We start from the raw sequence: 135,669 nt of genomic DNA, 5'->3' as shown, positions 1-135,669 counted from the left end.
GTGGAGATTTGAGTGGCTGTTTTCTGAGCTTAGTCAACAGGCCAGCTCTGCAGCCTCGCTTTTGCTTCCTCTCCCGACGCCGCCTCCTTCGCCTGCCAGACCCGATAACAATCCACGGAGACCACGCTGGTCTCGCTATCTCGTCCGGAATGTTGTGCATGTGATGGAAATCGCTACAAACCGTCATTTTCTGCTGGAAACCAATGTCCAGTAAGTCCATACGGTTGTAGTGGATATTGAAGTCTGGTACAGATGAACAACACGCAAAAATACACACAAAAAACATAAAAAACGTGCACAGGTAGGGAGAGCTTGTAGCCGCAGCCATTGTAGTAGAATTGTATATAGTAGGGTTTTCCAGAAGAAAAGGTAGAAGTAGAAGGCGGAAATATGGCGTTTGACCGACAAGATGGCGTCTGTTACAATCTGGATCAGCTGTGACATCACATGCAAGATCTCTATATTAAGCCAAAGGTGAAGCACATCCAAGAGAAACATGAATGTTTTTAGAGTGGTCTAACTTCTAATTTAGCCAATTGTAGTCAGCACTGCTTCGATGTACGAGTCAAAAGTTTGGACACACCTTTTAATTCAGTGTTTGTTCTTTATTTTTATTAATTAAAAGATGCTTCATGTCTTAAAGTAATGATGGATGTCGTTTCTCTTTACTTAGTTGAGCACTTCTTGACATCATATGGATTACTACAGTTGTGGAATCGGGCTATTTACTGTATTTTTATTATTTACTGTTTGATCTCAAACGCATTAAGAAGGCAAGAAATTGCACTAATTAACTTTTGACGAAGCAGAGCTGTTAATTGAAGGGCATTCCAGGTCACTACCTCATGAAGCTGGTTAAAGGAGAACTGACGGCAATTGTTTTATCAAAATTCTATTTATCTCATTTTATTAAATATAGGAATGCATTTTTGAGAGCTATTTTGTTGCTGCTATAGCAAGTTATGAATGTTTGAAATATGCTCTGTAATATATCAGTCCATATGTCAAGGCAATGGCCGTAAACGAGATTCGTTGAGACCTGTGCGAGACATCGTAGGACGGAAGTAAAACGTACAGCGGAAATCAAAGCGACCAACATCTGCCAACATTGTCAAAAGACGCGCGCGCCCTCTTTCGAATGCTGACGTAATCAAGCCGGAAGATTTGTTTGTTTTGATAGCAATCAGGAAAGTTTGAAAAAAAGTCGGCAGTAATCGTCATTTAAACTCCGTTTTTGTGCAATATTTCGTTTGGAAAACAGTTTTCAAAGTGGCGGCACTGACACCTGGCTGACGCGTCACATTTCGAAGTCTCGCACAAGTCTCGTGAAGATCGTGCGGATAAGCGACGCCTGCCGTGGACCAAACGAGCTAAATTTAACAAGGCTAAAAACCGAATAGGCCAATAAGTATAATATTTAATTGCAATTAGTTGCCAATACGAGTCATGATATAAGGTTACTGAAACCGAAAGCGTAATTGAATAACGTTAATTAAGAAATAAAGCAAGTTTCAAAATGACTTCAGTTCCCCTTTAAGATAATGCCAATAGTGTGCAAAGCGCCATCAAGGTAAACGCTGGATACTTTGAAGAATCTAAAATATGAAACACATTTTGTTTTTTTGACACATTTCTGAGTCAAAATAATAAGCGATGGTCAAAAATACAGAAAAAAAACGTGAATGAGTAGGGGTGTACAAACTTTGACTGGTACTTTTGCCAATTTTCAAGCTCTACACTAGATGAGCTCAGATTTTTAACTGGTGCATATTTGATCATTCTGTAGACATTATAGCGATGGGTTAGCTACGTAAATGTGCTCCAGTGCAGCAATCAATTGTTATTTATAGCTTATTTATAGCTTGTACATTGTTAACTTTTGCTGCTGATTTTATAGAAAGCATCCATGCTGGTGCAGACGAGAGTGAGTAATTGCTTCTATTTATCAGTTTAATTAAATTGCAATGGCTGGGTAACTTCAAACAAACTAGTTAGGAAAGGAAATATCCTCATAAAAGTCAAAAAGAAAATAAAATGCCAGGAGCAAAAAAAAAAAAAATTGTTTCTAACGCTGATGCAAGGGAGTTGCAAAAATGCAAACTGCTCAAATGTGCATGATCAAACAAACTGGAAATGAAATGATATCAGGGAATTGAACTGAACTGAATGAATTGGGACTGTTGGTTGCTGGGCATACAGTATTAAGCAGTATCCTGAATACAACAGGAAAAATAGTTCATCATGCATCGAAGGAAGGAAGGACAACAAGGTCTCAATAAATTCTTGGACTACAACACAGGTCAATAAGGTCTCCTTTTATTCTCCCATCTTGTGATCAATTCCTATTACTTTATGGAATATACAGTGTCTTGCAAAAGTGTTCATCCTCCTTGGTGTTTGTCCATTTTGTCGCGTTACAAGCTGGGATTAAAATGGATTTTTGGAGGGTTAGCACCATTTGATTTACACAACATGCCTACAACTTTAAAGGTGCAAATTGTTGTTTTATTGTGACATAAACAATAAGGGGCGGCACGGTGGTGTAGTGGTTAGCGCTGTCGCCTCACAGCAAGAAGGTCCTGGGTTCGAGCCCTGGGGCCGGCGAGGGCCTTTCTGTGTGGAGTTTGCATGTTCTCCCCGTGTCTGCGTGGGTTTCCTCCGGGTGCTCCGGTTTCCCCCACAGTCCAAAGACATGCAGGTTAGGTTAACTGGTGACTCTAAATTGAGCGTAGGTGTGAGTGTGAATGGTTGTCTGTGTCTATGTGTCAGCCCTGTGATGACCTGGCGACTTGTCCAGGGTGTACCCCGCCTTTCGCCCGTAGTCAGCTGGGATAGGCTCCAGCTTGCCTGCGACCCTGGAGAACAGGATAAAGCGGCTAGAGATAATGAGATGAGATGAGATAAACAATAAGATTTTTTTTTTTTAAATCCGGAGTGTGCATAGGTATTCACCCCCTTTCATATGAAACCCCTAAATAAGAGCTGGTCCAACCAATTCACTTCATAAGTCACATAATTAGTTGATTAAGATCCATCTGTGTGCATGCAGTGTCACATGATCTGTCACATGATGTCTGTATAAATCAACCTGTTCTGGAAGGACCCTGACTCTGCAACACTACTAAGCAAGCAACATGAAAACTGAGGAGCCTCCAAAGAGGTCAGAGACAAAGGTGTGAAGAAGTTTAGCTCAGGGTTGGGTCATAAAAAGTATGCCAAACTTTCAAAATCCCACAGAGCACTATTAAATCCATTATAGCAAAATGGAAAGAATATGGCACCACTACAAACCTGTCAAGAATCTGTAGCATAACTTGAAGATTGCTGTACACCAACACAATCCATCTAACTTGAAGGAGTTGGAGCAGTTTTGCCTTGAGGAATGGGCAAAAATCCCAGCGGCTAGATGTGCTAAGCTAATAGAGACATACCCCAAGAGACTTGCAGCTATGGCTCTACAAAGTACTTTTTGTGTGTGTGGGGGGGGATACTTATGCACACTCCAGATTTCTGTGGCTTTTTTTTTCATCTTAATTATTGTTTGTGTCACGATAAAAAAAAAAAAAAATTCATTTACACCTTTTAAAGTGGTAGGCATGTTGTGTAAGTCAAATGGTGCTAACCCTCCAAAAATCCTTTTCAATTCTAGCTTGTAATGCAGCAAAACAGGACAAACACCAAGGGGGATGAATACTTTTGTAAGACACTGTAAAAGGGGAAGACGGTTTATTGCCCCTGCTGTTATATAACCCAGTATACTCTACCAGTAGAATGATCAGATTCAAACAAGAAACAAACAAAATCTTGCTGCTGTCTTTAAAGTCAAAGTCCTTGACTTAAGTAGAAAGTATATTCTTGAGCACTGCAAAACTTCACTTTAAATGATGCACCTCCAAGTACCTTTTATCATGAACACACTTCCATCATTTTAAAATATTAATGCTTCTGCATCATTTTGATGCTTGAATGATTTATTCATTTCAAAGAGGTAATTCAAACTAAAAGCAAATGATAAATATTCCATCTGGGATGGGCATCATGACCGACCTAGGGAATGACAGAAATAAATTTGTGAAAATGGATGTCGGCGTGCTTTTCAATATCTTGGGCCTCAAGCGTTGAGTGAATATGTCCCATGACTCTGCTTCTTGCCTGAAGCAAAATTTACTTTTGGCCATGTGGATGGATTAGTGGAAACGGGAAATATGTCATGCATGGCAATGTTTTCGGGAATATGAATAATTGCTAGTTTTATAATAAGCAATCTTGTTAGATCCAGCATTTGAATAGGTTACATATTAAGTAATGAATTGAATCAGCTGTTCAATTCGGGAAAGTACAAAAAAGTGCAAGATAGATGCTCTGTTTTTAAATATTTAATCGGTGTCATAAATGTTCACACACTCCTACAAGAATGACTTAATGCAGTGTTTCTCAACCACTGGGTCGCGGCCCATTAGTGAGCCGTGTTTTTTGTTTTTTTAAGTTGAAGCTAATTTTTACTCGCAATAGGGTACAATTCTTGGGTTGCATCCAACATCGCATCCTCCTCGTTAAGCTACGGTCATACTACAGCTCGCGATGCTTTGTGATAGGTTATCGATGAAAATCAGGCATTTTGGTGGCGATGCATGGCGATATACATGTGAGCTAAAAGTTGTGGTCATACAGCACACAAACACTTGACTGTCACGCTTTCGTGCACTTGAATCTGGCGCAGCTCGAGAGGCTGCACGCACTCATGGAGCATGTTGTGTGCACTCTTGGGACCCGGTTGTTATGGGAAACACCTGATACTGATTTGACTGCAATCAGCACACGCAGATACGGACACTGTTTTCACAGAGGCTTTGCGAAGTATTATTATTATCACGTTTGTTTCTAGCCATGTTTATGACACTGTTTAAATACTCTCTGCTTTATGATTCTGTTTCACTTTCATTTTTGTAAATATCACGCCTGCTAATAAACACTCTTCCTGCACTTGGATCCATCTACTGCCGTCTATCTTGTAGTGTTCTGATCCCCAGATCTTTAACCCAGCCACATATAAAAAGTTGTACGCCTCTATGCTCTTCCAGGTTTTCATCTGTGTGTCCGTGTAGAACGATGTCTGCAGCACCAGGTAGTCTGAGATGTCGGGGAACTCAATGGATGGATAATTTTCCAAATCATAGGAAAAATCCTTCTTTGTTAGCGTGTAAGGATCTAATCCCATTGAGTGGTTTCTACTGTATATCCACTTCTTCTGAGTGTACTTCTTGGTTTTAATAACTTGCTTGTTTGCTGAACATAAACATGGCAATAAGTTCTTGTGTTAATGGACCACACTCCACTTTTGGATCATTAATCCCTTTTGACTGAGAACGCCCTGCATGCATGGTTTGGCTTCTGGCACATCCATACAGTTTTAAATACAATACCTACAATTAAAAACAGTTTGTTTTTATTGCATTTATTTAATTCCTGGGCTCCCATCTGTAACAGCAAGTGAGGTCACATCCCATTAATACACTTTACAGCAGATTATTAGATTCTAATAGAATAGATGAGCCAAAATAATTGGGGATTTTTGTTAATGTAACTCATTACAAGTATGAATAGGTGGGCCAAGAGAACCCCTGAGTTAATCTCATCTCATCTCATTATCTCTAGCCGCTTTATCCTTCTACAGGGTCGCAGGCAAGCTGGAGCCTATCCCAGCTGACTACGGGCGAAAGGCGGGGTACACCCTGGACAAGTCGCCAGGTCATCACATAGACACAGACAACCATTCACACTCACATTCACACCTACGGTCAATTTAGAGTCACCAGTTAACCTAACCTGCATGTCTTTGGACTGTGGGGGAAACCGGAGCACCCGGAGGAAACCCACGCGGACACTGGGAGAACATGCAAACTCCACACAGAAAGGCCCTCGCCAGCCCCGGGGCTCGAACCCAGGACCTTCTTGCTGTGAGGCGACAGCGCTAACCACTACACCACCGTGCCGCCCCCCTGAGTTAATACATGGTTAAAAAAAAAAAACAAAGATAGACTTCTGTTGTGTGACATTCGTGTTTAAACAGTTAAACAAATTCTAACCTGAATGATGTTATTATTAACATGTGACCTTTTAATGGTGCCAAAAAAAATTTATAATGAAATTCTGAATCAAATATTTTTAACTTCTCTTATTGACACGTTGTTCTGTTTGCACAATGTTCCTCCATTCTCCACAATGCTGTTTTATTACCTGCTGAATCAGCACTTGCTTCATCTCGACCCGAAGAGAGCGCTGCAGTAGCAGTTTAGTCCTTTAGTCTGTCCAGCTCTGTGACTCAAATAGCCGAGGTTACAAAGCTTCAACTTTCATACCGTAAATGCCATCGCACTCATCATCTCATCACCTCTAACTAGTCAAGCCCGGGGTGTGCCGTAACACAGCACTGTGTTGTATAGACACGTTGCATTCTGGATCAATGAGTCCAATGTTTGCACCAGTGTCTCCACTACTTCTACACTGGATTTCTCATTAATATGACTGACCCTGACTGGAAAAAGAACTGTAACCGCACTAGCATTTCCTCCTGTGATGTCAGATTGGCATACAACCACAACCACTAACTTTCCACAGGAATAATAAGGTAAAACGTGGCACAAACCATCAAATTGACAACAAAATTACTACAACCATTGCAAATACTGTATTTCAGCCCAAACGTATTACTTAATGTGTTCAGTGTGGACTTGAGAATCACTAGTGGTTAATTCCTACAGAATATCAGTGAAGTGAACACTGAAGTAACACAAGTCCTCCACAATTATTGGCACCCCTTGTACAGATTAGTAAAAAGGGTTAGAAAAAAATCCACATTTTGGTGAAGTTGCTTCATCTCACACTGAAAAAAATGAGAGAAAGCCAACCTTTAATTGAAAAATTTATTCAGACAAAAACAAATCCCTCATCAATAAACAAGGTCCGGGTTCAAGCCCCGTGGCCAGCGAGGGCCTTTCTGTGCGGAGTTTGCATGTTCTCCCCGTGTCCGCGTGGGTTTCCTCCGGGTGCTCCGGTTTCCCCCACAGTCCAAAGACATGCAGGTTAGGTTAACTGGTGACTCTAAATTGACCGTAGGTGTGAACGTGAGTGTGAATGGTTGTCTGTGTCTATGTGTCAGCCCTGTGATGACCTGGCGACTTGTCCAGGGTGTACCCCGCCTTTCGCCCGTAGTCAGCTGGGATAGGCTCCAGCTTGCCTGCGACCCTGTAGAACAGGATAAAGCGGCTACAGATAATGAGATGAGATGAGAAAAACACATGTGCCACGATTATTGGCACCCCTGGAAATTATAGTGAACACAATGGAACTGAAGCATGTTTCCCACTGAAATTGTACATTTGTTTTTGAGTTGATTGGAGTGTGTAGGAACTTTCAAACTATCATCCATGATTAACTGAGGAAAAAATATGAGGTGATACAGAGGCCAAATTCCCTCAACATCAACATGGGAAAGATAAGAGGACACACAAATCAAATGAGGGAGAAGTGTGTTAAAAGGTTGGATTTTCTCATTTTTTCAGTGTAAGATGAAGCGATTTCACCAAAAGGCTCATTGATTCGTATGGGGCACAAACACTAGCTTACAGTATATGGTCCAATCCCACAGAAGAGCTACTGCAGCACAAACCACTGAAAAAAAGTTAATGGTGATACCTTTCTGTTTTAGCCAGCATTCACTCTTTCAGCAGTTTGTGCTACAGTAGCTCTTCTGTGGGATCGGACCATATGGGCTAGCCTTCGTGTACCATGTTAATCAGTGAGCCTTTGACACCCATGACCCTGTCGCTGGTTCACCAGTTGTCCTTTGGATCCTTGGACCAGTTTTGGTAGGTACTAACTACTGCATACCAGGAACACCCCACAAGATGCACCATTTTGGAGATGCTCAGATCTAGCCATCACAATTTAGCCCTTGTCAAAGTCGCGCACATCCTTACGCTTGCCCATTTTTCCTGCTTCCACCACATCAACTTTGAGAACTGACTGTTCTCTTGCTGCCTAATATATCCCACCCCTTGACAAGTGCCATTGTAATGAGATATTCAGTGTAGAGCCCTGCACTCCCGCGGGAGTCCCGCGGGACTCGCGGGACCCACCGCAAAGCAGTGCGGCGCGGGACAAATTTTGAAAGCTCATTGCGGGCATGGGTGGGAGCAGGAGTGCACATATGCGGGCGGGAGCAGGACTGAAAAATAACACTGATTATCTGTGTTATTCACTTCACCTGCCAGTGGTTTTAACATACAGTAGAACAGAGTAATTATTTTTATTTGATGTTTATATTTGCTTGTTTATGTTGCATGTATACAGTATATGCTACATAATATTGTCACTGAACTGACTCAGGAGCCACATTTTCATAAAAATCCAAGCAACACAGCTCAAAGTTCAGATTGTGAGACAGGCAGTGGTCAAATCTCGGTCAGATTCGTCACAAGGCCAAAGTATAATCCAAACTATAATTCAAGAGAATAGGCACAAAGTCAAACACAGCAGTGACTATCATCCATAGCCAAGGACCAGATCTTAGGCAACTGCCAAGAGGGGCAAGACTTCACAACGTTATACAGAAACTTGTTGAACCTGAGGTCCTGGGCTAGTGTTACAAAAATACAATATAACTTACATTTTTTGAAAACATCATCAATATGAGCATTGCCTTCAAAAAAATAATGGCCAATTTCACAGCAATATCTGTAGATGTCATGGAAATGGAGAGTAGGTCTGGAGTGCAGGTTTGTAAAAGGTGCTGTTTGAACTCTGTAGAGACGCGAACACACTGTGCAGTTATAATTCATGTCGATAATTCAGGAGCATACTGGGAACAATTCCAGCAACACTGTAGCAATATGTTTACTTCCTAAATAACTGCAGCATGTCAAACGGTCCTGCTGTTGTTGCCATGCAATTTTGTTTTCAGTTGTAAATGCGGCATAGTCCTACAAAGATCACAATGAGAGAGCTCATCCTGTGCACCTAGTATAAATCATATGGTACCTAATATAATAAATGCATGAATATGTAGCTTATATATACCATCTCACCATAAATTAAACATTTAATCCACAGATTAATGAAAATGCAAATCCAAAATCATGGGTTCGTGCATCATATCACATCAAAGACAACCAAGATATGATTAATGAAACACAACAGAGAACTCGTACTAAAATGCCTATTTATATATATGAGTCATTCTATAATTAGGGGTACATTTCATGTAAAGCAAAATCTCAAAATATCAGTATTCTTTTTCAATAAATAACCTATATGTTTCCATGGTATATACCCTCAAGTTCCTAACCAAATTAATTGCCAAGATCTCATCTCATCTCATTATCTCTAGCCGCTTTATCCTTCTACAGGGTCGCAGGCAAGCTGGAGCCTATCCCAGCTGACTACGGGCGAAAGGCGGGGTACACCCTGGACAAGTCGCCAGGTCATCACAGGGCTGACACATAGACACAGACAACTATTCACACTCACATTCACACCTACGGTCAATTTAGAGTCACCAGTTAACCTAACCTGCATGTCTTTGGACTGTGGGGGAAACCGGAGCACCCGGAGGAAACCCACGCGGACACGGGGAGAACATGTAAACTCCACACAGAAAGGCCCTCGCCGGCCCCGGGGCTCGAACCCAGGACCTTCTTGCTGTGAGGCGACAGCGCTAACCACTACACCACCGTGCCGCCCCCATAAGAGATTTATAGCACAAAAAACACTTGCAACACAGTTGACAGGCAATGTAACACAATTGACGGGAGTAACACAGTTGACAGGGCAGAAGAACAAGAGGACACTTTTTAGGATAAAAAGAGCTTTTTATTGTTTTAAATTTAACTACAAATAAGCTGATGAATTCAGGTAAACTGTTAAAACAACATTTAGACACAATTTCAGAGAAACGTAGCTTATTTAACAAATTGAACATATTAAATCATTCTGTTTGTTTGTCAATATGAAGATTAAGTGACAAAAACATACTCCTCCTCAACTGTGTCATAGCTGATGGGTAACACAGTTGACGGTAACACAGTTGACATTTCGGCCATTTTTAGAGCGTTGTGCTAACTGCAGACCTCAGAGCTTTCACTACAAGACCTTAATCAATTCATATTTTTATTATCTTTAGCTGTATACTTTGTAAATACAATTTCTAAATCAGGTTTATATGAATATGTTGACAACACAGTTGACAGACAATTAACCCTCTCTAGGACTATACAACAGTATTGATGAAAATATTGAAGAGGTGAACTCAAAACTTACCACACGGTCTTCAAATTTCCCACCAAAGAGGATATGACATCACATGATGTTGGTCACATGACTTAGGACCAAACCATTTGCCGATTTATGGGGGGGGGGGGGTGTTCAGTGGGTAACACAGTTGGCATAAGTTTCTCGGACGCACACAAAATTCTTCATTTAATTTATAATATAAAGCATTTTAGGCTTTTAAACACTTTTGTCATATTATAATAATTACCATGAATAAATATTTGTAAAAATTTTAAACAAAAACCTTTTTTTAAAATGTAAATATGAAGACCAAACCTGACATTTGGAAAATCGGACAGCATAAAAACACCAAATTCCAGTATTATATATGCATTTTTGCAGAGTAAAATGATGTAATTTGTTGACTTTTTGTATTATATAAAAGAGAAATGTGTGCTAATGTACAAAAGATCATTGGCTGAAGTTAATAGTTAGTGAAATTGACAAATACAGCACATGGACTTGAGATGTACCCCTAATTATAGAATGACTCATATATATATATATATATATATATATATATATATATATATATATATATATATATATAGTGATTCCACGCTTATGGGTACTGAAATGGGGACATGAACTTATTTTTAAAAATTCACCTAAAACCATTTCTTTTTTTACCATCAGGTCACAAAACATGTAATCTTTAATGAATGATATGTTAAAAGATAACTTTAATTTTCTGAAATGTAATAAAAACATATTTATATGCCAAAGTCAGAACGTAACAGAAGTGTTGTGGACATATATATTCTCAATTTTAACAATGTAGAATTACTTTTTGAAACATAGGAAGGTGATGTTTTAGCAAATATAATTAATAAACATGTGTAGTAGAATAAACATACACATTCTTTCAATAAGATTAACATGGTATATAGCTAGATTGTAATTAATTTGTAACAGACGCGAGATGGACAATCGTAACAGAAGTAATGTAACAGACATCATTTTGGAACTCATAGGCTTGACTTTGGCATATAAATATGTTTTTATTACATCTCAGAAAATTAAAGTTATCTTTTAACATATCATTCATTAAAGATTACATGTTTTGTGACCTGATGGTAAAAAAAGAAATGGTTTTAGGTGAATTTTTAAAAATAAGTTCATGTCCCCATTTCAGTACCCATAAGCGTGGAATCACTCATATATATATATATATATATATATATATATATATATATATATATATAAATTTTTTTTTTTTTAAATCACGATTTTGTAGTCATCTATTCATGTCATATCCATTAAAAATCCTTTAATACCTCCCAGTCAAAGTGAACAAATTACATATATTTGCCTTCAAAACCAAAATCAAGCCATTCCAGTCTGCAGCGCTTTGCTACAAAGCAAAATTTGAAAGGTGGCAAGCTTAAAGGCCTCACCATTGAAGCTCGCCTTTGATTCAACAACATCCAGCGTGCCATGTTGCTGTAAAGCATGCGTGTGAATCAAACAGCCTCACTAAGCTTTCAATTCTTTCAACACAAAGGCTCAAAACCATGCTGCCAACTCTTATTTCCTCCCAGTCTTATCATACATCAAAAGAGAAGGTTGCTCTTTTTTTGGGAGGGGTGCAGGGGGTGGGGGTGTAATGGGTGGGGGGTGAGGAAACATTGAAATAAACCTCAAGAAAGCAATTTGTCTTCCACAAGTGGCTCGGCACATTGTGGGATTTGCAAAGAGATGGCGAACATTCAATCTTAATAGATGTCACAGGGAGCTCGTTGCCAGAGAAATGCAAAGTGCAGGCAGGACACTGAGAAACGTTAGGGCTTTGTGTTTAATTCTTTTTATGGGCATGAGATAATCTGTCTTCTAATCCCAAGTGAAAAATTACAACATTGCACTGTTTGAAAGAATTAAATAATTGTTGGAGTTAAAAAAGAAAAAAGAAATAGTAGAAGAAGTGGGGCTATACAATCCTGACATAAATTATGTGGATTTTTATTTCTTAACAGATCGTCTTAAAGTGCATATCCTGGACCAAATTCTTTATATATATATATATATATATATATATATATATATATATATATATGAAAGTATGTCCCTTTACACACGCATCCAGAAAGGTAATTTTGCACAAGGCCATCTGTCTACAGCAGAAAAAAATAAAATAACAAAAAGCGTCTGGAAAAATCCCAAGGGAGTCTGGAGCCAGATTCATGATGTTACCTGCGGAAGCGCCAGCAGGCTGTGCGAGCTTTGCATGGTTTCAGTGCACAGCCTGTGTAGACCAAGTTTAGCAGCTAGCGATTTTGCATCGAAATAATGGAATTGTCACCTGAGCGCAATGTGGGAAACGATGAGTACTAATCCCATCAAGATTGGTGTTGCTACACCCTCCTACGATACATCTGTTAACCATTTTAATAATTACGTGATAACGTTGAAGAAATTTGCAGAAAACCACCAGGTCGTTTTCTTATAAACAAACCAGCGCTGATGTAGGATTCAGAGGGAGGCGTCCTGCACGTGACGTCATGAAAATCAATGTTTGCCGGGAAATCCAAATGCCAATTTTTTTCAAAGGCGGACAAATTCGCCTCAAATGGCTTGATTTCAACTGAATTTTTCTGGTATTGCGCAAGGTAAAAAAAAAATTGCACAAAATGCAAAATATGACAGATATTTGACCAAAGTTTAATATAAAATAGGAGAATTACATCGATCTTGCTCCTGAATTTACCCATAATATGCACTTTAAGAGGTCAGGGTCTGGATTAAAAAGAAAATACACTATATGGCCAAAAGTATGTGGACATCTGACCATCACACCCATATGTGTTCCTTTCCCAAACTGTTTCCAAAAAGTTGGACGAACACAATTGTACAGAAAGTCTTTAGATCCTGTAGCATTACAGTTTCTCATCACTGGAACTAAGGGGTCGAGTTCAGAACCTGTTCTAGCATGACAATGCCCCTGTACACAAAACGAGCTCAGTAAAGACATGGTTTGCCAAGGCAGAGGCGCAGATAGGATTTTTGAACTGGGGGGGACTGAGCTGTCAGCAAATGATTCCATTTTGTGTAAATGCATATATGTGTGTGTGTGTGTGTGTGTGTGTGTGTGTGTGTGTGTGTGTGTGTGTGTGTGTGTACTGAAGCTTCAATATACATTCGGATTGTGAGTTTTCTAACTGAATGAACATTGGTAGACAAAGGCCTACCTGGTCAACATTGCTCGGTTTTTGAAAAAACGCTGTAATTGTTTTTTGTTTTTTCATTGTTGACCCCACCAGGGATTGCCTGCAGGCCAGGAGGACAATGTTAACATCTTGAATCTCATAATTTCAGTTAACAGTTGCTGCTTACTAAAATAACATTATACATAAAAATAACAACATTAAAAGATATTCACCTACAGCCTAGAATGCTGTTATTTTACATTTAGCCTACTTCAGGTAAGTCCAAATTCCTTCTTATTATTATCAGACTAGCTACTCAACATTACAAAACAAGTATTTGTCACATCTGGGAAAGGCAACAGGCAGAGGATATTTACATCTTTTGGTTCTTGAAACAAACGCTGTGATTTTTTTTTCCCCTCTTCTCTGGCTTAATGTGGCAGAAAGATCACCAGCTCGGTCATTAGACAGTTGTTTATGATCACTATGGTTACCGCGACAGGCAAAGTCCCCAGCTCCCCTTAGGACCCCGGGGTCGAGATGGTGCGTTACATTTACATTGGAAGTCGGAACTTGGAGCTCCGAGCAACATAACCTCAGAACTGAGCGCTTCCCAGTTTAAAAACTGGGACATCATGGAACATGGAATTCGAAAAAAAACTGGCCAGTTAATGAAATGAAACGAAAACCCCAACGTTTATGCTGGGAGATGCTGGATTTCAATGCTTTTCCGACTTCAAACTTCCAACTTACGAGTACAACTGAACGCACCATTAGTCGCAGCAGAAACACCGCTGCTATCAAATGGATGAGCTGTGCAGTGTTATTAACCGAGAATTACGTGGAAAATGAACACCTTGCTTTCCCAACTCTGCAAGGATCTGCTCCAGCCTACACCGATTCAAGACGGGGAAAATGTGGATTGATCACTGACAAGGCTGCTGCTGCTGCCATTTCAACTTTGTGCTGCAGTGTAAGTTAGTCTAACTAACGGAACATTAATCCTCACTTTTTCTACCTATGTGTGGCGCCTTACGTAGGGACGGTGGGTGGGAGGGACAGATGGGGGTCACTATAAATCTGGGGGGGACATGTCCCCCCGTCCCCCGTGCTATCTGCACCCTTGTGCCAAGGTGGGAGTGGAAGAACTCAAGTGTTCTCCTGCACAAACCTTGACCTCAAACCCACTGAACACCTACAAATCCCTACAAAGAAATGGGGTAATGGCTAATTGCTTTGCATCACACCAGCCTGTCGTTGATTATTTTCCCTGCATAACAAAAGTATAGTCAGTAGAACATAGACCAACTCTGATAAAGATACCTAATAAATGCTTATTGTCAAAGTTTGTTTCTCAGACAATGGAAATAGTCAAGTTAATGGCAAAAGCTGCTAATACTAAAGTTAAAGTTAATATAATGTACATACTGTATATTTACATTTTAATTAAAATTCTGCTTATTTGTGAAGTTAAAGAAAAGCCTCCTGAGTGAAGCTCCTCATGAAGTTGGTTAAGAAGACACCAAGTTAGTGGAAAGGTTCACCATGAATAATTTCCTTTCTCACTATATAATTCCATGAGTTATTTAATAGTGTTTCTTCATTGTTATTTTTAATAATAATAATAATAATAATACAGTGAAACCACATCATAGGTACAGTTTTATTACAATTAGGTGTATGTGTAATATTACAGAAAATCATTTTAGGGTTATTTTACTATTTAATCACATTGATTGTGTAGCATGTGCCTTCCTTTAGACATTATCAGGCCAAAAGAGTAATTACAGACAATTACTGGAAATTTGTATGTGCATCTTGGGTTTAGATACCAACACCATAATCAGGTGGATTGTGTGGGAATAATAGGAATGCAGCTAACCGTACATCGTAGCATTATATTGCACCCAGTCATGAGTTTCATTTCATTTTGAAACACTGTACCCATGGTGTGGTTTCACTGTATTATTATTATTATTATTATTATAATATCACATTTACATAATGAAATGCACCAAGAGTAGAACAACGAGCTAAGCAGCTGCCAGTACAATCAAGCTGGGGCCACACTCAGTACTGAAATCTCTCACTAGGCAAATCAAGTTAGGGAAATTCATGATGAAGAAAGCATATGCCTCTATCTCTAGAGAGAAGAGGGAGAAACAGTGCTATTTCCATTAACCTACTTTTCTCACCCTCCTTTCTGCTGCTCTGGCCTTCACCCACAGTGAAGGCCAAATCCACTCCAGCCACACCACCTTACTCCAGCTGTGAGGGTCGTCAATGTGACACTCAGGCAAACATCTGGACACACTGGGGTTGGAACAGGGGTTGGACACACCATTTGAGTTCTGCTGGTTATATTTAGACTGTTAGGACTAAGGTGAGAATGACCGCAACACCAGATAACCCTGATGTCTGCAGTAACTCCACAGGACAACATGGCTTGGCTTTTCTGGGCAGATTCCCCTCAAAAAAGAGTCAGTCAAGTGTTAGGAAAATGAACCTGAAGCCAAGGTGTACAATATATGTGCACAAGGTGAACAAAGTTTGTGGACATCTGACCATCAGACCCACGTGTTCCTTCCCCAAACTATTAGATTAGATTAGATTAGATTAGATTAGATTAGATTAGATTAGATTAGATTAGATTAGATTAGATTAGATTAGATTAGATTAGATTAGATTAGATTAGATTAGATTAGAACTTTATTGATCCCTTTGGGAGGGTTCCCTCAGGGAAATTAAATTGCCACACAGCTGAAAGCGCAAATTATATAGATTGTCTTTGTAGGCTGTATCATTATAATTTCCCTTCAATAGAACTAAGGGGGGCAGCACGGTTGTGTAGTGGTTAGCGCTGTCGCCTCACAGTAAGAAGGTCCGGGTTCGAGTCCCGTGGTCGGCGAGGGCCTTTCTGTGTGGAGTTTGCATGTTCTCCCCGTGTCCGCGTGGGTTTCCTCCGGGTGCTCCGGTTTCCCCCACAGTCCAAAGACATGCAGGTTAGGTTAACTGGTGACTCTAAATTGACCGTAGGTGTGAATGTGAGTGTGAATGGTTGTCTGTGTCTATGTGTCAGCCCTGTGATGACCTGGCGACTTGTCCAGGGTGTACTCCGCCTTTCGCCCATAGTCAGCTGGGATAGGCTCCAGCTTGCCTGCGACCCTGTAGAACAGGATAAAGCGGCTAGAGATAATAAGATGAGATGAGAACTAAGGGGTTGAGTCCAAAAACCTGTTCCAGTATGACAATGGCCCTGTACAAAAAGTGAGGTCCATGAGGACATGGTTTGCCAACATGATGCGCAAGAACTCAAGCTGCCTGCAACCCTGATGTCAACCCCACTGAATACCGTTGGGATGAATTGGAATACCAACTACACCCCAGACCTCCTCACCCAATATCAGCGCCTGAACCCACTAATGCTCTTGTGGCTGAATTGACAAATCCTCTCAAGTCTCTTTTGTCCATCCTCATGAGTCTTGGAATTCCTGGCACTGCATGGCAATGGTTTGCTTCCTACCTGGAGGAATGGTCGTATCAGGTGACATGGAGGGGATCCACATCTGCCCCTCTCATGGGTTTTCATATCACTGCTCTGTGGATGACACTCAACTGATCAACTCTTTTCCTCTCTCAGACACTCATGTTTCTGCTTGAATCTCAGTTTGCTTGTCTGTCAAACATTTAATCATGGATGGCAGCTCACCAGCTGCAACCCAGCAAAACTGAACTGCTTTTCATCCCAGGAGATGCATTTCCATGTCAGATTCTTGTGATCTCCCTAGACAACTCTCTCAGATCGTACATACATCTGTCACTGCATGAAATCTTGAGGTACTCATAGACAAATCAACTGTCCATTTCTATCCACATAATCCACTCAGGGGCTTGTTCAGTCCCTTATTTTCGAGACTGGACTATTGCAAGTTCTCCTACACCACCCTATTGCTATGCTTCCTCCACTGGCTTCTTGTAGCTGCCCACATCAGTTTTAAAACGCTGATGTTTGCCTTCAAAGCCAAAAATGGACGATCACCCTGCTACCTTAAAGCACCCCATACTCGCACAAATCCTTGAGCATTGTTTGACTGGACCAACCATCCCTCAGTGTAGAAGGAAGTCATGCATCAAGGCTGTTCTTTGTTCTGGTAACTGGTTGGTGGAATAAACTTTCATAAGATGTTCAAATAGTTGAGTCACTGGCTGTTCTCAAACAACAATTAAAGACTACCTCTTCCTGAAGTACAAAGCCTATTTCCAGAAAACTTGGGATATTTTCCAAAATGTAGTAAAAACAAAAATCTGTGGTTTGTTAATTTGTGTGAACCTTTATTTAACTGGCAAAAGTACATACAAAAAAAATTCAATAGTTTTACTGACCAACTTAATTGTATTTTGTAAAAAAAAAACAAAGAAAGAAAGTTAGAATTTGATGCCTGCAACACACTCAAAAAAGTTGGGACAGAGGCATTATTACCACTGTATTACATCACCTTTCCTTTGAATAACACTTTTTAATTATATGAGATCTGAGGATACTAATTGTTGCAGTTTTGCGATTGGAATTTTTGTCCATTCTTGCTTGAAACATGACTTCAGCTGCTCAACAGTCCGTGGTTGCCATTGTCTGATTCTCCTCTTTATGATGCACCATACATTCTCAATAGAAGTCAAGCACATGCACTCTGTGTCTATGAAGCTAAGCTGTTGTAGCCTGTGCGAAATGAGGCCTGGTATTGTCCTACTCAAATAAGCATAGAGTTCCTGTGAAGAAATGTTGTTTTGATGCCAACACGTCTTTGTAAAATCCCAATACATGCCTCCATGTCAATGGTACCTTCACACACATGCAACTCACCCATGCTGTGGGCACTGATGCCCCCCATACCATCACAGATGCTGGCTTTTGCACCTTTCTCTGAGAACAAACTGGATGTTTATGTTCACCTTTGGCACTGAGAACTTGATGTCTGTTTTTCCTGAAAGCAAGCTGAAATGTGGACTCCTCTGACCACAGCACACATTTTCAGTCTTTCGGTCCATCTGAGATGAGTTCGGGCCCAGAGAAATCAGTGGTGTTTTTGCATAGAATTGATGAATCGCTTCCTCTTTGCGTAATACAGTTTCAAGTTGCATTTCTGGATGCAGTGGCGGACTGTGTTAAGTGACAAAGGTTTTCTGAAGTACTCCCAAGCCCATGTGGCTATACTGTATTTGTCACATTTGCATGATGGTTTCTCAGGCAGTGCCGCCTGAGGGCTTGAAGGTCATGCGCATTCAACAGCGGTTTCCGACCTTGCCTTTTATGCACCGAGATGTCTCCAAATTCCTTCAATCTTTTCGCAATATTATGTACTGTAGATTTTGAAAGACCTATATTCTCTGCAATCTTGCACTGATAAATGTTCTTTTTAAATTGACAAACAATTCTCTCACGAATTTTGGCACAAAGGAGTGAGCAATGACCCATCCTTGCTTGCAAAGACTGAGCCTTTGGTGCTGCTCTTTTTAACCTGCTTATTGTGGAATCTTCCAAAACGATGTTACTTGAATATCTTATAAAATTTTCAGTCTTATTTTGCCTCTGTACCAACTTTTTTTTTTTAGTGTGTTACTATGGGGTGCCAAGTGTCACCGGGCCCATTTCGCGGACGAAATGCATTTTGTCCATCACAGAATGCATTTCGTCATCACAAAACGCATTTCGTCTGACAAAATGCATTTCGTCCATCACGAAACGCATTTCGTCCATCACGAAACGCATTTCGTCCATCACGAAACGCATTTCGTCCCACGGAATGCATTCTGTGATGGACAAAATGCATTTTGTGATGGACGAAATGCATTCTGTGATGGACGAAATGCATTTTGTCCACGAAATGGGCCCGGTGACACTTGGCACCCCATATGTTACAGGCATATTATACAGTAGTTGGTCAGTAAAACTACTGAGAATTTTTTTTCTTTGTACTTTTGTCAGTTAAATTAACTTAAATTACTTAAATTAACACTGTTATTAGAATAAAAATAATGATTGTGTTTTCTTGTGTGTTTTTCATACTATACAACTTCCACAGCAGGGTTTTTTGAGACAGAAAGTACTCTTGTTCCCTGACCTAGTGACCCAGTATGAGGAGGTATTTATTGATAGAGACTTCAAAGCACTTCACTGAGTTGCTCTGGATAAGGGCTTCTGCCAAAATGCTATAAATGTAAATGCAAGTCCCCACAGCCATGCTCTAAAATCTTGTAGAAAGCCTTCTCATAAGAGTGAAGGCCACTGTAAGAGCAAAGGGGGGACTAAAGCTAGAATGGGATGTTCAGAAAGAACATATGAATATGATGGTCGGGTGTCCACAAACTTTTGGTCTATAGTGTAGCTGATCAAATCTGGCTTCATTGCTGGTGATGAAACAAAAATAAAGCAGAAGTGGCTCTTGATGGCCGAACCAACAGACAGTAAACTGAGAATGGACTAGGATCTTCTGGACATTTTGTCTGAATTACCTCATTACAAACGGACCATTGGATGGACCAGAGTGGAACGCTGAATCAGGAAGCCTGTAAAATACAAGGTACTCATATTTGGTAGTCTTTTCCCATGAAATATCAGACACTTATTTGGAAATGACTTTGAACATTCCAAGGGTGGTTGATTTTTTATGTTGAACAGGAAATAGTTCTAGCAAAGATTTACAAGGTAAGTCAATAATCAACCATGATTTTTGTTTCTGAAGCAGTTTCCCTCAGATTTACATTAAATGCTATCTATGTGTGGTGTTAAATCAATTCTCCACCCAGTGCACATGATTGTGTCCAAGTTTTTGACTGGCATTGTACATTTCATGAAAGTTGAGATAATATTAAGTAAAGAAGAAATGTAGCAAAATAACTGATAGCTTGGGATCTTGAATGAAATGATCAGAAAAGCTAACTTCACTCTTCATCGGTCTCACAAACTTAGAGATTTCAGTGTGAACCATGTCCTTCAGTCAATAAACTAACACTTAAACCTGTAGAAAAAGGGGCAGTTTGTTCATTTTTTACAGACTTTGGTCCCAGTCTTTGTAATGTCGGTCTAACACCAAACAAGTTTTCAAGCGATTTCACTGTGCAAGACAAATTTCCAAGGTCGGAATGAAATCATGACAGTTTTCCTAGTGCTTTGTCATGCTCCCATCATCTCGATCATTTGGTGTAAGGTGGTCATGATAGCTGTCTTAAGTCAGTCTTTTTCACATCTTGATGTTCCGATAACATTAACCATGTTTAAAATGATCTTTAGTCTTGCCTCATGTGACCCTGTAAGATCCCCAGTCTTGGCAAAATCATAGATAATCACTGGAAAATCATTTGGTGTATGGCCAGTGCAAGATGACGAATGTTATTTAATTCAAATTTGGTTCACTTTGGTTCTGTGAACACTGAGAACTGGATTAGCATTTGCAGATTGAGCTGTCTGTTTGTCTGAGCTGTCTGTCTGCCCTTTCTGTGTTGTCTGTAAAGTTTAGACTTATTGAGACATGAAACTATGATCAGCATGTAAACAAATGGGTAATGAGAACAGTATGGAAGCTAGGACAGGCCAGTCAAAGTTGTTGTTATTTTCTTGTGCTTAATGTAGCAAGATGTGCACACTATTTAGCTTAATGGATCTATGGGACACTAAACAGAAATCAGAAAGGAGTAATAATAATGCTTTTAGTACAACCCCAGTTCCAAAAAAGTTGGGACACTGTGTAAAATATAAATAAAAACAGAATGCAATAATTTGCAAATCATGGCAACCCGATATTTAATTGAAAATAGTACAAAGACAACATATCAAATATTGAAACTGAGAAATTTTATTGTTATTTGAAAAATATATGCTCATTTTGAATTTGATGTCAGCAACAAGTTTCAAAAAAGTTGGGACGAGGCATGTTTACGACTGTGTTGCATCACCTCTACTTTTAACAACAGTCTGTAAACGTTTGGGAACTGAGGAGACCAATTGCTGTAGTTTTGAAAGAGAAATATTGTCTCATTCTTCCCTGATATACAATTTCAGTTGCTCAACAGTTCGGGCTCTCCTTTATCAAAATTTGCGCTTCATAATGCACCAAACATTTTCAATGGGAGACAGATCTGGACTGCAGGCAGGCCAGTTTAGCACCCGGACTCTTACTACAGAGCCATGCAGTTTTAATATGTGCAGAAAGCAGTCTGGCATTGTCTTGCTGAAAGAAGGAAGGCCTTCTGTGAAAAAGATTTTGTCTGGATGGCAGCATATTGCTCTGAAAAGTGTATATATCATTGAGCATTAATAATACCTTCCCAGATGTACAAGCTCCACATGTCATGTGCACTAATGCACCTTCATACCATCACAGATGCTGGCTTTTGAGCTGTGCACTGATAACAAGCCGGAGGGTCCCTCTCCTCTTTAGCCTGGAGGACGTGGTGTTCATGATTTCTAAAAAAAAAATTATACTTTTGATTCATCAGACCTCGGGACAGTTTTCCACTTTGCCTCAGTCCATCATAAAAGAGCTCGGGCCCAGAGAAGGTGGCAGTGTTTCTGGATATATTTGGTTTTAACTTGCATTTGTGGATGCAGTAATGAACTGTTTTCACAGACGATGGTTTTCTGAAGTGTTCCTGAGCCCATATAGTGATTTGCATTACAGACACGCATCTGCTTTTAATGCGAATGTTGCCTGAGGGTCCTTTTTTGAGGGCAACTTTTTGAAGCTTGTTGCTGGCATTAAATAAAAAAAATATATACAATTTCTCAGTTTCAACATTTGATATGTTGTCTTTGTACTATTTTCAATTAAATATAGGGTTTCCATGATTTGCAAATCACCAGTTTTTTATTTACATATGACACAGTATCCCAAATTTTTGGAAACTGGGTTGTACATTAAACTACTTTACTTGCATTTAATTTGCCATTCTCGAATTCTCAAATGAACGCAACCGTACCCACATGCTGCTTTTGCTCTTGTCTCAGTGAAAATGATTAACTTAAGCAGCCAAAGTGCCATTCATGTGCAATAGTCCTGTTACATTAATGCTGTGGGTGGCAATGGTATTATCCCATGCTAAAACTTGAACTTAAAATGTCTATTTATAAAATCGGTAAAGCCAGAGCTGAGTGTATGTGGCTAAATAAACTATAAAATAATGTGGCTAAATAAACACCCATGCCACAGGGCCAGGGGGCAGTAACCAGGAAAGTTTGCGATTCCTGTCAATTCATCAAAATAGTAAATGCAGACATTTTTCTGCTAATGATTCCCACGCTGCTCAGTCACAAACGTCGTGAGTGGTGAAAACCGGGACATATCCGTGTCCCGACAGACTTTTGTTGGGACTCGGGACACACAACCCCAAATCGGGACTGTCCCGGTAAAACCGGGATGTCTGGTCACCCTAAGCATACATCTTTAATTAAAAAAAGCCACTAGAATTTTGTGCACAAGTTTTAATTTTCTTTGGGTTTTCTGAAATTAACACAGGGTCAAAATTATACATACAGGGTCAAAAATTTACATACGCTCACTTAGATTATTAATTCAGAGGTGCTGAAACTTCCAAAATGTCTCTTATCTTGCCAAGGGCAAGGTCTCTTAACTTCCTGTTAGTGATCATGACTGACTACAGCTGGTAACTTCCCTGTGCCTTCATAAAAGGGTTTGTTTACAACATTCATTGGATTGACCAACACACAGTAAAATGGAGTCCAAGGAGCTCAGTGCAGATCTGAGAAAGAGGATTGCAGATATACACAATTCCAGAATGCCTCTTGGAGCCATTTCTAAACAACTGCAAATTCCAAGATCAGTTCAAACAATTGTATCCAAGTTATTGTGAGGTGTAGTCACTTTGCCAAGCCACTTTGCTTCAAGAAAACCCAAACTGTCACCCTCAGCTGAAAGGAAATTAGTTTGGATGGTCAGGAACAACCTGGGAACCACCATGGCACAGCCCTGCCATGAACTGGAAGCTGATGGATCACTGTCTACAGTTCGGATCACCATGGACTAAGAGGCCAGGAAATAACCCCCTGCTCCAAAATTGACACCAAGCTTAACTAAAGTTTGAAGCTGACCACACGGACAAAGAAAAAGCCATCTGGAGGAAAGCTGTATGGTCAGATGAGACAAAGATTGAGTTGTTTGGCCACAATGACCACCATGTACAGAGGGACACTGGACCAACTGGTGGTGATGGTGATAGGCTCATCATGATGGTTAGCCTGGCAAGCCAGACTAAATGTGAATATTTAGTCTGGTCTCGGTCGTAGACATTTCCGAAGGGTGTGGGTAGGAACAATCCGTTGTCTTTCCAACTGTCTCTGTGCGTATAGGCCAACGCTCTGACCAATCAGCGCAACAGTGACTGTGACGTAGTCAGAGCGACAGAAAGCAGTGGGGGAGGGTAAACAAACAGCATGTGGAGAGCTGGTCGGCAAAACAGCAAAAACGTCCTTCTTGAAAAGGAATGAGCGGAGAGCCTCTTCCTGCTCATGTTTCAACAAAAACTCCAAGTCTAATTCTTCTAAAACTGATTCCAAAGCGGAGTCAAACGAGCGCTGTTCAATAGCCGTAGCCATCTTTCCTGTTGTGCTTTCTCCAGCATCGTGCAGCCTTGTTGTCACTCCTGCAAAAGCCCGCCCAAAGAATCCAAACAAAAACCTTGCGTTGTGATTGGCGGGCACGATTTGATGCCCGGGGTGTGTTATTGATATGGTCCGAGGCTAGACCCACTCGTAAGCAAAAATATTTTTGGCCGCTAGGCGGGTGGGTCTAGTTTACTAGGCTAACCATGATGGTGATAGGCTCATCATGCTCTGGGGCTGTTTTGCTGCCAGTGGAACTGGTTCAAAGTGGATGGAATAATGAAGAAAGAGGACTACCTCAGAATTCTTCAGCATAAACCATCAGAAACTTGAACATGACTTGGGACTTGGGAGTTACAACAGGACAATGAACCCAAACACACATCAGAGCTGGTTGTAGAGGATAAAGCAGGCTAACATTAGGCTTAAAACAAGTCCTGACTTCAACCCTATTGAAAATATATGGACCGTGCTTATAAATTGAGTCCATGCCAAGAAAAAAAATTAATTGAACTCTATCAATTCTACCATGAAGAGTCGTGAAATATCCAACCAGAATTCTGCCAGAAGCTTGTTCACGGTAAACAAAAAATGTTTGGTCAAGGTGAATCTTGCGAAGAGACATTTTACCTAAGGTGTGCTGTATGTATATTTTTTATCCTGTATGTATCATTTTGACCCTGTATTGATTTCAGAAAACCCAAAGAAAATTAAAACTTGCGCATCAAATTCTAGTATTTTTTTAAATTAAAGATGTATGCTGTACATTCTGCCGCAGAAAAAGAACAGTTCAAAGAAATTACTGAAAGCCCAAATATTGTCATGATATTCATATCCAAGATGACATTCATGCGACTGTATGTAAACTTCTGACCACAAGTGTACATTGTATAGCTGTGTTGAGATTGTCCACTCACTCATTCACTCAGTATGTAGTGTCTGCTATGTAGAAGACTCTCTAGGGGATAAGGGCAGACAGCTGTTCGTACATTTCGGGCACTACTTGAATGTTACACAGCCACATACTGTAATGATGCGCCCAATACAGTCTTCATAATTATTATCTCTGTCACACAAACAAACACGAGAACTTCTGCACCACATGTGAAGCCATGTACACCAACATGGCTATTTTTGGATAAGTACACACTATAAATGATGCATCGCTTCACGACATTGAAATGAAACTTTACAACAAATCTGTGCACGCATAACTTTATTTATTATATGGACATGAGTGTTTTACTGGCAAATATACCACTCATATTTTTCATACGAGCTACATCCGGGACATGGAGAACCAAAACTGTGACATATTTTCCAATATCCTCACTCAAAATATATCACCACTCAAAGATAAACTTCATATCTTCATTCAACTGTGTAATATTCTCTATATATTTATTTATCGATCCATGTATTTATATATTTATGTATTAAAAGTGATTCTATAGCTCTGGTTCCATATGAATGAACTTGAAAACAGTGATATAATTTGCTACCCTAAAACTACCACAACAAAAACCACGACAGCATATGTCTTTGCTCCATCACAGACATCCAATGGCTCTTCTTCTTCTTCTTCTGCAACTTTGACATTTTCACGAGACAGGCCACAATGCATGATGGCCTAAATCGATCAATGTCGTGCACAGCATTTTTTTCTACACATTAGTTTTGTTTACCTCGCAATGATTTTGCAGTGGGCGGCACGGTGGTGTAATGGTTAGCGCTGTCACCTCACAGCAAGAAGGTCCTGGGTTCGAGCCCCGTGGCCGGCGAGGGCCTTTCTGTGTGGAGTTTGCATGTTCTCCCTGTGTCCGCGTGGGTTTCCTCCGGGTGCTCCGGTTTCCCCCACAGTCCAAAGACATGCAGGTTAGGTTAACTGGTGACTCTAAATTGACCATAGGTGTGAATGTGAGTGTGAATGGTTGTCTGTGTCTATGTGTCAGCCCTGTGATGACCTGGCGACTTGTCCAGGGTGTACCCCGCCTCTCGCCCATAGTCAGCTGGGATAGGCTCCAGCTTGCCTGCGACCCTGTAGAAGGATAAAGCGGCTAGAGATAATGAGATGAGATGAATGAGATGATTTTGCAGTACACTATACACTGAATTAAACTGACAGTTGAGAATTCAAACAGCAATTCAAAATGTCTAATTCACTGTATTGTCGGTGAGTGGATGATCTAAACACAGCTTATGAGCCACCGTAGATCCTGGGGTGGAGTTTTATTTGAATATTCAGTCAAAATAAATCATTCAAATATCGAACCCACCTAACCATTAGATGTCTAATCTTACATAATGCACCTTTAAAGTTCGCTGTACGCTGCTTGTTTAGTTTCTCATTTAGCTTTTTTTTTTTAAAGATGAACACAAAATGCGGCCAATTTGAATGATTTCTAGAGCTCACAATGTCAGCTTGAGAAAGCATTACACATTTTAATGGAAACCAAACTATGCATAAATAAATATATTTATATAATGATTCCCAATTAATGGGTGGCACGGTGGTGTAGTGGTTAGCGCTGTCGCCTCACAGCAAGAAGGTCCTGGGTTCGAGCCCCGTGGCCGGCGAGGGCCTTTCTGTGCGGAGTTTGCATGTTCTCCCCGTGTCCGCGTGGGTTTCCTCCGGGTGCTCCGGTTTCCCCCACAGTCCAAAGACATGCAGGTTAGGTTAACTGGTGACTCTAAATTGACCGTAGGTGTGAATGTGAGTGTGAATGGTTGTCTGTGTCTATGTGTCAGCCCTGTGATGACCTGGCGACTTGTCCAGGGTGTACCCTGCCTTTCGCCCGTAGTCAGCTGGGATAGGCTCCAGCTTGCCTGCGACCCTGTAGAACAGGATAAAGCGGCTAGAGATAATGAGATGAGATTCGCAATTAATGATCTAATCTTGTTTACAGATGACAATTTGTTCAGGGTCATGAATACAATCCGGCTAACTCGGTAAGTCTCGTGTTTTGGCCCAGTGTTCATCTACAGTGTTTCATGTTATACAGGCTGACGATTTAGACACATTTATTAAATCAAGTGTAAACAGAGTCTAAACTGATGCATTCAGTGATGGGCTTTAATGTAGGTGAAGTTCTGACCTGTTACACTTGTGTCAAAAAATTTGGATAAAGTGAAATATTTTATATTACAGTGTCTTGCAAAAGTATTCATCCCAATTGGTGTTTGTCCTGTTTTGTTACATTACAAGCTGGAATTAAAATGGATTTTTTTGGGGGGATAGCACCATTTGATTTACACAACATGCCTACCACTTTAAAGGTGCAAACTGTTGTTTTATTGTGACACAAACAATAATTAAGATGAAAAAAAACCCAGAAATTTGGAGTGTGCATAGGTATTCACCGCCCCCAAGTCAATACTTTTTGTAGAGCCACCTTTTGCTGCAATTACAGCTGCAAGTCTCTTGAGGTATGTCTCTATTAGCTTAGCACATCTAGCCACTGGGATTTTTGCCCATTCCTCAAGGCAAAACTGCTCCAACTCCTTCAAGTTAGATGGGTTGCGTTGGTGTACAGCAATCTTCAAGTTATGCCACAGATTCTCAATTGGATTGAGGTCTGGGCTTTGATTAGGCCATTCCAAGACATTTAAATGTTTCCCTTGAAACCACTCCAGTGTAGCTTTAGCAGTACGTTTAGGGTCATTGCCCTGCTGGAACGTGAACCTTCATCCCAGTCTCAAACCTCTTGCTGACTCAGACAGATTTTCGTCTAGAATTGCCCTGTATTTAGTGCCATCCATCTTTCCTTCAATCCTGACCAGCTTTCCTGTCCCTGCAGATGAAAAACATCCCCACAGCATGATGCTGCCACCACCATGCTTCACTGTAGGAATGGTGTTCTCAGGGTGATGGGTTTGCGTCACTCATGGCATTTCCCATGATGGCCAAAAAGATAAATTTTTGTCTCATCAGAACAGAGAATCTTCTTCCATGTGTTTGGGAAGTCTGCCACATGCTGTTGGGCAAACTCCAAACGTGTTTTCTTGATTTTTTTTTTTATTTAAGCAACGGCTTTTTTCTGGTCACTCTTCCATAAAGCCCTGCTCTGTGGAGTGTACAGCTTAAAGTGGTCCTATGGACAGATACTCCCATCTCCGCTATGGATATTTGCAGCTCCTTCAGTGTTACCTTTGGTATCTTTGTTGCATCTCTGATTAATGCCCTCCTTGCCTGGTCTATTTATGGACAATGGCTCGACCTAGCTTGGTAGCTGGTCTAGAATGGAGAAGTAAGGCGACTCCTTCCCTCCATTAGCCTGGGTGGACACCTTGGACAAGTGTTAGCACACTCATGCCTCCTTTGGCCAGGGATATGGCCTCGGCGGATCTGTTACATCAACTCGATGACTTTTCTGGCAACTGGCAGTCCTACAAGTCAACTCGGCTGCAGCTCTGGTAGTAGGCACTGCTGTTTGTCAACTCAGCAACGGTTCTGGCAAATGCAACGGGTATTTCCTGCAACCATGTCAGCACTGCTGTCCCGTCAAATTCCAGGAAGTACTTGCCAAGGGACACTTTTTTGCCATTAGTGTTGACATTCTTAGGAACAGCCTCACAATTTTTATGAGATGAATTTATCAAGAGCTTCAAGAGATAATGCTACTGCATTTGAGGAAACTGATGTGCCACAATCTATGGTAGTGGTGGAAAATAGACGGAGTCCATATGATAATGTTACAGCATTCAGGATATTGAATAGAAAAGTTCCTCTCAAGAGTAGAAAGCAGCTTCTGAATATAGTGGCATGGAACGTCCGCACCACCAATGCCAGCGATACAACCATCAGACCTGAACGAGCTATGGCAATCATCTGTAAAGAACTTGAAAAGTCAGGGATAGACATCTGTGCACTGAGTGAGGTTAGATGCCTGGGCTCTGGCAACATCAAGGAGAAGAGTCATACTATCTTTTGGAGCAGTGGCGAAGACAGAACTGCTGGTGTTGGTTTTGCATAACTTTTCTGGGAGATTTTCTGGGAGATTTTCTGGGAGATTTTCTTGGAGATTTCAATGCTCATGTTGGTAAGGATTGGGAATCTTAGCCATCCGTCATTGGAAAGCATGGAGTAGGTAAAATGAACTCTAATGGCTTGATGCTGTTGGAATTTTGCACCCGCTTCGAACTGTCAGTGATGGGAACCATGTTCCAATGCAAGAATCACTTTAACCCTTGTGTGGTGTTCGTATTTTTGTTACTCAGCCAGTGTTGGTGGCTCTGGTGGACCTGCTGCATTTTGGTGCTTTAAATTCAACACAATCAAACAATTTTACATTAAATACTTAACCGATGTTTACTTCACCCCAATTACAAGCAACATAAACAGCATATATGGTTAATATTTCCCCTTTACCTTTGTTAGATTACATTTATTTAAAAAAATGCTACTCATTTTTTGTTTGTTTTTTAATAAAATGTACTTTTACAAAAAGAAAATCAATTACAGTCAAGATATGAGTGCAAAAAAAGATGTTTATCTTCAAATTTACAAATGAAGCAAGGTTTTGCATAACAACTGATTTTTATTTATTTGAAGTTCATTAGAAATTTAACCCATTCAGTTCAGTTTACGCAACACAAGCTGAACACATACAGTAACCATGTCAGTCTATACAACACATCATCCCCATGCTCGTCTCCGTTTTGGGATGGGCTGATGCTCCATCTCAACCTCTTCTTCAAAGTCACTGTCAGACTCTGAATTTTCAGAAATGTGATCCTCACGTTCTGAAACGTCTTCCTCTACATCATCATCAAAAGCTTCTCTCTCTTCCAAAATCATTTGCAAGTCCATCTGAGCAGAGACTCTTTTGGCCATCTTGATCAGTTGTGATAAGGAGCCACATTGGAAAAGCTATATTTATTGTGTCCTGCCCCCAATTTATGGGAACTTATGTCTTGGTTCCCGCAAGACAGAGGGTAATACGTGTAGGAATGTGAGAGCAGACAGGTGTCGGTGCTTGAACAGCAGGGTCAGAAACACAAAACTCACACACACATACACACACACTAACAGCAGGCCCAGACAGGAGGAGGACAGAGTGAAGGTACACACTTTTATTAGCCCCGGGTCCAGTGGACCCGAATAGCCTGTATGTAATATAAGTGTGTGTGTGTGTGGGGGGGGGGGGGGGGGTTTACAGTGTGTGGTCATCGAAAATGTGTTGTGATATATGTTCTTCACAGAAAATGAGCCAAGGCCAATGAGTCTGAGTTTGAAAAAATAATCAATCGTATCATTGTTCCTTTGATAAAAAATGAAAACGGGTCCCACAGACCCGAACACCATGCAGGGTTAAGAATACCTGGCAAAATATGCAATCCAAACATTGGCATCAAATCAATCATGTGCTTGCTGACAAAGAAGCCAAGAACTTTATCAACGTGACAAAGATCAATCCCACAGCTGACTGCTTCACAGACCACAAGCTCCTTACATGCAAATGTTTGATAGTGGTCAAGAAGAAGAGGAAAAGGATGAGACCTCCACCAAGGTGAGACACAACAATGAATGCAGAGAGGAAAGAGAAATTGAAGAGGTTTCTGGATGAGAAACTCCAAGATTGTGAAGAATCTTGGGACAGTCTGAAAGAGGTGCTTCAAAGTGCAACCAAACGTTTTTGGTAAGAAAAAGAAGAGGAGCGAAGACTGGTTTGATGACGAAGATGAAGAGATTCAGATTCTCCTTTAAGACAAAAGACTCAGTGGTGACAGGAAAGTGCTCCGAAATGAGCTCAGGAGACTTAAGAATAAATGGTTTCAGCAAAAAGCAGACGAAGCAGAGAGGTATGCAAGGGAGAAAAACCTCAGAGAGTTCTATGCTACGATCAATGCCATATATGGCCTGAAGCCAAAAACCCTCAATCTAGTAAGAACAAAAAGCGGTGAGCTCCTCTCCACATGACATCAAGGAGAGATGGGTTGAACATTTTGACGAGCTTTTAAACCAACCCACTGATGTTGATTTGAGCATACTGGATGAGCTGGAACAATGTCCATTCATTGAGGAGTTTGATGATCCCATTCCCATGGAAGAGGTGATGACTGCTGTCAAGAACACCAAACTCAAGAAGAGCCCTGGTCCAGATGGTATAATTCCTGAGGTACTCGTGCATGGTGGACAAACTCTGTTATCGTTCTTCTTCACTATCTTCAATCTGTTTTGGACATCAGTAAATCTGCCAGCAGACATGATTGACACCATTATCTGCATTCTATTTAAAAAGGGTGATCACAGTCACTGTGGCAACTACCATGGCATATCTTTGCTCAGTGTGGTTGGCACGGTATTCTCCGACATCATGTTACAGCGTCTTCAATGACTTGCAGAGCTAGTTTATCCTGAATCTCAGTCTGGCTACAGAGAAGGTCAAAGCACAATCGATGGCATCTTCATCTTACGCCAAATTATGGAAAAGTGGAGAGAACAGCATCAGAATCTGCACATTGCCTTTATTGACTTCACTAAGGCATTTGATTGCATGAATCGAGAGCTCCTCTTCAAGATCCTGAGTAAGCTTGGATGCCCTCCTAAGTTTGTTCGTGTCATCAAGAAGCTCTACTCTGGAGTGCATGCAAGATTGCATATTGATGGAGAACTGTCCAAGCCAATTGAATACAACAGTGGCATCAAGTAGGGCTGTAAGCTTGCTCCAGCTCTGTTTGGAATATATGCCACCATCATGCTGTACCTTGCTTTTAAGAACATAGGTCCTCAGTTCAGCATCAAGATCCATTTCAGATATGACGGTGGCTTATTTGACCTGTGACGCCTAAAATCCAAGACCAAGACACTCACCAGTTACATAAGAGAAGCCCAGTATGCAGATGACATTGTGATATTTACCAGTGATGGCACAGCTCTACAGCTTTTGTTGTCTGCCTACAGCAATTTGTCAAAGAAAATGGGCCTCCAGATCGTTAATAGGGGCGATTTGGGCGACGCACTCCCGAACAGGGAGGGAGTTTTTTTTTTATCACTCCTACTACCACGGCAACAGTAATGTCATTGTCCAATCAGGCTAAGGTCGCGCCTGGTGTAGCCATGCCCTTTTGGGGCGATTTCTGTCAGGTTCAGATTTGCCCCAAAATCTCCCATTGACAATAATGGTACGTACGTTTTTTTTCGAAAATCATGCTCCCAATGCATTTTCTATTAGGTTTTATGTGCTCGCACAAGCAGCGTGCTTACGTCATACGCCTGTTGCACCGCGCAAGTGTTGCCAGATTGGACATTTTTAAGTGCATTTTGGCGGGTTTTGAACATAATTTTGGGCTGGAAAACGCAACTTGTGCGGGAAATGTGTGAACATTCTATGAAGAAGATGGCGAGTGTTGAGTGTAACAATACGATAGCGTCTCTGAAAGAAGTTCCCTTTAGTCGTCGTACCAATGAGGAGAAAACGGTAATCAAACAGCTAGGACCTCCTAGACCGAATTTAAACATCAAGCAAATGTCTACGAAGGGGGAGAAGACCTGCTCAAGAGGTTTTAACAAGAACTGGTGCCACCGGAGAACTTGGCTGGCTGGCTGGGATGTAGTCAATGCTCTTTTTTGCTACCCTTGCGTTCTCTTCCACCCTGGAAGTAGCACAGCAGACGGTACAGTGATATCTGATATTTGAATTTACTAGGCAAAAGGTTTTGTGTGTGTGTTACCAATGGCAGTTTAACATTGCCATGTTTTTGTTTTACCAATGGCAGTTTAACATTGCCATGCTTGGAATATTTCAGTAGCCTCAAGTTCTCTCTGACTTGGTGTAAATTAAGCATATTTTCAGTTTTTATATATTGTACAGTATGTGTTCATTGGAGCCAGCAGCACCTTACCTTTTTTCCAACTTGTTAAGCCAAGTTGCACTGACTACAAAACCTTGTGTAACCTTGTGTGTGTATAGCTAAATAACTAAAGCCTTTTGTGTTCATTGACAACTTGTAATACTTTAAATTTCCTTTTAAGGCATGGCTTTCTGGAGGAATTCTTGGGAAAAAAAACTGCAGAATTTATTTAGAATTATTATTTGTTGTTAAAATGGTGCAATTCCATATAAAAAAAAAACACATAATTAAGCTGCACATGTTTGTTTGATGGTTATGCTTTTCTTCATCTTTTTCAAAACTTAAATAAACACTTGTTTTGGATTTATATCCTGCACCTTTAATTGCATTCTTTAGAATGAAGAAATTAGAATATGTTTATAATTAAGAATTTGTGTCTACTTATTATAGAATACTGGAAAAATATGAGAAAATAAATGAGTAATGTAATATTAATTGATTGTGATGCCAAATGTTTTGCTTTGAAGGCTTCACAATGAATCTTCCTTGGTTTTAGCCTGGCAAGCCAGACTAAATGTGAATATTTGACACTCGTAGGCAAAAATATTTTTGGCCGCTAGGCGGGTGGGTCTAGTTTACTAGGCTACCTTAGTTTGCCACCTTTAACTTTTTCAGTGTTGCCACCTAGTGGAGAGAAGAGATATTGTCTATATTGATATCTGAATTTACCAGGCAAAAACAAGTTCGGCTAATTGATTTGCTACCTAGGTCAATTTACTTCAGTCCTGTGGACATTTATGGTCTGTGTAGACATAACGGGGGAAAATTGCCCCCCCGAAAAAAAATTCAGGAGCCGCCACTGCTCCAGATAAACATCAAGAAGACAGAAACCATGAGTGTAGGTGAACAGGTTGATTTCTACAATGATGGACACAAGTTGAAGAAAGTAGACTGCTTCAAATATCTTGGTAGTTATGTCACCAAAGATTGCAAGTTAGACACAGAAATTACTGCATGCATTCAGGCTGCCTCACGTGCATTGGGAAGGCTAAGGGACAGGGTTTTCGACTGTAGAGACCTAACCATTGCAACAAAGCTCAAGGTATACAATCAGTGTGTCATCCCGCTAATGATGTACAGAAGTGAAACCTGGACCATATATCGTCAGACGTTTCTCAGGACTGTCCAACAGCGGCATTTGAGATCTATACTCGAAATCAAATGGAACCACTACTGTTCTTGAAGAGGGCGCCAGGAGAGTCGGTCACCCTCTTCTGAGATATAAAGACACTTTGAAGGACATCCTAAAGCGTGGTGGTGTATTAGATTTGTGGAGTGATGCAGTGTTTGACAGACCAGTGTGGTGGGGGATAATCACTTGTGTTAGCTGCAAAATAGACAGAAAGGACAGAAAGCTCTCTAATAAGGAGAAAAGGGAAAGATGACATGCAAAGAGAGGAAAAGAGAGACGAAACTAATTGATGAACTGGCTTATTCTCTTTTATCCATATTTATTGTATGATGTCTGCATTGGGCTTGAGGCATTGTTGTTGCCCAGTCTATGAGTTTTGGTGGGTGGCCTTCTCTTGTCAGGTTTGTAGTGGTGCCATATTCTTTCCATTTTGCTATAATGGATTTAATGGTCGGCACGGTGGTGTAGTGGTTAGCACTGTTACCTCACAGCAAGAAGGTTCTGGGTTCGAGCCCAGTGGCCAACAGGGGCCTTTCTGTGTGGAGTTTGCATGTTCTCCCCATATCTGTGTGGGTTTCCGCTGGGTGCTCCGGTTTCCCCCACAGTCCAAAGACATGCAGATTAGGCTAATTGGTGGCTCTAAATTGACCGTAGGTGTGAATGTGAGTGTGAATGGTTGTTTGTCTCTATGTGTCAGCCCTGTGATGACCTGGAGACTTGTCCAGGGTGTACCCCACCTCTCGCCCATAGTCAGCTGGGATAGGCTCCAGCTTGCCCATGACCCTGCATAGGATAAGCAGTTACAGATAATGGATGGATTTAATGGTGCTCTGTGCTCCATTTTTGAAAGTTTGGGATATTTTTTATAACCCAACCCTGATCTATCCTTCTCCACAACTTTGTATCTGACCTGTTTGGAGGCTCCTTGGTTTTCATGTTGCTTGCTTTGTAGTGTTGCAGAGTCAGGGTCCTTCCACAACAGGTTGATTTATACAGACATCATGTGATAGATCATGTGACACTTTGATTGCACACAGGTGGAGCTTAATCAACTAATTACAGTATGTGACTAATGAAGTGAATTGGTTGGACCAGCTCTTATTTAGGGGTTTCATACGAAACGGGGTGAATACCTATGCACACTCCAGATTTCTTTTCTTTTTTTTTAATCTTAATTATTGTTTGTGTCACAATAAAACAGCAATTTGCACCTTTAAAGTTGTAGGCATGTTGTGTAAATTAAATGGTGCTAACCCTCCAAAAATCCATTTTAATTCCAGCTTGTAATGCGACAAAACAGGATAAACACCGAGGGGGATGAATACTTTTGCAAGACACTGTAGTTTTTATTTCTAGATTTCAAATGTAGTGGAAACATGACACATTCAATTTCAAATCAGAGCATTAACAAATTTTATCAAGTTTGTGTTATTCTTTTACAAGAAGCAAAGAAAAGGAATATTAATCTGTTTAAAAAAAAACAGTGTCAACATTTTTCTCTTCAAATTCAAACTGAACTAATATTTACTTGCATAATCATTGTTTTTGATACCTGCTGTGCATCTGCGTCACATCGAGTCAACCAACTTCTGGCACCTATGAACAGGTATTTCAGCCCAGGATGAACCAACTCCATTCCACAGCTCCTGTAAATTTGTGGGTTTTGCTTCAGAAATTGCATTTTTAATGTCATCCCACAAGTTCTCAATGGGGTTGAGGTCAGGGGCTTGAGCTGCCACTCCATTACCTCAATCCTTTTTGTCTGGAACCAAGATGTTGTTGGTCTTGGTTGTGGTCTTGTTGAAATACCCATTTCAGGGGTACTTCCTCTTCGGCATATGGTAATATAATCTCTTCAAGTATTGTAATGTATTCAAACTGATCCATGATCCCTGGTATATGATAAATAGGTCCAACACTGTAGAAAAACATCCCCATACCATGATTTTTGTGTCTTCACAGAGTACTGTGGCTTGAATTCAGTACCCGGGGGTCGTCTGACATACAGTACTGTCAGTGATCACTAGACCTGAAAAGAACACTTTTACTCTCATCAGTCCACAGAATGTTATGCCATTTCACATCTCTTTGGGCCAATCAATGTGTTCCTTGGTGAATTTTAACCCATTCTGAACATGCCTTTTTTTTTCCAACAATGGTGCTTTACGGGGGCATCTTGCTGATAGCTCAACTTCGATCAAATATCTTCTGACTGCAACAGGATATACAGGTGATTTTATATCATCTTTGATCTTTCTGGAGATGATGATTGACTGAATCTTTGCCATTCTGATGATACTTCGATCCATTTTAACAGTAGTTGCTCGTTTTCTTCAGAGGTGGACAATAACGAAGTACATTTAATTGAGTACTGTATTTAAGTACACTTTTTGAGTATCTGTACTTTACTTTTTTTGGAAACATGACTTTAACTTCACTACATTTAAAAGATAAATATTGTACTTTTCACTCCACTACATTTCTATCAAGGTCCTCGTTACTCGTTACTATGATGCAGCTTTGAAAGTGGATGTTTTTTTCTTTTCTTTTCTAAAACGTGATAGGCTGTCTCAGTGTCACCTGCGAAAAAACAATCAGTAATCACTAGGGTCAAGCCACGTCCACGGACTGTATAAAATCAAGATCAATGATTTCTCAGCAGCATTATTTGAACACGATCAGTTGATGGCAGAATGGAAGGAGGCGGTTCTTCTGGGGAACGCTTGCACCCATGACTATGGCTAGAACCCATGTTTCAGTTTTCTGAAAGGATTAAAGATTTGTTTCGTTTTAAATGTTTACTTTGTTTGCCGAAAACAAACTACATTACAGCCTACAAAAACTCACCGTCCAACTTGAGGAAGCATATTAAGGTATATAAACATTTTATTCCAAGAGAAAGCTTGCAATGAAGTTGTCTGTGCTTTTAGAGCTAGCGATAACGTTGCAATAGCTATGCAGTCTGGTTAGTCAAATGGCTTTCTATGGATTTGCCCGCCAAGTTGCCATCGCCTTGTCCACGGCTAACATTTACACATATAGCTTGAAAGTTTGTGAACCCTTTAGAATTTTCTATATTTCTGCATAAATATGACCTAAAACATCATCAGATTTTCACACAAGTCCTAAAAGTAGATAAAGAGAACCCAGTTAAACAAATGAGACAAAAAATATTATACTTGGTCATTTATTTATTGAGGAAAATGATCCAATATTAAATATCTGTGAGTGGCAAAAGTATGTGAACCTCTAGGATTAGCAGTTAATTTGAAGGTGAAATTAGACTCAGGTGTTTTCAATCAATGGTATGACAATTGTGAGTGGGCACCCTGTTTTATTTAAAGAACAGGGATCTATCAAAGTCTGATCTTCACAACACATGTCTGTGGAAGTGTATCATGGCACAAACAAAGGAGATTTCTGAGAACCTCAGAAAAAGCATTGTTGATGCTCATCAGGCTGGAAAAGGTTACAAAACCATCTCTAAAGAGTTTGGACTCCACCAATCCACAGTCAGACAGATTGTGGACAAATGGAGGAAATTCAAGACCATTGTTACCCTCCCCAGGAGTGGTCGACCAACAAAGATCACTCCAAGAGCAAGATGTGTAATAGTCGGTGAGGTCACAAAGGACCCCAGGGTAACTTCTAAGCAACTGAAGGCCTCTCTGGCTAATGTTAATGTTCATGAGTCCACCATCAGGAGAACACTGAACAACAATGGTGTGCATGGCAGGGTTGCAAGGAGAAAGCCACTGCTCTCCAAAAAGAACATTGCTGCTCATCTGCAGTTTGCTAAAGATCATGTGGACAAGCCAGAAGGCTATTGGAAAAATGTTTTGTGGACGGATGAGACCAAAATAGAACTTTTTGGTTTAAATGAGAAGCGTTATGTTTGGAGAGAGGAAAACACTGCATTCCAGCATAAGAACGTTATCCCATCTGTGAAACATGGCAGTGGTAGTATCATGGTTTGGGCCTGTTTTACTGCATCTGGGCCAGGACGACTTGCCATCATTGATGGAACAATGAATTCTGAATTATACCAACAAATTCTAAAGGAAAATGTCAGGACATCTGTCCATGAATCCATGTCCTATTTTGGTCTCATCCTGTCTCAAGAGAAGATGGGTCATGCAGCAAGACAACAACCCTAAGCAAACAAGCCGTTCTACCAAAGAATGTTTAAAGAAGAATAAAGTTAATGTTTTGGAATGGCCAAGTCAAAGTCCTGACCTTAATCCAATTGAAATGTTGTGGAAGTACCTGAAGTGAGAAGTTCATGTGAGGAAACCCACCAACATCCCAGAGTTGAAGTTGTTCTGTATGGAGGAATGGGCTAAAATTCCTCCAAGCCGGTGTGCAGGACTGATCAACAGTTACCGGAAACGTTTAGTTGCAGTTATTGCTGCACAAGGGGGTCACACCAGATATTGAAAGCAAAGGTTTGCATACTTTTGCCACTTACAGATACATAATATTGGATCATTTTCCTCAATAAATAAATCAATCAATCAATCAATCAATCAAATTTTATTTATATAGCCCTTTACAATAACCAAAAGGTACCCAAAGTGCTTTACATCAAAGCCATAAAACAGAACACCAAAATACATAAATACACAGGTTTTGACTGCGGAAGGTGCCACCGTGCTGCAGATTACCAAAAGCCTTTCAGAAGTACATGAAATAAAACAGACGAAACGAAGCACCCCTCAAAAATAAGACTCCCCTAGTCAGGATTGTATGCCAATCTAAAAAAGTAGGTCTTCAACTTTGATTTAAAAAGGCCGGGATCAATAGTGGTGCGAATGTCGGGGGGCAGATTGTTCTACAGTCTGGGAGCAGCGACAGCAAAAGAATGATCACCCCACTGTTTATATCTCGACCTTGGAACTTCTAACAGAAGCTGACCAGAAGAACGCAGGGCCCTACCATGATCACGAATAGTTAAAATCTCAGACAAGTAAGAGGGAGCCAGGCCATTGATGGCATTAAAAACAAACAACAGAAGTTTAAAATCAATTCGAAATAAATGACCAAGTATAATATTTTTGTCTCATTTGTGTAACTGGGTTCTCTTTATTTACTTTTAAGACTTGTGTGAAATTCTGATGTTGTTTTAGGTCATATTTATGCAGAAATATAGACAATTCTAAAGGGTTCACAAACTTTCAAGCACCACTGTAGCTAGTTAACTTGGACACTGTTAGTTAGCATATAAAAACGGAGTTACGCTAACATGAATAATGTTATCTGAAGTCCTTTCAGAAATATGTTTTAGCATAATCTTGCCAGGCGGCACGGTGGTGTAGTGGTTAGCGCTGTCACCTCACAGCAAGAAGGTCCTGGGTTCGAGCCCCGGGGCTGGCGAGGGCCTTTCTGTGTGGAGTTTGCATGTTCTCCCCGTGTCCGCGTGGGTTTCCTCCGGGTGCTCCGGTTTCCCCCACAGTCCAAAGACATGCAGGTTAGGTTAACTGGTGACTCTAAATTGACCATAGGTGTGAGTGTGAATGGTTGTCTGTGTCTATGTGTCAGCCCTGTGATGACCTGGCGACTTGTCCAGGGTGTACCCCGCCTTTCGCCCGTAGTCAGCTGGGATAGGCTCCAGCTTGCCTGCGACCCTGTAGAAGGATAAAGCGGCTAGAGATAATGAGATGAGAGATGAGATAATCTTGCCAAATACATAGACTGTAGAAATCTCTCTTTTCTAGTAGCGTTAGCTACCCAATATGATTTCGAGTTTGAAAAGAGTTTGCTAGCATGTCAGGTGGAGCTTCACTGACTAGCCAGCTTAACGTTAATCCTTCCCTTCTTCCTGAATAAAGGACAGTTAATGACACTTGTTTGTTCACAGAATGAAAGAATTCTCTAATTAAACTCCACACTGCTATTATTTTGAACACGCCCCTTTCAATGAATGAGTCAGTTACTCAGAACAAGCAGCATGCATGTCATAACAGTTGGGTCTGTTGTTTTTCTATTACACTACTACATCTACAAGTAAATTATTTGCCATGCAGAAATACCACTACAACTAATAACCGTGCTTCATCAGGTTACTGATGTTGTCCTGCTATTTTTTGAACACAACTGTACATGCGTTCAACTCTACTCCTTATTGCTAGGGTGGTCTAGTCTACAGCTATACATCATTCCTGTGTCCGATTTTGCTTGTTTTTTGTTGGAAGTTGGGACTGCTGTTGGAGCGATCAAATGAAAGTAGATAACGTAATGAACTAATCATCCGCATCCCATCCATCAGTGCACATGAATTGCTTTTTAATGACCTCATCATTTAGCCTTGTTACAATTGTGCATTGAAGTTACACAATGCCTTGCACACACAGTGTGTGTGTGTGTGTTGTTTTTTGGGGTCCCCCCCCCCCCCCCCCCCCCAGATACAAACATCAGCAACGTGCTACAGGACAGAAACGGATCCATTTTACCCAGAACTCTTTACTCCGTCCATGTATTAATTTACTGTAGCAGTACTGCAGGCCCACTGAGTCATTAGAAGACTCATGAAGAAAGCATAAAGCTCGTGGTTGCTGATCCGGGGAAGCGTCCAGGCATATCGGACGAGTCAGCGCACACTGTCATCTTAATCAGTGTGTTTAAGAGAGCCATTACATGGAGCCGCTGAATCCCCAAAAGGCTCAATTACTGGAGGAAAGAGCTGATTTATCAGACCGTATTATAGCCACATCCGGCCCAGAAAACAGCTCGGAGTAAATGAATGTGCATTAGTAAACTTAAAGTGTTTATGTTTCTCACTAATAAAGGTAAGAGACTGCAGCTGAAGCGTCTTGGAAAACTTTTTACTGGAAAGAGGATCCATATGCATCAAACAGAAATCCATCCTTAAAGATGGTGGAGTGTAAGTTTTTATATAGCGTTATTGATGCTTCTGCTCTCTAGTGGAAAGCCAAGCCCAAAGCCGTGAGTTTAATTCAGCGAAAAGAAAAGGCACAAAGTGTTTAAGCTGACATGGAGCAACTTGGTACATGTGGCCATTTCTCCCTGCAGCCTTCCTCAAAAAAAAAAAAAAGACACATCCTTAAGTACAAAACTGATGCCCCAAATAGCTTTGTGTTGTTTGGAGACCAGAAATAAATCTGCCATGACAGCAGAAACGCACTACAATAACTAAAAATAAAGCCGTTTCATGCCATCTCTGCCTTATGGGTCTCGTATTAAAGACTATTCCACAACAGTAACAAATAAACGCATTAAATAAATCTCGTCAGACTCAACAAAGGAAAAGGAAAAAGGGGGGAAATGGCAATAATCTCTAATCTTTGGAGACAAATATAGCTGCGAAATATTATACATTAATTCCCTTTTCCCCAAACAACAAGCTCAGGAAGGGAACTTGAAAGCAAATGCAAAAAAAAAAAAAAATGATTGCATCGTCTGAAATTGAATGAAGTAAATAATAAAACTGGTCAATGCTTTTCTAATTCCTCCTGAGAGCACAGTTCTTATTAAACAATAGCATGAAATATGATATGATATATGATATTTAACAGTTATTCCAAAAAATCGAGTCGTACATGAGCTGATAGTTGATGAGGCACGTAGCACCGAGTTGGCTATAGACCTCTTGCAGTCACGTGACCGAATCCCGGCTGAAATGTAAACAGCCGCCATCTTGTCGGTCAACAACACAGCTGAATATAACCGATGGACTACACGGCTCATTTTTCTAATGAACAGATAACTAGATATATGTCTAAAATAAACGACCTACAGATTAGTGACCCTTATCGATTACCGGACTTAGTTTTCACGACTGTGTCAGTGGATATTGAACTGCCAGAGGTGGAATACCCAGATGTGTATAATTACCTCATTAACTTTCCCTCGCTGTTCAGTGGTGAAGCACTGCGTGCTTATAAATCTCTGGACAGTTATCTTTACAGAAATTCAGGATTTGTCAGCGACTCAGATGTGGGATCTTGTAAACAAGAAAATAACAATCCTCATTGGACGGGTAAGTCACTTAAGTATTGAGTACTAGTACTGGTGCTAGATATATCAGTAGTATCTAGTATAGCACTGACCAGCCGATTATAGAATAGAATAGAATAAGGTAATTCCGGCTGTAATTCCAAATCGTCCGTCTTGTTTACCATGGATCTGGCGTTGGAGAGGTAGAGGCTTGGCAGTGGAGGTTTGAGTGGCTGTTTTCTGAGCTTAGTCAACAGGCCGGCTCTGCAGCCTCGCTTTTGCTTCCTCTCCCGACGCCGCCTCCTTCGCCTGCCAGACCCGATAACAATCCACGGAGACCCCGCTGGTCTCGCTATCTCGTCCGGAATGTTGTGCATGCGATGGAAATCGCTACAAACCATCATTTTCTGCTGGAAACCAATGTCCAGTAAGTCCATACGGTTGTAGTGGATATTGAAGTCCGGTACAGACGAACAACACGCAAAAATACACACAAAAAACATAAAAAACGTGCACAGGTTGGGAGAGCTTGTAGCCGCAGCATCCCCATCATGCGCCGCCATATCCATTATTATGGTTGAATATTTTATATTATCAGTTAGATCAAGTATCAGTAGTCTATCACTATTACTGTATATATGGTATACCTGATAGCAGCAATCCATTTTGCACGCCTGTCAGGGTCCTGTGGCAGCCTACTGTCAAGTGTACAGTATGTGAGCATCATGGGTTTCCCACACTTGAAAGGCAAGGACTCGGACACAGGATTCCACTCGTCTTATGTTTTATTGATTTTCAGTGGAGTTGACGTTGTAGTAGAATTGTATATAGTAGGGTTTTCCAGAAGAAAAGGTAGAAGCAGAAATAGAAGTAGAAGCCGGAAATATGGCGTTTGACCGACAAGATGGCGTCTGTTTACAATCTGGATTGGCTGTGACGTCACATACAAGTGGTCTATAACCCATGTACGACGAGATTGAGTGGAATAACTCTCTTATTTTATCCACATTCACTGGATTTTCAGAAACGGAGCAATTTTTTTTTAAAATTCGATAAATACAAACTTTATACAAAACGTCCGGCAAAATCATTGATGCTTAGAATGTAAACAATTCGGCGAAATGGCGGTCACAATTTGGGGAAAATGCAATAATAATAATTCTTGAAAAAAAAGTTCTTACCACTAAATACTTTCATTCCTTATTTTGTTGCTTTTTTGTTTGTAATTTTTGCAGTTTTGTTTTTAAGTAGAGTTTTTATTTCGTCTTCTTTTGGTTCAGTAACACGCCACCATTTTCTTCTTCTTTAGAGTTTTTTGGTGCTGAGCAAACCAACTTAAAGGTGCATTACTACCACCAGCTGGGCTGGAGTGTGGAAGAGTCGATGGGGGGGGGGGGGGTATATTCTTTTATTTAGCCATTTCTGGGGTTTTTTAATACTTGATAATAAAGTGATATGTCTGACTTGATGCGCTCTGCCATTTTGTTTTTCTCTACTCATGGTATATGAGTTGATATCCTAGTAGTAGAGTAACCAATTAGAGTGCATGATTGCTCATATCCAGTGAATATATCCACAGGCTTTCTCATTGGGGATAGATTAGGGATAAAATTAGTTCATGTTTTAAGTCGTTCAAATTCTTTAAAGCTGCTTTGCGACAATGTTTATTGTTAAAAGCGCTATACAAATAAACTTTACTTGAATGTCTCATCTCATTATCTCTAGCCACTTCATCCTGTTCTACAGGGTCGCAGGCAAGCTGGAGCCTATCCCAGCTGACTACGGGCGAAAGGCGGGGTACACCCTGGACAAGTCGCCAGGTCATCACAGGGCTGACACATAGACACAGACAACCATTCACATTCACACCTACGGTCAATTTAGAGTCACCAGTTAACCTAACCTGCATGTCTTTGGACTGTGGGGGAAACCGGAGCACCCAGAGGAAACCCACGCGGACAACATGCAAACTCCACACAGAAAGGCCCTCGCCGGCCACGGGGCTCGAACCCGGACCTTCTTGCTGTGAGGCGACAGCGCTAACCACTACACCACCGTGCCGCCCTGACTTGAATGTGGATAGAATAATATTCCATATTCTGGTGGACTCATTAGTCAGTGAGTCAAAAAGTGCAGCGTAAAATACAGCATAATAGCTGCATAATGCTCTAATGTTCTACTGGTCAAGTGTTTTTGACAACAGCCTGCTTGATTAATCATGGCTTAAATTAATTATGACAAAAGACACGTGCAATTACATGTACCGTCATGTTACCCTTGCTCTAGCTATTTCACAAAAAGAAAAAAAACATGCCAGGTTGAGGACAACAAACCAATTTGGGTGTTGTTATGTCAGAATTCCTGCAGTGTATAGGAATTAATGAGCAACGTCCCAGTTTCTGTAAAAACCCTGCCTAAGGCATACAGTTCCCATGCGGAGACTTAAATCGGGCAGGTCCCGATTCATTTAGAGGTGACAGATGCCCAGAGCTCCCGAAAAGGCCAGTTAAACGTGTACAGCTCAAGTCAGGGTTCAGCCCATAACATTAAGCAAGAACGCTGAGGGATTTTCAATATATCGACATTAAAAGTCAGTCATTATGTAAGTACAAGATGTCAGGGATGATGCAAAGCCATGTCTTTTAAGCCAGTCTCTGAGGATCTATTCCAAATCCTTGGCCTAATACTGTATTCCTTCCCGAGGAAGCAATTTAGCAAAACATGATGACAGTTTACATTTTGCAGAAATAGAAAGATGACACACAACCAGATTATAGACATGCACGGACTTTTAAAATTGATTCTCTTTTGTTCTGAACGTCACGGCTGCAGCCTGGTTCATGTCCGAGGCAAGGTGACAGGCTGATTTGCATGCAGATTTCAATTCTTTATAAGGGCAAAACCCTAAAGCTCATATGCATAATCCTGTTTGGATGATTGACTCATATGCTGTGCTTGGAATCATTGTCAGAGGTCATGAAATACTCTGCATTGACAAGGAATTGAATCTCGAGAGCAAGAGGAGAGTACTGCTGCTTGATAAGGCGTGAAAGAATCTGCACAGGCAGGACTTGTGATTGTAATCCATCTTAAACAACACACACACTCTTCACTGGCCACTTCATTAGGAACACCCATACATCCACTTGCTGTTTTACGGTATTTGATGCAGTTCTCTAATCCCTTGACAGCAGCACGATGCAGATTCAAATCAAGAGCTTCAATTAATGTTCACAATGTTCAAACATCAGAATGAGAAAAATTGTGATCTCAAAGTGTGACTTTCTTTCACTGGGGCATGGGTGTTGGTTTGAGCCAGATGGACTGGTCTGAGTATTTCAGAAACTGCTGATCTCCTGGGGTTTTCACACACAACAGTCTCTAGAGTTTACACAGAATGGTGCAAAAAAAAAAAAAACATCGAATTGAGTGAGTGACCGTTCTGTGGGTGGAAACAAACCTTTTCTCTGACCTTGATAAGAGAGGTCAGAGGAAAATGGCCAGATTGAGCAGTTCAAGCTGCCAGGAAGGATATACTAATTCATATAATCACTCTTTACAACCGTGGTGAGCAGAAAAGCATCTCCGCATGCAACAGCAGAAGAACACATTGGATTCCGGTCCTGCAGCCAAGAACAGGGATCTTAGAATTAACAAGAAGTTCCTATTAAAGTGGCCGGTGACTCTGTGTGTGTGTGTGTGTGTGTGTGTGTGTGTGTGTGTATACACACACACACACATATATATATACAGCGCCCTCCACAATTATTGGCACCCCTGGTTAAGATGTGTTAAAAGCCTTAAAATAAATTCAATTTTTATTGCAGAAGCATAATCTCACACTGAAAATTGTAGAAAAATGTAACCCTTAACTCAAGTGAATTAAAAAAAATCCCTGACTAAGAAATAATAATTTTTCATACAATCACCTGTTCCACAATTATTGGCACCCATAACAATTCCTAGAAAATAAATGCAATTGAAGCATTTCTGTCATTTCTACTGTAGTTTATAAAGTTGATCAGAGTATCTAGGAACCTTTAATTAGTAATTCATCACATCCTGTTTCCCTGGGGTATAAATACGATGCGACACAGAGGCCTATTTCTCTTATCCACTCTTCAACATGGGAAAGACAAGAGAACACACCCTTCAAGTAGGGAAGATGTGTGTCGACCTTCATAAGTCAGGCAATGGCTACAAGAAAATAGCCACTCGCCTACACCTGCCCATATCTACAGTCAGAGGAGTCATCAAGAAGTTTAAAACAACTGGAACAGTGGCCAACAAGCCTGGACGAGGATGCAAGTTTATCTTGCCACCACGCACAGTGAGGAGGATGGTAAGAGAAGTAAAAACGTTCTCCAAAGCTCACTGTTGGGGAATTGCATCAAAGAGTAGCATCTTGGGGTCACAAAGTCTCCATAACAACCATCAGGCGCTATCTACATGCCAAAATGCTGTTTGGGAGGCATGCACGGAAAAAGCCTTTTCTCACTTACAAGCATAAACATAAACGTCTGGAGTTCGCTAAGCAGTACTGGGACTTCAACTGGGACCGTGTGCTTTGGTCAGATGAGACCAAGATAGAGCTTTTTGGCAACAAACACTCTAAGGGGGTCTGGCGTAACACAAAAGATGAGTATGCAGAAAAGCACCTCATGCCCACTGTGAAGTATGGGGGAGGATCGGTGATGCTGTGGACCTGTTTCTCTTCCAAAGGCCCCAGGAACCTTGTTAGAGTGCATGGCATCATGAACTTTGAAATACCAGGACATTTTAAATCAAAATCTGTTGGCCTCTGCCCAAAAGCTGAAGATGGGTCGTCACTGGGTCTTTCAGCAAGATAATGACCCTAAACATGTGGCCAAATCTACACAAAAATGGTTCACCAGACACAAAATCAAGCTCCTCAGTCCCCAGACCTCAGCCCAATTGAAAACCTGTGGGGTGAGCTGAAGAGGAGAGTGCATAGGAGAGGACCCAGGACTCTGGACGATTTAGAGAGATTGTGCAAAGAGAAATGGTCGAATATCCCTCTCTCTGTATTCTCCCATCTTGTGAAATGTTATAGGAGAAGATTAAGTGCTGTCTTGTTGGCAAAAGGGGGTTGTACAAAGTATTAACATCAGGGGTGCCAATAATTGTGGCACACATGATTTCATGTAAAATAATTATTTCTTAATGTGGGATTTTTTTCCCACTGAATAAATGCACTTGAATTAAAGGTTGGATTTTTCTCTTTTTTTGCATTGTTGTCCTATATTATTTTTTAAAAAATGAATTTATTAGAAGCCTAAGAACACATCTTAACGAGGGGTGCCAATAATTGTGGAGGGCACTGTGTGTGTGTGTGTATATATATATATATATATATATATATATATATATATATATATATATAAAATATTCTCTCTCTCTCTCTCTCTCTCTCAAAACACTTGAGACACAAAGCACAGGTCCTCAGGATCATTTTTTGTCTCTTCCACTCTCCTGTGTACCTTTTTCAGGTGCGCTCATTATCCCTCAATACAAATAGCTCCTTTATTCCACTGCCTCCCCCCCATTTGTTTAAGACAAAGTCATGTAATTAAAATCTAATCAAAGAGGGAAGGGAAATCATGAATATTTAAATCTGCTTGCCTTCTGAATCTTAATGAAATGGTAATTTATGAGAGCTCAGGGCTTAATTCTGGCCAGGGAGCAAATTAACGGGATTTTCACGGATTCCCTAAAGTCATTTTTCCCCTCTCGTCGCCTCCGTGTTTAACATATGGAAACATGATTAAAACTTCTATTTAAAGCTTCGATCACCAAATTGTTTGTGAAATCAAGTGCTTTCACACAGAGCACATTACACTCGTTTTCTCAGTATAGAAAGACGATATTAACATAACGATGTTAGGATATAAAACACCTGGGCTGCTAGCGAGGCCTGATGGATAATTCAGTCGAGTTGATAAAAGTCTGATCGATTTAGCTTTTTGCATTCATGGCTTCTGTAAATCCATCAGTGAGTGCATTTGATAAGCAAGCAGCAAGCCTGTAAGCTGTGCTTTGGGTTATTTCTGTGCACCTTTTTTAGATTACTGAGAGACAGATTCACATGTTGTCCGTTTGTGTCAGTGCTATTCCTGATGCTGATGGCAGTTTAAGGGGAAAAAAAGCGTTAATATAACCTAAAGAGACATTATGTTTATAATTGAGGCAATTACAGAGCAGATGTTTAGAATGCAACTCAAAAACTGACTGGATTCGAGCGTGAATTCTGCTAATACAAACTGAATCGATTCGTCTTGCCAAAATTCGCCATTATTCAAGAATGACTGGTAGCAGGTGCTCTGATGCTGTAGACCTTTCCAATAAGGCTCAGCTGTTTTTCCATCAATGGCCAAATCAGCCTTAGTCTAAGCGGTTCAAGTCAGATGAGTCTTTTGAACCACTGCTCTTTCCTGTCGATTCATGTTCAGTCTCTCTTTGGAAAGAATAGAAATCATCTGTGGTTGGTTGAAGAGAGCAACTGGACTTGCTTGACGATTCTTGAAAACGTTTCGCCTCTCCTCCGAAAGAATCGTCAAGCAAGTCCAGTTGCTCTCTTCAACCAACCACAGATTACTATGTACCTGGACGACTGAGTTTCTTCACAGATATGTTTCTACGCACTTTGGGATGAGATCCCTTCGACTGGTGCGGGAGTATGAGAGGACTTCCAGAAAACTGGCAGACATCTTAGCCAGAGTGGATCGTTCATTTTTGTCAACCTGGAACGACCATCATTGAACAGAGGTGGGTGTCTATGACATCTTATCAGCCGCCCACAATGCAGCCATCAGCATTCTGATTCGGATTCTATGATGATCCATGAGAGAATAAATACTGGATACTCCCTAGTAGTCAGACAGAACTGAGGATGCCTTTCGGAGGAGAGGCGAAACGTTTTCAAGAATCGTCAAGCAAGTCCAGTTGCTCTCTTCAACCAACCACAGATTACTATGTACCTGGACGACTGAGTTTCTTCACAGATATAATAGAAATCGTCGCAAATGTATAGTTGACGCTGTTCCCTTGAAACCTCTTTTATAATTTACTGGTCTTCCAGAAGGTCTTCAATTATGGTCTTCATCTGGAAGCCTGCCACAGCATGATGATGTGCTACTGCAGATTACAGCCTTAGGGCTGATGACAGCAGGGATCAACACTGTAGTAGTCAACTCCGTCCAATGTGTGTAGGCTTCAGAAGCTGCCATCACTGATCACGGCGATGGTAAGAGATACAGAGCGTACTGGGTTATCACATTAAGGTCATCTGTCACAGTTGGCCAAGTCACTGTGTTCCCCTGTTCCTGATCGTTGACTCCAGAAGAAGAAGAAGCCTTTATTTGTCACATGCACACTCAAGCACAATAAAATTCATCCTCTGCATTTAACCCATCTGAAGCAGTGAATATATGCATACTGTACACACACACAAACCCACAGCAGTGGGCAGCCATACTACAGCACCCAGGGAACAGTTGGGGTTAGGTACTTTGCTCAAGGGCACTTCAGCCCAAGGCCACCCCATGTTAACCTAACTGCATGTCTTTGGACTGTGGGGGAAACTGGAGCACCCAGAGGAAACCCACGCAGACACAGGGAGAACATGCAAACTCCACACAGAAAGGCCCTTGTCAGCCACTGGACTTGAACCCAGAACCTTCTTGCTGTGAGGCAACAGTGCTAACCACTACACCACCATGCCACTCATGTCCTTAACATGACCAAACTTGAAATCAAGAGTGTATAAAATCCTGGACATCTCAGATCATCTCATTATCTCTAGCCGCTTTATCCTGTTCTACAGGGTCGCAGGCAAGCTGGAGCCTATCCCCATCTCAGATCAGTTTGTGTGAATTGCAAATCTTATCTTGGCCAGAAAAGATGATGTTCTGATATCAGAAATCTTGAAAACATAACCTACAATTTGGTGACCAGAATCAAATTATAATCATAATCTCATTATATCAAGCTTAAAATCTGTATAATAAAACCCGTGACACATCACTCACATGCATATGCTCAAATCCGATTGGTCAGAAGGTGTTGATTAGTGTTGATCTTCTATAACAGCAGCATAACAGGAAATCAGGCTGTAATTCAAATCAATTTAGATCGATGCGCTTGATTTAATGGGTGACAGTTTCTATAGTAACAGATAATTTATTGACACTCCCGGCCACTTTAATAGGAACTTGTTCTTGATTCTAAGATCCCTGTTCTTGGCTGCAGGACTGGAATCCAATGTGTTCTTCTGCTATTGCATGCTGAGATGCTTTTCTGCTCACCACAGTTGTACAGAGTGATTATATGAGATATGATATCCTTCCTGGGTGGCACGGTGGTGTAGTGGTTAGCACTGTTGCCTCACAGCAAGAAGGTCCTGGGTTTGAGTCCAGCGGCCGACAAGGGCCTTTCTGTGTGGAGTTTGCATGTTCTTGCCGTGTCTGTGTGGGTTTCTTCTGGGTGCTCCAGTTTCCCCCACAGTCCAAAGACATGCAGGTTAGGCTAACTGGTGGCTCTAAATTGACCGTAGGTGTGAGTGTGAATGGTTTTGTGTCTCTATGTGTCAGCCTTGCGACCCTGCACAGGATAAGCGGGTATGGATAATGGATGGATTATATCTTTCCTGGCAAAAAAAAGCTCAAACTGCTCAATCTGGCTATTTTCCTCTGATCTCTCTTATCAGCAAGGTGTTTGTTTTCACCCACAGAACTGTCACTCACTCAAGTCAATGTTTTTTGTTTTTCGCACCGTTCTGCCTGTGTAAACTCTAGAGACTGTTGTGTGTGAAAACCCCAGGAGATCAGCAGTTTCTGAAATACTCAGACCAGTCCATCTGGCTCAAACCAACACCCATGCCCTAGTGAAAGAAAGTCACACTTTGAGATCACAATTTTTCCCATCCTGATGTTTGAACATTGTGAACATGAACTGAAGCTCTTGATTTGTATCTGCATGATTTGATACATTGTGCTGTTGTCAAGGGATTGGCTGATTAGAGAACTGCATCAAATAAAACTTCAGGTGGATGCATGGGCGTTCCAAATAAAGTGGCCGGTGAGTGGATATAATCTTAGACTAAAAATAAATGAAATAAATATGGATAAATATTCAACATTTATAGAAGGAGTCTCCAGTGTTGGAGTTTTGTTTTATGCAACAGGAACTCATGTTTAAAGGCTTTAAACATGAGTTAATTTTATCCCTAATTTATCCCCAGTGATCAAGCCTTTGGCGATAGTGGTGAGGAAAAACTCTCTCAGACGACACAAGGAAGAAACCGAGAGGAACCAGACTCAAAAGGGAACCCATCCTCATCTGGGTGATAACAGATAGCATGATTATAAATAACTTGCTTCTATATCTGTGTCCTTTAGAGTCACAACATATAAATGTGTAACCAGGAAATTCATTACAGTTTTAACATGAAGTCTATTTTGTTTGATGTTATAAACTGTTCACTGATGGAGACTTGAGTGCAAAACTGCTCATGACGACTGCAGTCCTAAAGTTAACAAGTCAACTGTAGTCCTCAGACATAAATGCATGACTGTAAGTGTCGAGAGCATCTTCCAAGTGCAACTTTCGACTGTCCATATGGGGCCGTCCTCTACAGGAGCGATGTGATGAGACTCCAGCCAGACGTAGAGCATCAAAATGGATCAGGTAGGTCTGAGGAGCAGGAGAGGTCAGAATCTTACTGGTGTCTCAGGATCGACATGTAACTCAGAGGGACAGATGGGGGGACACAGGTTGTTAGGGATGTCCAGTGTCACCTAATGAGTAAAACAGGATACATTTTGCACTGACGACAAGCAGGGACTCAGGCAAAACTATGACAGCACAACTAAAAGTGGAGAGCCACATCACACCAACCTGTCATTGATTATTTTCCTATACAGTGGTGCTTGAAAGTTTGTGAACCCTTTAGAATTTTCTATATTTCTGCATAAACATGACCTAAAACATCATCAGATTTTCACACAAGTCCTAAAAGTAGATAAAGAGAACCCAGTTAAACAAATGAGACTAAAATATTATACTCGGTCATTTATTTATTGAGGAAAATGAGCCAATATTACATATCTGTGAGTGGCAAAAGTATGTGAACCTCTAGGATTTGCAGTTAATTTGAAGGTGAAATTAGAGTCAGGTGTTTTCAATCAATGGGATGACAATCAGGTGTGAGTGGGCACCCTGTTTTATTTAAAAAACAGGGATCTATCAAAGTCTGATCTTCACAACACATGTTTGTGGAAGTGTATCATGGCACAAACAAAGGAGATTTCTGAGGACCTCAGAAAAAGTGTTGTTGATGCTGATCAGGCTGGAAAAGGTTACAAAACCATCTCTGAAGAGTGTGGACTCCACCAATCCACAGTCAGACAGATTGTGTACAAATGGAGGAAATTCAAGACCATTATTACCTTCCCCAGGAGTGGATGACCAACAAAGATCACTCCAAGAGCAAGGCATGTAATAGTCAGCGAGGTCACAAAGGACCCCAGGGTAACTTCTAAGCAACTGAAGGCCTCTCTCACATTGGCTAATGTTAATGTTCATGAGTCCACCATCAGGAAAACACTGAACAACAATGGTGTGCATGGCAGGGTTGCAAGGAGGAAGCCACTGCTCTCCAAAATGAACATTGCTGCTCGTCTGCAGTTTGATAACGATCACATGGACAAGCCAGAAGGCTATTGGAAAAATGTTTTGTGGATGGATGAGACCAAAATAGAATTTTTTGGTTTAAATGAGAAGCGTTATGTTTGGAGAAAGGAAAACACTACATTCCAGCATAAGAACCTTATCCCATCTGTGAAACATGGTGGTGGTAGTATCATAGTTTTGGGCCTGTTTTGCTGCATCTGGGCCAGGACGGCTTGCCATCATTGATGGAACAATGAATTCTGAATTATACCAACAAATTCTAAAGGAAAATGTCAGGACATCTGTCCATGAACTGAATCTCAAGAGAAGGTGGGTCATGCAGCAAGACAACGACCCTAAGCACACAAGTCGTTCTACCAAAGAATGGTGAAAGAAGAATAAAGTTAATGTTTTGGAATGGCCAAGTCAAAGTCCTGACCTTAATCCAATTGAAATGTTGTGGAAGTACCTGAAGCGAGCAGTTCATGTGAGGAAACCCACCAACATCCCAGAGTTGAAGCTGTTCTGTATGGAGGAATGGGCTAAAATTCCTCCAGGCCGGTGTGCAGGACTGATCAACAGTTACCGGAAACGTTTAGTTGCAGTTATTGCTGCACAAGGGGGTCACACCAGATACTGAAAGCAAAGGTTCGCATACTTTTGCCACTCACAGATATGTAATATTGGATCATTTTCCTCAATAAATAAATGACCAATTATAATATTTTTGTCTCATTTGTTTAACTGTGTTCTCCTTATCTACTTTTAGGACTTGTGTGAAAATCTGATGATGTTTTAGGTCATATTTATGCAGAAATATAGAAAACTTTAAACAGTTCACAGACGTTCAAGCACCACTGTAACTTGTTTGCACAGTTATTAGGCCTTCCTATGCTACATTCTCACAAACTGAGTTGGTTCCATCACTCAAAAAATAAGCAAATCAATAGCCTAACAAAAACATAGGTAGTTACAAAGGATGCTATAAATGTTGATCATGGACTGCAGTGTAGGACTTTGCTTAGGATCCCAGTCCTGGTGTCCATCCTGGTTGTGGATTCAAGTTGTCTCGGAAGCACAGAGTTGGAGATCGGAATTGAGTCATTTTCAACTTCCATGCATTTGAGCGGCAAACTGGAATAAGAACATGGACACCTCAGTGTTCAACTTTTATTAGCAATAAGCCAACTAGCTAACTGATCAGAGAGATATGTTTTGTTGGAGGAACCTGAAGTTGAGAAGACCGTTCACAGTTACTGAGTTGAGAAGGTGCTTTCTTTGGTTTTTCCTGGTCGGAGGTCAGGAATCCAGTTGAAAAGGAGACCTGGTCTCTATCCTGTGAATTTTTCTGGATACTGTATTTTAATATTCTCTCTATTTGTATTTATTTTGAACACATTATCTGTTCAATTCAAATAAAATATTCATATTCGATTACATCCCTAATATACAGTACTGTGCAAAAGTCATAGGCACCCTATATATTTTTTTTCAAACAAACTTTGCTATAGATTTCTAGACTTGTTATAGATTTATGACTTCTATGTTATCGAGTCAGAACAAAAACATTTTAGAGTTCCAAACGTTCGGGTTTTTTTCCAGCATAAAATTAAATGTGGGCGGCACGGTGGTGTAGTGGTTAGCGCTGTCGCCTCACAGCAAGAAGGTCCTGGGTTCGAGCCCCGGGGCCGGCGAGGGCCTTTCTGTGCGGAGTTTGCATGTTGTCCGCGTGGGTTTCCTCCGGGTGCTCCGGTTTCCCCCACAGTCCAAAGACATGCAGGTTAGGTTAACTGGTGACTCTAAATTGACCGTAGGTGTGAATGGTTGTCTATGTGTCAGCCCTGTGATGACCTGGCGACTTGTCCAGGGTGTACCCCGCCTTTCGCCCATAGTCAGCTGGGATAGGTTCCAGCTCGCCTGCGACCCTGTAGAAGGATAAAGTGGCTAGAGATAATGAGATGAGATGGGAAAATTAAATGTTACCATATATATATACACGATTAAAAAAGAAAACATAAAGAAGGCTTCTGGGTCTTGGTGCAAAATTAAGAAGCAAGTGTGATGGTCAAAGTGTCCAGAAGAACTGTGGCTGGTTCTGGAACATTCTCAATAAAACCTACAGCTCATTTCCTTATAAAACTGCACTCACTGTACCTGAGACTGTTTTTTTTTTTTTTTTTCAAAACAAAGGATCATCTTACACCAAATATTGCCTTTTTTATGCATTACTGCTTACTGATATTTATGGTAATTTTTTTAATGCAGAAACATTTAATTTTGTTATTTTTGGAGGCATCTTTGCTCTACAGCATTTCATTGCATGTACCTCAGACTTGTTCATCTCTCAAAAAACTTTTCATACAGATTGCTGAACCTGCAAGGAGCCTGCAAATTAGTTTTGGACAGTCCACATTCAGAGAAAATTATGAATTTTGGCGTGAAGCCGACCTTTTTGAAACAGCAGGTCAGTCCAGTGCACTTAATCACCTGTGCACTTGATCAGATTTCTGAGATGTGCTCACTCTGTATGAGGATTTGATCAAGGCAGCATATGAACGACAGCTGGAGGGACACTTTACTTGGAGGCAGTGGTCGACAGGAAAGGAGCAGAAGTTATCACTTCCCAACTTCTGAGTTTTGCACAGAATATATTAGATTTTCTAGGAGGATGTGATGTAGCCTCCAGCACTGCGACTCTACTCTTGCTGATAAAATCCTGGATGATGGAAAATCAACATCAACTTTGCTGTTTCACTTGTAGTTCTAGGTGATTGTACACTCATGGCAGCTTGCCCAACTAGTTGTGAAAACTACTGGGGGCGATCAATTTCAATCACTTACTTATGATTTAGTAATGCGATCCATCCATCCATTATCCGTATCCTGTGCAAGGTCATAGGTAAGCTGAAGCCTATCCCAGCTGACTATGGGTGAGAGGCGGGGTACACCCTGGACAAGTCACCAGATCATCGCATATATAGATGCATAGAGACAAACAACCATTCACACTCACATTCACACCTACGGCCAATTTAGAGCCACCAATTAGCCTAACCTGCATGTCTTTGGACTGTGGGAGAAACCGGAGCACCCGGAGGAAACCCACGCAGATACGGGGAGAGCATGCAAACTCCTCACAGAAAGGCCCTCGTCAGCCACTGGACTCGAACCCAGAACTTTCTTGCTACACCACCGTGTCACCTAATGCAATACAGTATTTAATTCTTACAATGCTCGACACGACAATTAAATTATACTGATCAATACTTCAAGCAGATCTCTACAGCCTCTGTTGAAAGGATTTCTAAATAAGAAAAAAAAATCCCTGTTTACACCGACAATTTGTAAGATTCTGGGCTGATACTGACAGGTAGCTTATAAAGCTGTGAAGCCACAGCCACCTCCAAGTGTACTGTCCCCCCCAAAAAAAAACCCTTCCTGACAGCCATGTAGATACTTTGCTAATTTTGCCCAGTATATCATTATTAAAATTTCACAAAGGCAAAATCTGTTCTGGAGAAAAGCTAAAAGCACTTTAATCCATTAACACTGCTATGAGGAGAAATGGCTGTTCATATAATGTTTTATTTTTGATGGAAATTACACTAATTACACAATTATATGATGGAAAATTATAGTCGTGTGTACAGAACAAAAAGCACCAGAACAGTCCAGATTCAGGAAGTTAGCTGACCTTGGAAAATGACCTCATATCTACACTGATGGAGGTTAAAAAATAAAAATAAAAAAAAATCACATGACCACATGCATGTTAATAACTCATTTAAAACCCGTATATGAAATATGATTAAAGTGACAGTAAAAATGGAATGTTGCTAAAAAAAAAAAGTCATGCTGCTCTCGACACCAGGGCTGTGGAATTGTAGCCAAGGGCTTTCTTCACGCTCCTGAATTTTTCCCCAGCTTTTTCCATTTTCGCTTCATTTCTGAAGGACACAGCAAATGTCAAGGATTTCCAGGTGGAGCAGAGAGCACAGACCCACATGCTTCCCAGAGAAAGTTAAAGCATACTCGGATTACAAAGAAAGGAAATACTTTTGCATGTTAAGATGAATCCTCATCACTTTGGCCCCTACTAAGTGAATTCACGACCTTGTAAAAGATGTTTTAGTGATTTTGTGCTACAGGGGAAAGGAATGAATTCATACAAGAAGAGAATATGGTGCACAAACACCTACACACCCCTCCGAAAGTATCAGAATAGCAGGACACATCTTTTGTTTTTGCTGTACACAGATGATAACTCTACCCCCAGCCTGCTTGACCGATAAGCTTGTATGTTCCGGCTCATGATCAGATCATTTCTTTCTCCACACTTTGACCTTTCCATCATTAATCTTGGTTCCAGAATTTTTGTGGCTCATCTCTGTATTTCTTTGCAAATTTCAATCAGGCTTTCTAATTCTTACTGCTGATGAGTGGTTTGTATCATGTGGTGTCTAGTCCTGGGTACGTCTTTCAACTGCCACTGGTGGTGAGTCTCAGGTCTGGGAGGAGTTGAGTATTGGGTAAAGTGGAGTTACCCCTTTTAAATCACCATTGCTCCCAGGTCCACTCTGACCCAGAGTGGTAGCACCTGCCTGGGTTCCAGCTATGGGTTAAATAGTACATCACCAATAAGACAAAGGTAGCAGGGTGTTTTTTGGTGCAATGTGGCAGATGAACCCAACAGGGTTAATGGCGCACCACCAGATGGTATGCGGAAGAGCCATTCAAATGGCCAATGGATGGCATCACTCAGCAAGTCCGTTGTCACTGCGAAGAACCTTCCATACCCGTCAGGTCTGTGGCACTTTTGTGCATCACTTGGCATCAGGTCTGAAGGTCCAGAGAGACAACGCAATGGGGGCACAACATTGTTTGTCTTACCTTACTGTGCAAGGTGCTTCGCGAAGAGAGAAGAATAGTATGCGAGAACTTACAAGGCCAGACATTCCATGGTGGCTCGGGTGGGCCATTCATGCCGCCCCTTTGGACAGCTTTGTTGCTCTGGTGCAGGCCTCGTAGCCCATCTGCGTTTCTGCACATCCTAATGAAGCAGTCATCATCGCTAGCGATGGACAGCCAACGACGATCATGTGGTGTGACCTCTATATTTCTGCTCTCCAAGTCTTCTTCAAAATGGTGGACTGTGATACCTTCACCCCTGCTCTATGGAGGTTGTTGCTAATATCACTTACTGTTGTTTTTGGGTTTTTCCTTCACAGCTTTCACAATGTTTCTATCATCAACTGTTGTTCTCCTTGTTCAGCCTGTTTAATGTCTGGTGAGTGGTTTTTTTCTTGTCCAAGATATACAACAATTTGGTACTGGCTATGTCCAATGCTTGTGAAATGGCACTGATTGATTCCCCCCTTTTGTCAGCTTCAAAATGAATTGCATTTCTCCCATAGACAGCTCTCTGGTCTGTATGTTGGTTTATCCTTTTTAATAAAAATGCCATCTTCACAGGTGAAACCCAGGGCTCAAACCAAGAGTAGACATTTTGAGCTATTAACTGTTTAAACAATCAATCTAACAGGGCTCATTTGAATAAGAAGAAACACTGCATGGCATGTTCCAATATTTATGATCACTTGAAAAATGGGTGGGTTTAAATAATAGGTGCCAAACACATCCAGAAAGAAATATCAGGAATTGAAAGGTAAGATTCTGATCTATCTTCTCGTGTTTGCCTTTTGATCTCTTCAGTGCGTAGCAAAGAAGGAAGGAATTGGACTTGCCGTTCCAATAATTTCATATACATACATACATACATACGTGTGTGTGTGTGTGTGTGTGTGTGTGTGTGTGTGTGTGTGTGTGTGTGTGTGTGGAGGGTACACCTTAACGATCTTTTGGCCGTTGCAAAAGTAGAAAATACTTTCAGTATGTAAATTGTGCATGAATAATTACTCAAACTTCCACTGGAAAAAAAAAAGTTAATTCCCAATTCCATAGCAAATCCAATCACGTGACACGATTCCACAATTATCGACACCTTTGCCCACAGTTATCGACACCATTCCACAATTATCGACACCCAGAGGATTATTTATAAAAAATAATCAGTATGTGGTATTAAGTTAACAAAACATAGTTTTTACAGTGGCATGCAAAAGTTTGGGCACCCTTGCTGAAAATGTCTGTTACTGTGAATAGTTAAGTGAGCAGAAGATGAACTGATCACCAAAAGGCATAAAGGTAAAGACGAGACATTTCTTTTCAGCGTTTTCTGCAAGATTTGTGTATTATTTTTGTTTTGTACAATTGGAGAGTGAAAAAATAAAAGGAACACCATGCGAAAGTTTGGGCACCCTAATACATTTGAGTTCTCAGGTAACTTTTATCAAGGTTCCAGACCTTAATTAGCTTATTGAGCTGTGGCTTGTTCAAATTCTTCATTAGGAAAGGTCAGATAATGCAGATTTCAAAGCTGTATAAATTCTCTGACTCCTCAAACTTGTCCCTAAAATCAACAGCCATGGGCTCCTCTAAGCAACTCCCTCGCATTCTGAATAATAAAATAATTGATGATAACAAAGCAGGAGAAGCTGCTACAAGAACGTAGCAAAGTGTTTCCAGGTAGCTGTTTCCTCAGATTGTAATGTTATTAAGAAATGGCAGTTAACAGAAATGGTGGAGATCAAGGTGAGGTCTGGAAGATGAAGAAAACTTTCTGAAAGAACTGCTCGTTGGATTGCTAGAAAGGCAAATAAAAACCCCTGTTTGACTGCAAAAGACCTTCAGAAAGATTTAGCAGACCCTGGAGTGGTGGTGCACTGTTCTACTATGCAACAACACCTGAACAAATATGACCTTCATGGAAGAGTCATCAGAAGAAACAAACTTCTGTGGTTTTTCTCATCTCATCTCATTATCTCTAGCCGGTTTATCCTGTTCTACAGGGTCGCAGGCAAGCTGGAGCCTATCCCAGCTGACTACGGGTGAAAGGCAGGGTACACTCTGGACAAGTCGCCAGGTCATCACAGGGCTGACACATAGACAACCATTCACACCTATGGTCAATTTAGAGTCACCAGTTAACCTAACCTGCATGTCTTTGGACTGTGGGGGAAACCGGAGCACCCGGAGGAAACCCACGCGGACACGGGGAGAACATGCAAACTCCACACAGAAAGGCCCTCGCCGGCCCCGGGGCTCGAACCCAGGACCTTCTTGCTGTGAGGCGACAGCGCTAACCACTACACCACCGTGCCGCCCTGCTCTAATTCTATTTATTGCAATCGGATTTCAAATAACATTCCATTCTGTTATGAATCAGAAAAAAAAGATTATAAATCACAGCACTTTTATTGTTTTTAAAGTGCTTCATCTACTTCAACAATGTTACACAAAGATCGATCCATAACAGTTGTAAACGTTCCTTAATTCCACAGCATGTCGATAATGGTGGACACCGGTGAAAGTGATCACTATTATCGACACCTCACACACGTGACTTCTCAAACGCGCGTTTAGATACAAAATGGCGACTGTCAGATGAAAGAGTAAGAAACAAAGTAGGTTTCGACAAGGAGATCATGAAATATCGGTGAATTTGATCAGTAAAAACATGTCCATGATCTTTCCACCATGCTTACCTGCGATGATAACGTCCAAGTTTTCCTCAGATTGTTGATCGTGCTAAAAAAAATTCCATCTCAGGTAACGAGCTGTGTCATCAGAAGGGCGAGGCGGGTCTTCTGGTTGATCAATTAACCCATAATAACTGCAGTAACTGAAACTCATGTCTGTAAAATTGTTTTTTTTATTGGTAAATCTGAAAAGGTGTCAATAATTGTAGCCACCGCTCTGTATATTACACAAGCCTATGTATTGAAGTCGAATAAGTGCCCTTTCTAATACAGCAGTATGAAACTGCATGGTAATAATCTCAGTGCAGATTCTACTATATTTTACCTCAGTACTCATAACACCATGAAATAACTCAACTTTCACATGCAGACAGTGGATAATAGGAGGAAAAACGTTTCTAAATAAATTAATTTAAAAAAAAAAACAGGAGGATGAATTTGCCATCCAGCTGAGGCCGATATAAATATTCAATATTAAAACAATTTCCAGTAGACACCAGCCATGCCATGCAGTTCCTGCTGACGGATTTGCAAAAGCACAATCCATTTCCACTGCGTTAACAGGAAAAGCTTGATGTCTGGCAGTTAAAAGCGGATTATCGGAGCATCTATTAGGCTGCTGGAGGAGACATTTGAATTCATTGCACACTCAGTCGACTAGCAAAGCAGAAACGTGCACTAAAGAGCCAAACAAATTTTGAGTTTTACAGCTCTTCTATATATTATATATATGTGTGTGTGTGTGTGTGTGTGTGTAAGGTATGTCCACTTAGAAGCACTGTGACCTACTCACACTGCTTCTCCCTAATCATCCTGAAAGGAAAAGAGGATCAGAGATCAGTTTCCAATCTTCCAGACTATGCTAAGTGCCTGTGACAGCTGTTCATGTGGTCTCTCGTGCTTCTGTGTGTGTTCGTTGTGTGTCAACACTGCAACACAGGCTTTGTTTATATTTCCAGCCTGCTCATTTCTTCTCCACTCCTAAACAAGCTGCCTGTAACGATCCACGATTCAGATGGTAATGTCACACCGGATAAAACCAGCCGGAGCGTGACGCAGGCCGAGGCCTCACGCTTTTTTGAACTATGGCAACCTGAACAGAGAAATCTGCTCTTTTAAAACTCATTATACCACAACGGTGCTGAAATTTCAATTCCGATTGGTCAGGTGTAGATTAATATTCTATGTGTCGCCATGCAAGATTTATATTTATACGCTCGTTCAAATGCGTTATTGTTGCTATAGTAACTGGTCATAATCTATGTATATAATAAACTGCTTAGAAGATGTACGGAATTGTTGAATCTCTCTGAAAGGACACTTAGGGAAATAAAACAGGCTTGTAAATGAACCACTGAAACATGAACAAGTGCACATAATTAAATGCAACTATGAAGAGATAAATACTGTGACGTGTCTGAACACTTAACAGTTATTCCATGAAATCGAGCCGTGCATGAGCTGATAGCTGACGAGGTGCATAGCACCGAATTGTCTATAAGCCATGTACGATGAGATGGAGTGGAATAACTGTTTTATTCTATCCACATTCACTCAGTGCGTTTACATGCACATAGAGAAAATCGAATTTCTGACGTTGCTTGACTGAAATCGAAGTTCTAAATGCCATGGAAACACCTTAGCTAGGCTGAAATTGAACCAAACTTGATTTCTCGTAATCGAGCTACACGACCTAGATTATGCGATTGTAGCTAAGCTACTTAGTGCATGTAAACCCTATCGAGCTACGTAGTCGAGCTACTTACTTCAGCACTGCCCCTTCCGGAAGTGACAAGTGACGAGACCACAAGCGGGAAACACGACAGCCTCGGTCGGCATGACAACAGTAGTAGCGAGCAGCAGAAGAGGTCAGGAGGAACAAACGAAGAAGAGAAAATGGAGAGCAGAAACGTGCACTTCTGGAGCAATGAGGAGACAGAGTTCATGCTCATTCAGCTTAAGGAGCTGAATATATTAAAATTCATGGACGGGAGAAAAACGCACAATGGAGAACACGGAACTGATAACTTTGTTTACACTCTTGAATAGCTCTTCTTCATGACGACAACCGGAAGTGTACCAACATGATGGGGCGTGTAGTGCCACCTGTGGCTCAGGTGCACAATGTACCTCACACAATAGCTCGATTTCCTTGTGTGAATGTAAGATTGGATTTCTCTGGCACCCCTGCTGGGACCCTTTGCTCGATTACCGACAGTAGTTCGATTTGGATGTGCATGTAAACGCACTGACTGAGTTTTGAGAAACAGAGCATTTTTACTTTTAGCAAATTCGATAAATAAAAACTTTATACAAAACGTCCGACAAAATCATTTTCGCTTAGGTGCCGAGGTACAGAATAGCTTATTAGACGTTTATTTAATTCTCCCTTGGACATTTCAGTTCTGTAATTTTCAAACTTCTTTGAGCTTTTTTTAAAATTAATTTTTATTTAGTTTCATCAACAACAATACAACATACAGTTGTGGTCAGAAGTTTACATACAGTGACATAAATGTCATCTTGGATATGAATGTCATGGCAATATTTGGGCTTTCAGTAATTTCTTTGAACTGTTCTTTTTCTGTGACAGAATGATTGTACAGCATATCTTTACTTTGGTGGACAAGTTTTAATTTTCTTTGGGTTTTCTGAAATCAACACAGGGTCAAAATTATACATACAGGGTCAAAAATATACATACAGCACACATAATATTTGGGTAAAAAGTCTCTTCGCAAGATTCACCTTGACCAAACATTTTTGTTTACCATGAACAAGTTTCTGGCAGAATTCTGGTTGGATATTTCATGACTCTTCATGGTAGAATTGATGGAGTTCAATTAAATTTGCCCTTTTTTTTCTTTGCAAGGACTCGACTTATAAGCACGGTCCATATATTTTCAATAGGGTTGATGTCAGGAATTGTTTTAAGCTTAATATTAGCCTGCTTTATCCTCCACAACCAGCTCTGATGTGTGTTTGGGTTCTGATTCAATTTTGGAGTAGGGGGTTATTTCTTGGATAGCAGCCTCTTAGTCCATGGTGATCTGAACTGTAGACAGTGATCCATCAGCTTCCAGTTCATGGCAGGGCTGTGACATGGTGGTTCCCAGGTTGTTCCTGACCATCCTAACCAATTTCCTTTCAGCTGAGGGTGACAGTTTGGGTTTTCTTGAAGCAAAGTGATTACACCTCACAATAACAAGATCAAGGAACTCTGGATTAAGAAACTATCAATCTCGTAAATGCCGAACTCTGACTTTCCAACTATCCTTCTTCATAAGAAGAATCAGAACATGGAATGTCCTTCCTGTTAATCTGAAACATCCTAATTTAACCTTAAATCAGTTTAAGAGCCTGCTGTATGAATATTACAACTCTGCCCTACTGATTAACTATGATGTGGACAGTCCTCGTACTTGGAAAACTATTTGTTTAAAGTGCAATACCAGCCATAGTTTGGCAATTGCAGTCAGCTGCTCCAATTAATTGTGTGGAATGTTTAATATACTTTTGTATTTTATTTTATATTTTTATTTATTTATTTTTTCAGGCCCACAGTAATCGGTGAAGCTGCTATGGGCACCAGCTTATATTTTAATAGGCGAAGTTAAATAAAATAAATAAATAAAATAACTTGGATACAATTGTTGGAGCTGATCTTGGAATTTGCAGTTGTTTAGAAATGGCTCCAAGAGACATTCCGGAGTTGTGCATATCTGCGATCCTCTTTCTCAGATCTGCACTGAGCTCCTTGGACTTTCCCATTTTACTGTGTGTTGGTCAATCCAATGAGTGCTGTAAACAAACCCTTTTTATGAAGGCACAGAGAAGCTACCAGCTGTAGTCAATCATGATCCCTAACAGGAAGTTAAGAGACCTCGGCCTTGGCAAGATAAGAGACATTTTGGAAGTTTCAGCACCTCTGAATTAATAATCTAAGTGAGCGTATGTAAATTTTTGACCCTGTATGTATAATTTTGACCCTGTGTTGATTTCAGAAAACCCAAAGAAAATTAAAACTTGTGCACAAAATTCTAGTGGTTTTTCTCATCTCATCTCATTATCTCTAGCCGCTTTATCCTGTTCTACAGGGTCGCAGGCAAGCTGGAGCCTATCCCAGCTGACTACGGGCAAAAGGCGGGGTACACCCTGGACAAGTCGCCAGGTCATCACAGGGCTGACACATAGACACAGACAACCATTCACACTCACACCTACGGTCAATTTAGAGTCACCAGTTAACCTAACCTGCATGTCTTTGGACTGTGGGGGAAACCGGAGCACCCGGAGGAAACCCACGCGGACACGGGGAGAACATGCAAACTCCGCACAGAAAGGCCCTCGCCGGCCACGGGGCTTGAACCCTGACATTCTTGCTGTGAGGCGACAGTGCTAACCCTAGTAGTTTTTTGTTTAATTAAAGCTGTATGCTGTACAATCATTCTGCCGCAGAAAAAGAACAGGTCAAAGAAATGACTGAAAGCCCAAATATTGCCATGACATTCATATCCAAGATGACATTTATGTCACTGTATGTAAACTTCTGACCACAACTGTACATATTTTTTGTACAATTACTTTCTTTTCCATTTGACAGCTGTATATATGCTTTTTATATATATTCAAGTGTTAATCAAGAAAGGACACAAGGAAAATAAAAAATTAAAAGAAAGAAAAAAAAACAGGAAAAAAAATATCCACTTCGAGGTATAGTCGCCTAGACAAAAATACAAGTGCAATATCTGCTCTTGGAAGAGATGGTATGAGCACATATGGTGTATGCACAGAAAATCTAAGTAGGTGCAACTTAAGCAGGAGGGCCGAACTCATTGTATTCATAAAGTCATAACAGGACTCCATCATTTAGTAAAAGCGGATCTTTGGAGCCTTAATGAATAACTTCTTTGAGCTTTTGAACCAGTCTAAAAAAATAATAAATTCAACAAATTTTAATGCTTAAAGATCTCATCTCATCTCATTATCTCTAGCCGCTTTATCCTTCTACAGGGTCGCAGGCAAGCTGGAGCCTATCCCAGCTGACTACGGGCGAAAGGCGGGGTACATCCTGGACAAGTCGCCAGGTCATCACAGGGCATGCTTAAAGATGAAGAATGTAAACAAACTGGAGAAATGACTGCAGAAATTTGTGAAAAATGCTATAAAATTAAGAATAATAATTCTTGAAAACTTAAAAAAAAATACAGTACGTTCTTAACATCAAATACTTTTATTCCATATTTTTGTTGCTTTTTTTGTATTGTTTGGGGTTTTGTTTTTGAGTAGAGTTTTTATTTCGTCCTCGGTTGGTCCAGCAACACGTTCCACCATTTTGTTTTTCTCTACTCATGGTATGAGCTGATAGCCTAGTAGTAGAGGAGCCAATCAGAGCATGCGATTGCTCATTAGGGTGCATCAGTTGCCATCACTTTCATAAAATCTGATGCATTTTTGTTTGGGTGTTCCTTTTTGGACCATATTCAAAAGTCTAATGGTGGCACCATGAGGTTCATTTTTTGCCAAAAAACGCTTATTTTATGTTTTCGCGTAAGGTTTGAATCACAATGTTGGACTCCATTTATTGATTTCTTGTGACCCAGAGATCATGTTAAGAACCTTTGCAAGGGATTGAGAAGCATTAATGCGATTCATAATACATTTGTATTGTTTAAAAGTAGTTGAACAATGATTCAATGAACAGCTAAAACTCAAACTCATTCATTCATCTCATTATCTGTAGCCGCTTTATCCTTCTACAGGGTCGCAGGCAAGCTGGAGCCTATCCCAGCTGACTATGGGCGAAAGGCGGGGTACACCCTGGACAAGTCGCCAGGTCATCACAGGGCTGACACATAGACACAGACAACCATTCACACTCACATTCACACCTACGGTCAATTTAGAGTCACCAGTTAACCTAACCTGCATGTCTTTGGACTGTGGGGGAAACCGGAGCACCCGGAGGAAACCCACGCGGACACGGGGAGAACATGCAAACTCCACACAGAAAGGCCCTCGCCGGCCCCGGGGCTCGAACCCAGGACCTTCTTGCTGTGAGGCGACAGCGCTAACCACTACACCACCGTGCCGCCCTTAAAACTCAAACTGTGCTTGATAATATATTTAGAATATGTACTAAAAATGTGTATCTAAGATATCTGGTATACTCTATAAGGTGCCATAATGTTTCATGAAAAGTGATCGAAATTTTGTCATAAAAGTCATAAAATAGCAGCTTTTTCCATAACTTTGAGCTCCTGGTGCCACCATTAAACTTTTGAATTTTGTCAAAATATTTCACCCAGTGTGTTTTCTTACCAAAAGGAACATAAAAACAAAAATGCATCATGATCGGAGGAACTTTTCATTTTTAGGGCGCAACTGATGCACCCTATTGCTCATATCTAGTGAATGTGGATAGAATAAATTTAAATACATGAATCCTTAACAAATCGCTGCAGTAAAAGAGGAATAAAACACTCCAGGATGTGCAGTTATTCGAAAACAATCATCAACTTCCGGCTGGTAACAGTACTTCCTCTTCACATCACCCTCCCATTGATTATTTTCCTGTAACAGCATACCCAATCATGGTTGTTTTTTTTATTTTATTCCTGAGTACAAATACTAATGAAGCACAGTTCCTGCAGACTTACACAACATGGTGGTGGTGGTATTATTATAATGATTATTGACCAAAATTGAAGTCCCCCCCCCCCCCTTTTTTTTTCCTCCAGCCATTATATGAGTTATGCTGCAGCATCCAAGGATGAACACAGTTGTTATTTTAGCTCTGCTAAGAGAGGATCGCAGGCCATGAAATATTTATATATTTAAAAGAGCACTGTCAAAATAAAAGCCTCTTAATGTCAGCTACACCTAAGGCATGAGCTGAGGGGGCAAGAGAAGAAGGGGAGAGAGGAGAAGAGAGAAGAAGAGAGAAGAGGAGAGGAGAGGAGAGGAGGTGTGTGTGGGGCGAGCCTTCTACACTATGAAGCATGAATCAGTGAAATTTTAGATTTACGCTGAAGTCTCAACAGTGCCCTCATTTGGCAAGTGGATTAAATCACAAGGACCAGAAATAAACAAATTGGGTTGGTCTCTGAAGAGTGTATGAAGTCTGCCATCCAGTGGTTTTCTAGCAAGCTTTAGATTTCATCAACAGCTGGAGATAAACAAACGGATATTGCACATCTGCGAACGTCCACATGCATTAACCCTGTATTCACAACTCAGCAATAGAGAAACGGAAAGGGTCTGAAAGCACGGCCTTTGTTCAAGAATCGAATGAATTTTTTTTAAAGCCAGACACTAAAATCACTATTTTTGTTTTAACAACAGACTGGTTATTTGAACACTTTCATTTCACATTGTTGTTCTCAGATCCCTGGAACATGACCATCAGTCTTTCACTGCAGGCTCTAATCAAGTGGCGGTACAATCTTAGAGGATTTCTATTTTTAAAATAAATAAATAAAGAAATAATATTCCATCTCCATCCAATCACTCATCGCAGGACCTGGCTGCTCTTCTGCACCATATCAGACAGAGACCTATTCTTCCATGCACAGATCAAAGCGGTTTGATTGCTCGGTGGCATACAAGTATGGCACTTTAAAAAAAAAAAAGTGTCCAACTTCAATGCAATTGGAGAGCTTCATGAATAATCAGTATTTTTTCTGTGGATGGAAAGTATCAGCACTTGCAATCACGAGTTGATTATGGTAATCTGAAACCTCTTCAGCACACAAAAGACAAGAATTAATCACTAGTGGCACACTGCTATTTCTGGATCAGCATTCTTCCTGGCAGCAGGAACGAAAGAAAAGCCGCAGACCGGCCCAAGATAGCATCTTCGGGAGGAGAGGACTGGGACTAACGAGAAACGAGTGGTTTCGGGTGGCTAATGAGTTGAGGCGAGCTCTCTTCGTCGTGCGTCTCAAAAGTGACTTTTAATTGGGGCGATTAGTCATCGTCTCGGTGCGCTGAACTGAGATGAAAGGAGATTTCGCTTCTCTTCTCTTCTTCAGCGTTCTGAAGGTGTGGGAGAATGCGAAGCACCAATCAGCCGCTCAGTGTCTTTTTCCCCCCCCTTCTTTCTTTCTCTTGGAATTTTTCCATGAGATACAGTGTCTTGCAAAAGTATTCATCCCCCTTGGTGTTTGTCCTGTTTTGCCGCATTACAAGCTGGAATTAAAATGGATTTTTGGGGAATTAGCACCATTTGATTTACACAACATGCCTTAAAGGTGCAAACTGTTATTGTTTATCACAATAAAACAAGATGAAAAAAACAGAAATCTAGAGTGTGCATAGGTATTCACCCCCAAATTCAATACTTTGTAGAGCCACCTTTTGCTGCAATTACAGCTGCAAGTCTCTTGGGGTTTGTGTCTATTATCTTAGCACATCTAGCCACTGGGATTTTTGTCCATTCCTCAAGGCAAAATTGCTCCAACTCCTTCAAGTTAGATGGGTTGTGTTGGTGTACAGCAGTCTTCAAGTTATGCCACAGATTCTCAATTGGATTGAGGTCTGGGCTTTGACTAGGCCATTCCAAGACATTTAAATGTTTCCCTTTAAGCCACTCCAGTGTAGCTTTAGCAGTCTGTTTAGGGTCATTGTCCTGCTGGAATGTGAACCTTCATCCCAGTCTCGAACCTCTGCCTGATTCAAACAGGTTTTTCTCCAGAATTGCCCTGTATTTGGTACCATCCAGCTTTCCTGTCCCTGCAGATGAAAAATATCCCCACAGCATGATGCTGCCACCACCAGGCTTCCCTGTCGGAATGGTGTTCTCAGGGTGTTGGGTTTGTGCCACACATGGCATTTCCAATGGTGGCCAAAAAGTTAAATTTTTGTCTCATTTGACCAGAGGATGTTCTTCCATGTGTTTGAGGAGTCTGCCACATGCTGTTGAGCAAACTCCAAACATGTTTAACAGTGACCTTTTTTTAATATTATTTTATTATTTTTTGGCCACTCTTCCATAAAGCCCCATTCTGTGGAGTGTATGGCTTAAAGTGGTCCAATGGACAGATACTCCCATCTCCGTTGTGGATCTTTGCAGCTCCTTCAGTATTCTCTTTGGTATCTTTGTTGCATCTCTGATTAATGCCCTCCTTGCCCGGTCTGTGAGTTTTGGTGGCCAGCCTTCTCTTGTCATAGACTGGTACCAAAATTCAAAAAAGTGCTTATTTAAGGAGTTAAAGGCATTTTTGAGACAAAGTCAGCAAACAGTCTTATTTTGTCAATTTGGGTGTGCCTTACATAACATTGCATTACATTTAGCGGTTATTGTTTATACAAAGCTACTGAAAAAAGGACAGATTCAGCAGCATACAAAATGTGGGGGCGTACAGGGTATACAGGTTAATCAGGGTTAGTATATATGAGAGTTTTTTTCTTTGTTGTTTGTTTTTTGTAAAGGCTTTACCCCGTTTAAAACAAAAAACAACAAAGAAAAAAACTCTCATATATACTAACCCTGATTAACCTGTATACCCTGTATGCCCCCACATTTTGTATGCTGCTGAATCTGTCCTTTTTTCAGTAGCTTTGTATAAACAATAACCGCTAAATGTAATGCAATGTTATGTAAGGTGATCGCCTAGGCATTCTCATTGTGAAAAGTAAGTCACATGTACATGGACTGGCATTTAATGTTGTATTTGTTCCTTTCTATTTGTTTTTTGTCTGTTCATATTCTTTTTGGGGGAGTAAAGTCAGTTTAAAAATGCCGTTAAATGCATAGGCCTATAGGCCAAGTTTAATGACCTTGAGGTTATCAGAGGTCATATGTCGTTTTACAAATGAATTCAGCACCCAAACATTTAACAAACAAGGCCATTTGCTAACTTCATTAATCATTTTAGTACATTTCATTCCTTAGAAAGCTGAGAAACTGGGTTCAGCTGAGACGTTTACAGGCCCAAAGTTCAATGACCTCTAGAGGTCAACAGAGGTCAGATAGAGCTCGGCATATTGCAGATTTGAATTCGGCACACCCAAATTGACAAAATAAGACTGTTTGCCGACTTTGTCTCAAAAATGCCTTTGGGTGTCACAATTCTGGATTTTGGTACCAGTCTATCAGGTTTGTAGTGGTACCATGTTCTTTCCATTTTGCTATAATGGATTTAATGGTGCTCTCTGGGATATTTTTTATAACCCAACCCTGTTCTATACTTCTCCACAACTTTGTCTCTGACCTGTTTGGAGGCTCCTTGGGTTTCATGTTGCTTGCTTAGTAGTGTTGCAGAATCAGGGTCCTTCCAGAACAGGTTGATTTATACAGACATCATGTGACAGATCATGTGATTCCACACAGGTGGATCTTAATCAACTAATTACATGACTTATGAAGTGAATTGGTTGGACCAGCTCTTATTTAGGGGTTTCATATGAAAGGGGGTGAATACCTATGCACACTCCAGATTTCTGTTTTTTCATCTTAATTATTTCAATAAAACAATTTGCACCTTTAAAGTGGTAGACGTGTAAATCAAATGGTGCTCATCCTCCAAAAATCCATTTTAATTCCAGCTTGTAATGCGACAAAACAGAACAAACATCAGGGGGGATACTTTTACAGGACACTGCAGCACCAAGTATATTTGTGCACTCATAGAACTACTGAGAAACATTAATTTAAACATACACCATTTATTTAAAGAGCAATTTACAGAATCGCTGTAGAACAGCAGAGTACATGTTTTAACTTATTTCTCCTCCGAGATGTGGACGACCCAAAGAGCAGCAAGATGGAGGATTCCTTTCCACCTCTTTCCCTTCAGTTCACTTTTCACTTCAGCCAGATGCCTTTGTCTCCTGCGTCTTCGTTGTAACCCTCAGCGTACTTCTTCCCTGGAAGCTAAAGCGAGAAAACAGTAGTTAGAGACCAACTTCCATATAATCAAGTCTTCCAGAAATCAAAATTGGTGTCATCCTGTAGTTATCCAATCCAAAGCTCTCTAGATCGCATTTGTCCCGCCCTGCAAACAAAGTGTACATTATGTCATGCTGTAGCTGAAAACTATTTTAAACCTGTGGCCTCTTATTGAGCCGGTTTTGCGAAGTTTGTTTCGATTCGCAGGACAAAATGCTATTGGCTGGTTTGGAAATCCATCAAGCCCTTTGACACGTTTGCTCCATGACTTCCTGTTTCAAAAGGAAATGGAATCAAGATGAGCTCTCTGAACCATTTGATGGGCAGTTTAAAGGCATATTATCAAGTGAATTCCTGTCCTAACGTATAAATAATGTCAAGTGTAAAGCTCTATTCAAGAGGAAATGGGTTTTCGTGTAGAAATCAGGATGGACAAATTATAACCATTTGTGAAAGCTGTCCTGTTCCATGCTTTAAGTGGAAACAAAGCTCATTAGATTAAAACAGGAAGCTAAAATATCCCAAGTATATCAAACTAAATTCCTGTTTAATGATCAGTCAAAAACAGTCCATAAATCAAATTAAATGCACACACACACACGTTCCGTCTCGAACAACTGTTGACAAGTTTGACGCACATGATTGTACAGAAAGTCTCTGTATGCTGTACTATTACAATTTTCCTTCGCTGGAGATTGTGTCAACATGACAATGCCCCTGTGCACAAAGCAAGCTCCATGAAAACACAGTTTCCCCAAGGTTGGACTGAAAGATCTCGAGTGTCTGGACCTGCACAGAGTCCTGACCGTCAATACCACTGAACAGGGTCCTTTTCACCCAACATCAGTGTCTGATCTCACTAAAGCTCCTGTAGCTGAATGAACATAAATCCCCACAGCCACGCCCCAAAATCTAGGGGAAAGCCTTCCCAGAAGGGTGGAGGTTATAACAGTAAAGGCAGAATGAGATGTTCAGTGACATGGGTGTGCTCATTAGGTGTCCACTATGGGACTTTTGGCCATATAGTGTATTTAATTGTGAGATGATGGCGTGTAGCTTTTGGCGCAACTTGGAATGAGTCATGAATCATGAACAACCACAGCATCATCGAAATGAGTCAGGCCAATATTATGTTTTAACAAAAGACACACACCAAATAAAAACGTTATCTTTGTAAATGTTGACAGTGAGTCAGGGTTTTTTTTTTTCTCCAGATGTTGAATGAATGAGAGATGACGGGAACAGTAAAAGTTTGTGCCTCCTGGTCAACCTGGCAGCTAAGAATAACAAGAGTGCTCCGAGAGCACAATATCCCCCTCTGGCAACTATATCTATGCTATAAGTGCTTAATAATACACCCTGATGAAATTGTCAAAGTACAAGTTTGGTAATCAACAGCCATAACTCTGGTGAAATGTGACCGAACTGAACATGCATATTACCGAAATATCACAAAGAATCATGTCAAGTTTCGTGAAATTCCTCCAAAAATTGAGAGAGGAGTTGATTTCAGAAGGTGAGTACCTTTCCCGGGATGGACAAACAGATGGATAGATGGAAATTGCCATGACATAATCCCTCTTCGGGCCTTTCAGCCAGTGGGGGATAAAAAAAAGCCAACAGCCTGGACATGCAGCCTCGTCTGGGCTCATGAGAAGAATGCACTGCTCCAACAAAGAAAGTGTAGCAACTGAATATAAACCGAACCCCAAAGAAGGGAGAAAAAAAAAAAACCCACACACAAAACTGAATGTTGTTAACAGAGCGAGAGGAGGGAACCATTTGGATGTGTGAAGACAGAAAGCTGTATTAACAGTATTAAACTCTCAATGTGGATTCAACAGTCCTCTATTCAAACCAGGTAAACTCTGTTTCCCATGGGCGTAAGCACACGTTCACAACAGCGCTCATCTCCTCCAGAATGTTCAGGAAAGTCAAGACAAAATGGTCTCTCAGGTCTCGTTCTGACAACACCGATCAAGCCAGGAAGAGTTAAGGGGTTTTCATGGGGGAAAATCCACTGACAGCTTGATCCAGACGAAGAGCTGCGTTAATCCGAGTGTGAGAAGAACCGCTTCTAAACTGCTGATGTCTGGTGAGAGGACAGGGTTTATGAGTGAACTCCCGTTGCTTCCCAACGTCTCTTTACCCGTCTTGTACAAGTCCCATTAGCAATTACGCTAAAAAATGAAAACTAGACAGGGTAAGCAAAGAAACCACCAAGACTATTGAGGTGTAAAACTTACATGAGCAATAAGTTTAAGTGGAGATGAATGAAAGAATCCTTGATTGTTCTTCTTGGCTACTTTAAATGAAAATCCGTGCCATTTTACGTGGTAAAATTAAAGAGAATCAGGCTCACTCATACACCTTCCTGGAATAACAGGGCAATGGGAATGCCTAGACTTGTACATACTGCAATAAAGCACAGCATGGAATTAAATGTCACTCGGAAACATCCAATAGCGTAATTTACACCTCCGAGTCGAAACGTAGCTCGTGAAAAGCCATTCTCCGAGCGCTCGGGCTTAAAGGTCAGGTGCGAATGTTTTTTCTGGCACAGATGATGGTACCAAATCACTTGCAGCATATTGAACAAAGTGCCATTTAGGAATCATTGGCCATCTTTCCGCAGTAAATATGAGCTAATGCCACCAGTGAGAAAAATAAACGCAAGTCATTTTGTTGTTTCGGAGCTGGAAATGCATTTCACTTCTGTCTGTAATAATACAATAATTCACATCGTCGCCAGTTTATATTCATCCAAAAGCACGTTCTTCAGAAAAGCATGAATTCACCTGGCGATGGATTTTAGTGATGTATGAAGAAATAACTGCAGAGTCCGTTGATTCAGAGAGTAGGCATGTAACAATTCACAATACTGGATTCATGATGAGTTGTGGATGGAATAGGGCTATTTACTGTATGTTTATTATTTACTATTTACGGTTTGATCTCAAACACATTAAGGCGGCAAGAAATTAATCCACTAACGCTTGACGAGGCACACTCGTTAATTGAAAAGCATTCCAGTTTGACGACCTCATGAGGCTGGTTAAGATAATGCCAACAATGTGCAAAGTGTCAAGGGAAACAGTGGCTACTTTGAAGAATCTAAAATACGAAACACTTTCTTTACCACATAATTCCATATATGTTCCATTTTTATTTCATAGATTTGATATCCTCAATCTTGTTCTACAATGTAGAAAACAATCACAATGCATAAAAACCTATCAGTGAGTTGGGGTGTGCAAACTTTTGACTGGTACTGTATGTTTGGGTTCTTATTGGCTGTAAAAACTGTCGCTACTATGCATGTCATGATTCACTCAATCTGATTCCATTTGTGATATTGGGTTCATGATTCAATTTTCCCATGATATTTAAAAAATAAAATAAAATGAAAATTACTAAAAAAAAAAAAGCAACATTTAGATTCTTTATCAACTTAAATTCTTTGTTAAATAAAAACTTTTTTCCCTTTTTTCCATAATCAACAATAATGCTTTACCCATATTTGTAAAGGTTGGAGTAAAAAAATATATATATATTTTTCACTAAAATATTCCCTTTTTTAAAAATGAAAAACTTAAACAAATATGCCTTTTCTTAACATGAACAGTTGTACTGCCTCCATTTGCTTCTCTTTATCTTTCAGCATTGTATAAAAAAAGAGCTCCGATTTCTTGTTAAATCTACTTTTACAGTCAGACAGCAGCTTTTTCCCATTTTAGATCAGTTTTTGTGCATTTTCACTGCATTAGAGCGGTGTTACTTCCACCTATGGTGAAGTCGCATGCATTCCCACTAGTGCACCTTCTGTTGTCAAAACACAATTACAGCTAGGAAAAACCAAGTTTACACAGCCTGATGATAATGAGCCCTTTTTTATTTCATTGATTCGAATACTCAAATTTGTATCGTGGTCCATCAATACATCACGAGACATCATTACATGCCTATCACAGAGTCAGGACATCTCTCTGGACTCATACCCACTACATTGTGCTGATTTGTTCCCTCCATCAACATGATGCAAAAGGAACGTGGATTCATCTGACCTGGAAACTTTCCTTCCACCCTTTAAAAACAGTCAGGTTCTGATGTTCTCTTGGTACTTGACAATGTGTGAAATGGGCTACAACAGCAGAAGAAGTTTGAAGTAATTTGTCTGGCTGTGAACCATCCGTTTGTGCCCACTGTTCTTTCTCCCTTCTGATCCACAACCTGGCTACATCCACATTCGAAATCTCTTGGCTTGCTCAGTTAAGTGAAAAATTAAAAACGCCTGGCCTTCCAGATTTATACCTCACACACACACACACACACACACACACACACACACACACACACACACACACACCATCAGCTGCTGCATGACTTATTGGAAAGTAAAATTTGCTTGAAGGGGAGGGATGGGCCTAATAAACTGGCAACACCACTTTACTCATCTGTGGATCGATACTGCTAGAGATTGAATCATGATGTTTTATTTGAGCTAGAGTCAGACATGAATGAATGAAAGAAAAATATTTGACCAGGGGAAGAACAGACAAGCATAATTTCCAAATTCTGTATGCCCAAGTTCCATGAAGTACAGATGAACCACACCCATTGGTGTGGCTAGACTAGTACAACACAGTTTTTTTTTTAGTCCAGAAACAAACAAACATTTTCCACCATTATAGGTTTTAAGGAAAGTACATAAGGGTGTAATTGTATTACCAGCTCTGTGGTTGGGAACTGCTTGCTGGCAGTGGCAACCACAAAAACTCATCGTAAAGAGGAAAAACAAACTAGACTTGGATTTCCTGAAGGAAATACTAGTGCTTGCATAGCAAAAATAAAAAAAAATAAAAATACAAAAAGTATTACAAGATGAGAAAAAGTGTTAAAGATGTTTAATGCAGGCACAGAGAGGGAGGTAAAGAGAGAAAGATATTAGAAAAGAGACAGATACTTTAGTTATCCAAAGTCCTTTCGTTGATGTGATATAAAATTAGATTTGATTTTCCAACCAAAATCAACACCCTCTTCCAACAAACGCACAACAGTGCCAAAAGCTGCGTCCATGTGAATGGTAAAGACTCAGAGTGGTCTGCCATCAGCAGTGGAGTATGCCAGGGCTGCATTGCTACTCCAGATCTCTTCAACTGTGTCATCGACTACCTGATGACAAGGATCTGTGAGCGCATCCCGAGAGTGCCTTTCGGCAAATACACCTTGGCAGACCTTAAATACGTGGACGACACCACCCTACTTGCGGACATGCCAGAACAGCTCAGAGACACCTCAAGTATCTTTGATGAAGCAGCCAAAAAGCTTGGCCTCACTATCAACTGGTCCAAGACAGAGCTTATGCATATTGGTGATGGCCCTGACCCTCCACTTTGAGAACACCGCTAAGAAACTTGTACCAACTTTTAAATATCTCGGCTCAATGGTATCCAAAACGGGTGACTCAAGACCAGAGATTGATCGGTTATGAGCACTGGCATCTGCAGTCATGCAGTCACTATGGAGACCCCTGTAATGTCATCAACACAATTTCCCAAAGGACAAAACTCCACATTTACAACTCCTTGGTGCTGCCTGGCCTCCTGTACAGATCCGAGGCCTGGCCATTAAACACCCAGGATTGATGGCTTCGACAGTAGAGACCTCAGGAGGATTGAACAGCATTGAGTGGTACGAGCACATTACCAACCAAGAGAGCCGAGATCAAACTCAACAGCTTCCTGCCTTGCAGCAATGTGTAGAGTCAGATGGTCTGGGCACATCCTGCGCCTCCCCCCCTCCAGAGCATCCTACCCAGGCCATCCTCAACTTTGACCTGCATCATGCTGGCTGGAAACAATCCAGAGGGCCCCCCCCCCACACACACACACACACTCGTTGGCTCGACATTATAGCTGGATTTTCAGACATGTGGTGCCACCATGCACCAAGCCCAAAATCTAGCTCAGGACAGATCCGAATGCAGGGCATTGACAAACCTGGTTGGCTCTACACACCCTGTGTAAGAGGACTAAGTAAAAAAGACTGATTCTGATAGATACAGTTAGGTCCATATATATTTGGACACTGACACAAATGTTGGGTTTTTTTTACCCGTTTACTGAAACATATTCAAGTTATAGTTATGTAATGGACATGGACAAAGTCCAGACTTTCAGCTTTCCTTTGAGGGTATCCACATTAAAATTGGATGAAGGGTTTAGGAGTTTCAGCTCCTTAACATGTGCCACCCTGTTTTTAAAGGGACCAAAAGTAATTGGACAATTGACTCAAAGGCTATTTCATGGGCAGGTGTGGGCAATTCCTTCATTATGTCATTCTCAATTAAGCAGATAAAAGGCCTGGAGTTGATTTGAGGTGTGGTGCTTGCATTTGGAAGATTTTGCTGTGAAGAAAACATGCGGTCAAAGGAGCTCTCCATGCAGGCGAAACAAGCCATCCTTAAGCTGCGAAAACAGAAAAAGCCCATCCGAGAAATTGCTACAATATTAGGAGTGGCAAAATCTACAGTTTGGTACATCCTGAGAAAGAAAGAAAGCACTGGTGAACTCATCAATGCAAAAAGACCTGGACGCCCACAGACGACAACAGTGGTGGATGATCGCAGAATAATTTCCATGGTGAAGAGAAACCCCTTCACAACAGCCAACCAAGTGAACAACACTCCCCAGGAGGTAGGCGTATCAATATCCAAATCTACCATAAAGAGAAGACTGCATGAAAGTAAATACAGAGGGTTCACTGCATGGTGCAAGCCTCAAGAATAAAAAGGCTAGATTGGACTTTGCTAAAAAACATCTAAAAAAGCCAGCACAGTTCTGGAAGAACATTCTTTGGACAGATGAAACCAAGATCAACCTCTACCAGAATGATGGAAAGAAAAAAAGTATGGCGAAGGCGTGGCTTGGGCATGCATGGCTGCCAGTGGCACTGGGTCACTAGTGTTTATTGATGATGTGACACAGGACAGAAGCAGCCGGATGAATTCTGAGGTATTCAGAGACATACTGTGTGCTCAAATCCAGCCAAATGCAGCCAAACTGATTGGTCGGCGTTTCATAATACAGATGGACAATGACCCAAAACATAAAGCCAAAGCAACCCAGGAGTTTATTAAAGCAAAGAAGTGGAATATTCTTGAATGGCCAAGTCAGTCACCTGATCTCAACCCAATTGAGCATGCAGTTCACTTGTTAAAAGACTAAACTTCAGACAGAAAGGCCCACAAACAGACAGCAACTGAAAACCGCTGTAGTAAAGGCCTGGCAGAGCATTAAAAAGGAGGAAACATAGCGTCTGGTGATGTCCATGAGTTCAAGACTTCAGGCAGTCATTGCCAACAAAGGCTTTTCAACCAAGTATTACAACCCCAATTCCAAAAAAGTTGGGACAAAGTACAAATTGTAAATAAAAATGGAATGCAATGATGTGGAAGTTTCAAAATTCCATATTTTATTCAGAATAGACCATAGATGACATATCAAATGTTTAAACTGAGAAAATGTCTCATTTAAAGAGAAAAAATTAGGTGATTTTAAATTTCATGACAACACCACATTTCAAAAAAGTTGGGACAAGGCCATGTTTACCACTGTGAGACATCCCCTCTTCTCTTTACAACAGTCTGTAAACATCTGGGGACTGAGGAGACAAGTTGCTCAAGTTTAAGGATAGGAATGTTAACCCATTCTTGTCTAATGTAGGATTCTAGTTGCTCAACTGTCTTAGGTCTTTTTTGTCGTATCTTCCGTTTTATGATGCGCCAAATGTTTTCTATGGGTGAAAGGTCTGGACTGCAGGCTGGCCAGTTCAGTACCCGGACCCTTCTTCTACGCAGCCATGATGCTGTAATTGATGCAGTATGTGGTTTGGCATTGTCATGTTGGGAAATGCAAGGTCTTCCCTGAAAGAAACGTCATCTGGATGGGAGCATATGTTGCTCTAGAACCTGGATATACCTTTCAGCATTGATGGTGTCTTTCCAGATGTGTAAGCTGCCCATGCCACACGCACTAATGCAACCCCATACCATCAGAGATGCAGGCTTCTGAACTGAGCGCTGATAACAACTCGGGTCATCCTTCTCCTCTTTAGTCCAAATGACACGGCGTCCCTGATTTCCATAAAGGACTTCAAATTTTGATTCGTCTGACCACAGAACAGTTTTCCACTTTGCCACAGTCCATTTTAAATGAGCCTTGGCCCAGAGAAGACGTCTGCGCTTCTGGATCATGTTTAGATATGGCTTCTTCTTTGAACTATAGAGTTTTAGCTGGCAACGGTGAATGGCACGGTGAATTGTGTTCACAGATAATGTTCTCTGGAAATATTCCTGAGCCCATTTTGTGATTTCCAATACAGAAGCATGCCTGTATGTGATGCAGTGTCGTCTAAGGGCCCAAAGATCACGGGCACCCAGTATGGTTTTCCGGCCTTGACCCTTACGCACAGAGATTCTTCCAGATTCTCTGAATCTTTTGATGATATTATGCACTGTAGATGATGATATGTTCAAACTCTCTGCAATTTTACACTGTTGAACTCCTTTCTGATATTGCTCCACTATTTGTTGGCGCAGAATTAGGGGGATTGGTTATCCTCTTCCCATCTTTACTTCTGAGAGCCGCTGCCACTCCAAGATGCTCTTTTTATACCCAGTCATGTTAATGACCTATTGCCAATTGACCTAATGAGTTGCAATTTGGTCCTCCGGCTGTTCCTTTTTTTGTACCTTTAACTTCTCCAGCCTCTTATTGCCCCTGTCCCAACTTTTCTGAAATGTGTTGCTGTCATGAAATTTCAAATGAGCCAATATTTGGCATGAAATTTCAAAATGTCTCACTTTCGACATTTGATATGTTGTCTATGTTCTATTGTGAATACAATATCAGTTTTTGAGATTTGTAAATTATTGCATTCCGTTTTTATTTACAATTTGTACTTTGTCCCAACTTTTTTGGAATCGGGGTTGTAGAAATGAACATTTTATTTACAATTATTTAATTTGTCCAATTACTTTTGAGCCCCTGAAATGAAGGGATTGTGTTTAAAAAACGCTTTAGTTCCTCACATTTTTATGCAATCATTTTGTTCAACCCACTGAATTAAAGCTGAAAGTCTGAACTTCAACTGCATCTGAATTGTTTCGTTCAAAATTCATTGTGGTAATGTACAGAACCAAAATTAGAAAAATGTTGCCTCTGTCCAAATATTTATGGACCTAACTGTAGATAGATGGATTGTTTCTTTGATAGCCTTGGCCACAAAAACAACCAAGTGCATATGATTAAAAAAAGTATGCGCAAAGGGCAATGCATTAAATACCGCTTGTTAACTGAGCCTTATTAACCGTATCGTCAAGATCTTGGTCTGATCAAGACCGAGCAAACAAGGTTAATAGGGGGTTTATTATATGGCTTTTTTATTTCTAAGATTAAAATGGACAGTCACTATAATGAGACGTGATGCTGCTTTCAGTCACATCATATTTGTAACCTAGTTGAGTTATGCATGCAGAATAAATGGCTAGCGGTTTCAAAACAGTTTCTGTTAGTGGTTTCTGAATGCTCTTCGTTGTTCATCATTTCTTGAATAACTCCGAGACTCTTGTTTGTCTTTTGGCCATTTTTGATTTCCAATTAATCTTCTTTTGTCATTTTGTTTTTTGCAACATTGAAAGCCAGTACCTTGGAAAGGAAGTCTGTAATCACTCACGGGCACTACAGGAAAATACTGCCCACCAAGGAACTAATCAGAGCGCACAATTTTACCGGCAGTAGCTTGTGCCATATTAACCCTCTGGGGTTGAGAGCTTCGCCGGTGAAGCTCGGCAGGTTTAGAATGAGTGGGTTATGTATTTAGAGAAATATCTGATTTTTTTTTTTTTAAATCATACAAGCATGACAAACATATCGACAAACCTTATACTTTCCTATGTGCCCGCTGCCAAATAATATTAGTTTTTAAATTACCTAAATTAGATGAAACAAAACTTGTCACCTTCCTCAGTCACGCTGGAGTCGGAGCGCTGAGCGCCCACTTACACATTCATAAAGGACTAGTCACATAACGGCATGATAATCACTTTCACTCTTTTGGTTTTGACTGGTCTCTCTTTCATGGTGGGAACACCCACCGTAAACAGGATAAAATCTGTCAGACAAAGTTCAGGCTATTTGGAGGCAAAACTTTTTGCGAGATGGCACCTGGATTTTATGTGCTTCGGATGATTCAGGACAGCGATTCAATTCAATCTTGAGAACTGCCACACTGATCATGAGCGGAGCCTTTTTTTTTTTTTTTTTAAACTTCAACTCGATCCAGCCAAAGATAAACTCAAGTGTAAATATTTCTTCTATTTCTGATGGTGTGCGCACTGTAGTGCATACACAGGAAAAAAAAAAACGACAGCAATTTTTCCAGAGTTAAAAGTATTTTCCTCAAAAACAGTTAATTTTGCTCCATTTTGAGTTTAGAGAGTAAAATTTGGAGTTGGAGTAAAATTACAGAGTAATTGTGTAACAGAGTAGTTTGTGGCTCTGAACTGAGTAAAACAGTACAAGAGTTAATTTCAAGACACGCTGAATAGAGTCAAATACCAAAATAAAGTCAAATACCAGATAAATGAAGCTGTTGTGAAAGGCAGTTTTAGAACTGTGCTGGAATGCATGAAACAAACATGACCTTACCCATTGGGACTTGACCTGATGGGATTAAGAGTTGGCAATGGGAGGAATTTTCACTCCTCACTGAATGGAAATTTTCACTCTTTTCATTGAATGGAATTTTTTTTTTTACACTTCTTATTGAATACCCCTCCCACTGCCAACCCTTTATCCCAAAACAGGACATAATTTTCTGATGGCCAGTTAATTGTCCAAATCAGTGGAGCAGATTTAAGGTTTTTGTGCTTGATCCATTCCTAAGACTGAACAGAATCACCTCAAGTGACCAAAACGGTTCGTCACAATGGGTAAGGTCATGTGGTTTTGTCCCCCCCCAACACACACATTCCAACACAGTTCTAAAATTGCTTTTTACAACATCTTTATGTATCTGTTACATTTTTTAAAAAAGTACAAATCATGATATACATACTACAGAGATATTATTGGATAAAGCAGCGTCACTTGTGTTGAATACAAAAAAAAAAAAAAAAAAAGTCATATGACTTTGAAAATACTGCTTAGATTTGTTGAACTTGCTGATAAAATCAGAGCATTCCAAAATCATTAGAGTGCCAGAAAATACCTCAGACCCCAGAGGGTTAAACAAAACATTAAAGATCTGATGACACGAACATGACTCTATGCAATTTCTTAAATAAACTATACAACATGGCAAACATGTTAGATTTCTGTTATAATTACGTGAAAAGAAGCTGTTGTTACGCGAATATCCAACTTTTAATTGCACAGCGCAAGAAAACTGGGTCCGTGGCTCGCGGCCATGCTGTGACGTCAGCGGAAGAACACGCTGCGGTTCACTGGCTGTTCTACTCTGGTTCTACTCGATGGAAATGGCGCATGAAAACGCCGGTGAACTCCCTAGTGCTAGCTCTTCCTCTTCTGGGAGTCTAGAATTGTGGTGAGTGGGATAGATCGGAAGAATCTAGTGATGACGAACACGGGTGCATCCAACCATACAGGTTTGAACCTGTTACTGTGCACCAATCTGAGAGCGACTCCGACTCCGAGATGGACAGCGGACAGGCAGACAGCCCAGCATTGACTAACACCACAAGGATGGATAACAAGGATTGGTAGGTCAACCCGTATTTGTTCAAAATGTTACGGAATCAATATTTTAATATTGTGTATTGTTGTCTTGGATGTGTAAACACTGCTTATATCATGTAAGCCGTATGCTACACTGAATACATAGTTCCTAATGGAGCATGCAAACGGCTAACATAATAAGCTTACGACTATGCCTGATCCGTGATACATTTAGGATAATATTGGCAGGCATGTCTTCTAGTTTATGGCTTCTTAGTTTTATCCTTGAATGAAGCAAAATATTTTGATTTGCGCCTGACTTGCTTCACCCACTTCGCATGCAGCTCGGGATCTCTGGGAAACTTGAATAAACTTACCCCATCCTTGTAGGTTTTGGAGCAAAAGCCAGCAACACAACGCGAAGGCATAATAATAATACTAATAATGACAAACTGAACACCTGTCGCATCAACAACAAACTGGTAAGTTAGGAGGAAGGTTCTTTCGATGACGTCATATAGCTCCTCCTCCTCCTCTTTCGTCTCCTGGGTGCTGCAGCCCTGTCAAATTTGCCCAAATAGCCGCGTTTTTTATCATAACTTGTAAAATAGGCGCCTTCGTGAATTAATATATGGATCATCGGGAATTACTTTTTATGTTATAAAACATCGCCAAAGATGTCAAAAACGTGTCATCAGATCTTTAAATTAAAGACACAATATGAGGTCGTAATCCCAACTTAAAGAGAGACATGCAGTATAGAGTGTAGAGAGAGAAAGAAAGACACTGATAGAGACTGGATGCTGATGAAGACAAAACATAGGGAGAGAGGGGGAAAAAATAATAGTTTAATAGCATGAGTATGTGAGAGAGAGAAAAATTAAAGAGATGGAGAATTTAGATATGAAGATAGAAATGGAAACCGAGCAATTGAAACAAAGAAGGCATAAAAATCTGGCTCCGATGACGCGAGAAGGTAATTTAATATGCAAAAAAAAAAAACTCTGCAGTTTGATGCCTAATCATTTTACCCAACACTGTAATACATTTTTGATGAAGTGCTCCAAAATAAATCCCTTTCCATTTGGCAAATCTTCACTCCTTATTGTTTTTCTTCCACTGAATTAGCTTTCAAGGACTTTGAAGGACTGCTGCTTTTCTGCTCTAGTTGTTCCACGATCCCTGAACGTATTAGCTAGAGTTGTTATACAGTACAGTCCAGGAGTTAATCGAGGCGACTATCCGTCCCATCCTCACACACACACACACACACACCAGTCACGCTGCAGGTGCTCATGGTGCACGTACCGATCTGAAGGAGTAGTAGCCTTTATCAAACTCATGAGCACCAATAGTGATCTCGGGGATGTATCTGGGGATGCAGGTCAGGTTCGCCACCCGCTGTTTATCTTCCACCCTACAGAAATAAACACATGTAGCAGTAAAGGTACAGACATTAGACTGAGAGGATCATCAGACCACATTTCATCTGCTTTGTTAAAAGGCATCCATCGTTAAGATCAGTCAAAAAAAAAGGCATAATATACATGTAAACAAAATCAAGAACTTGAAATTCAAGCACACTTTCTCTTCAATATGCTTGATGTACACAGGGCTCGACATTACCTTTTCAATCCACTCGTCCAGTTGGACAAGCAGGAGGATTTTTCCACTTGTCCTGACCATAACCTTTTTATTTATTACTATGTATTTACTAATTCAATGAAAGGAAAGTGATTAACAAAGTTTATCAAAAAGCAGGTACAGTTATGATCATTATGCTTTCATGATTTATAATTTAATAAAACTCAAACTTTAACTAACAATAAACAGGAACTATCCAGTGCCACATTATGGTGCATGTCGTTATAACCCATTACCTGATCTGCGGTTTTAAGAGGAAATACAGTTAAATCTTGATTAATCCAGTAAAACTTGAAGCATAAATTAATTTAAAGAAAACAAAAGTTGGACATGATCAGGAGGACAGAGCAACACTGTGAATGAAAACAAACCATGAGTTAGTTCAGCACTCTTGTGTTTTACAACATTCGTGATGGTTAATGTCTCATTCTCATCTCATTATCTCTAGCCGCTTTATCCTTCTACAGGGTCGCAGGCAAGCTGGAGCCTATCCCAGCTGACTATGGGCGAAAGGCGGGGTACACCCTGGACAAGTCGCCAGGTCATCACAGGGCTGACACATAGACACAGACAACCATTCACACTCACATTCACACCTACGGTCAATTTAGAGTCACCAGTTAACCTAACCTGCATGTCTTTGGACTGTGGGGGAAACCGGAGCACCCGGAGGAAACCCACGCGGACACGGGGAGAACGTGCAAACTCCGCACAGAAAGGCCCTCGTCGGCCACGGGGCTCGAACCCGGACCTTCTTGCTGTGAGGCGACAGCGCTAACCACTACACCACCGTGCCGCCCTGATGGTTAATGTGAACCGTACAAAAGGAAAATACAATGAATGTTCGAATGAAATGAAGATTTACCACAGATATTTATTTTATTGAGGCATTTGATCACCATTTCTCAGATTTCGATGAAGTCTAATAATCTATAATTAGATATTATGACTCCCCCCACCTGCTGTACTCAGCTTCCCCCGAATTTCATAAACAACAACACGGCCGGATCACTGAGGGATATTGAACTGGTTTTGTTTGAACGTTATTGATGTAACTCTTGAATAATTACTTTAAAAAAAAAAAAAAAAAAAAGGTGATTTTCAACCTGATATTCAACACGTCCCATCAGACAGACAAATGCGGCTTGGACTCATCTGAACTAAAAATGTTTGCTTGTCCCGGACAGTCGGACTACCGTTAATGTCGAGCCCTGGTACGGTTTTACAGTTAAAACTACACACTCACAAAATTCTCATGTGATGGAAAGTGACATCATCCTGCTCCAACCACAGGCCCTTATCAAACTTCAGATACTCAATATCCTCCGCAATCTGAGAAAAATACACACATGCGCATATTAAGACAAAGTAAACATACACAATTACACCTTACAACTTAAAAAAAAAAAAAAAAAAAGGACATCCTAAGAGAGGATGACCACTGATTAAAAATCTTTTCATTACCTTCTCGATATCCTGTGCTTGTGCTGTATCGTAAACAAGCACTTCAGCCTCCTCACTGAAATAAAAAGCAGAATATTATGTCTTACAATTCAGCTAGCAAAATAAATAATGGGTCAAGACACTTGTAACAATTAGAGACAATTATTTGTGAGACACATCATATCGCCTTAATAAATGTGTCACCAAGCAGGAAAACCCATTGAATACTGATGAGCAATTTCTAAATATACAGTGTCTTGCAAAAGTATTCATCCCCCTTGGTGTTTGTCCTGTTTTTTCCACATTACAAGCTGTAATTAAAATGGATTTTTGGGGGGTTAGCACCATTTGATTTACACAACATGCCTACAGCTTTAAAGGTGAAAATTATTTATTTTATTGTGACACAAACAAGAAGTAAAATATTGGGGGGGGGCAAATCTGGAGTGTGCATAGGTATTCACCCCCAAAGTCAATACTTTGTAGAGCCACCTTTTGCTGCAATTACAGCTGCAAGTCTCTTGAGGTATGTCTCTATTAGCTTAGCACATCTAGCCACTGGGATTTTTGTCCATTCCTCAAGGCAAAACTGCTCCAGCTCCTTCAAGTTAGATGGGTTACGTTGGTGTACAGCAGTCTTCAAGTTATGCCACAGATTCTCAATTGGATTGAGGTCTGGGCTTTGACTAGGCCATTCCAAGACATTTAAATGTTTCCCTTTAAGCCACTCCAGTGTAGCTTTAGCAGCATGTTTAGTCATTATCCTGCTGGAACATGAACCTTCATCCCAATCTCAAATCTCTGGCTGATTCAAACAGGTTTTCCTCCAGAATTGCCCTGTATTTAGTGTCATCCATCTTTCCTTCAGTCCTGACCAGCTTTCCTGTTTCTGCAGATGAAAAACATCTCTACAGCATGATGCTGCCACCACCATGCTTCACTGTAGGAATGGCGTTCTCAGTGTGCTGGGTTTGTGCCACACATGGTATTTCCCATGATGGGCAAAAAGTTCAATTTTAGTCTCATCTGACCAGAGAATGTTCGTCCATGTGTTTGGGGGGTCTGCCACATGCTGTTGGGGAAACTCCAAACGTTTTTTCTTATGCAATGACTTTTCTGGCCACTCTTCCATAAAGCCCCGCTCTGTGGAGTGTACGGCTTAAAGTGATCCTATGGACAGATACTCCCATTTCCACTGTGGATCTTTGCAGCTCCTTCAGTGTTCTCTTTGGTGTCTTTGTTGCATCTCTGATTAATGCTCTCCTTGCCCGGTCTATGAGTTTTGGTGGGCGGCCTTCTCTTGTCAGGTTTGTAGTGGTGCCATATTCTTTCCATTTTGCTATAATGGATTTAATGGTGCTCCCTAGGATATTTTTTATGACCCAACCCTGATCTATACTTCTCCACATCTTTGTCTCTGACCTGTTTGGAGGCTCCTTGGTTTTCATGTTGCTTGTTTAGTAGTGTTGCAGAGTCAGGGTCCTTCCAGAACAGGTTGATTTATACAGACATCATGTGACAGATCATGTGAAACACCGGTGGATATTAATCAACTAATTACATGACTTATGAAGTGAATTGGTCGGACCAGCTCTTATTTAGGGGTTTCATATGAAGGGGGGGGGGGGGATACCTATGCACACTACAGATTTGTTTTTTACATGGCATTTCCCATGATGGCCAAAAAGTTCAATTTTTGTCTCATCTGACCAGAGAATCTTCTTCCATGTGTTTGGGGAGTCTGCCACATGCTGTCGGGCAAACTCCAAATGTGCTTTCTTCAGCAGTGTCGTTTTGTTTTTTTCTCCCCCCTCATCTTAATTATTGTTTGTCACAACAAAACAATTTGCACGTTTAAAGTTGTAGGCATGTTGTGTGAATCAAATGGTGCTAACCCCCCAAAAATCCATTTTAATTCCAGCTTGTAATGTGACAAAACAGGACAAACACCAAGGGGGATGAATACTTTTGCAAGACACTGTACATGTATGTAGGTTAAACGGTTAATGCATTACCTGATTTTGGGCAGGAAGGTCTTCTTGTATGCAGTCTCGATGCTTTTAAGGTAGGCGAGGGATACGTTTTGGAGATAGGGCTGGAGAAGAGATGCACAAGCTCAGTGTTAGATCCACCTGAAACAGTCTAGAACAACTGTGCTGTCGTTACACAATTCTTCAAAATTCACCAGACTGACATCAGCAGGAAAAACCCAAACAATTTTAAGTGGCTTGCTATCAGCTGAGTGCATCAGAAGGGAGGAGGGAAACCAGACTTGCTGCACAGAGCAGTGAAACTATTAGGGCCTCTGCATGCTCTTGCAACAAGGCTTTCGCAGATAGCTTTTCGCAGACAGTTGTAATTTATCATTGAGCGGGGAGTAATAGGCGTGCGCGATGTTATTCACCACCACAACGCAAGGGGCGCAAAGTCGCGAAATCGCTAGGAGTAGTTGGTGGGTGTGGTTAGTGGAGTGTTTATCCTCCGGTTACTTATAATGACTAGAACTGGAATCGTATAGATGTACGTACTTCCTCACTTCCTCGATCAACCGCTCTTCGTGCTGCTCCATCTTCGCTCGTGCTTTTAAAAATGGCGGTAGTGAAAACAAACCAAACCGGGAAAGTAGGGAAGCGGAAGTGCGTGTACAGCGGATGTAGAGTGGACCAATCAATCAGAGCCCTCGTCTGCGAGGCTTCTGCGGTGGTCACAATTTTTGGGAGGTGCGCGCAGAGCGTCTGCAAAGGGGGGGGGGGGGGGGGGGGGGGGCTTCACAGACGCCATCTGCGACACCATCTGCAAGGACTGGGTTGTCAGCATAAATTGGCCTTTAGTCTCAACCAAAAACACGCTGAATGATTAAAGTGCATATCACAGGTAAATTCAGGAGCAAGATCAATGTAATTCTCCTATTTTATATTAAACTTTGGTCAAATATCTGTAACATTTTGCATTTTGTGCAATACCAGAAAAATTCAGTTGAAATCAAGCCATTTGAGGTGAACTGGTCCACCTCTGATAAAACTTGGCATTTGGATTTCCCGGGAAACGTTGATTTTCACGACGTCGCGTGCGGGAAGCCTCCCTCTGAATCCTACATCAGCACTGGTTTGTTTATGAGAAAACGACCTGGTGGTTTTCTGCAAATTTCTTCAACGTTATTACGTAATTATTAAAATGGTGAACAGATGTATTGTAGGAGGGTGTAGCAACACCAATCTTGATGGGATTAGTACTCATCGTTTCTCAAAAGACCGGACAAAGAGAGAAACGGGAGCGCTTGGTCTACACAGGCTGTGCACTGAAACTGCAAAGGTCGCACAGCCTGCTGGCGCTTCCGCAGGTGACGTCATGAATCTGGCTCCAGACTCTCTTGGGATTTTTCCAGACGCGTTTTGTTATTTTATTTTTTTCTGCTGTAGACAGATGGCCTTGTGCAAAATTACCCTTCTGGATGCGTGTGTAAAGGGACATTCTTTCATATTTAAAAAAAAAACCAAATTGGTCCAGAATATGCACTTTAATGTGTCCATGATCATCATCAGCACACGTAGTGACCCATCCTGCAATCACAAATCATCTGCCAAGGAAAACACACTGTTCTGATGGAAGTTTATGGAAATCTCAGACTGTTACAAAGCGCTGACAATGGAGACACTCCTTCCTGAAACCATAAACACCTCCTCACAGATCATGTCAAATATTTTTCCTTTTACCATACACAGGTCATCTGGATTATTAGAGAGTTAGATTACTTAGATCGTCCATCCGACAAGCTCCTGTTCGAGCTACACTCCCCGGCCACTTTAATAGGAACTTGCTGTTGATCCTAAGATCCCTGTTCTTGGCTGCAGGACTGGAATCCAACATGGTCGTCTGCTGTTGCATGCTGAGATGCTTTTCTGCTCACCACGGTTGTAAAGAGTGATTATACAAGTTACTATATTCTTCTGGGCAAAAAATAAATAAATAAAAATATCTCGAAACAATCTGGCCATTTTCCTCTGCCCTCTCTTATCAACAAGCCATTTGTTGCCACCCACAGAACTGTCACTCACTATGTTTTTTGTTTTTCACACCATTCTGTGTAAACTCTAGAGACTGTTGTGTGTGAAAACCCCAGGAGATCAGCAGTTTCTGAAATACTCAAACCAGTCCATCTGCCTCAAACCAACACCCATGCCACAGTGAAAGTCACTCCGAGATCACAATTTGTCCCATTCTGATGGTTGAACATTGTGAACATGAACTGAAGCTCTTGATTTGTATCTGCATGATTTGATGCATTGTGCTGCTGTTGAGGGATCGGCTGATTAGAGAACTGCATCAAATAAAACAGCAGGCGGATGGATGGGCAGGCGGGTGTTCATAATAAAGTGGCCAGTGAGCGTATACTACAGTTTATTAGAACGAGCGCATTCATACAACCCCATGATCTGAATTACGGTCAGGGTTGCCGTTACAGAAAATCGATCGACATCATCTAAACAATTAGCTTTGAGTCTTCAACAGTGTCGTCCACGAAAAAGAACTAATCGATCATGATTTCAGGTTTCACTCACCAGTCTTACAGTTACTGTGCAGGATACAAGGAGGCCTCCATTATTGATTGCAGTCTAGTGCCGAGATCAGACTTGGGGTTTCTTTTCCACAAACCAATCCAAAACATGTAGTTTTGTCTGACTCATGAACGCATCATGCAGCAGACGAAAAATGAGTATGGACAATAAAAGTACTAACAAGAGCTCGACCCTCGATCTGGACCATGTTACAATAGAGATGTATTTTAATCATAAACTGACTGCACATATGGCATGCAACTACCAAAAAAAAAAAAATTTGTGTGTGGCAGCCGGGGCATGGCCAAGCGTCAGCTTGTGAATGGAGGGTGGGGCCAGGGAAGATGAGTGGCAGAGTTAAGTACACCTGTTGGCAATTAATGCTGTGTCTGTTTTGTAGTGAGGATGGAGGGTAAAAAGGAGAGAGAGAGCACGTGATGAGAGAGGAACTTGTGCACGTGTGTGTGTAAAACTAAATGAAATTAGTAAAGGTGAAAAGCAAATACGAAAAGCAAAAATAAAAGGTCTGTGTTAACATCAGTTCCCGCCTGCCGCGCTTCAGTACTCCACCGACATCAGGGGTTCACAACAGTGATGCCAAAACCCAGGATACTAAAGGGAACCACCTCATGGAGTCCTCCTCACTGAAGGATCTACAGTGGTGCTTGAAAGTTTGTGAACCCTTTAGAATTTTCTATATTTCGGCATAAATACCAGTATGACCTAAAACATCATCAGATTTTCACACAAGTCCTAAAAGTAGATAAAGAGAACCCAGTTAAGCAAATGAGACAAAAATATTATACTCGGTCATTTATTTATTGAGGAAAATGATCCAATATTACATATCTGTGAGTGGCAAAAGTATGTGAACCTCTAGGATTAGCAGTTAATTTGAAGGTGAAATTAGAGTCAGGTGTTTTCAATCACTGGGATAACAATAAGGTGTGAGTGGGCACCATGTTTTATTTAAAGAACAGGGATCTATCAAAGTCTGATCTTCACAACACACGTTTGTGGAAGTGTATCATGGCACAAACAAAGGAGAGTTCTGAGGACCTCAGAAAAAGCGTTGCTGATGCTCATCAGGCTGGAAAGGGTTACAAAACCATCTCTAAAGAGTTTGGACTCCACCAATCCACAGTCATACAGATTGTGTACAAATGGAGGAAATTCAAGACCATTGTTACCCTCCCCAGGAGTGGTCAACCAACAAAGATCACTCCAAGAGCAAGGCATATAATAGTCCATGAGGTCAAAGGACCCCAGGATAACTTCTAAGCAACTGAAGGCCTCTCTCACATTGGTTAATGTTCATGAATCCACCATCAGGAGAACACTGAACAACAATGGTGTGCATGGCAGGGTTGCAAGGAGAAAGCCACTGCTCTCCAAAAAGAATATTGCTGCTTATCTGCAGTTTGCTAAAGATCATGCGGACAAGCCAGAAGGTTATTGGAAAAAATGTTTTGTGGACAGATGAGACCAAAATAGAACTTTTTGGTTTAAATGAGAAGAGAGTTATGTTTGGAGAAAGGAACACACTGCATTCCAGCATAAGAACCTTATCCCATCTGTGAAACATGGTGGTGGTAGTATCATGGTTTGGGCCTGTTTTGCTGCATCTGGGCCAGGACGGCTTGCCATCATTGATGGAACAATGAATTCTGAATTATACCAGCGAATTCTAAAGGAAAATGTCAGGACATCTGTCCATGAAATGAACCTCAAGAGAAGGTGGGCCATGCAGCAAGACAACGACCCTAAGCACACAAGTTGTTCTACCAAAGAATGGTTAAAGAAGAATAAAAAGTTAAATGTTTTGGAATGGCCAAGTCAAAGTCCTGACCTTAATCCAATCGGAATGTTGTGGAAGGACCTGAAGCGAGCAGTTCATGTGAGGAAACCCACCAACATCCCAGAGTTGAAGTTGTTCTGTATGGAGGAATGGGCTAAAATTCCTCCAAGCCAGTGTGCAGGACTGATCAACAGTTACCGGAAATGTTTAGTTGCAGTTATTGCTACACAAGGGGGTCACACCAGATACTGAAAGCAAAAGGTTCACATACTTTTGCCACTCACAGATATGTAAGATTAGATAATTTTCCTCAATATGACCAAGTATAATATTTTTGTCTCATTTGTTTAACTGGGTTCTCTTTATCTACTTTTAGGACTTGTGTGAAAATCTGATGATGTTTTAGGCCATATTTATGCAGAAATATAGAAAATTCTAAAGGGTTCACAAACTTTCAAGCACCATTGTAATCCATGCCCTCGCCACTGCCCAACAGAGCGCTGATCACCCTCTGGAAGGAGCAGGAGCAACGCTTCGAAGCCTTGCTGCCGACTCAGCAGGAAGATCGCCAGGGTTTCCGGCACCTGCTCGTGTTGGCAGGGTCCTTGACCACCACTGCAGCAGACGCACCCCATGTCATCCTGACAAAGATGGGACTGTATGACGACCCCGAGACATTCATCACCCTCTTCGAACAAGCAGCCGAAGCGTGGGGGTGGCCGGTCGAGCAACGTGCGTCACGTCTACTCCTGCTGCCACAATATGCTATACGTGTTCAAAACTATGTGGACACCTGGCCATCTCACCAAAATGTCGTCCTTCCCCAAACTGTTGCTGCAAAGTTGAAAGCACACAATTGTACAGAACGTCTTTGTGTACTTACTGTGGTGTTATAATTTCCCTTCAACAGTACTGGAACCCAGCATGACAATGCCTCTGTGTATAAAGCAAACTCCATGAAGACAAGTGCAAGAACACGAGTGCCCTGACCTCAACCCAACTGAACTGCAACTCCAATTCCTTGCCAGACATCAATGTTGGCCCTCTCGTCATTGAATAAGCATAAATTCTCCACTGCGATGCTACAAAATCTAACAAAGCCTTCTCCGAAAAGTGTGGGTTATAACAGCAGCAAAAGGAGAAACAACAATATTAATACATATGGTTTTGTAATAGGGGTTTACAATAGTCAGGTGTCCACATACTTTTGGCCATGTAGTGTATCTACGGGCTCTGCAAGTGAATTTTTTTTTGTGCACGTTATGGAACACAGGGTGGTGATGTCGCTGCGTCAAATCAACATGGCCAAATCACACTGAAGAGTGTAAAGTTCTCCTTTAGCTTTAAATGACTTTATAACAGCAGTATTGGCTTTAGATCCATTAATACGTTAGCTGCTAATGCTAGCTTATTGTCGCCGTTCTGCAATTTCAGTCCAAAATTCAATTTTATTTTATTCGTCTAGCCCTTAACAATGGATAGTCACAAAGCAGCTTTGTGGAAACATCGAAGGCACTAAATACTGTAGGAAGGTTTTTTAGTCCACTATAGGAGAACAGATCCAATAGAAACACAGGCTTGTAGTTGTAAATGTGTGCTTAAAGTAGCTTTTTATGAGCTTTACGTGCACCAGCAGAGCAAACAAGATATGCTTTCGTGGAGGCGCTCATGTTTTCTCCCCCCATTCATAGCGGAACTCCTGCGCGGAGCACCATACCTAAGAAAAAAAATGGTAAACCCATCGAGTCGATTTTTTGTGGTGTGTACGTGTACCACTACTCATACCCCTTTTCCACCAAATCAGTTCCAGGGCTGGTTCGGGGCCAGTGTTGGTGCTGGTTCACAATTCGTTCAACTTGCGAGCCAGCTGAGAACCAGTTTGCTTTTCCATAACTCGCGGTGCTAAGGGGAGCCACGTCATTACGTTGCTGTATACGTCAGTTATGTCATTGTATACGTCAGTTACGTTTGCATAAACCTTAGCGCGAATATCGAAGCAAAAACAACACGGAAGAAGCAGCAGCAGCAACAAGAAGAATAATAATGGATGACTTCGCATTTGTACAGCTGCTACCTCTCGTCGCTTAAAAATGGCGATCTTTCGCGGTCTTATTGTTGTTGGTCTTAACAACTCCACCCCCGCTGATGTAAGCGGTTCTTTCCTCTGGCCCAGCAGAGAGTTGGTGCTAGCCTGGAACCGGTTTTTCTGGCCCCAGAGCCAGTTCTTTGTCAGTGGAAACAGAAAACCCGGTTCCAAACTAAGCACTGGCCCCGAACCAGCCCTGGAACTGCTTTGGTGTCATACACACCAGTCATACACACCGCCTCGTGGCCAGTGTTAGTAATTACCAGTCATACATACCGCCTCGTGGCCAGTGCTAGCCAGTAAAGAAATTAAAAAAAAAAAAGACTGGCTATGATACAAGAAAATTCTACAACCCAGAAACAGATGGGAGCTCCACTTTTAGGCAGTGCCTAAATCTATACATTACATTAGTGTTCTCTTTACTCAACACACACACACACACACGTTTGTTGTTTGGTAATTACATGGATTAAAGCAAAAAAAATTATTTGACTGAAAATTTACAGGGGGGGGAGGGGGTGATGGGTGGATTTCGATGAAATTCTGAGAATGGTTAACTTAGAAGTGATAACTTTATTATCAATTAATTAATGGATTCATATATTCAATTTATTGCACTCTCTTTCCATTGCTTCCGTATATTATTTATTTGTGGCAAACCACACAAATGCAAGCGCCTGGAATGTTTAGTTTTTTGCACCATGAACTAAATGGCTTTCCGTTTTCACCTATTTCGTACAGCCAAGCCCACCTCCACTTGTTTTTTACACCTTTATCGATGGCAGACACATCAGTGCCTTCTTTCATGTAAAGCGCATCCATGCTGCCGAAACCGAAAGCAAAATGACATGTTCGCTTAAATTAAAATTATAATTTGACCTTACTTTGTGTTGAATACGACTTCGAAAACAATTCAAGATTTTATTAAGAGAAATATTGTGGCCAACACGAGTGTTAAGTTACCTAAAAGATCGCGTGAAGTTGGCTGCTATCTACTTTGCGTTCGTTCTCATTTTCCTCCATCATTTCATAGGCCAGAAACAGATGTTTTGACGTAATTTAACTTAGTAGGCTATGATTATTATTTAACCGTAGTCTTCTAGACATTTTGGCTGTTTGGGGCATTGAACGCTGGTGTATGACTTTCTGGGAATAAAGTTTAGCGCATGTCGGAACATCATTGCGCTCGCAGCCTCCAACTCCTCAAACGCCCTTTAAATTGTGATATAACGTAGGCTATAAGGCACGGTTCTAATATACCTTACACATTGGCCTAACGAAAATAATAATTGTTGGGGCGTCTGCTGATTTGTTAGCTATAAATTTAGGTCTAATTACTTCTGACAGTCTGCAAGCATTGCACCGTCGGGTCTTCAAGTCTGGCTGAAGCAGAGGAGCGGGCTTTCCGGGGTTTATTTTTTCGTTTTTTTTTTTTTTTAACATGCTCTATTTCTATAAGTCCAGGTTTGAACTAAGTCATTTTGGCAAGATTTAATTTAATACAAAACAGAAATGGTCAGACACAAGCACGCCAAGCACATGGGAATGTATTTTGCCAATTTTGACAGCGCATGTTTTTTTTTAATGCCGCACCGTAGACAGCGAACGTTTAAACATGATCAGACATAGGAAATGAACAACACAAAGCACGGCTCAAAAACAAAAAAGTTAAACCCTGCTGATAGTTGATGGTGTTGCAACATATCAGTGTTATAACCCAATCTCTATAATCGTTTGAGTAGGGTGCGCACATCCAAAAACTCTTTGCAGGTGCCAGACAAAAGTATCAGACAATAAAAGAAAGTAGGTCTGCACACTGCTGGATACGCTCCAAAAAAGAAACTTTATTTAATTAAAACAAGCAACGTTTCGATCACCCTGGATCTTCATCAGGCATATGGGTAACAGGAAGAGGCTGTGGCCTATATCACATGACCCTGCTCTACACCCGCCCAGGCAAGGCACCCAAAGGTGCCAATCAATTAGACAGACAGGTGTCTTAACCTGTACCAGTCATACAAAAGGCAAAACCAAAAAACATTTACAAGTTTGAAAGATTAAAAAGATGTGAATATAGTACACCAACATATAAAATACATATCACGTGAAAATCAATTACAAAAAAGGTTTTAAATCAAAATACATATTCATTCCCTTAGGTGCAATGGTGTTCAAGGTATATATATAAAAAGCCTCGCGTCTTAAAAGGAGATTATCAACATCACCCCCACGTCTAGGTGTGGCAACATGTTCAATGCCAATATATTGAAGGGTTGCGAGGTTGTGCTTAAACGTGTTAAAATGGACAGCTACAGGGTTCTTCTCATCATTCAACCGTATGTTGCTTCTATGCTCTACGATGCGCGTTTTTAGACACCTTGTTGTTTTGCCTATATAGGCTAATCCGCAGGGACATTTAATCATATAAATTACATTTCGTGTATTGCACAAAATAACGCCTTTTATTTTAAAAGGCTTCCCAGTGTGCGGGTGGTTGAAAGAATTACATTTGCGCGTAAAATTACATTGCGCGCAATTTCCGCACCTATAGTTGCCATCAGGAAGGGGAGGAAATCTCCGTGCGCGGTCTGGTGGTCGGTCGGCCTTAACGACAAGGTTGCGTATATTGAATGAACGCTTGTATTGAAGTATTTCACCTGACGTCACAGGGTCACGTGACGCCCCGGTGTCCACCATTTTGGACGGCAAGCTAGCTAATGTCAACAACAGTAGCTGGTATGTTACTGTAGCAATATTTACGTTCAGTCATTTGGATGACTGTTAAAACCTTTCAGTCTCAAGTTTTTCCTTTACTGGATTTACTAGTTTACTGAGCCGGCTCCCGGCTTGGCCGGCGCGCCGGCTCCCGGCTTGGCCGGCGCGCCGGCTCCCGGCTTGGCCGGCGCGCCGGCTCCCGGCTTGGCCGGCGCGCCGGCTCCCGGCTTGGCCGGCGCGCCGGCTCCCGGCTTGGCCGGCGCGCCGGCTCCCGGCTTGGCCGGCGCGCCGGCTCCCGGCCTGGCCGGCGCGCCGGCTCCCGGCTTGGCCGGCGCGCCGGCTCCCGGCTTGGCCGAGCGCGCCGGCTCCCGGCTTGGCCGAGCGCGCCGGCTCCCGGCTTGGCCGAGCGCGCTAGCTCAGTAAACTAGTAAATCCAGTAAAGGAAAAACTTGAGACTGAAAGGTTTTAACAGTCATCCAAATGACTGAACGTAAATATTGCTACAGTAACATACCAGCTACTGTTGTTGACATTAGCTAGTGCTAACAGCTAGTTGCTAATACACTGCTACAACTACACTGACCCTAATAATACAGTTCTTAGTCATTGTCTGGTAACAGCAAATTTATAACGGGCCATGTCTCAACAGACTAAGAAGTTATTTCAATGACATTTAATAACATTTTGTTTATCCTGAGGACCAAAAGTAAATGAAAATGTGAACAAACCTTAGCTGTAATAAGATGGCGACCACCGGCTCCAGGGACGACCCGCTGATGTAGGCATGTTACCCAGCCTGACACAAAATATTTGTAGGCATCCAAACTCTTATACGCTTTCAGATCAATACCTGTGTATGGCGATGGGTTTTTAACGACATAGGTATACAGATCATGTGGGCCGAAGTCAGGTAAAGACGAGGGCTTCGTGTACTTCCGTACGTCAGTGAACAATCCTGGTGGAAGCAGGTAAACGTCGTTCTCTAAGCCTGCGAACCTCAATTTTTGCAAATACCTCTCCCTCTGCTCACCCTGTAAATGCCCTACGTCGCTGGATAGTGAAGGTGTTTTCTGCATCTCGCTCCTTTTTCTTTTATGTTTTTCGTTTGTCGCCTTCCTCGCATTCAAACTGATTCGAGCCATGCCGTCCAAAATGGCAGCATCACATGACTTGGTCACGTGAGTGAAATACCTCAATACAAAACGTGGGGGCTGTCTAAACGAGGCATCGCTGAGGGTAGGGTCTGAGCTGAGGATGGGCCAATGTCTCCTCACTATCTCTTCAAAAAGCTTACGCAGTACTCGCCACTGAGCAATGCAGGATAGCCTATTGTCAGGGGCCCTGTGTCTTTTTCTATTAAGACACGTCTCTTGGTCAATGTTGTGGAACCTCTCTACTGCATTATTAATCCAATGTTCAGAGTACTCGCGCTCCCTAAAGCGCTCGGACATAGCACTACATTGCCTTGTGTAGTCTAGGTCAGAGCTGCAGATGCGACGTATCCTATTAAACTGACTGATAGGTAGATTCCGCTTTAGAGTGGTGGGATGATAACTTTTGCCATGTAAAAGTGTATTTCTATCCGTAGGTTTTTTGTAAAGGTCCATTTTTAACCTACTACCATCTACGGATATCAAGAGGTCCAAGAAGCTGATTTGTTCTTTATTAAAAACACCAGTAAATTTCAGATTTTCATTTCTCTCATTTAAAAAGTTCTGAAAATCAACTAGCTCAGTTTCTGTGCCTCTCCACACCACAATAATGTCATCAATATATCTCCTATAAAAGAGAATTTTATCATAAAATGGGTTGATGTAGTGCTATGTCCGAGCGCTTTAGGGAGCGCGAGTACTCTGAACATTGGATTAATAATGCAGTAGAGAGGTTCCACAACATCGACCAAGAGACGTGTCTTAATAGAAAAAGACACAGGGCCCCTGACAATAGGCTATCCTGCATTACGCAGTACTCGCCACTGAGCAAGCTTTTTGAAGCCCATCCTCAGCTCAGACCCTACCCTCAGCGATGCCTCGTTTAGACAGCCCCCACGTTTTGTATACAAGCGTTCATTCAATATACGCAACCTTGTCGTTAAGGCCGACCGACCACCAGACCGCGCACGGAGATTTCCTCCCCTTCCTGATGGCAACTATAGGTGCGGAAATTGCGCGCAATGTAATTTTACACGCAAATGTAATTCTTTCAACCACCCGCACACTGGGAAGCCTTTTAAAATAAAAGGCGTTATTTTGTGCAATACACGAAATGTAATTTATATGATTAAATGTCCCTGCGGATTAGCCTATATAGGCAAAACAACAAGGTGTCTAAAAACGCGCATCGCAGAGCATGGAAGCAACATACGGTTGAATGATGAGAAGAACCCTGTAGCTGTCCATTTTAACACGTTTAAACACAACCTCGCAACCCTTCAATATATTGGCATTGAACATGTTGCTACACCTAGACGTGGGGGTGATGTTGATAATCTCCTTTTAAGACGTGAGGCTTTTTATATATATATATATATATATATATATATATATATATATATATATATATATATACACACACACACATACATACACCTTGAACACCATTGCACCTAAGGGAATGAATATGTATTTTGATTTAAAACCTTTTTTGTAATTGATTTTCACGTGATATGTATTTTATATGTTGGTGTACTATATTCACATCTTTTTAATCTTTCAAACTTGTAAATGTTTTTTGGTTTTGCCTTTTGTATGACTGGTACAGGTTAAGACACCTGTCTGTCTAATTGATTGGCACCTTTGGGTGCCTTGCCTGGGCGGGTGTAGAGCAGGGTCATGTGATATAGGCCACAGCCTCTTCCTGTTACCCATATGCCTGATGAAGATCCAGGGTGATCGAAACGTTGCTTGTTTTAATTAAATAAAGTTTATTTTTTGGAGCGTATCCAGCAGTGTGCAGACCTACTTTCTTTTATAATCCAATCTCTACCCAACCACCCGTCATTTTAATTCTCCTCGGATCAGCACCGACCTCACATTTGGCCTTGGGAGAGTTCAGTTGACGGAAATCCATCACACGACGGAACACTTTAATCCATGTAATATTACCAGACTTTGACTGGAAAAATCTTGTAAAGTCTGACAAAATTCAATCTCTCTGGTCAGCTTGTCCGATGAAAATAATTCCCTGCACATAGTTTGAATTTCAGTACAATGTACTAAAACAATTTCTACACTACCCTTCCATTTTTTAATGAACAAGCCTGTTCATTTTTCGTTTGAAAGTCACAGGTGGTTGCTGATATATGGGAAATTAAGCAACCTGTAGCCGAGGCTCCATTTCATTAATTCTAATAAAGCCTATGTACGAATGTCAAAAACACACAGGCTGGCTGCTATAACGAGCGACAGGGATCAGACAAGCCTTAATTTATTTATTTATTTTCCTGAAACCAAGCAAGTCTAATGACCAGGACTCAGTCACAGTCTGAGGTGACGGACACCACTGATGATGTGGCCGCTCCACCAGAAGAGAAAGCGAAATGTCAGGCGTTCAGGTTCGAATGGAAAAGTAAATTCCCCTGGCTGAGGTGTGACGTGATATAGATGGGACTCAAGTCGACATAACGTACAGTGGCTTGCAGAAGTATTCATCCCCCTTGGTGTTTGTCCTGTTTTGTCGCATTACAAGCTGGAATTAAAATGGATTTTTGGAGGATGAGCACTGTTTGATTTACACAACATGCCTACCACTTTAAAGGCGCACATTGTTGTTTTACTGTGAGACAAACAATAATTAAGATGAAAAAACAAATCTGGAGTGTGCATAGGTATTCACGTCCAACCAATTCACTTCATAAAATCACATAAGTAGTTGATTAATATCCACCTGTGTGCAATCAAAGTGTCACATGATGTCTGTATAAATCAACCTGTTCTGGAAGGACCCTGACTCTGCAACACTACTAAGCAAGCAACATGGAAACCAAGGAGTCTCCAAACAGGTCAGAGACAAAGTTGTGGAGAAGTATAGAACAGGGTTGGGTTATAAAAAATATCCCAAACTTTGAATATCCCACAGAGCACCATTAAATCTATTATAGCAAAATGGAAAGAATATGTCACCACTACAAACCTGACAAGAGAAGGCCGCCCACTAAAACTCACAGACCGGGCAAGGAGGGCATTAATCAGAGATGCAACAAAGGCACCAAAGAGAACACTGAAGGAGCTGCAAAGAGCCACAGCGGAGATGGGAGTCTCTGTCCATAGGACCACTTTAAGCCGTACACTCCACAGAGTGGGGCTTTATGGAAGAGTGGCCAGAAAAAAATAAATAAATGTCACTGTTAAGAAACCATGTTTGGAGTTTGCCCAACAGCATGTGGCAGACTCCTCAAACACATGGAAGAAAATCCTCTGGTCAAATGAGAAAAATTGACCTTTTTGGCCATCATGGGAAATGCCATGTGTGGCACAAACCCAACACCCTGAGAACACCATTCCTACAGTGAAGCATGGTGGTGGCAGCATCATGCTGTGGGGATATTTTTCATCTGCAGGGACAGGAAAGCTGGTCAGAACTGAAGGAAAGATGGATGGCACTAAATACAGGGCAATTCTGGAAGAAAACCTGTTTGAGTCAGCCAGAGGTTCGAGACTGGGACGAAGGTTCACATTCCAGCAGGACAATGACCCTAAACATACTGCTAAAGCTACACTGGGGTGATTTAAAGCAGGGATGAGAGTGGGTCCTGATGATGAAAAAAAAAAAAAAAAAAGCAGAAAATCTGTAATAAGGGGGGTCCCGGGGGGGGGGCACCCCCGGGAATTTTTTTTCAAAATGAGACCTTACACACCCCATTTCCTGCAATCTGAGCTGTAGTTAATTAAAACACCTGATGCCTATTTTAATACTTATTGAAATAAAAACACTATTATATAGAATATGTATCAAAATCAATGTGTTTTGCATTAATTCAAAATAATATCTACATTTTATGGGGACTGGTTATTGCTCATTGTCAACACTTGTTTTTCTAAAAAATGTCCATTAAAATTCAGTTATTTACAGTTCCATTAATAATTCAAATTTTCATATATTCAATATATTGAATTAAATAAAAACATTAATATCTTATGGAAACTGACCTTTTCCTAATGTCCACATTATTTGTATATGATTTCTTCACAATGTCTATTTAAACTTTAAAAGTTATATAGTTAAACACTGTCAGCTATAATTCAAATCATCATATATTCAATGTATTGAATCAAACAAATGCATATTTTATGGGGACTGTCTTTATCTTATTGTCCGCATCACTTGTATGTTTTCTTGTCCATTTACACTTTTTATAGTTAAAAGTTATTTACAATTCCCAGTTATTTTTGAAACAAATTTTCATTTGATCATTTAGACTTCAGCTTCTTGGCCAAAGCCAAAAGCTTATCAGTCCTCTCTTCTTTTTCTTTCATTAGCCAGCGCCTCCTGTGGTTTTACATGCTCTAACCTGGCTCTCTTCTGCTCTCTTGCTTTCTTTTTGCTTTGCTAAACTTGTTTTTTTTATACCAGCATCAATTTCACGTACCTTCGCTTCATCTCGCTTGTCAATAGTATTCGGCATCTTGAGAAAAGACGCCGATTAGAGGAGCGTATTTTTGATATGCAGCTCACGAACATGTGGAAGTTTTGATAAAAGAAAGCGGATGTGGGTGTCTTTGTAAAAACTGTTTTGATTGGCTTTTATGGTCTCGACATCGATGTTTTGACCAATAACAATGTAGATAACATGAATTTTACATCACATTCAACGAGACTAAAGATAGCGACTTACAAATAACATGTAAACATCGTTGGAGTTAATAAAGTTTGAACAGCATGAAGGAACATACCCTAACCCCCCGAAATTAATAAAAAAAAAAATTCTCAACTGATTTGGCATAATAGAAAAAGCTCGTTTTTTACTCAGAAAAAGTGGAAATCCGCCGAAAAGCGGAAATCTCATCCCTGTTAAAGGCAAACATTTAAATGTCTTGGAATGGCCTAACCAAAGCCCAGACCTCAATCCAATTGAGAAACTGTGGCAGAACTTGAAGATTGCTGTACACCAATGCAACCCATCTAACTTGAAGGAGCTGGAGCAGTTTTGCCTTGAGGAATGGACAAAAATCCCGGTGGGTAGATGTGCTAAGCTAATAGAGACAAACCCCAAGAGACTTGCAGCTGTAACTGCAGCAAAAGGTGGCTCTACAAAGTATTGACTTGGGGGTGAATACCTATGCACATTCCAGATTTCTGTTTTTTCATCTTATTGTTTGTGTCACAATAAAACAGTTTGCACCTTTAAAGTTGTAGGCATGTCAATCAAATGGTGCCAACCCTCCAAAAATCTAGCCTGGCAAGCCAGAGTAAATGTGAATATTTAGTCTGGCCTCGATCTGTAGACATTTCCGAAGCGGGTAGGAGGAACAAACCGCTGTCTTTCAAACTGTCTCTGTGCGTATAGGCCAACGCTCTGACCAATCAGCGCAACGGTGACTGTGACGTAGTCAGAGCGACAGAAAGCAGTGGGGGAGGCCTTGAAATAAATAATTTTTCAAAATGCGTATTAATTAATAAACAGGTTCTAGATATTAAGAAGTTTGGAGATAATGACCACAAGTTTGGAGTCTGTACCACATACACTTTTTTTTTTCCCCAAGTGTTTTTCAAGGGTTTGCTTAAACTGTTTTTGAGAGTTTTTATTTAGTTGTGTTTGGTGAAATAATTTCCCTTAAATTTAAAATAACGGGAAAATAAGAAACAATCAAAAAGTAATGTTTCAAAGCTGTTTATTAATTCTTCGTACTGCACAAACTAGCCCCATCCTTTTGGCTACGAGCGGAGCCAGCTGGTAGATCAGACTTTTGCCATAGCCGGTTGGCAAAACAGCGAAACGTCCTTCTTGAAAAGGAATGAGCGGAGAGCCTCTTCCTGCTCATGTTTCAACGAAAACTCAAAGTCTAATTCTTCTAAAACTGATTCCAAAGCGGAGTCAAACGTGCGCTGTTCACTAGCGGTAGCCATCTTTCCTGCTGTGCTTTCTCCAGCGTCGCGCAGCTTTGTCATCACTCCTGCAAAAGCCCGCCCAAAGAATCCAAACAAAAACCTTGCGTTGTGATTGGCGGGCACGATTTGATGCCCGGGGTGTTTTTGTTTATATGGTGCGAGGCTAGACCCACTCGCTAGGCCAAAATATTTTTGGCCGCTAGGTGGGTGGGTCTAGTTTACTAGGCTACCAAAAATCCATTTTAATTCCAGTTTGTAATGCGACACAACAGGACAAACACCAAGGGGGATGAACACTTTTGCAAGGCACTGTATTTACTACAGGGTTGACAAATTTGAGAATCTCGGCTCTAGTTGAGCAGGTACAGCAATGACCATGTTTCAACTGTAACCAGAATGTCAAGGACACAGCAGCTCATCTGGCCTGCCATCAGGACAACCATGCCTACCAAAATATCAAACGGAACCGAAATGGCACAATGTGAGAGAGGACCAACCTCCACGACAAATTGTTTACAACAGGAAAATCAACAAAGGACTACATTTTGTTCCCCGACTGAAGAGCGACCCAAAACACTGATCCAAAACTGAATTTGCATGATAAATGAGAGAGGAGATACAATTCTAGGTCAGAAGAAAACGTGTTAAGGTGGCCCAATTACTAATTTATCAAAAATTGACGATACAATGCCCAAGTTTTGTACAGAAGGTCTAGTTCTTTCCAATAAAACAATCAAAACTGAAATCCACTGAGAACTGAGGGAGGGACGAGACATGATTTAACTGAAAATAAAGCTGTAAACAAATTGTTTACAACAGGAAAAGCAACAAACAAATGACTGACTATATAGTGGACTACACAGGGAGTTCGCCATTTTGTAGTGCTGTCCGAATGTATAGACCCTTTTCAGTCACGTGACCTTCGTAAACGCGACCGCCATTTTGGACATGTAGTGGACTTCGGCTCGAATCGGTTTGAATGCGAGGAAGGCGACAAACATAAAAGAAAAAGGAGCGAGATGCAGAAAACTGTATTTACTAGTTTACTGTAATTATGATCTGGCAGCTATTTACACCGGATCCAGTGTAAATAGCTGCCGGAGCTAGCGCGCTCCGGCCGGCCGCAAGCGAGCGCGCTCTGGAACCTCGGACGTTGGCTCCGGCAGCCATTTACACTGGATCCGGTGTAAATAGCTGCCAGATCATAATTACAGTAAACTAGAATGGGATGTTAACAGCAATGTAATGCCTTTTCTGGCTAATTTTATTCGTCTTACCTCCAACAAAGTGGTCACTACACAAGCGTTGGTATGCCGCAATCCATCTTCTCCGTCGGTCAGCATCTACCGGGATCCGATAAAATGATAACCCTTGCCTTGTTTGTTGATGGTTACTACATCCAGGTGCACAACAATATAGTGGCATGATGGAAGTCTTGCTGAAAATAAACACTTTGCTGCCGTTCCTCAATGTTGGCTGTGGTAAACTACTGGTAGTACATGTCCAAAATGGCGGCCGCGTTTGTCGTGACGTCACGTGAAAAGGGTCCATAGTGAGAATTACTGCACCCTATATAGTGGACTCGCAGTATCCCGCAATGCAGCGTGAAAAGTAGTGTAGTGTACAACCGATGGTCACTAACCAAGCAATATATACAGTATCATCATACACTGCGGTCGCGCTGAAAGAGAGAAAGGGTGGGGTGGGGTGGAGGGGAAGGGTGTCAGGGTGAACAGACGGTGGAAGAAACACATTATAAACAGAAATTCAAGTACAATTAAAAATAGTAAGAGAATAGAAAAAAGTGTTGTAGTTGAGTCCACTAAACCTCGAGTCCAAGTCCAGTCTCAAGTCCCCAGTGTTTAAGTCCAAGTCATTTAAAAAAAAAAAAATTGGAATCTAGTCCACTGTTGACCCGAGTCAAGTCCGAGAACAAGACTCTAACTGCACCATTTGATGGTGGCTGTTTTAGCACCATTAACATTAGTTTGTTCCTGAACATGACATATGAACAGGTGAATGTGCTTCTCTTTATCAGGGAGAGCAAAGTATTCTGTCAGAGATGGTTGGGAGACAGATGCAAGTGCAGAAGGTGTGTTTATTAATACAAGTGAAGACGGTAAACAATCCAGAACAGCAGGCAAAATCGTAAAACAGGCAATAGGTCAAGCGAGGCACAAAACAGGCTATCGTAGACTAGAATCAAAGACGAGAAACAGGAAGTCAGGGATCAGGAAACCAAACAAGGAAATAAGGTTCGGTAATGTGTCGGCAACGCAACTCGATACTTCGCAAAGTAAAGTGTGTTTTCACAGTTTTTAAATGGGTGCACTGATTGTGCCTTAATCCTGTGCAGGTGCGAGTCGTTTATGGCGCGCATGCGAGAGTCCGCTTGGAGCGCGCCTGAGAGTCTATCTGATGCACGCGCCAAGGTGCGCAGGTGAGACACTGACACAAAATTAGTACAAAACTGTATATCTACATTAATTTATGTCTATATACATTTGGACACTGACAATTTTTTTTTACCTGTTTACTGAAACATATTCAAGTTATAGTTATATAATGGACATGGACATAAAGTCCAGACTTTCAGCTTTCATTTGAGGGGATCCACATTAAAACTGGATGAAGGGTTTAGGAGTTTCAGCTCCTTAACATGTGCCACCCTGTTTTTAAAGGGACCAAAAGTAATTGGACAACTGACTCAAAGGCTATTTCATGGGCAGGTGTGGGCAATTCCTTCGTTATGTCATTCTCAATTAAGCAGATAAAAGGCCTGGAGTTGATTTGAGGTGTGGTGCTTGCATTCGGAAGATTTTGCGGTGAAGAAAACATGCGGTCAAAGGAGCTCTCCATGCAGGTGAAACAAGCCATCCTTAAGCTGCGAAAACAGAAAAAACCCATCTGAGAAATTGCTACAATATTAGGAGTGGCAAAATCTACAGTTTGGTACATCCTGAGAAAGAAAGAAAGCACTGGTGAACTCAATGCAAAAAGACCTGGACACCCACAGAAGACAACAGTGGTGGATGATCGCAGAATAATTTCCATGGTGAAGAGAAACCCCTTCACAACAGCCAACCAAGTGAACAACACTCTCCAGGAGGTAGGCATATCAATATCCAAATCTACCATAAAGAGAAGACTGCATGAAAGTAAATACAGAGGGTTCACTGCACGGTGCAAGCCTCAAGAATAAAAAGGCTAAATTGGACTTTGCTAAAAAAAAACATCTAAAAAAGCCAGCACAGTTCTGGAAGAACATTCTTTGGACAGATGAAACCAAGATCAACCTCTACCAGAATGATGGAAAGAAAAAAGTATGGCGAAGGCGTGGTACAGCTCATGATCCAAAGCATACCACATGATCTGTAAAACACGGCAGAGACAGTGTGATGGCGTGGGCATGCATGGCTGCCAGTGGCACTGGGTCACTAGTGTTTATTGATGATGTGACACAGGACAGAAGCAGCCGGATGAATTCTGAGGTATTCAGAGACATACTGTGTGCTCAAATCCAGCCAAATGCAGCCAAACTGATTGGTCGGCGTTTCATAATACAGATGGACGATGACCCAAAACATAAAGCCAAAACAACCCAGGAGTTTATTAAAGCAAAGAAGTGGAATATTCTTGAATGGCCAAGTCAGTCACCTGATCTCAACCCAATTGAGCATGCAGTTCACTTGTTAAAGACTAAACTTCAGACAGAAAGGCCCACAAACAGACAGCAACTGAAAACCGCTGCAGTAAAGGCCTGGCAGAGCATTAAAAAGGAGGAAACACAGCGTCTGGTGATGTCCATGAGTTCAAGACTTCAGGCAGTCATTGCCAACAAAGGGTTTTCAACCAAGTATTAGAAATGTACATTTTATTTACAATTATTTAATTTGTCCAATTACTTTTGAGCCCCTGAAATGAAGGGATTGTGTTTAAAAAAATGCTTTAGTTCCTCACATTTTTATGCAATCATTTTGTTCAACCCACTGAATTAAAGCTGAAAGTCTGAACTTCAACTGCATCTGAATTGTTTTGTTCAAAATTCATTTTGGTAATGTACAGAACCAAAATTAGAAAAATGTTGTCTCTGTCAAAATATTTATGGACCTAACTGTAAATATCTTATGTCAAATTATGGCACATTACAAAAAAATAAAGAAAAAAAAAATCAGAGTCCTCGTCTCCAATTTATGAGTTCGGCTGCAATTAATGCACGAGTCTGACTCTTTAAAATTAGGGCACGAGTCATGGACTCGCATACTACAAGCCTGATAGAAAATAAGGTAAAATAGAATAAGAGATAAAATACAAGAATAAAAAAAAAAAAGTTAGAGTGCAGAGTGAAGAATTAATCAAAAGCCTCAAATTTGATTGAATAAAAGGCAGCAGCAAAGAAAAAGTACTCAGCCTTGATTTAAAAGAACTGAAAGATGTAGCAGACACAAAGTATTTTATTTTTTTTAATGTGGGAAATGCGCTCAGTATAATATGGATTTATCACAGAAACACACGCATGTATTTATTATTTTGAAAACCCACCAGCCAACTGATCTGGTACATTTTAATTGCGCGACAGTAATGACGTAAATAACGGCGCGGCGGAGTAGTGTCCGAAAGCGTTTGTTCATTTTACCAATGAGCTCACCATATAGCCCTCTATATAGAATTCCCAAGTCAGTGAGTAGTGAATGAGCGAGTGATTTCAGACGCAGCCCAAGTTTTGTTCCTCGAGGGAAGATCTACCCAAAACATCGATCAGAACTAGAATTGGACGAGAAATCAGAGAAGAGATACAATTCTAAAGAGAGGCCTGGAAAATTCGTTAATTTGGCCTAATTAGTAACTCATTAGCAAAAACAACGAGAAAGTTTTGTCCGGAGCGAGGAGTTCTTTCAACCAAAAACAAATCGGAACAGAAATCCACGGAGAACTGACGGATGAGAGACGATTTGACTGAATTGTGGACGATGGACGCCACGCCATGGCAACAGCTCATCGGCCTTCTGCAGGGATCCCAGCAGTAATTGAAAAAAATAGAGGAATGTAAGAAACTATCACCGGGCGGCACGGTGGTGTAGGCTAGTGGTTAGCGCTGTCGCCTCACAGCAAGAAGGTCCGGGTTCGAGCCCCGTGGCCGGCAAGGGCCTTTCTGTGCGGAGTTTGCATGTTCTCCCCGTGTCCGCGTGGGTTTCCTCCGGGTGCTCCGGTTTCCCCCCACAGTCCAAAGACATGCAGGTTAGGTTAACTGGTGACTCTAAATTGACCGTAGGTGTGAACGTGAGTGTGAATGGTTGTCTGTGTCTATGTGTCAGCCCTGTGATGACCTGGCGACTTGTCCAGGGTGTACCCCGCCTTTCGCCCGTAGTCAGCTGGGATAGGCTCCAGCTTGCCTGCGACCCTGTAGAACAGGATAAAGCGGCTACAGATAATGAGATGAGAAACTATCAGCAGGGGTCAAGGGGGCTGCCTGAAGTTGTTGAGATTTTAACATTTAAAGATGCTATAGAACACATTTTTTACATAGATTTAACATAGAAAAGCAACAGAATTTAACCATAATGTGTATCTATTTGATGCCATATTTTGTAATCAATGACATAAGTGGCAGAAAAAAAAAATTATAAAAATTAGACGAAAATGTAGCTTTGAAGAATATACTTGCCTAAATATTCCACTGATTTTGTTATAACAATAGTATCCATAGTTCATCTCATTTATTTTTTTTGTTTCAAGTTAATGTCAAAACTAGTCTAAATATAAGCCACATTCATTTTTCAAAAATCATGAATATGAGCAGAAATCAATGATTCAGTAATATTAGATATATACATATGTACAGCAAATACTGGAGATATTTGATTTAAACCTCTCTTTTTGAAAGGTTTCACTGCAAAGGAATTTAATGCTCTTTTCTGGGGTGCATTCGGTCTTTCCTCCAGTTTTCTCTGCTTTTGTTTCTCTGATCTTTCCTTCTGCTTTTCTGATGTTCCTGCAGTGCTCTGAATTAAGTTCAACGCATTAGAAACAAAAGCACAAACGGAGTTAAAACATGTTTTCTAGCAAATGGGCGCAGCCATATTGTTTTCTTGTTCTATCGCGTACAGTCTCGCGGTCAGCGTTGCCAGATACTCCTGACGTTTTCCAGCCCAAAATATGTTCAAAACCCGCCAAAATGCACTTGAAACCCCCCAACTGGGCGGAGAACCGCGCAATCTGGCAACACTGCTCGCGGTATTTACATCAATTTAACTTCCGAGTGTTCCCGAATGTCAACGAGAACAAACGAAGCCGACGAAAACATCGCTAAACAAGCAAACCAAATCAGAACGTATTCTGCTGGTCATTTTACTTAAACATATTTTTAATGGATATACAAGAGATTTAAAAAAAAAAAAACACTTTCGCTAGAAAATAGCGGAATTCCGCTAAATAGCGGACGTCTGGGATCCCTGTTTCTGGTCAGAGGAGCTAATGAAAGGCCAGTGTGAGAAGGCTAACAGAACGTCAAACAAAAAAAAAAAGCAGTGTTCTCAGCTTCATGTAGTATTTGACATGGCCAAACACGATCTCTCACGTAATCAAGGCGGCAGCTGCACGCTTCATTACTGCGAAACGTCGTAAAAAGGGAAATGACAGCCAGCATTATATTTCTTTGTTCCATTCCATTTCGTTATAAAAACGGAAATCATCAGCAGCACGGCGTTGCCTAATTAAGATGTTATGAGGCAGGCGCAGTTAGGCTACATGTACTTTGAGTTTGCTAATTTCACACCTACACAGGAAAGATGTTAAATTCCTTGTGCTAGAGGTCGGGGATTTCCCACAGTGGCCCATCAACAATGAAGTCTTAAAGCTAGACTGCCTTTCAGATTTTTCAAGTGTAGGTCATTAAAAGAATTTTCCTGACACCCAGGGTTTTATTTAAGTGGATCAAAAGCTACTGAATTCGAATCACAGACTTCAAATTTTATTATTTATTTATAAAACAGAACAATTAATGAATTTAAAGGAGATACACAGAACCATGGCCTCACTTTTTGTTCATAAATGCCTTGAGACCTTAAGAATGGCATAGGAATATAGTTTTAAGCATTAACAATAAATCTAATACAGTAACTTTTACGATTAAAGTGATTCATACAGACAGCGGTCTGAGTGAATGACCTTGACATCTGTGACATCACAGCGATTAGTCTATCGGTCTCATCGCCACTTCCGCTATACTAAAACACAGAGCTGACTGCAACTCCGATCCTCCATTTTGAGCTAATTTATCACCATGCCAGGTAGATGCGCTGCTGGTGGGTGCAGCAACACGACAGAAGGTGGATTTACGTTGCATTCATGGCCCAAGAATGTTCAAACTGCAAAGATTTGGACGCGTTTTGCAAGTTCACGGGCACACTGGCATATTATTTTGATAAACTTGTGCTGGAGTGATAAAAGCTAAAGGAAATGTGTGTTACCGCAGCTTGTGTTGATTAGCCCAACGTTATTTAATTATTTATTTTTGCATCATGTACATGAGTTCGGTTGATTTGAACTCGCCAAAATTTCAATAAATACACTGTAATGTTGTAAATGTGCACCTTGATCTGGCCTGCCTAGATCAGTTGATTTACAGTGCCTTGCAAAACTATTCATACCCCTTGAACTTTTTCACATTTTTCCACCTCACAACCACGAACTTAAGTGTTTTTATTGAGATTTTATGTGATAGACCAACACAGAGTAGCACATAATTGTGAAGTGAAACAAAAATGATAAATGGTCTTCAAAATTTTAAATAAATAAAAATCTGAAAAATGTGGTGTGCATTAGTATTCAGCCCCCTGTACTCTGATACCTCTAAATACAATCCAGTGCAATCAATTGCCTTCAGAAGTAATCTAATTAGTTAATAGAGTCCTACTGTGTGTAATTTACTCTCAGCATAAATACACTTGTTCTGTGAAGGCCTCAGTGGTTTGTTAGAGAACACTGAAGAACAAACAGCATCATGAAGACCAAAGAACTCACCAGACAGGTCAGGGATAAAGTTCTGGAGAAGTTTAAAGCAGGGTTAGGTTATAAAAAAATATCCCAAGCTCTGAACATCTCAAGAAGCACTGTCCAATCCATCATTCAAAAATGGAAAAAGTATGGCACAACTGCAAACCTACCAAGACATGGCTGTCCACCTAAACTGACAGAGCGAGCAAGGAGAGCACTGGTCAGAGAAGCAGCCAAGAGGCCCATGATCACTCTGGAGGAGCTGCAGAAATCCACAGCTCAGGTGGGAGAATCTGTGCACAGGACAACTATAAGTCTTTGCTCCACAAATCTGGCCTTTTTGGAAGAGTGGCAAGAAGAAAGCCATTGTTGAAAGACAGGCATAAGAAGCCATGTAGGGGACACAGCAAACATGTGGAAGAAGGTGCTTTGGTCAGATGAGACCAAAGTTGAACTTTTTGGCCTAAATGCAAAGCGCTATGCGTGGCGGAAAACTAACACTGCTCATCACCCTGCACACACCATCCCCACTGTGAAACATGGTGGTGGCAGCATCATGCTATGGGGATGCTTTTCTTCAGCAGGGACAGGGAAGCTGGTCAGAGTTGATGGGAAGATGGATGGAGCTAAATACAGGGCAATCCTGGAAGAAAACCTGTTGGAGGCTGCAAAAGACTTGAGACTGGGAAGGAGATTCACCTTCCAGCAAAACAATGACCCTAAACATACAGCCAGAGCTACAATGGAATGGTTTAGATCAAAGAATATTCATGTGTTAGAATGGCCCAGTCAAAGTCCAGACCTAAATCCCACTGAGCATCTGTGGCAAGACTTGAAAATTGCTGTTCACAGACGCTCTCCATCCAATCTGGCTGAGCTTGAGCTATTTTGCAAATTTGAATGGGCAAAAATTTCAGTGTCTAGATGTGCAAAGCTGGTAGAGACATACCACAAAAGACTTGCAGCTGTAATTGCAGCAAAACATGGCTCTACAAAGTATTGACGCAGGGGGGCTGAATACTAATGCACACCACATTTTTCAGATTTTTATTTGTTTAAAATTTTGAAGACCATTTATCATTTTCGTTTCACTTCACAATTATGTGCTACTCTGTGTTGGTCTATCACATAAAATCTCAATAAAAAACTTTTAAGTTCGTGGTTGTAAGGTGGAAAAATGTGAAAAAGTTCAAGGGGTATGAATACTTTTTCAAGGCACTGTAAGCTCATTACAAATATAATGGCATTTCTCTAAACTGTCCAGGAAATTGAAACCTTTTTTCCTCGAGTGGAAACACTTACCGGAATCTGCTGAGGTGTTAAATCTGAACTCTAAATATGGTTTGATGACACGTGTATGTTCTGGAAATGAGTGATGTTTCTCTTCAGCTCTCTTTGTGGAGTTCACTGTACACACCTTTCCAGATGCCTTGAGCTTCTTCTGCACCTCTTCAGCAGGAGAGTCCACGTAGATGACGACGTGAGGGGCTAAAAACTCACAGATACTGATGCCCTTAATCTCATTATAATGGTCCACACCTGCAGGACAGAGGGGAGGGGAAAGAGGAAAAAAAAAAAGAAAGAGAGAGAAATGCTTCACAGACTTCAGGAGGAAGAGAGAAATCGAAAGATTTACTTGCGCTAGACAATGACACATGGAACAAACACATTTTACAAGCTTTCTATCGCCACTTTCCTCACCACAACCACTGCAGGATTCAAAACAGGCCAGTTTACATTCAAACACTGAGGGAAAGTTGAGCAAGGAGAGTGAAGGAACGAGTCTGTAATAGTGAAAATGACGCAACACTAAGACTTGTGGACTTTCCCTGTACTTTCACTGGCCTGGAAACAATCCCATCAGTCATTATCTTATTACAAATTATTCATTCTGAGTGGGTATTTATAGCACAGCGCTGCTAAATTCATAAAGCTGATGACTAGTCAGAAGGTGTTCCTCGAAAAGTGGCAGCAGGTTGATGTACAATGTCTTGCAAAAGTATTCATCCTCCTTGGTGTTTGTCCTGTTTTCTCGCATTACAAGCTGGAATTAAAATGAATTTTGGGGGGTTAGCACCATTTGATTTACACAATGTGCCTGCCACTTTAAAGGGTGCAAATTGTTGTTTTATTGTGACACAAACAATAATTAAGATGAGGGGGGAGAAGAAAAAAAAAAAAACACTGCTGAAAATAACATGTTTGGAGTTTGCCCAACAGCATGTGGCAGACTCCCCAAACACATGGAAGATGATTCTCTGGTCAGATGAGACAAAAATTGAACTTTTTGGCCATCATGGGAAATACCATGTGTGGCACAAACCCATCACCCTGAGAACACCATTCCTACAGTGAAGCATGGTGGTGGCAGCAGCATGCTGTGGGGATGTTTTTCATCTGCAGGGACAGGAAAGCTGGTCAGGACTGAAGGAAAGATGGATGGCACTAAATACAGGACAATTCTGGAGGAAAACCTGTTTGAGTCAGCCAGAGGTTTGAGACTGGGACGAAGGTTCACATTCCAGCAGGACAATGACCCTAAACATACTGCTAAAGCTACAGTGGAGTGGTTTAAAGGGAAACATTTAAATGTCTTGGAATGGCCTAGTCAAAGCCCAGACCTCAATCCAATTGAGAATCTGTGGCATAACTTGAAGATTGCTGTACACCAACGCAACCCATCCGACTTGAAGGAGTTGGAGCAGTTTTGCCTTGAGGAATGGACAAAAATCCCAGTGGGTAGATCTGCTAAGCTAATAGAGACAAACCCCAAGAGACTTACAGCTGTAACTGCAGCAAAAAGTGGCTCTACAAAGTATTGACTTTGGGGGGGGTGAATACCTATGCACACTCCAGATTTCTGTTTTTTCATCTTAATTATTGTTTGTGTCACAATAAAACAATTTGCAGCTTTAAAGTGGTAGGCATGTTGTGTAAATCAAATGGTGCTATTTTAATTCCAGCTTGTAATGCAACAAAACAGGACAAACACCAAGGGGGATGAATACTTTTGCAAGACACTGTAAATCATTTGTAATTCTTCATCACTTATGCTGACCAAGCTTGTAGTATTCAAGTCCGACTCGTGCCCTAATTTTAAGGACTTATGACTTGAGCACTGATGACTCGGACTCGTGCATTAACTGCATTCGGACTCGTAAATTGGAGACGAGGACTTTGATTCGTTTCTTTATTTTTTTGTAACATTCCATAATAATTTAGCATAAGATATTTATATCTACATTAATTTTTATACTAATTTTGTGCAAGAGAATGCACATTCACCTGTTCATACGTCATGTTCAGGAACAAACTAACGTTAATGGCGCTAAAATGCCTGGAGAGAACGCCACTAGGATTGTCCGCTTTGCTTATACAGACTTCTTGTGCAGTGGGAAAAAAATGCACGGCTGTGTGTTCCATATGTAAAAGAACTATCGAGGAGACGACGGGGACGACCTCGAACTTGAATCATTTGGAAAGACTCCACCCAGAAAAGTAAGTGACGCGCTATGTTCATTGCTCTGTTGACAGTAGGCGGGGCTTGCTGAGCGATGAACAAGCTTTTTATCTGTAGCCTGTTAACTAAAATGGGGCAGTTGAGCAGTAACGTTAGTCCAACGCAGCAGCAGAGACGGTTTCACATACAGGCAGCAACAGCCACCGTCACATGGTGCGGTTGGAGTCTTGTTCTTGGACTCGACTCGAAATTTTCTTTAAATGACCTGGACTTGAACACTGGGGACTCGAGGTTTAGTGATTCGATTACAACACTTACGCTGACAAACAGACTGGCTGCCATTTTGCCGAGTCACTCAAGGGGATTATCGAGAAATAACACAATTTGCTCGACCAATCAGCGGACAGGATTTCCTATAATCGCCTCAGTATTTATACTGATTGTTCATAATGGTGAAGCTACCGTATGGTATTGAGACTTCTAACGTTACTTTGTATATCAGAGAGACCTCAATAAATTTCCAGAAGGACTTACACTGCTTCCTGATGTAGCCTTGATTGAACATGGCCTCCAAAAACACCACATCGCTGAAAGGAGACCGTTCAAGAATGACTCCCTGGCCTGAAGGAACAGCAGAGAACATTTTTCCCCCATTTTTCCATGTCAGAGGAATGTTTCAAAAGAAAGAAAGAGAGAGAGTTGCTGTGAACCTGTAGTGAGAAGATGCTCGACAGCGTCTGAGTACTGCAGCAGCCTCATCAGGTACATCCAGGACTGCAGACGGTACGAGTTTCCGTCACTGGCTTTAGGATCCAGGTAGAACTTCTCTAGGCTGCAGTTGCCGTTGTAGGCTGAATCCAGAGGGACTTTCTCCTTCGTCATTTTATCCAAATAGTTCACATCAGGCTCAGGCATGTAGAGCATCCCTAGATACAGACGAGATAAGCAGGATCAAATCTATAAACTGTACAACACACAAAAACCATTCTGGATTGGTTGTTTTTTTTAAGAAAATTGTATTTGGAAAGAGGTTAAAAGGAATAAACCCCAAGTCAGATAGACTGCATTAAGCGTTAACACCTACACAGGAAGAAATGTGCTGTGACGCACAGGTTGGGCAGCTCATTCTCTAATCCAGGGGTTCTCAACCTTTTCTGCTTTAAGGCCCACCTTTCATACTTGCAGACTGCGAGTTGGCCTAGTGGTTAGCATGTCCGCCTTTCGATCGGGAGTTCTACTCATGGTCAGGTCATACCAAAGACCATCATAAAAATGGTACCTACCGCTGTCTGGCAAGGCACGCTGCAATACAGATGCGAGTGGGGAGTCTCACTCTCACAGTTACTAGACAACTAGCCCCCCCACTGAGGTCGAGGGCTAAGGAAACGGAGATCGGCGCCGCCCTATGCGCCACATGGCATTGGAAGGGACTTTGACTTTCATACTTGTAATGAGTCGGGGCCCATTAAAAAAGATCCCCAATTATTTTGGCTTATCTATTCTATTAAAATCTAATAACCTACTGTAAAGTGTATTAATGGGATGCAACATCACTCCCTGTTACAGCCGGGAGCCCAGGAATTAAATAAATGCAATAAAAATTTTTTTTAAATTGCAGGTGTTGTATTTAAAACTGTACATATGTGCCAGAAGCCAAACCATGCACTCAGGGCATTCTCAGTCAAAAGAGAGTGATGATCCAAAAGTGGAGTCTGGTCCATTAACGCAAGAACTTATTGCCATGTTTGTGTTCAGCAAACAAGCAAATTATGAAAACCAAGAGGCACACTCAAAAGAAGTGGATATAGAAACCACTCAATGGGATTACAGTGGTGCTTGAAAGTTTGTGAACCCTTGAGAATTTTCTATATTTCTGCATAAATATGACCGAAAACATCATCAGATTTTCACACAAGTCCTAAAAGTAGATAAAGAGAACCCAGTTAAACAAATGAGACAAAAATATTATACTTGGTCATTTATGTATTGAGGAAAATGATCCAATATTACATATCTGTGAGTGGCAAAAGCATGTGAACCTCTAGGATTAGCAGTTAATTTGAAAGTGAAATTAGAGTCAGGTGTTTTCAATCAATGGGATGACAATCAGGTGTGAGTGGGCACCCTGTTTTATTTAAAGAACAGGGATCTATCAAAGTCTGATCTTCACAACACATGTTTGTGGAAGTGTATCATGGCACGAACAAAGGAGAGTTCTGAGGACCTCAGAAAAAGCGTTGTTGATGCTCATCAGGCTGGAAAAGGTTACAACACCATCTCTAAAGAGTTTGGACTCCACCAATCCACAGTCAGACAGATTGTGGACAAATGGAGGAAATTCAAGACCATTGTTACCCTCCCCGGGAGTGGTCCACCAACAAAGATCACTCCAAGAGCAAGGTGTGTAATAGTCAGCAAGGTCACAAAGGACCCCAGGGTAACTTCTAAGCAACTGAAGGCCTCTCTCACATTGGCTAATGTTAATGTTCATGAGTCCACCATCAGGTGAACACTGAACAACAATGGTGTGCATGGCAAGGTTGCAAGGAGAAAGCCACTGCTCTCCAAAAAGGACATTGCTGCTCATTTGCAGTTTGCTAAAGATCACATAAACAAGGCAGAAGGCTATTAAAAAATGTTTTGTGGATGGATGAGACCAAAATAGAACTTTTTGGTTTAAATGAGAAGCGTTATGTTTGGAGAAAGGAGAACTCTGCATTCCAGCATAAGAACCTTATCCCATCTGTGAAACATGGTGGCGGTAGTATGATGGTTTGGGCCTGTTTTGCTGCATCTGGGCCAGGACAGCTTGCCATCATTGATGGAACAATGAATTCTGATTATACCAGTGAATTCTAAAAGAAAATATGTTAGGACATCTGTCCATGAACTGAATCTCAAGAGAAGGTGGGTCATGCAGCAAGACAACGACCCTAAGCACACAAGTCATTCTACCAAAGAATGGTTAAAGAAGAATAAAAAGTTAATGTTTTGGAATGGCCAAGTCAAAGTCCTGACCTTAATCCAATCGAAATGTTGTGGAAGGACCTGCAGCGAGCAGTTCATGTGAGGAAACCCACCAACATCCCAGAGTTGAAGCTGTTCTGTATGGAGGAATGGGCCAAAAGTCCTCCAAGCCGGTGTGCAGGACTGATCAACAGTTACCGGAAACATTTAGCTGCAGTTATTGCTGCACAAGGGGGTCACACCAGATACTGAAAGCAAAGGTTCACATACTTTTGCCACTCACAGATATGTAATATTGGATCATTTTCCTCAATAAATAAATGACCAAGTATAATATTTTTGTCTCATTTGTTTAACTGGGTTCTCTTTATCTACTTTTAGGACTTGTGTGAAAATCTGATGTTTTAGGTCATATTTATGCAGAAATATAGAAAATTTTAAAGCATGGGTGTCAAACTCTGGCCCGCGGGCCAAATTTGGCCCGCAGTGTAATTATATTTGGCCCGCGAGGCAATCCCAAATAACTACTCGTCGGATTTGTGTATGGCACATTCACCGCTAATACTACACAATCCCATAATACCCTGCTGTTGTTTTGGCGCATCAATCAGGACAGGACCCAGAAACACAGTAGGACATCCAAACGTTCAACAACAAACGGACAGTTGCCATAGCGACTTCACGCTACAACTTTCACCGTGCTACCCCTTCCCAAAAATGGCGAAAAGAAAGGCAGAAAGCCGGAGCTTTCTGGACAGGTGGGAGGAAGAATATCTGTTTACATATGCAAAAGACAGACCTGTTTTAAAACTAAACTGTGCTTGTGGGAGAATCAGATGCTGCAAGGAAACCTTGGCCATTTTCCCTGCTGCCAAACCATAAAAACGCAGATCTCTACCGCCGTGTTCCCATGCGCACGGTTTACTGAAAAACTCAGTGTACTTGGCGCTGAGGTTAGCCGGCGATTTGCTGACTTTGATGTCCAGAAATGTAGGTTTGAACTGCTCAGTAATCCCTTCGCAGTTGATGTGGAAAACGCACCAACCAACCTCCAAATGGAGCTGACTGAACTCCAGTGTAATGACACGCTGAAGTCAAAGTATGATGCTGTGGGTGCCGCACAGTTTCCACAGTTCATCCCTGACACAATGCCTCAGCTCCGCACCCAAGCTGCTTAGATGCTCTCCATGTTCGGCAGCACTTATCTACAACCCCGATTCCAAAAAAGTTGGGACAAAGTACAAATTGTAAATAAAAACGGAATGCAATGATGTGGAAGTTTCAAAATTCCATATTTTATTCAGAATAGAACATAGATGACATATCAAATGTTTAAACTGAGAAAATGTATCATTTAAAGAGAAAAATTAGATGATTTTAAATTTCATGACAACACCACATCTCAAAAAAGTTGGGACAAGGCCATGTTTACCACTGTGAGACATCCCCTTTTCTCTTTACAACAGTCTGTAAACGTCTGGGGACTGAGGAGACAAGTTGCTCAAGTTTAGGGATAGGAATGTTAACCCACTCTTGTCTAATGTAGGATTCTGTCTTAGGTCTTTTTTTGTCGTATCTTCTGTTTATCATGCACCAAATGTTTTCTATGGGTGAAAGATCTGGACTGCAGGCTGGCCAGTTCAGTACCCGGACCCTTCTTCTACGCAGCCATGATGCTGTAATTGATGCAGTATGTGGTTTGGCATTGTCATGTTGGAAAATGCAAGGTCTTCCCTGAAAGAGACTTCATCTGGATGGGAGCATATGTTGCTCTAGAACCTGGATATACCTTTCAGCATTGATGGTGTCTTTCCAGATGTGTAAGCTGCCCATGCCACATGCACTAATGCAACTCCATACCATCAGAGATGCAGGCTTCTGAACTGAGCACTGATAACTCGGGTCGTCCTTCTCCTCTTTAGTCCGAATGACACGGCGTCCCTGATTTCCATAAAGAACTTCAAATTTTGATTCGTCTGACCACAGAACAGTTTTCCACTTTGCCACGGTCCATTTTAAATGAGCCTTGGCCCAGAGAAGACATCTGTGCTTCTGGATCATGTTTAGATACGGCTTCTTCTTTGAACTATAGAGTTTTAGCTGGCAACGGCGGATGGCACGGTGAATTGTGTTCACAGATAATGTTCTCTGGAAATATTCCTGAGCCCATTTTGTGATTTCCAATACAGAAGCATGCCTGTATGTGATGCAGTGCCGTCTAAGGGCCCGAAGATCACGGGCACCCAGTATGGTTTTCCGGCCTTGACCCTTACACACAGAGATTCTTCCAGATTCTCTGAATCTTTTGATGATATTATGCACTGTAGATGATATGTTCAAACTCTTTGCAATTTTACACTGTCGAACTCCTTTCTGATATTGCGCCACTATTTGTCGGCGCAGAATTAGGGGGATTGGTGATCCTCTTCCCATCTTTACTTCTGAGAGCCACTGCCACTCCAAGATGCTCTTTTTATACCCAGTCATGTTAATGACCTATTGCCAATTGACCTAATGAGTTGCAATTTGGTCCTCCAGCTGTTCCTTTTTTGTACCTTTAACTTTTCCAGCCTCTTATTGCCCCTGTCCCAACTTTTTTGAGATGTGTTGCTGTCATGAAATTTCAAATGAGCCAATATTTGGCATGAAATTTCAAAATATATCACTTTCGACATTTGATATGTTGTCTATGTTCTACTGTGAATACAATATCAGTTTTTGAGCTTTGTAAATTATTGCATTCCGTTTTTATTTACAATTTGTACTTTGTCCCAACTTTTTTGGAATCGGGGTTGTATGTGAGCAACTTTTCTCCTCAATGAAGATGACCAAAACATCTCACAGGAGACGTCTGACTGATGAACACCTTCGCTCGATACTGAGGATTTCCTCAGCTCGGAGCCTGAGCCCAGACATTGATGAACTAGCATTCAAGAAGAGATGCCAGGTATCTGGCTTGGGGCACATCAGATTAGATCAGTGTGTAGCAAACTGAGCAATAATTAACCTTTTCTTTATGCACTTTTTCTTGCTACTCCAAGGCATGGGCTTGAATGGTTGATTGATTTATTATTGTTGTTTTATTTTTAAAATTATTAGCCTGTGGAAAAAGTTTATTTTGATATTTAAATCAGAAGGCTGCAAATGGAAAAGAGGCATACAATTTTTATTTAAATTTCATTTAATAAATTAATGCCATTGATGTGTTTTTTTTATTTGAAATTCGATTTAGCATGTCTGCACTATTGTTATATATTGTATAGTAATAAGCGTTGCTTGTTCCATATTCAACATTAAAGCAAAACTTGTTTGGGTCCATATTAAAAGGTTCATTTGTTCAATGTTGGCCCACGACTTTGTTCAAGTTTTAAATTTTGGCCCACTGTGTATTTGAGTTTGACACCCCCGTTTTAAAGGGTTCACAAACTTTCAAGCACCACTGTAGATCCTTACACGCTAACAAAGAAGAATTTTTTTTTTCTATGAAATGTCAAATTTAGCTTGTAAATAGAATAACTTTTGATCCTATTGTAGCTGGAATTAAATACAAAAGGCAATAGTTATGCATACTACTCGTTAACTTAATGTGATAATTAACAGATTTTAAGGGGCTTTTTTGAAGATTGTGTATATTTTCATATATGATTGTGTGTATTTGAAATTATTTCTATCTGGATATGCACAACCCCGCCAGCTCTGCTGATCAACTTGTGTTTAAATAAAAGTTATTCATTCATTATGAGTTGGAAAATTCTCCATCCGTTGAGTTCCCCAACATCTCAAACTACCTGGTGCTGCAGACATCGTTCTACACGGACACGCAGATGAAAACCTGGAACAGTGTAGAGGAGTACAACTTTTTATACGTGACTGGGTTAAAGATCTGGGGATCAGGACACTACAAGATAAATCCTGTATCGTTTTTGCCCGGGTAAAGAGGCATTTCTGGGCTTTTTGTACACATCTTTGCGATGGTTGCTAGGATGCTACATGTTTTAGTATCGGGTGCAAATAAATCATAGCCGCTTGATTCTCAATCCTCCCTGCTCTTCTCTTCCAGCAGGCATCAAAAGATCCATATAATTTACCTACAAACGTATTTATTTATTCTGCCCACTGCATGTGCACTCTCTCTCTCTGTTCTGCGTGTGTGTTTTAAATGTAGAGGAGCAATGTGACAAAAATAAAAGGCTTGTCCTTCTTAATTTACCCACAAATGTATTTATTCCACTTGAAGTGTTCAGCAAACCAGCTACCGGATTTGGGACACTCCGACATCCTGAACTATTTAGTATTTGGCTTCAAAATTGAAAAAAATTCACAGCCCACTAGATGGCGCTTTGCAGCCCCCCCCAATGGTTGAGAAACACTGTTCTAATCAACATGGGGTATTTCTCAGGCTGTGCTGATGCCTGTCTAAAGTCTGTTTTCTCTGAGAACTGGAATAGCAGGTCAGTCGGTTCCAACCTGTTCTCGAGGCCAGATGGTCATCGAGGCATGTGGTGAGGTGTAAAAGTTTTGGCACCTCTGGATTATATTATATGATATTTATAACCCTGTTTCAAAAAAAACCCAAAAATATCAGGATGCTGTCTAAAATGTAAATAAAAACAATGTGATGATTTGCAAATCATGGAAACTACATTTTATTGAAAATAGTACACAAGAAAAGATATCAAATGTTGAGTGAGAATTTTTTTTTTTAATATATACTCATTTTGAATTTAGTGCCTGCAACATCTCATGTCATCATCTCTAGCCACTTTATCCTGTTCTACAGGGTCGCAGGCAAGCTGGAGCCTATCCCAGCTGACTACAGGCGAAAGGCGGGGTACACCCTGGACAAGTCGCCAGGTCATCACAGTGTTTCTCAACCATAGACACAGACAACCATTCACACTCACATTCACACCTACGGTCAATTTAGGCTACGTTTACACTAGACCGTATCTGTCTCGTTTTCTTTGCGGATGCACTGTCCGTTTACATTAAACCGCCTGGAAACGCCGGGAAACGGGAATCCGCCAGCGTCCACGTATTCAATCCAGATCGTGTCAGCTCCGGTGCTGTGTAAACATTCAGAATACGCGGATACGCTGTGCTGAGCTCTAGCTGGCGTCTCATTGGACAACGTCACTGTGACATCCACCTTCCTGATTCGCTGGCGTTGGTCATGTGACGCGACTGCTGAAAAACGGCGCGGACTTCCGCCTTGTATCACGTTTCATTAAAGAGTATAAAAGTATGAAAATACTGCAAATACTGCCCATTGTGTAGTTATGATTGTCTTTAGGCTTGCCATCCTTCCACTTGCAAGTGGTAAGTGATGTGCGCTGGGATCTCACACACAGCGGCTCAGTCCCGAATCACAGCTTGTTCACTTCACTCGCGCGCTCTGTGAGCTGCGCAGGGCCGGAGTGCGCACCCTCCCGAGGGCACTCGCTGTTCAGGGCGGAGTGATTTGGAGCGCAGGATGCCTGCGGAGCCGAGTGTATCCATGCATTGGTATTGCTGTGTGCACGCAAATCGTGTATTGGTGTTGCTGTGTGCACACTAATCGTTTTAAAAACGTTAATCTGATGATCCGCTGATACGGTCTAATGTAAACATGGGCTTAGAGTCACCAGTTAACCTAACCTGCATGTCTTTGGACTCTGGGACAAACCGGAGCACCCGGAGGAAACCCACGCGGACACGGGGAGAACATGCAAACTCCGCACAGAAAGGCCCTCGCCGGCCACGGGGCTCGAACCCGGACCTTCTTGCTGTGAGGCGACAGCGCTAACCACTACACCACCGTGCCGCCCCTGTCTACAACATGTTTTAAAAAAAATAATAAAAATTGGGACAGGGTAGCAAAAGACTGAATAGTTGTTAACATGACACAAATTTATGAGGTTAATTGTTAACAGGTCAGTGACATAATTTGGTATAAAAAGGGCAAAGTAAAAAACTGTCCCAGGTTCTGACGAATCAAAAGTAGAAATTCTTTTTAGAAATCATGGACATCACGTCCTCCAGGCCAAAGAGGAGAGGGACCATCTGGCTTGTTATCAGTACACAGTTCAAAAGCCAGCATCTGTGATGGTATGAGGGTGCATTAGTGCACATGACATGGGGAGCTTGTACATCTGGGAAGGCATCATGCTCGACATGTTTCAGAGCAATATGCTGCCATCCAGACAAAATCTTTTTCCTTCTTTCAGCAAGACAATGCCAGACTGCTTTCTGCGCATATTAAAACAACATGGCTCTGTAGTAAGAGTCTGGGTGCTAAACTGGCCTGCCTGCAGTCCAGACCTGTCTCCCATTTAAAACATTTGGCGCATTATGAAGCACAAAATATGACAAAGGAGACCTCGAACTGTTGAACAACTGCACTTGTATATCAGGCAAGAATGGGACAACATTTCCCTTTCAAAACTACAGTAATTAGTCTCCTCAGTTCCCAAACGCTTACAGAGTGTTGTTAAAAGAAGACGTGATGCAACACAGTGGTAAACATGCCCCTGTCCCAACTTTTTTGAAACTTGTTGCCGACATCAAATTCAAAATGAGCGTATTTTTTACAAAACATTTCTCAGTTTCAGCAACCGATATGATGTCTTTGTACTATTTTCAATTAAACAAGTCTGTGAAGGTTCTCAGTCATCCAGGTCATCATGAACCATAGGTGCTAAAGAAGGTAAATGGACTTGCTTGAAATTCTTGAAGACGTTTCACCTCTCATCCAAAGGCTTCTTCAGTTCCGTCTGACGAGTCGGGAACTCCCCAACTTTTTATACATATTTCATTTATAATTGATGATTTGTATGTTAGTCTATGGTGTCATCTACTGGCTTTCTGAACATGCTTTGGCAACAACCTGGCAACACTAATTAAGCTGCTGTTGGGTGACCATTCAATCACGAAGGACAAACGCAAGACCACAAACAAAACCCAACACCCCCACCCTGTAGCTCACTTACCCAGACGGTCAGCCAGTTTCTGCGCGAGCACTCCTTTTCCAGACGCAATATTGCCGTCTACAGAGACAATCTTGCTGTTCTCCTTCAGCCTGGGCGTGGTTCTCTCGCCCAGCGCATACGCCCACCATCCATATCTCAGACTTCGCACTGGACACGTATGGATCCCGGCCTTTAATCATAACAATACAATTCCTCTTCAGAGCCAAATTCAAGAGCCCCCCAACAGTGAAACAAACATTCTCTTTGCTTGACCTGTGATTCTGCTCACACATCATGAAGCATTAAAGTTTCACAATCGATCCAAAAATAAAAATACTTATTTTAGCTGAACTGTGTGTTTTTGATTCTGATCCATATCTGAAAATGTCCAATGGGGGGGGAAGGTGTCAAGCCCTGGGCTGGTTGATACAATTAATGTATTACGATATCAATATAATATTCACAATACACACAACTGAGATAGCAAGAATATCATATTTTATTAATTGCATTTTTTTAATAAAATATATATTTTTTTAGAAACTGACTAGAAGCAGTTGAGGTGGTGATGGCAGAATTTTTTTTTTTTTAAACATGTAAAACGTGGCGGCACGGTGGTGTATGGTTAGCGCTGTCGCCTCACAGCAAGAAGGTCCTGGGTTCGAGCCCCGGGGCCGGCGAGGGCCTTTCTGTGTGGAGTTTGCATGTTCTCCCCGTGTCCGCGTGGGTTTCCTCCGGGTGCTCCGGTTTCCCCCACAGTCCAAAGACATGCAGGTTAGGTTAACTGGTGACTCTAAATTGACCGTAGGTGTGAATGTGAGTGTGAATGGTTGTCTGTGTCTATGTGTCAGCCCTGTGATGACCTGGCGACTTGTCCAGGGTGTACCCCGCCTTTCGCCCATAGTCAGCTGGGATAGGCTCCAGCTTGCCTGCGACCCTGTAGAAGGATAAAGCGGCTAGAGATAATGAGATGAGATGTAAAACATTACATATTTATTAATTACTCTTCTCATCTCATTATCTGTAGCCGCTTTATCCTGTTCTACAGGGGTCGCAGGCGAGCTGGAGCCTATCCCAGCTGACTACGGGCGAAAGGTGGGGTACACCCTGGACAAGTCGCCAGGTCATCACAGGGCTGACACATAGACACAGACAACCATTCACACTCACATTCACACCTACGGTCAATTTAGAGTCACCAGTTAACCTAACCTGCATGTCTTTGGACTGTGGGGGAAACCGGAGCACCCGGAGGAAACCCACGCGGACACGGGGAGAACATGCAAACTCCACACAGAAAGGCCCTCGCCGGCCATGGGGCTCGAACCCAGACCTTCTTGTTGTGAGGCGACAGCGCTAACCACTATACCACCGTGCCGCCCGGCCAGAAAAATGTCTTGACTATATTTTCTATTCATTTTACAACTTATGGTGGTAAATAAAAAAGTGTGACTTTTCATGGAAAACACAATTGTCTGGGTGACCCCAAACTTTTGAACGGTAGTGTAAGTACATTTACAGTGATATTAAGTTCTCAATATATTTAGATTATATTTTAAACATTCATTGTTGCCCACTTGTACATTATACATTTTTACAGCATTGGCAATAAAGCATTTCAAGCTTTAAGTATGAGTAATTGCTTTCTTGATCACCCCTTTTAGACTGGTACCAAAATCCAGAATTGTGACACCCAAAGGCATTTTTGAGACAAAGTCGGCAAACAGTCTTATTTTGTCAATTTGGGTGTGCCGAATTCAAATCTGCAATATGCCGAGCTCTATCTGACCTCTGTTGACCTCTAGAGGTCATTGAACTTTGGGCCTGTAAACGTCTCAGCTGAACCCAGTTTCTCAGCTTTCTAAGGAATGAAATGTACTAAAATGATTAATGAAGTTAGCAAATGGCCTTGTTTGTTAAATGTTTGGGTGCTGAATTCATTTTTCATTTGTAAAACGACATATGACCTCTGATAACCTCAAGGTCATTAAACTTGGCCTATAGGCCTATGCATTTAACAGCATTTTTAAACTGACTTTACTCCCCCAAAAAGAATATGAACAGACAAAAAACAAAATAGAAGGAACAAATACAACATTAAATGCCAGTCCATGTACATGTGACTTACTTTTCACAATGAGAATGCCTAGGCGATCACCTTACATAACATTGCATTACATTTAGCGGTTATTGTTTATACAAAGCTACTGAAAAAAGGACAGATTCAGCAGCATACAAAATGTGGGGGCATACAGGGTATACAGGTTAATCAGGGTTAGTATATATGAGAGTTTTTTTCTTTGTTGTTTGTTTTTTGTAAAGGCTTTACCCCGTTTAAAACAAAACAAACAACAAAGAAAGAAACGCTCATATATACTAACCCTGATTAACCTGTATACCCTGTATGCCCCCACATTTTGTATGCTGCTGAATCTGTCCTTTTTTCAGTAGCTTTGTATAAACAATAACCGCTAAATGCAATGCAATGTTATGTAAGGTGATCGCCTAGGCATTCTCATTGTGAAAAGTAAGTCACATGTACATGGACTGGCATTTAATGTTGTATTTGTTCCTTTCTATTTGTTTTTTGTCTGTTCATATTCTTGTTAGGGGAGTAAAGTCAGTTTAAAAATGCCGTTAAACGCATAGGCCTATGGAGCACTTGCATGTGAAGTCACAGCCGATCCAGATTGTGACAGACGCCATCTTGTCGGTCAAACGCCATATTTCCGCCTTCTACTTCTACCTTTTCTTCTGGAAAACCCTACTATATACAATTCTACTACAACGGCTGCGGCTACAAGCTCTCCCTACCTGTGCACTTTTATGTTTTTTGTGTGTATTTTTGCGTGTTGTTCATCTGTACCGGACTTCAATATCCACTACAACCGTATGGACTTACTGGACATGGGTTTCCAGCAGAAAATGACAGTTTGTAGCGATTTCCATCGCATGCACAACATTCCGGACGAGATAGCGAGACCAGCGGGGTCTCCATGGATTGTTATCGGAAGCAAAGCGAAGGAGGCGGCGCCGGGAGCAGAAGCAAAAGCGAGGCTGCAGAGCCGGCCTGTTGACTAAGCTCAGAAAACAGCCACTCAAACCTCCACTGCTAAGCCTCTACCTCTCCAACGCCAGATCCATGTAAACAACACGGACGATTTGGAATTACAGCTGGAATTACCTTATTCTATTCTATAATCGGCTGGTCAGTGCTATACTCAATACTTAAGTGACTTACCCATCCAATGAGGATTCTTGTTTACAAGATGCCACATCTGAGTCGCTGACAAATCCTGAATTTCTGTAAAGAAAACTGTCCAGAGATTTATAAGCATGCAGTGCTTCACCACTGAACAGCGAGGGAAAGTTAATGAGGTAATTATACACGGTATTCCGCTGGCAGTTCAAAATCCAGTCGTGAAAACTCCGTCCGGTAAGCCATAAGGGTCACAAATCTGTAGATCGTTTATTTTAGACATATATCTAGTTATCTGTTCATAAGAAAAATGAGCCGTGTAGTCCGTCGGTTGAAATTGATCCATTCTGTACACGAGTGCAGCAGTATTCAGCGGTGTTTTTTTACCGACAAGATGGCGGCTGTGTACTTTCCGGTCACGTGACTGCAAGATCTCTATCGGCCAAGTTTAATGACCTTGAGGTTATCAGAGGTCATATGTCGTTTTACAAATGAATTCAGCACCCAAACATTTAACAAACAAGGCCATTTGCTAACTTCATTAATCATTTTAGTACATTTCATTCCTTAGAAAGCTGAGAAACTGGGTTCAGCTGAGACGTTTACAGGCCCAAAGTTCAATGACCTCTAGAGGTCAACAGAGGTCAGATAGAGCTCGGCATATTGCAGATTTGAATTCGGCACACCCAAATTGACAAAATAAGACTGTTTGCCGACTTTGTCTCAAAAATGCCTTTAACTCCTTAAATAAGCACTTTTTTGAATTTTGGTACCAGTCTATTTACTAAAAACACCTACAAAATAAAACATACCACTGCTGCGGGCACCCCACCCCATGGGAGTCGTGCCCGTGGTGGGCGTGGCCCCAAGGAGCCGTGGTGGGCGTCCCTTATTTTCATTTCTGAATGGTGGCAACCCTAGATGAGACTGATGGTGCGTTCATGTGCTATGGGAATTATGGTAAATACCAAACGCCGACATGGAAAGCACACATGAACGCCCCCTCTTGTGGTATTTTCCACTGAGCAACTCGTAGAAAATTTTGATACACGAGTTGCCGAGATGAGATGAACTTTAACCTTTTCAACATGGCGGCGAGCAGTACAAGACTAGCTTATGAACCAAGAAAGAAGTGGTTTTCACCTACTGAAAGCTGACTCTCACCTTTTAAACGAGTCATGTTATGTATATTATTATAATATGTATATTATAGCCTAATACAAAATATTCTGTGGCTGTCCAAAGAACGCCAACAATGATCTAGATACTGGCTACTCTCATTGTGGCTACAGCCAAATTTCCAAAAACTGCCTGGCATTCAATGTGTTAAGAAAATCTCTACTTGTCATGATGAGGAAATATTCAGCATTATTTACCTTTTGATAACTCATATTCCTGCTGCAGCTGATGAACAAGGCAATCTATAATTGTTTTAGCCAAATAACAGGCCTGATTCTGAATCTGGTCCACCATCTTTAATTTGTCGTCAACAACAAAAGCATGTGAACACAACACACTGGTAAATACCACTTCCCAACTGGAAAACATCATCTTCCCATAGAACATGAACGCAGCATGAGATGGTTTGGGCACATCCTGAGAAGAGATGCAGAGCATGTTGGAAGGAGAATGTTGAGGATGGAGCTGCCAGGCACAGGAAAACAAGGAAGGCCAAAGAGGAGATACCGTAAAATACCAAATAATAGCCGAGTTCCAATTAACCGCCGAGTTCCCTTTAACGGCCGGGTGTACGCGTGTGTTGTGACAAATAAAGGCCGGTTCCGAATACTCGCCGGGGTCTAAAAAAAAAAAAAAAGCGTCCGAACGTTCTATCTAGAATCTTGAGGCCCAGCACTTTTCTGGTTTTCTGGTGTTTAAACGATTTTGCATTGCATAGTTTTCTACCGAAACAATATGAATGAATGAATGAATGAATGAAATTATTTCTATAATACTGTTTACAACATTTTGTTACGTGATAAACATGCCATTTCAATGTTATAATCTTGGTCTACCGTAATATTTCTTGAGGAATGCAACTCCGTAACTTTTGACAGATGTCTTAGCCAATTACGTTTGACATGGGTGTGTGGGATATCACTTACGTCATCGAATGAGGAATACCCCTTTGGGTATACCCAACGAAAGCCAGCGTGTGTGGTGACATTGAGGACTGCGGGTTTCCAAGGTTGGACTGCTGCTTCTGTTAAACGACCTAAATTGCCGAATGCATGCGTCAAAGCACACACTGAGTTTTATTAAAGACCTTATACCATTTCACTTGCCCTTACCCATTCGGATCTGGAAGACGCTTTACAAAAAAGGTGAGAGCGTTCTAACATGCATTTCAGTCTGCTCGCGGCCAATCTAATCCAAGGGGCCTTTTCAACAAGTAATCTGTCGTGCAAGTTGGGCAGAAGCACGCGTCAGGCAGGCAACATGTAGGCCTACAAGTCAGTAACCTATTCAACTAACTTTCATCCGAACTTTAAGTTTTCTACGGGGTCGAGCCACCGTACCAACTCACTCGGGGAATAGGCTCATATCGGCCAAATAGGGAGACGTCTTGGAGAGAAACGTGATGCAAGATGACAGTATGTAGCCACTGCAGGTCACTTATTTTTCAGCATAAGAAAAAACCCTTTGGTTTGACACTTCGCACCCTAATTATGTTGCTTCAACGTCGCGTAGTGTTGCCACCTGTCCCGGTTTTTCCTGATTGTCCCGGATTTTCATGGTCTGTCCCGGAAAAAAAAATAAAAATCCGGGACACTGAATGTCCCGGTTTTTTGTACATAATGGGCAAAATGTGTATTTCAACTTGCGAGCCAGCTGAGAACCAGTTTGCTTTTCCGAGCTCGCCGTGCTAAGCGGAGCCACGTCATTACGTCGCTGAATACGTCACTTACGTCGCTGTATACGTCAGTTACGGCGCTACGTTTGCATAAACCTTGGCGCGAATATCAAAGCAAAAACACGGAAGAAGCAGCAGCAACAACAACAGTAATAATGATGATGATGGCTGACTTCGCGTTTGTACAGCTGCTGCTTCTCGTCGCTTAAAAATGGCGATCTTTCGCGGTCTTGTTATTGTTGTTGGTCTTAACAACTCCGCCCCCCGCTGACGTAAGTGGTTCTTTCCTCTGGCCCGGCAGAGAGTTGGTGCTAGCCTGGAACCGGTTTTTCTGGCCCCAGAGCCAGTTCTTTGTCAGTGGAAACAGAAAACCTGGTTCCAAACTAAGCACTGGCCCCGAACCAGCCCTGGAACTGATTTGGTGGAAAAGGGGCAATGGAGGATGCTTGGACTGATAAAAGAAACAGACTCTCTGTTGCAATGGTGAAGGCTGAGCTTCAAGTCAGGCTAAACTTTCAAGACTTTCAAGTTCAAGACATTCATTGAAAATCAGCCAGGACTCATAGCAGCAGCAAAGAAAAACACCAAATATAAATGGAAGATTAGGTAAGGTTTTGGTGAATTAAATGAAATCCAAATAGTCTTATCTGCCTACTCCTGTATGTACTGTATGTGCCCAGTTATATGTCCTCCTATGTATTTGTTTAGCCAAGAGCAGCAGAGGCACAGGCAAGCACAAGCAAAGCACACACCACACTCTCAATCAGGTAAGCTGTTTGACACTACACCTTACATTCAGGTATTCTCAGATACAATGAAAAATTAGATTATTTTTATTCTACATAAGCAAACAAACAATTTAATTATTTATGTATTCCCCTTTTACCTGTGCCCACTACTGCCCCCAGGTGTCCACAACCAAAAAGTGTTGGAAATAAACCAAAATAATGAAGACCTGCTATATTATGTAAAGCAATTAACTAAACAAATAACTAGCAAAAGCGTCATTTTTACTAATTAGAGCAATACAATTTCAGCGTAGAAGGGCGATTTTTGTCTTGGGTTAGATGTGTGAAGGGCGCCGTTGCTTACAAGCAAAAAGGTCGATTGGATGGTCGAAATGTCCAGGATTTTTGTCAGACACAGGTGGCAACCCTAACGTCGCGCCCTCCATGCAATTTCAGATTGACAGACATCGCGAAGCGCAAAGGGTGGAGGCTGCATGGGTGAGGGTGATAGCAAGTGACCATAACTTTGCAGAGTAGGGTTGGGCGGTATCCAAATTTTGATACCTTTAAACCGTCTCTGTGTTTTCCCGGGGTATACGGTATTACCGAGAAAAAAATATTTTTGTTTCGGCCTACTGTGTAACGTGCGCCTATACCGGCGGACCTTGTCCAGACCTGCGCCTATGCCTCAAATGTACTATTTAAAAGCAGCATAGCGAATTATGTGCATTGTGGTATGGATTAAGCAGCAAAGCGAATTTTGTGCATTGATGAATGGATTAAGAGATATTTCAAAGCATCACGCAACTCTTCCTTCATCTTGAAAATAGCATTCAACTGTCGTTTACACATGTCTGCGTTGAAACGCCATTTGCAGCACTATTTCACCTGCTCCATCAAAAAAAAGTACACGATGAGCAGGATCATACCCTTTCAAGCATGGGAAATAAAAAAAAGAAAAAGAATCAACCAACACCCAAGTCCGTTTAGACTGCGCGATAAACCATATTCTTCAGCGCAAATGAGGCGAACCTAATTCAAATGCGTGATAGCTGCACAAGGCAAAATCATATGGGCCCACGTCATGCCATGGCGGGGAAATTAATAATCAAATGGCCTTACCTTGCTTAAAACGTTGTCTTGATCACATAACTCCTTACAATTATTCCACTTAAATCCATACGGTTTAACACGCCCAACAAAGATAGCAAGCGCATTGCTAATTCCCACCAGAAACCGAACAGTTTACGCTACGATGTTTTCTTCCGTTTCTTCAGTAGATGACATTTCAAACGTTTATTACCCACATCCCAAATGTCATACGTTATATTATTTTACCTTGTTGTTACTCATGTAACCTACTCAAAACACAACTCATTGGAGAGATCTCGTGGAAGTGGAGTACCCCAGGCTATGGTGTGCCTTAGGGGACATATTAGATTTTTTTCGATTTTGCGCGGTCATTTACATTATTGCTGGCTCTTCCTTTTCGTTTGGTTTGAAACCAAAATACTGCCACACTGCCGATGTTTTTTTGTGTTTTTTTTTTTTGCCACTAACTCGTTATCTTGACTTGCCATCTTTCAACCGCGGTCTCAGTCTCTTGCGAAGCTTTCTGTCAGACTCCAGATGTCACGCAGGGTTGCCATGGTAACGACATAAACAACCCTGCACGCGATGAGAACTACTTTAGGAAATTGATAGAATTAGTGAAAATACGATCACACAGTTATTCGGGATGATCTTCAATTTATTATTTTATATTATGACCTCATGTACTCCATATTTATTTAGATATTATATATATATTTTTTTTAAATGACGGTAATGAGACCGATACCGTTGGTACTTTTGGATACCTCGGGATACCTTCTTACCGTAATACCGCCCAACCCTATTGCAGAGTAATTAAATCACAGTGCTGCGCACAGACAATGGTGTGGTTTCTTGATTATTTTGTAAAGCATGCACTTAACTAGTCATTAACAGGAAAAGGTGTGTGATTTATCCTTTATCCACCCCGACTGTGCCATGCGAAGATGCATTCTGCGTCTTCAAAATTCCCCGAAGTCGGCACCGTGCTATCTGTAATCTAACTCTAAACAAACTAAGTTATACTGGTTAAAAGTAGGCCTATCTGAGAATGATTTTTCCCCGTTTTGAGGTAGATTTTGGGGAAGGTGTTTGTGAAGAAGGAATTAATCGCCTGTTCCAAATAGCCGCCTAGTCTCTAATACGCGCCGGGTCTCTTACGTGATTGAGACAAATAATCGCCCGGGCTATTATTTGGTATTTTACGGTACATGGATGTGGTGAGAGAGGACATGAAAGTGGCAGGTGTGGTAGAGAAGGATGCGGAAGACGGGGAGCCGTGAAGACTGAAATATCGCGAGATTTCCTCAGCGCGAGCTCCACATCAGTAAACACTTCTCCAAACACACATGTGGAACTCAGACATAAATTAAGATGTTTTGTTTTATTTTATTTTATTTATTCTCGTATTGCTCCTGTAGCTCAGTGGACAGACTGACGATAAGCTGTTCTCTGCACACATTGCCCTTGGACAGGGGATTATCGAGGCCTTGTTTAAAAAAATAACTTGATGTTTTTAAACCTTACCGTTTGTGAGAGTGAGACGGGTTTAAACGCCGCTGTGCTCGAGGATACAAACAGCCGAAAAGCCCGCACAGCCATCCTAAAACTCACACACAACCGGAAAATAAAGCCCAGGTGTCCCTCTGACCGACAGCTCTATCGTCGCGCAAATTTTACGTCATCAGTTCTGGCTTTCACAATAAATGCTCCTCGCTCCAGAAATTGTTTAACCATATTACAGTCAAAAAATAAGCGTACAAGTGTTTCACTTTCTTTATCACAAAAAGAACAATTCAAATTTATGTCAGTGTATTTGGAAATATTTACATTTGTAGGGTAAATCTTGTGAAGAATCTTAAAATGAATTTCTTTTATTTTATTAGTGATACAATATTTGTGAGGTAGCAGCCAAGCCTTCTTCCAGTTGATATTATGAACTAAAGAGTTCCAAAAGAATTTCCCTCTAGGAGAAATTTTGTTCCTGAGTTGAAGAGACTGACGCACATGTTTATTGTCACATTTTTTTAATCAAATATATTAATGCCGTTCAATACAATTTCTGAAGGAGAAGGAGTATTAATAGGTAAATGATATAAGTGACTTTTAATAAGAAGAGCTAATCCTTGAGGGATTGCTTTGATTAGGGTCATTATGTTTTCACTCTTAAAGATATTTTCTTCTACTATGAAAACTCAAC

The 135,669-nt window shown here is 41.2% G+C and overlaps 1 protein-coding gene across 1 annotated transcript; it reads right to left on the bottom strand.

Annotated features, from left to right (window-relative positions):
* Window positions 1–70,961: 70,961 nt before the first annotated feature.
* On the bottom strand, window positions 70,962–135,143 carry ndufa10 (NADH:ubiquinone oxidoreductase subunit A10). The gene is made up of 10 exons (XM_060929195.1): window positions 134,997–135,143; window positions 125,618–125,786; window positions 116,393–116,608; window positions 116,217–116,303; window positions 113,640–113,761; window positions 88,041–88,120; window positions 86,047–86,101; window positions 85,829–85,914; window positions 84,247–84,355; window positions 70,962–71,185 (listed from the first exon to the last, which is right to left on the bottom strand). The coding sequence occupies exons 1-10, from the start codon at window positions 135,069–135,071 to the stop codon at window positions 71,117–71,119; spliced, it is 1,068 nt and encodes a 355-aa protein (XP_060785178.1). The 5' UTR covers window positions 135,072–135,143; the 3' UTR covers window positions 70,962–71,116.
* Between the last annotated feature and the right edge of the window lie 526 nt (window positions 135,144–135,669).

The sequence above is a fragment of the Neoarius graeffei genome, chromosome 9 (assembly GCF_027579695.1).
Source record: "Neoarius graeffei isolate fNeoGra1 chromosome 9, fNeoGra1.pri, whole genome shotgun sequence".
Lineage (NCBI taxonomy): Eukaryota > Metazoa > Chordata > Actinopteri > Siluriformes > Ariidae > Neoarius > Neoarius graeffei.
This window is presented reverse-complemented; position numbering and strand designations above follow the sequence as displayed.

Bases quoted from the DNA above. Each gene is read 5' to 3' on its own strand.
- ndufa10 (XM_060929195.1), bottom strand. From the start codon at position 135,071: ATGGCTGTGCGGGCTTTTCGGCTGTTTGTATCCTCGAGCACAGCGGCG. The intron at 125,787-134,996 runs GTAAGGTTTAAA...TTATGATTAAAG, and splicing joins CCGTCTCACTCTCACAAACG to GCCGGGATCCATACGTGTCC. The intron at 116,609-125,617 runs GTAAGTGAGCTA...GTCTGTATCTAG, and splicing joins GAAACTGGCTGACCGTCTGG to GGATGCTCTACATGCCTGAG.